The 144,179-nt window shown below is 44.2% G+C and overlaps 5 protein-coding genes and 1 pseudogene across 7 annotated transcripts; 3 read left to right on the top strand and 3 right to left on the bottom strand.

Annotated features, from left to right (window-relative positions):
- The first annotated feature begins 6,317 nt into the window (after positions 1-6,317).
- On the top strand, positions 6,318-35,675 carry LOC310771162 (uncharacterized protein). Its single transcript, XM_083663823.1, has 7 exons — positions 6,318-6,643; positions 6,837-7,094; positions 30,055-30,154; positions 30,258-30,315; positions 30,594-31,030; positions 31,303-31,626; positions 35,582-35,675. The coding sequence occupies exons 1-6, from the start codon at positions 6,457-6,459 to the stop codon at positions 31,313-31,315; spliced, it is 1,053 nt and encodes a 350-aa protein (XP_083519949.1). The 5' UTR covers positions 6,318-6,456; the 3' UTR covers positions 31,316-31,626; positions 35,582-35,675.
- Positions 35,676-40,893: 5,218 nt separating this feature from the next.
- Positions 40,894-47,854, bottom strand: LOC310771164 (G2/mitotic-specific cyclin-B2-like; the record flags this gene model as incomplete). The annotated part of the gene is made up of 9 exons (XM_083663825.1): positions 40,894-40,962; positions 41,779-41,878; positions 42,027-42,160; positions 42,296-42,532; positions 42,652-42,810; positions 42,981-43,163; positions 43,263-43,379; positions 45,159-45,227; positions 47,696-47,854. The coding sequence occupies 9 exons, from the start codon at positions 47,852-47,854 to the stop codon at positions 40,894-40,896; spliced, it is 1,227 nt and encodes a 408-aa protein (XP_083519951.1).
- A 3,380-nt stretch (positions 47,855-51,234) lies between these two features.
- LOC310771163 (anaphase-promoting complex subunit 7-like) lies at positions 51,235-60,106 on the top strand. 2 transcript variants are annotated; one of them, XM_083663824.1, is made up of 6 exons: positions 51,235-51,450; positions 55,865-56,051; positions 56,970-57,090; positions 57,549-57,660; positions 59,172-59,325; positions 59,967-60,106. In XM_083663824.1, exons 4-6 carry the CDS (start codon positions 57,555-57,557, stop codon positions 60,022-60,024), a joined length of 318 nt encoding a protein of 105 aa, XP_083519950.1. In that variant the 5' UTR covers positions 51,235-51,450; positions 55,865-56,051; positions 56,970-57,090; positions 57,549-57,554; the 3' UTR covers positions 60,025-60,106. Both variants share the same exon structure in this region; 1 of them encodes a protein (XP_083519950.1).
- Positions 60,024-85,107, top strand: LOC310771159 (CTD small phosphatase-like protein 2-A; the record flags this gene model as incomplete). The annotated part of the gene is made up of 10 exons (XM_083663821.1): positions 60,024-60,092; positions 60,131-60,284; positions 62,366-62,492; positions 62,583-62,694; positions 67,041-67,130; positions 68,239-68,301; positions 69,173-69,252; positions 82,362-82,479; positions 83,501-83,596; positions 84,760-85,107. The coding sequence occupies 10 exons, from the start codon at positions 60,024-60,026 to the stop codon at positions 84,814-84,816; spliced, it is 966 nt and encodes a 321-aa protein (XP_083519947.1). The 3' UTR covers positions 84,817-85,107.
- Positions 85,108-118,566: 33,459 nt separating this feature from the next.
- Positions 118,567-124,666, bottom strand: LOC310771160 (histone-lysine N-methyltransferase, H3 lysine-36 specific-like; the record flags this gene model as incomplete). Its single annotated transcript, XM_083663822.1, has 12 exons — positions 118,567-119,321; positions 120,011-120,218; positions 120,546-120,655; positions 120,830-120,971; positions 121,092-121,208; positions 121,353-121,622; positions 121,718-121,830; positions 123,099-123,304; positions 123,403-123,559; positions 124,063-124,294; positions 124,413-124,463; positions 124,574-124,666. The coding sequence occupies 12 exons, from the start codon at positions 124,664-124,666 to the stop codon at positions 118,567-118,569; spliced, it is 2,454 nt and encodes an 817-aa protein (XP_083519948.1).
- Positions 124,667-124,864: 198 nt separating this feature from the next.
- On the bottom strand, positions 124,865-129,726 carry LOC310771161 (N-lysine methyltransferase setd6-like; annotated as a pseudogene). Its single transcript has 9 exons — positions 129,706-129,726; positions 128,978-129,058; positions 128,485-128,629; positions 127,677-127,818; positions 127,193-127,387; positions 126,643-126,772; positions 126,205-126,400; positions 125,361-125,497; positions 124,865-125,053 (listed from the first exon to the last, which is right to left on the bottom strand). The product of its transcript is annotated as an N-lysine methyltransferase setd6-like (transcript).
- Between the last annotated feature and the right edge of the window lie 14,453 nt (positions 129,727-144,179).

Here is a 144,179-nt window from a genome sequence, read left to right on the forward strand (position 1 = left end):
TTGCATTATCATATGTGTTGATTACAGTATCCTGTATGTTGATGTACCACGTTTGCACACTGTTGAATGATCTAGACGCCTGAAGGTGAGCGCTAAGTTCAGCAAGAACTTAGCGGCCACATTTGGGCCACTCTTCCTCTCTCCCTCTCCCTCTCTCCCTCCCCCACTCTCTCGGCCTCCCAGCTGAGCCCGTTCAACCGGGAGGGCTAAGCTTGGAACGGTCTAGAGAGGGTCAGAATGTCCGCCGCCCGCAAAAATACAGTTAAGCTGAATTAGAGAGTTTGATTAGTCACTCACACAGAGTGACCCAGGCTAGGCAGGCAGAGTGATCCCTTCCTAAATTCGGCAGAACCGCCATTTTGGAAAGGAGGCGGTTCCAGACCGCCCCCCAGCCACCTCTGTCTGACCGAGTCAATCCTTCCTCAACTTTGGCAAAACCGCCATTTTGAAAAGGAGGCGGTCTACACACGATCAGCCCGCCTCTCAGCCAATCCTGTGATTACATCACAGAGACAGCCAGAACGAGCCACTCCGCCCTCTCCTCCCTCCTTCTCCCTCTCACACACACACACACACACACACACACACACACACACACACACACACACACACACACAAGTACTAATTAACACACACACACACACATTCAGGCCTGCCAGCCAGGCAGACTTAAAGCACACACACACACACACACACACAATTGATAATGTTTGTTCACCTTAGGTATTAGCTATAGATGTGGTAGAGTATTAGTCATAAAAGTAAAATGTGATGAACTGATATTTTAATCATTATGTTAATGTCAATTGATATTGTGATTTATTAAATCTTTTTATTACATAATGCTATGAATCTTGGTGGTTATTCATGAGGTATTTTATCTGTGGAAATCTGTGACAGAAGCTTACGAACTTTGACCTTCAATTAACTGTACAATGTACACTGTATCACTATGAGACTGATATGACAATTTGGTTTGGTGTCTAAACAAGTCATAACTTGACTTTTAGACAGGTCTGTAGCCTTAACTACAGTGGTGCCCCGAATCTTACAGAGAATACAATATTTTCTGTCAAATCTAATAAATTTATGAATATTAATAATTCATAATTATTAATAATCATATTTCATAACCAAACCAGCTCCTGCGAGCACAACACCTTGGATTCCGTCTTCATGGTGGAGTATCCCCGTTTGCGTGCAGCGCGCGGCTTTTTCATTTGAGTCACAACACCTTCGTCCTGTAGTCTGTAATAGGACCCCGCTAGCCGGGCGCTTCTGGCTCATACGAGCGCATTAGCTAATGCGCTCGTAGGTCCCGCACAGAATCATTTTACCTGGAAATACTCACAGTGAGATGTCAGTGCAATTCGACTTAAAAGTCTCACTTCTGGAGCGATGAGGAAATGGAGTTTTGCCGAGTTTTCTCTTTCGGTGATGAAATAATTAAATGCTTGGCAGCTTAGATAGGAGAAAGCATCGAAATGCTGCCTACTTACCCCGCTAGCCGGGCGCAGAGAGCTTTCTCCTATCTAAGCTGCCAAGCATTTAATTATTTCATCACCGAAAGAGAAAACTCGGCAAAACTCCATTTCCTCATCGCTCCAGAAGTGAGACTTTTAAGTCGAATTGCACTGACATTTCACTGTGAGTATTTCCAGGTAAAATGATTCTGTGCGGGACCTACAGCAGCGAGGGTAGAGTGGGAAATGCCCTGACGGCGGTCTGATGAGGAAGTAACGGTGTGGCACTTCCATACTTTCTAATGTTACTGGACCAAATTCTGATAGTGAAACGGGTCATTTTGCGCAAGCTGTGTTGTGTACGGTAGCGGTGTTCACTTCCATGTAAACGCAGTCAGCGATAGGGGCTCACGCGCAAATGTCAGTGCAGGATAAGCCTCATAACCGGGATACTCAAGTCCATGTAAACGCAGTCACGATAAATACCCAATTGAGAGATTAATGCATTTATTGTGTTAACATATATTTTAAAAAGACAAAACCGAAATGTGAAGATATAGGCTAGGCTACACACTAAAAATAGGTCTACAACCCCTGAGAAATTCAGTGAGTTCAAAATGACCACCTATGGTCTTCCTAGGTAAAAAAAAAATATTTTCTTTGCCTTTTGTGTAATTCATATAAAAACGATTTTAAATGACAATACAGAAACTTTTAGGAAAAGTCAGCTACCAGCAGCGTTGTATTTTTAAATTCAACAAAGTTATTGCACATAATACATTTCAAAAAGGTCCAAATGACTGCTGTGGTCTTTCTAGTGCTAAAATGAACTTTTCAAGTGCACTTAATTCACAGCAGGCTATTGTGACGCCCGTGGTGGGCTTGTAGGCGTGCACTCAATTTAAAACCGACAACGCCACCTAGGTTTGAAGAGCCTAGGACTCTTTTAAATAACACAAAAAGGGATCTAAAACCAGGTTCGTTTCATCGGGTGGAGAGCAGTTAAAACCAGTGGTGTATCAAAAAAGGTGAAGAAGGACACAGTGCAAGGAATAAGAGTTTTTAATGGCTAAAATATAAAATGCAACAACATTGCTCACCTAAGTCTAAAAATAAAAGACAGGGGGTTAAAACTGCAGCAGCTAAAATGTCTTCGTTAAAATACAGCAACTCAAATGGTCCAGCTAAAACTCTGGGCCGAGCCCATGCTGGATGACTGGGGGAATCCGGAGTCCACCATGCAGGGGGGGCCTCCTCTCCTCTTCGGTCAGACCTACAGACACAAACTGTAGGGGAGTCAACCGTCCTTTGCTTACATCCTGCTTATTACACGTCTACACCACAAGCACATGGAACACCGAGAAGGTCAAAGACTTACGCGGAAGGGAGAGTTTACACTCTCCCTCTGCTGGCCGCTAGCGAGCGGTGCTCCAAGGCTGGGTTTGGGTTGAGTTTCGGTCTGGCCCACTGCTCCTTCTGGTCTGCTGCTGCTGGGCTGCTGCTTAGGTCTGCTGCTTCAGGTCTGCTGCTTCAGGTCTGCTGCTTCAGGTCTGCTGCTTCAGGTCTGCTACTGCTTCTGGTCTGCCGCTGCTGCCACTGCGATCTGCCACTGCTTCTGCGTCCCACTGTCAGTCACTGCATGTTTTCTGCAGGGAAACGGCACATCGGCGAGCCGGGGAAGCCTCACCCCGCCTGTGGGTCTCAGCAACCTAGGTGTGGGACAACGTTTGGGCATCCCCCCCTCTCTCCCATCCCCCGTCAGTCATCTACGGTGCGCCCATAGGTACGCAGGGAGAGAGAGGGGCCCAAGCCGCAACGGCTCAGTTGCCCACACCTTACCTTGCCCACAGGCAGGGCCGTCAGCTGCTCCCCTCTCCGCCGCTTCCCCTCAGTGTGTGTTTCCGTCCACTCAGTGTGTGTTTTTTCCTTGTCTGTGTTCCCCGTGCCTTCCTGTATCGACAGTTTATATACTTCCCCCAAACAGGTTAAGTCCCTCCTCTGGTGCTGTTCAATTGGTCAACTCAGCTCCATCTATTTTCTAATAGGCCCCCCGCACTGCCTGTCTTTCTTGTGCTCCATCCAGCACAGATTGGTGCCAATAGACAACAGGTGTGCAGTGGTGATCAAGCTTGAGACAATTAACACAAAACCACGTCTAGAAAATAAAAGCATGCATCAGTTCAAAAGGAAACATAACAACTCAAAAAATAATTAAACACTGCAAAAGAAAGAATAAAGAAATACAAAAACATTGTCTCACCGCCCGGCTCACACTATCATCATTCAAATAGCCTATAAAGCCATGATTTTAGATGAAGAAATCTGTCCAGATCTTTTGATCATGTAAGCTTCTGTTTCAGGATTTCTGGGACAAGCAAGCAGCCACATCTGTGCCTTGAAGGGCTCATCAGTGGATCTGCCCTGCTCAGTTACACATCCCACTTCAAGCAAGACATGGTATACTGTAGACTGGGAGGGCCAGAAGAAGAAGATCTCTGTAGATGATCGTGTTATGTATGACAAGTCTAAAGAGAGTAACTCCACTCTAACAATCAATGATTCCAGAGACATTGATGACAATACGTACTTTTGCGGAGATGCTACTGACTTCCTCAACTCAAAATGGAATTTGTCCAGTGGAATTTCTCTCAGTGTTACAGGTACAGTGGTTCTTTGTCAGTGATTTATTACTTTGAGAATAATATCAGTACATTTAACAGTCATTTGTCATTCCAGACCTCCAGGTGAAGGTGATTCCTGTCACAGCGACAGAGGGACAGAGAGTAACACTGATGTGTAGCACCAGCTGTGATCTGACTGAAAAGCCTCCAGTCTACCTCTGGTACAAGAATGGAGTGTTTCTCTATCAGGACTGGTCTCCCTGGTACCAACACCTGGTCAGCAGTGAGGAAGCAGTCAGATACTCCTGTGCTGTCAAAGGCTACGAGCAGCTCAGGACCCCTGAAGTCTCAGTGGGTCAGTGGTGACATTAGCTCATAACTTATTTGACATTAGAGAATTATGATAAAGGAACAAGAAAGACATATTTTCTTAAAAATAATAAAAGGGCTGTATATAGCTATGATGAAAAACCAAAATTATGACTAATAAATATTGTGATAAAATAAATGTTTAACTAATTATGCTCATTAATATAATGCTGTAATACAATGTATTCCCCCCTATAGGTTTCCACTCCAGTACTGTAATGAAGTTCATTAATATAAGAATGCATGTTGTGTCTTTTCCTGCAGATTCTGTCACATCAGCCTGCTTTAGTGTGACCTATGCTGAAGGGTGGATGTGTTCTTCTGAGCAGCCCTGCTCCATCACATATCCCACAGGTTAGAGACTAGCTGTTATCCATCCTGTTCACTCAGTAACTCACACAAGTATTTTAGTGCATTAAATAATCTAGAATGTTTATCAGCCTCTGTGGGCAAACAGTAATATTTCCCTCCACATCAACAGAACTTCTTATCCACAAGTCTATGGCAAAAGTTTTAAACATTAAACATTTTACCTTTTGTTACTGGCACAATTATGTCCTGTAATTTTTCTTAATAAGCCTGCTTTGCTATTTCACATTAAACATATAATCAAGAAAATTGCCATGTAACTGATGGAAAATTCCTCATCCCAACAGAACTACATGTTGAAGTGGGTCCTGATACTGTAACCAGAGATAAAAACGATGTCAAACTGACCTGTAACACCATCTGCACTCTGACTGACCGCAAACCCACCTACACCTGGTTCAAGAATGGACAATTGGAAAGCGTCGGAGACCACATCTCTACTTCCAAATCCTCTGTTGACAGCTTCTCCTGTGGTGTGATAATCCATAAGGATTTACGCTCTCCTGCAGTCTGTGAGTATGAAACAACTCACAGTACTGCAGAACTTCTGCTATGAAACCTTTGTTTGATTAGTCTGCAATGTTTAAAAGACAGTAAGAAACATGATCTGAGGGGTGTCTGGGCAGTAGAGGTAAAAGCACTCTGCTACCACTGCAGAGACCCGGGTTCAATGCCTGGTCGCGGTACCTCCAGGTTGGACAGACGTTCCTACAGATATGACCCGTGTCTGCGGGTGTGAAGCCGGTGGGGAATGAGTCCTGGTTGCTGGACTAGTGCCGCCTCTGGTCGGTCGGGGCGCCTGTTCCAGAGTGAGGGGAACTGGGGGGAATAGCGCGATCGCCCCCCGCACTACGTCCTGCCGGTAACTCCTCGCTCCTCGCAGGTGGAGCAATAGACCAGAGAGGCTAAAAGCGCACTGAGTGAGTGTGCTATTACCCTCTCTGGTCTACCGTATTTTGGATTACCAGAGGCCTGGGCCACTGTCAAGGTAGCCACGAGAAAACATATGGTTTCCGGCCAAGACTTCAACCCAATGATTCTGTTCCGATGACATCACTGGTCGACAACTTAACTCAAGTCAACTATCAATAAATGTCAAACTAAATGAATGTCTGCAAACTGTTTAGAGATTTTGGATATGTGCGAGATCATGTGCAAAAAAAGATTTTCTTTGGTGAAGTGCCCCTTTATTTATTGTTTTGTCTTATAAAGATATTAGGAGGTTAGGGTGGAGAGCGTGTGCATCTGCATGTCATGTGTTACACTCTCCAGGAAAAACTCCTCACACAGGGGGGTCTGGGTACTGTGAGCACATCAGGAATTGACAATTTAATGGCAGAATTTGAAGAAAATGGGAGGGGGGGTAAAACAAATATTTGGGGTGTCCTTGTGGCTCTGTGGTTAAGGCACATACTATATTTAAAAGTGATATTCAATCATTCAAAGTGAGATTTCACTTTTACTCTTTCATCTATATTTCAGGTACTGAGGGTAAGAACTGCTGGAGTGTGAATTACGTCAGCAGGAGAATCTGTGCCCTGGAAGGCTCTTCAGTGGACATTTCTAGTGATTACTCATATCCTAGTGACCAGCAGTCCAAGCCTAAATTAGGTTATAGTATAAGGACACCTGGTATGGTGCTTAGTGAAAGTCTGATAGAAGATGCACGTCATGTGTATCATGACAACATGGAGAACCAACACGTCCTGAGAATCACAAACCTGACAAAAAGTGACTCAGCAGAATACACATTCAAATTCCTAATAGATGACCGGGAAAAGCAAAAATCTGGTGCTCCTGGAGTCACTTTAATTGTGACAGGTAAGTCTTCATTTTTGTTGTGTCATTTTATCTTCTAATGAGCATCATTTCCTGATGGGGGCTCATTGTGAGCCTTTCTGTGAATTCTAGACTCATCTGTGATTTCAATCATGAAATAAGAACATCCTTCCATAATTTTGTCCCGATTGAAATATATCTTTAACACTGAGTGATCAGTCTAACCATCTCTCAGCCCTGAAGGTTCAGGTGACTCCATCTGCTGTGGTGACAGAGGGCCAGAGAGTAACACTGACCTGTAGCACCAGCTGTCCTCTGGCCGACAACACCACCTACCTCTGGTACTACAACAGACGACCTCTGACCTCACCAGAGAGCCAGCACAAACACCTGGTTCTGGACCCAGTCAGCAGCCAGCATGCAGGAACCTACTCCTGTGCTGTCACAACCCTCCAACACATCAACTCCCCTGAAGATACGCTCACTGTCACAGGTGAGTACGGCTTTAAGATATTTCATGAGGTGTGTTTAGGTGTTACAGGTACAGGTTTTGCATTTGAACTTCATAACTGTTCCTTTTTGTGGTATCACATTATGCACAATTCTCTGCATTGGTAAGAATCACAAACATATTACATCACTTACACAATAAGAACATATTTCTTTCTGACTGGTGGATATTTTATTAACATCTGTATAAAGCTAATATCAAGCCAGACCCTTCAAAAAGTGAGTCCTCTGGTGAAACAGTATGTAGCAGATCAGCGACATTGACTTGCAGCAATGATGTTAAGTATATCTGTTTCAAGAAGACTGTAAATCAAGATCTTAAATCTATTATTACCTTTGCTGAAGATGAATGCATGCAGGTAGATGCTCCACCACTGGAATAATCAGAGAATTACAGTAAATGGGATAGATTAGATTTGGTATTGTATGGAAGTGATTTGTAGATCAATCAGGCATCTACAGTCTTTCTGGAGTCCAAGTGACAGAAATCTATTGTGATGGACAACTTCACTCCTTAACATCAATAAATGAACTTAAAAAACTGTTCCACCTAATTCACATTTAATTTGATCACAGACACAGAGACATGGACTATAGCAGCAGCTGCAGGAACCGCTGCTGTTCTCCTAGCTGTCATACTCCTCTCTGTCTTCCTGTGGATGAGGTGAGCTGTGCTCTGTTTCAGAACAATGACATTCAATCTCTTGTCTAAAATGTATTCATTCATTTATCATTCATTCATTCATTCATTCATTCATTCATTCATTCATTCATTCATTCATTCATTCATTCATTCATTCATTCATTCATTCATTCGTTACACTAACCAGAAGAAAGAGGACCTCCACTCAACCTCCTGGACCTGGGACAACAGACATATGAGCAGGTGAAGTACAATAATTAAACAATTCCATTGCAAAAATATAAACATTGTGCATGTTTCTGTCTTGTTTGGGAAATGTTACAGCTTTTCTCCCTTGCTCTTATTTCTTAAATTGCTCTGTCATAAATATCTTTCTAGTGAACAGAAATATATTTTCTTTATTTGTATGGGCACTGCAGCTTTGACCTTTGTATTGGTAGTTGCTTGTCATGATGGCAATGTAGGAATTAAAGCATCTTGTAATTATAGGTTAGACTGAAGTATGAGTTTACACTATCAGCCTTTTGTTAAATATGAAATGTCAGCATGTCGTCCACCACCGATATGATGGAGACCAGAACTACATTGACTTGCAAACACTGTACCAAACAATGGCTGTCTGCACCTTCAATATAAAAAATATTGCTATTGAGAATCAGCTTTCAAAAGCCCAAATCAGTCTAACCTAGTTGTGATCATTTTATGTTGTTCTGGATAAAAGGGATCAGCCAAAATACTAAAATGCAATGTAATGTAAAATAATGATAATAATGTGTTCTATGTTCTCTACCCAGTTAAGCCACCCTGGTGCTGTGTATGACACCATATCCGCTGTACGCCAGAGCCCCATCCCCATGCAGGGGCGTTTCTAGGGTCTGAAGACATTGGGGGCTTAGCCCAGCCCTCTTTAGGGAGGTTGTTGGGGTAATTGGTAATTGTACACAGGTAATTGTACACATTTCAAGCAATTTGAGATGAATACTGAAAAACTAAATCAGTTGTTCTCAAAGTGGGGTCTGAGGACCACCAGGGGTCCTTAAGAGAGTTCCAGATAGTCCCCATAGTAAATTCATGTTCAACTTCAGCATTAGCCTTGATTGACAAACTGAGAAGGAACCTATAAAGAAGCAAAATACATCACTCACATCCATGTGTTGGGCAGTAAGTAACACGTTACTAGTTACTAGTAACGTGTTATTATTATAATATTACTTTTCCCAGTAACGAGTAGTGTAATAAATTACTAATAAAATTGCAGTAATAATATTACTGTTACCCCAAGATAAAACAACTCGTTACATCCTTACTTTTGTTTATTCCATTCCGTGATTGCGATGTGCTGCAAAATGACATGTAGTCGACGTTCACGTGACCAAACAAGCTCCAAGCATCTCCAAGCAGCATGTCATATAAGGTTAGTGTACAACAATGCGTGACGTCACCGTGTTAGGTTGGAAGCAGAGCCATAGAGGAATGTCCGCCTTCAGCGGCTGGATATTTTCCCATTACTTGGGAAAGTAATGGGACAACTAAGGTGACAAGAACATCAAAGTGAAATATAACCTGTGTCCAGATACTAAGACTTTCCACTGCGAAAAACACCTCAAACCTCCTAAAACACATAACGTTAACGTTACGAGAACAGCACAATATGAAGCTCATGGACTAGACTACCACCAAAGGTGAGCACAGAAACCATAAAGCTATTAAAATACAGAGAAATGTAATGGTAAATCTGACAAGGGCACACTGTCCACTGCTGGCGGACATTTCATTTATTGGCTTTTATCGGTTGGTAACATTGCTATTATTGTCAGGTTAATGTTGCAGGTCTAATGTACAAACTTGTTATGCAAAGATGTACATTTTGTATTGAGAATGTGTTGGCAGTGCACTTACTGCGTTGTTGATAACAGAAGCTGTTTAAAAGATTGCGTCTTGTCATCAATTTGAGCCAGCTGTGCTCTTCATCAAGCATGTAACTTATGGATTCATACTAGCTAGTTTGAAGCTTTAGCTGTGCGCCGACAAAGTGATTAGACCTGTATTCACACATACGCGTCTGAATTTTGATGAGAAAGGATGCAAATACCAATTTTGTGGGGTGTAACGGAAAAGTAATATAACGAGTAGACGAATTACTGTTGGCATGGAGTAATAAGTAAAGTAATATTACTTTAAAAAAGAGTAACGAGTAACGAGTAATATATTACTTTTTTAAGGTAACGAGCCCAACACTGCTCACATCACAGTGTTTGGATTTTACAATCAAAGGTGAAACAACACAGATACTGTATGATGGTTTATAGTGGGACTTTCCGTGCCTGCCCCATTCACTTCAATACAACTGTCCCCAAAGTCTAGCCCCAATGCAACATTTGAACACTGTGATGTCTCTTCCTTCTATATAGGTTACTTGCACACAGAGAGGAAGCAAATTGTTGCATTCCTGATCAACTATAGGCTATCATATCATGTTATATTTGAGGGCTTTAAAGCATGAATGACAGATGAATAGATCTGGGGGCTATTAGAAAAAACAGTTCATAAAACATTCGGGGCTATATATAGCCCCCAATGCCCAGGCCTAAAGACACCCATGCCCATCCCTGCTGCACAGGGCAAACCAACAGAGCAGCCTAAGCTTCACTAAGCAGTGCCCACTTTTCTAAGAACCAGGAAGTTCCTCTCTACTCCACCGTCCTATCAGCTCAGCCCCAGAGACAGGAGGAGGTTCCTCTCTACTCTGCCGTCCAATCAGCTCAGCCCCAGAGACAGGAGGAGGTTCCTCTCTACTTCCCCGTCCAATCAGCTCAGCCCCAGAGACAGGAGGAGGTCTAGTATGCTGCTGTCAACTTCAACAGACCCAACAGTGATGCTGAGTGAGCACTGAGAGGAGGAGGCGCTAGTATAGCGACCAGGACATGCCCTTAATCCGGCTTCCCACCCGCAGACACGGCCAATTGTGCCTGTATGGACGCCCGACCAAGTCGGAGGTAACTCGGGGGCTCGAACCTGTGACCCTCGTGTTGGTAGGAAGGGAATCTACCGCTGCACTACCCGGACGCCCAAAAACCTTATTTTATTGAAATCTTAATTTGTGCTCGTGAAGTGAGATCATCTTGTTTTAATTGAATGTATTATTATAATAACATTCAGCTTGTTTAAAATAATTGGATCTCCCCTACTTCAGTTTATTGCCACTTTTTGGATACTCATGAAACAAGATGAATTGTGTTATAATAAAGTAACTGAAATCATCTCACCCCACTGCAGATATTATTTTAATAATATATTTAATATTCATATTATTTTCAGACTCAACAGATTATGGTTATGATGGAGATTATGATGGAGATTTTTTTGCATTGAATGTAATGTAGTAGTTTGTTGTGATGCTTAGTGCTAACAACAAGCTGTTACTCTTGTTAGCTGTTTTGAGCTTGTATTTGGTAACATGTGTCTCTAGATGTTAAGCAGCTTTAAATGTAGCATTGATAGGTGGTGACAGTGAAAACCCCAAACAGGTTTTCTTTAAAATAATGTTTCTTGCTGTTCCACGTGTAACACATCATATAATGTTTGAGTATTTCTTTATGAATCTTATGAAAGCATGCTCAAAATGAACCAGTTTCTATAGCTTTTCCACTCAGGCTATCCACAGACACTCCACTGCAGTTAAAGCTCAAAACCATTTAGCATAATCCACCGTATCCAGTAGCTGTTTCATTGTGTTAACAGTGTAAATGCTAATGTTTTCAGCTACATGTCAGTTGGAGTGTCAGTGTTATAAAGTATAAAGTGGAACAGATAGAAATCTGTGTCTGTCATGCACAGTTTGAGGCTATGTTGTTGAAACTGTTAATGTTGCAAACTGGAGAATCTTCAGTGGTCTCCTCCAAAACCACAGCTTACGTTCCCTTGAGCCAGGCACTTCACCCCAGATGTTCCAGTGTTTGTTCAGTGACCAACAGAGCAGACTACTTCTCTCTACAGTTCATGTGTGGTATTGTGTGTGTGGAGCAGAGTGTTACTGAGAGAGTGGATGGCTCAATAAAGCTTCAATCAAATAAAGTGGCAGAGTGACTTTCCTTTCCTTTTTACTGGGAACAACATCCAGTCCTTCAGTTAACAGGCGAAAGTCTCTGATTCATGTGTTGATTTCTTTTACATATTACAATCAAATCTTTCCACTCTGTGAACATAAAATTGATCCTTTTAAAAATTGAGCACGTCTGTCTTGAAAATTGGCCTCGTCTCTCTTGGAAAAATAATGAGCTTAATTAAATGTCTGTGGGGCTACCTAGATAAATATAGGTTAAAGGTTAAATTGAAAGAATACAGTGGAAGTAAAACTGCTAAAAACGTCCTCTCTTGGCTCATTTCCACCGCAGGTAGTAGCGCGATCCCGCTCCGCTCGACTCGATAAATGGTCTCATTCCACCACTAAAAACTATCCCAGCCCTGGTTGTATTGGGGTCGAGTCGTGCTACTTTTAGTACCTGCCTCGTCGTGGTTCTATTCTGTGAACCCCGGTTCATACGGTGACGTGAAAACATTGTTGACGACTGATTGGTCAGGCAGAATCGTGTTTACTCTGTCTACTGACTGTCATATGCAATGCTGGTGGCTGCATACCAGTTTAGTGGGCTTACCTTCTCTTCTGTTATGTATATTTCCATCAGTCTTTTGTGTTGCTGCCTTTGCCTCCGGTGAAATAAAATCGTGGCAATTGTCTGAGAAAAAAGTCCGCTGCTCGCTCAGGGAGCTCTGTAGCTGAGTGGAGGCTGCAGCGCTCCGCTAGGCCGCAGCGGGTGTTTGGTGAAGCCGCGGTCTTGCCTGGTGAGAGGCCGCGGGGTAGAGGCTTCACTCTGTTGCGCCTCTCCCGTCCCCGCACAGCGCAGCGCATGCCTGTGAGTTTGACTAACTACAAAGTGATATCCATTCTCCTGGTCGATTGTCACATTCGCCCATGTACACTGTAGGTCATTTAGAGGCACCAGTATTTCATAAACAGTTTAAAAGTTCTGTGGATGGATTTAATTGTAATGTTATGTTATAGCCTACTTCAGCTATAAGCGAAGGACAGATATGCGGTCGCTATGACGACCAGCAGTGGGCAGGGGTGGGTGGGGGCAGATGATCCGCGGTGGAAGCAAACCGTCCATCAAGCCGATACGATTAGAGCCGAGTGGTGACGAGCTGTGCAGGGCAGTAAAATGTGGTGGAAATGAGCCATATGTCAGGGGTGTCAAACATACGGTCCGAGGGCCAGAACCAGCCCACCAAAGGGTCCAATCCGGCCCACAGCATGAGAAGTCCTTCAATCCAATGTGATGCACTTGTGAAGGCTAAGAGGTACCAGGTTTCAGGAGCAAGTTAAATAATAAGTAGCCTATTCATGTTTTCTGTATTCATCACTAAATGCTCAATTATTTTCATTACCCTTGACTATAGAGAATTGCACAGTTCCAGTCCATTATAATGCAGTTACAGACAGTATTTGAGAATGTGTTCATGATAGCTGAAATGTGGAGGTTTTGTCATTTCTATGTTGTTATTGATTTTCTTTGTCTGGCCCACTGGGGACCAAATTAGGTTACATGTGGCTTGTGAGCTAACATGAGTTTGACACCCCTGCTCTATGTTGATAAGAAGCAAGAACAAGAAAGATCTTCAGCTGTTATGTCTTTATGGGGTTGTGGTGGATTACAGTAGAATTAAGTCATCAAATGTAATGATTTGGCTCATTACAACATAACAAGGCTAATCTCAAAGGCTATATTCTAGTGCCAGCCCTCCACCTCCATAGAGCTGAACACTCACGTGACATCTCCTGCCCCAGAAGATAGTTCCTCATTCATTTTATCCATAAACATTTCGAAAAATCAGTTATAAAGGCTGGAACCAAGCCAACCAGTGGCATACTGAATCTGCATGAGTGACCATAAAACATTTCAGTTGGAGCAAAAACAAAAAATAAAAAGCAGGGAGGGGGGGGGAAATCATAACATTTGATAAAAGTGCCTGGGAAATTATCCAAATGGTCTTGAAACATTTCAAAAGGGCAAAAAAAATCCCTTCTCAAAAAAGATAATTTCCTACCCTGCCCCCCCCCCCCCCTACACACACACACACACACAGAGGAAATGTGGTGTGTGAGCTGCACATCCCCCCTCCCCCACCCACCCAGTTTCCACCAAGTCCTGCCCTACTCTTGCTCTGATTGGCTTACCCTGATATCTCCCCTAACTTTAACCAATCGTACACTCTTCCTGCCTAAACCCAACCAACAATCATCACTCCCCATGCTTAACTAAGGGAGGGACTTGGTGAAAAAGGGGTGGGGGAAAAATCATGTGTTAGCTGCTCAGGTGGTGGGCCTATCCTGGTGCAGGAAGTGAAGATGTTGCTCACTGACTGATGTTTCACTGGTCAAGTTAACGTGTTAAAGTCATCATGTTGCTGTTTGGCTGCAGTTTCAGTTTGATAGAAAACAACAGAAAATAATAGATACTCATCTTTACCACCCATTCTACCATCTCCGGAACATCTAGGTGTCATTCACACTGTGGGCACTTTTTGAAATGGACAATTTTGTCCCCATCACTTTTTAAGAGTCTGTTAAAGAATGTTCTGAAAAATAGCTTAGAATGGCATATGAAGCGGGTTGTTATAGTCTCCTATCTGAAATAAAGGAAGCCTGTCGATTGTCTGCTGGCTGCTGCTTCCACTGCACAGCAGATGTGTGACTTTCATGTCACACTTTGCACACGTGTGGTCGTCATTTATCGAAAACCTCCTTGCCTTGCGTGCACTGGGGGTGGAGGGGCGTTCCGGTGTGTCTCGGCCCGGTCTTCGCTCTCACATCTTACGGGGGTGGGGGCCATCGGTGCTCTCCATCATTGGTTGAGGGAGGTCAGAATAGTTTAGGGTAGGCTATAGATTAGCTCCAGCCTAACTGTAGGCTGTGGATTAGCTAGACCAGAGGATTCCAAAATCTGAGACCATGGGCCTCCTCTCGGAAAAAGCTCCATGGAAAAAGCTGCCTTCACTCTTATTCAAATTACTAGAATAACTCAAACTGAAATAACTCAAATAAATCACCCCCACTCACTGAGCCTCCCCTGAAACTGTTTTGAACGCCCTGGGGAGGCCCACCTCCCACTTTGGAAACCTCTGAGCTGGACCTTTTTGGCCCATTGTCAGCGCTGGTATTAGCGTGGCTAGTTCTCCATAGACATTTCGATAAATCCAAATATAACGAGTTTTAAGGCTCGAACTAAGCCAACACATGATCCAGGAAATACAGCAAGACAGCCAATCAAGCAGCAGCACCAAGCGACCAGCAGGCAGCAGGCGTCTACACACGAAAAACGCCGCTGAACGTTGAAAAACATCTGCACGGGGCATCAGTGCTGTCTGGCGTGTTTATGAGCTCGGTGGCAGATGCCCATAAATCTGAATTATCTTTGCAAATAAACATGCAAAAATTAGACGCAAAATATATGCTGTATCTTAGTCTAATGTAGATGCAACTTTGTAACATGCATTCCAGAAATATCACCATTCATGATATCTCTGCCCTGGTTCATTCATGATGTCTCTGCCCTGGGTCTTTCCCCTCCCTGCACAGCCGAACTGAGAGAGCCTGCCCCAGCTGACAGTCGTGCTGGGGGCAGGGGACATCCCCTGGTTGCCCCCAAATAGTGATTTTCTGCTGAAATGCTGTTATAACGAGCTGTTATAACGAGCAACAGTCCTTTGCCTAATTTTTGATTGGCTATTTTAAGTGAAGTAATATTAATATTTGATCTTAAAACGCTTCATTTTGAGGGCTATATGATGTATTTTACCATGAGCCCTGACACCCTACACCTACACATGAGCACACAAAACGGAGGGGGTAGAGCCAAGTGGTATGGCCGTGGGGGGGGGGGGTTTGGATTGGGCCAAAGTGACCACAGGTCAGGCACTTGTACTCACAATCCTGTGCTTCAAAGACCTGAGCTGAAGCTCTCCACCTCCACTTTGGTGTTCAGGGGGAAACCAAATAAAGGGTTAAAGGGTTAAAGTTCCATAATTGTCCCCCTGCTGAAAGCTGGATTTGTACCTTCTAATGCAGGGTTTCTCGGCTGGTGGGTCGGGATGAAGGCATTGTGTATTACTGCACTATTTTTGGCTAAATACATTTGAATGGTATAAAAAAAACAATTGGGTCGTGAGTTAATGACTACAGGCTCTGAACAGACAACAACAAAACTGAACAGAAACGTTTCGGCTACAAAGCCATCTTCAGTCATGGCTTTGTAGCCGAAACGTTTCTGTTCAGTTTTCTTTCTTTTGTTTCACATGGTAGCACCTTTGTATTGTTTTGTATATTCATTTATGGACCATTAAACATATGGCATCTTCACATCCGTGAACCTTGATTGATTGATTGATTGATTAGTTTATTTGGTCATATTGTTCCAGAAATCAATAATCAATACAAGAATTTTCATGTGGATCAAACAGGACCAAAAGGTGTAGACTGAAGCCGGGGCTTATTATGTCTACCCTTTTAACACAGTCTCAAAAAGCCTTTGTAGTGCAAAAGAAAATATTTAGAGAATGAAAGAAACGAAATAAAGAAAAATAAAAAATTAAATAAAAAATGTTAATCAAACTGGCGTTGTCTCGGCTAAGAAGCATCGAAATTCCATAATATATAATGTAATATATATATAAACATATATCTATATACATATATATATAACCTTTGGAGTGGACATTCCATTTTTTCTATCAGTGTGTGAGCTTCTCCTGGTTCCTTTTGTTTTGTGAAAATAATTATTCACCATGATATACTACGGATATGAGAGTAACGAGAACACTTAAAATCTCAAATAATTTCAACATTTTCAACCTTCTTTGGCTCATTACCAACAATGTGTAGCAGCAACATGTGAAGGGTTCTCCCAGGCCGCCTCTTTTTAAGCGGTGCAGCCGCTTCTATAAGTGACATGTGTGTCCGTTCTGACACGGACCATCTGTATGTAGAGTATGTACAGTATTACAGTATGTATGTCTGTCCTGTGGGCCCCAGCCCCACAATTGTTGATTTGTATAGCACATTTCATACACAGAGGCAATTCAAAGTGCTTCACATAAAATGGTTGACAGGAAAATAAAAGAATAAAAGAAGAGAATAACATGGACATTTAAAAGCATCACAACAAAACTTTAAAAAAGAGTATAAAAAGGGCATTAAGCAACAGGCGCAACAGTTGCAAAAAGAGCTAAAAACGTATAGGGGACTCAATGGATTTGCATAATAGAATAAATCAGTTTATCTATATTGAGTCCCCCGACATCATGACTATAAGCATGACTACACACACATAAAACTCAGGTCTGGGTACGGTGTCCTCTTTTCCTCTATACTGCAGTTTGGACGCCAAGCATACCCCCGCTTGAACCTTGCGTCATCTGTTGTCCGTCGACAAACAGGCCATTTTTTTTCTCTAAAACTTTTTTCTCTAAATACATCAACTGCCCCCGACTGATGATGTCATGCCCCACAATCATCAAGTGATGTGACTGATGATGTCATGCCCCACAATCTTTGAGTGATGTGACTGATGATGTCATCATGTCCCACAATCTTTGAGTGGGCCAGTGGTGACTGATGATGTCCCACTTATAGGTGGATTATGACATGACAGGCCCCTGGACCTGGATGCATAAAGCCCCTCCCCCCTCCTCACAGCGCACAATTTAGGCCAGAATAACAACTAGACTCTGGGCTGGATTATTCATATATCGCATCAGGCGAGTGCTTCGGGGCACCAGCTAATCTGCCTTGTTGGTGGGGCACCACCCATTAAAATTCAGTTGTTTATAAGCTTTGTCATATTTTCTTTATATATTAGCCATACTCCACGGCCAAAATTAATATTGAATACTAAGAGAATATATGCATAATGAGAATCATGATCACATTCGAATGTGTCCAGTTCAAGCATTTTGTGTGGTGAGAGAAAATCTGTTCACTGGGGGAACTTTGAGAAGGCAGGCTGAAAACTACTTCCTCAAGTGTGTTCACCACAGTCAGGCTTTTCTTAACCCTGCCAGTTAACTGTGGGTGAGAGATCTTCCCTGCCCCTAACTGTAGACTCAGGGTGACAGATTGTTTTCACAACTTAAATGACTTTAGAACGAAGTGGTCGAGTTGATGCTTGTGGAAAAGTTTTCTCTTTGAACTGGACGTGCGGTATGTGATATAACAACCATAATAATGAATAGTCTACAGCATTGCAATATATTCAGTGGGCCACGCCATCCGATGACGGTCTGGAAAAAAAATACAGAGCAGTAAGAATTTGGTGGCTTAAAACAACTGAGTTGGTTAGTTTTACACCAACTTTGCTGGCTGGCCGTGTTCAGATCTTCAAGCCAATCACAGTGCTTAAAAACATGAGGCCCACCCAACCGGCAAGCCGGGCACAGTTTAGTCTGAGCCATGGAGCTGACAGAACAAGGATGGTTGGTGTCCAGCTGATTGAGGTGGGCTGCATCAGGACTAAAGTCCAGGTTCATCCCATTGTCTCAATGTGCTGCTGCTTTCACCTTCTGCAGGTCCCACTGTCACATCATCTCACCTGAAGTGACTGCTTGCTACAGTTATTGAGCTTTGTCTTTGGTGGAATGGAGCCTTGTCTGTGGTGCTGAAGTTGCATTAGATCTCTGTAATGTGTTGTTTGTTTGTCTGTCTGTCTGTCTGTCTGTCTGTCTGTCTGTCTGTCTGTCTGCCTGTCTGTTTGATTAAGTCATGCTCTGTAATGGTTTGGCATTGCAGTCTAAGCCTACAGTCTAATCCTACAGTCTAAGCCTGCAGTCTAATCCTACAGTCTAAGCCTGCAGTCTAAGCCTACAGTCTAAGCCTGCAGTCTAATCCTACAGTCTAAGCCTGCAGTCTAAGCCTACAGTCTAAGCCTGCAGACTAAGCCTGCAGTCTAAGCCTACAGTCTAAGCCTGCAGTCTAAGCCTACAGTCTAAGCCTGCAGTCTAAGCCTGCAGTCTAATCCTACAGTCAAAGCCTGCAGTCTAAGCCTACAGTCTAAGCCTGCAGTCTAAGCCTGCAGTCTAAGCCTGCAGTCTAAGCCTGCAGTCTAAGCCTGCAGTCTAAGCCTGCAGTCTAAGCCTACAGTCTAAGCCTGCAGTCTAAGCCTGCAGTCTAAGCCTACAGTCTAAGCCTGCAGTCTAAGCCTGCAGTCTAAGCCTACAGTCTAAGCCTACAGTCTAAGCCTACAGTCTAAGCCTGCAGTCTAAGCCTGCAGTCTAAGCCTACAGTCAAAGCCTGCAGTCTAAGCCTACAGTCTAAGCCTGCAGTCTAATCCTACAGTCTAAGCCTGCAGTTTAGTCTTCATTCAGGCCTTTGAAAAATTATGATGGAAACAATACATTTTAGCAAGGTGTCTTTGATATATTTATTTTCTTTTTTCTTCATTATTTTATTTGACAGGGACAATGGACAGTCAGAGACTGTCCCAGACTTAGCTAAGAAGCTAAATTTCATCTGCAGTCCCTGGGTCCCTAGATGATACAAGGACAATCAAAAACACAATAAAACAGTTACAATGTAAATCTGATACACATGCATGTACATGCATGTACATAATCTAATTTAAGTAAAAAAGCATAAAATACAACACCAACAAAATTAAAGATAAAATAAAAGATGCACTGTTTAGCATTGGTTCTTAATGATTACATGATTGTTGGGATTTCAGCCATGATTCTAGTTGTTATTTTAAACTAGTGAAGTTAGGGCTTTGTCTGATGCTACTGGGAGTAGAGTATGAGTTGGATTCAAATGTAATACAGTGTTTCTGTGTGTAAAGCCTAAAATGGTGTTTGTAGGCTCAAGTCAATCTATGGTGTAAACTAGTAATTTGTTGTTTGGTAGCCGGCTACTCCTCCGGGTTAATGTGTATATGTAAAAACGTACATCTATACTTACTGTTTTCTGTGGGGGGTGGGGGGAAATGTCCATGGACCACAGTAAGGTCCATGGACCACAGTTTGGGAACCAATGTCCTAGGGTTCCACACTGTTAATCCTGGCCTGACTAAGGGCTAATGTACACCGCCTCCGGAATAGATGCGGTACGACTCCGGTACGGCTGCGAACAGACCAACACTCATGTACATGTAATCTGTATGGACGTATGCGGGATCCGACAAAAATAGAACAGGTGAGTAATTCTTCCGTACAACATGTATCGCCCATCTATTAACATGGGCGAGAGTCGATCCGGCAGTTTTGCCGGATCCGCAACCCAGCTGTACGCATCTGGTGTACATTGCCTGTAAGACATACATTCACCTGCATCTCATTAGATTTACAGCACAGCACCTGAACACTCAAAGCCAAGAGCACAATAAGTAAGGGTTAATGCCCGACGAGGTGTCCATTATCACTTTTTAAGGGACGACGCAGAGGCGTGAACCGGTCCGAGGCGCAGCCAAGGACCGGTTGCCTCCGCGAAGTCCCTTAAAAAGTGATAATGGACACCTCGAAGGGCATTAACCCGCTTATACCATGGTCACTTGCCAAAGAAACAAAACAAGACCATTCATTTATATTTCCATGCATTTTGCAATCAAAATCTAGTTTTCATAACCTTGAATATGAGTTGAGAACCGGCGAGACAAAATAGTCCCCTCGAGATTAAGCTATCATTGGATAAAATGGCTGCTTAGTTTCTTCACCTGGCACAATTCTAGAATCAAGCTAACTAATAATTTCGCCAATCGTAGCCTATGTAACAACATACAAAATAAAACGGCAATGTCTAAGAATGCAACGCCATGTAACTGGGTCGTTTAAACTCGCATTCCAGGGAATTGCGTTAATGTCTGCGGGGTCTTATAAGACGTAAATGGCGCGAGGCAGGAGTAGAGTGAAAACTATCTGCTTTCAGTATGTTGGAGTCCAGGTATGTTTTGTACAAGGACGTCTCTCAGTGTGTTGCCGTTAACTGCCCATTGCGTTGTTTTATTTTTGTTGATCTCATCTATTTCCTCTTGACTTGATTTGTATCAGTGATAAGAGGCAGCGCGCGCTCTCCCAGAGCGCCTGGCTGCTGGTTGCTGCAGGGTGTAAACAGGGGGTTTGACAGTTGACAGCTGAGAGCCCGGTTTCTGTCAGCTGACCAGAACAGAGCCGGCTTCTCTCAGGAGAGGGAATCTCCGAAACGAAAATGAGTTCTTTCTCTCTCTCTCTCTCTCTCTCTCTCTCTCTCTCTCTCTCTCTCTCTCTCTCTCTCTCTCTCTCTCTCTCTCTCTCTCTCTCTCTCTCTCTCTCTCTCTCTCTCTCTCTCTCTCTCTCTCTCTCTCTCTCTCTCTCTCTCTCTCTCTCTCTCTCTCTCTCTCTCTCTCTCTCTCTCTCTCTCTCTCTCTCTCTCTCTCTCTCTCTCTCTCTCTCTGTGTCAAAGGCCGGGCTCGCCCCCGCTCATGCACGTTAAAAAATCTCCGAAACGAAAATCAAAATTGTAAATAAGAGTTATTTTTGATAAACTGAGCACACAGGGGTGATTTAAATACTTACTTTGACCGACTCAATTTTTTTCTCAAGTTCCAAAATTGTCATATTAACCCTTAACGGGGGTATAGAGCTCAAACAGCTCTCTTGATACCACTCTTGAAACTATGGCGCATTGATATGAACGGTGAACAGACCATTTAGCTAGGTGTCCATTATCACTGTACAATATCACTTTTTAATGGACACCTTGCAGCCAATCAGAATCGAGTATTCACCCAGACCATGGTATAACAAGAAATAAACATAAAGGAACATTTTCTCAAAAATAAAGGGTTGGGGCCCTAAGGGATCATTTGGTCCCAGGCAAGATGGGCAAGATACACAGTGGCCCTGCGAAGAGGCTGAGGGTTATTATTCTTTTTTAACCTTTATTTATTCAGGGGAGTCTCACTGAGAGCAATGCTCTCTTTTTCAGGAGCGCCCTGTTCACATCTGCTGGTGCACTGAGCAGCCCCACTGCAGCGGTCGGGGTTAAGGGCCTTGCTCAAGGGCACCTCAGTAGGTGGTTATCGGCTCACTGAGCTCTTGGGCCCCTGGGCCTGGTAGGCCCGTTCAGTAACACATCCCTGGTCCCACTGATGACGTAGGTTGATGACATCATCTCCCGTGCTACAAACGGACATCATCAACCACGCACGCACACACACACACACACACACACACACACACACACACACACACACACACACACACACACACACACACACACACACACACACACACACAGAAATGAGTAAAGAGTTTCCAGTACTGATGCTCTGCAGCTATAACACAACCCTTTTCTGTCAGAATATGAATTGTGATTTACAATGACAATTGATGCAATAATAAATAAATGACTGAACCTGGAGCCCTGTGTGCGTGTTTACTCTTTGAGAGTTAGGCCTACTTTGACATCTATTAGCTTCCTTTCTTGAGGTTCATTTGAGTAAGAACGGTAATAACTTCCTGTAAAGAGGAAGGAAGTGAATGTGTGATCAGAGATGCAGGCTTTGTGCAGACAGCCCTCACACTGACTCTGTCCAAAAGCACAACTTCTACATTCTCAGCCCTCACTCACTCTGTCAGCAGAGTGCTGTTGATTTGGACAAATCATTTCATGAATGATGGATTTGTGATACGGACGCTTCAAATATTGTTCTTCAGTCATCTTTGTGGAGGTTGAAGGACTGCGGCCATGTTGTTGGCAGAAGCTGGATGTGTGTTTGTGGCTTTGCTGTGCCTCTCAGGTATGAAGTGATTGTGTTTATCTCTTGTCAAATAATGATCATTTGTAAAGTGGAGTTGCAGAAGAAGTTGTTGATGTTGATACAACATGACAACATCAGTTAACCTGTACAATGTGGCCCTTAATAGTCTTGGGACTTTTGTCTGTGTTAAGGCTTGTTTTATTGATTTTTGGTATGTTGGCCAATTGAAGAGCACATTTTCAATAAGAGACTTACTTAGAAAATATAAGTCATAATCTGAAGATTTTGCTAATGAAGTAACAAGGTGAACGACCGTAAGTGGTCATTTTGACCACTAGATTCCAAACTCTATAATCTCTCATGATAAATACCAAATTGAGAGATTAATGCAATTACTGTGTTAAGATATATTTTAAAAAGACAAAACAACACCAAAATGTGAAAATATAGACTAAAAAATAGGTCTAGAACCCCTGAGAAATTCAGTGAGGTCAAAATAGCCGCCTATAGTCTTTCTAGGTAAAAATGACATTTTCTTTGCCTTTTGTGTAATTCATATACAAACTATTTTAAATGCCAATACAGACACTTTTAGGAAAAGTCAGCTAGCAGCAGCGTTGCACTTTTTTAATTCAACAAAGTTATTGCACATGTAAATTTCAAAAAGGTCAAAATGACTGCTGTGGTCTTTCTAGTGTTAAAATGAACTTTTTCAAGTGCACTTAATTCACAGCAGGCTATCATCATTCAAATAGCCTATAAAGCCATGATTTTAGATGAAGAAATCTGTCCAGATATTTTGATAATGTCAGCTTCTGTTTCAGGATTGGAACAAGCGAACAGCATCTGTGCCTTGAAGGGCTCATCAGTGGATCTGCCCTGCTCAGTTACACATCCCACTTCAAGCAAGATATGGTATACTGTAGACTGGGAGGGCCAGAAGAATGAGGTCTCTGTAGATGATCGTGTTATGTATGATAAGTCTAAAGAGAGTAACTCCACCCTAACAATCAATGATCTAAGAAAGACTGATTCAAATAAATACTGCTGCAGAGAAGCTACTGACAACTCAGAATGGAATTGGTCCAGTGATATTTCTCTCCTTGTTAGAGGTACAGTGCTTCTTTCTCAGTGATTTATTACTTTGAGAATAATATCAGTACAATTAACAGTCATTTGTTATTCCAGACCTCCAGGTGAAGGTGATTCCTGTCACAGCGACAGAGGGAAAGAGAGTAACACTGATATGTAGCACCAGATGTGATCTGACTGAAAAGCCTCCAGTCTACATGTGGTACAAGAATGGAGTGTTTCTCTATCAGGACTGGTCTCCCTGGTACCAACACCTGGTCAGCAGTGAGGAAGCAGTCAGATACTCCTGTGCTGTCAAAGGCTACGAGCAGCTCAGAGCCCCTGAAGTCTCAGTGGGTCAGTGGTGACATTAGCTCATAACTTCTTTGACATTAGAGAATTATGATAAAGGAACAAGAAAGACATATTTTCTTAAAAATAATAAAAGGGCTGTATATAGCTATGATGAAAAACCTAAATTATGACTAAGAAATATTGTGATAAAATAAATGTTAAATTATGCTCATTAATATAATGCTGTAATGCAATGTATCCCCCCTATAGGTTTCCACTCCAGTACTGTAATGAAGTTCATTAATATAAGAATGTATGTTGTTTCTTTTCCTGCAGATTCTGTCACATCAGCCTGCTTTAGTGTGACCTATGCTGAAGGGAGGATGTGTTCTTCTGAGCAGCCCTGCTCCATCACATATCCCACAGGTTAGAGACTAGCTGTTATCCATCCTGTTCACTCAGTAACTCACACAAGTATTTTAGTGCATTAAATAATCTAGAATGTTTATCAGCCTCTATGGGCAAACAGTAATAATTACATCCACATCAACAGAACTTGACTTCTCCACAAGCCTTTGGCAAAACCCAAAATTAGAACATTTACCTTTTGTTACTGGCACAATTACTTCCTGTCATGTTTTTATAAGCCTGCTTTGCTATTTCACGTTAACACATTGAGTGCCAAGGACGTCTGTGGACGTCCTAAAAAAAAGTAACGAGGAGTGCCAAGGACGTCTGTGGACGTCCTAAAATCATAATTCATATTATTCCATAATTCTGCTGTTTAAGGTCGTACCCAGCCAGTGAGCATGAATCCCTTCAAGGGATCACACGGCGCCACCTTAAACATCGTCACAGGAGCTGCTCCACCCACCTCAGATCCTTTACTTTGTACAGGAGACAGCGGAGAAAGCTGTGATCAAAGTGGAAACCGATGCATGCTTTCTGCCAGAGCCGTATATATTGCTCTGTCTACACTACAGCGGAGAGTGGGCTCGGCTGCATCCGCGCTCACAACTGAGCTCTTATGCTTCTATCTATCTCCACACGATTTCCTAGAAAGCCAGCATCCGAAGCCGAACGGCCAAGCCTTTTCGTTCAGTCGCGTTTGCCAGCGCGCATCATTTCCTTGATGGGCGCTGGGATCTGTCCGGGGCAAAAACGGAGTCGAGAAAACAAACTCTGTGCGTGTGGGAGGAGCCCGCAGCTCAGAGGTGGAGAGGGGGGGGGGGGGGGAGAGGGGTGTGTGGCACACAGGCTGCACAGAAACCACACCACACGCCACCACATCAGAAAACACCAGCCAGAGTCAGTGAATGTGCTCGAAATTAGAGTGCAAAAGGTATTCATAAAAGGGACTATATCTTGGAAAGTTAAAAAAAATGACAGAAAACCCTTGAAAGTGCACTTTTTTGAGAGGCTGTCATTTCATAATGGAACTGTCTAGAAACAAAATTTCTTCTTTGGAAGAAGCAGGAGTGTTCACTGTTTCATTAAAGTCCAGCCCCGTTAATATAGCCATAATAGAAAAAATTCTATAGCTGTTTTCAACTGAATGGAAGTGAATCTGGCACAGGCTCCAGACAATTTTACTGAAGCGCTGTGGCACTCAATGTGTTAAACATCTAATTGAAATTTAAAATTCTAAAAAGAAATTGCCATGTAACTGATGAAAATTCATCATCTCCCAACAGAACTACATGTTGAAGTGACTCGTGTTACCAGAAAGGGAAAGTTTGCCAAACTGACGTAACACCAACTGCACTCTGACTGACCCCAAACCCACCTACACCTGGTTCAAGAATGGACAATTCAAAGACGACGACGTCATCTCTACTTCCAGCTCCTCTGTTGACAGCTTCTCCTGTGCTGTAACAGACCATAAGGATTTACGCTCTCCTGCAGTCTGTGAGTATGAAACAACTCACAGTACTGCATAACTTCTGCTATGAAACCTTTGTTTGATTAGTCTGCAATGTTTAAAAGACAGTAAAAAATCTGATCTGAGGGGTGTCTGGGCAGTAGAGGTAAAAGCACTCTGCTATCACCACAGAGACCCAGGTTCAATGCCTGGTCACGATACTTCCAGGTTGGACAGACGTTCCTACAGACATGGTCGGCCGTGTCTGCGGGAGTGAAGGGGGGAATGAGTCCTGGTCAGCAGGGGCGGACTGGGATCATAATTCAGGCCGGGCATTAGATACCAAGCAGGCCAGGCCGATACGGGCCGACGTGCGTGCCGGCGTCGAAAAATTGGGGCCGTTTGAAGCCCAATTTGGGCTGTTTGAAGCCAGATTTGGGCCATTTGAAGCCCAATTTGGGCCGTTTGAAGCCCAATCTGGGCCGTTTGAAGCCAGATTTGGGCCGTTTCCAATTTGGGCCGTTTGAAGCCCAATTTGGGCCGAGTCCAATTTTACAATGAGATGCACCCACTTTAACCCTGAATAAAGTAATAAAACCACTAGTAAACCAGTAGGCGGCACCTGGCCTGCTGTTCAGTGAGTGGCCTGACTGTGGGCACCAAACATTTTTTTCTTTTTTTTTTAGGCCAGGCCAGGCCACCGGGCATTTGCCCGCAGCCCGACGTGCCCGATTATGCACTCCGTGCCTGCTGGTCAGGTTCGGTATCTTTCCCAAGGAGACTTCGAGGAGGAGCCGAAAATCAAACCACTGACATTCTGATTACAGCTGCAACAATTAATTGATTAATCGATTAGTCGATCGACAGAAAATTAATCGACAACTATTTTGATCATGGATTAATCGTTTTGAGTAACTTTTTAAGAAAAAAGTCAAAATTCTCTGATTCCAGCTTCTTTAAAGTGAATATTTTCTGGTTTCTTTACTCCTCTATGAGAGTAAAGTGAATATCTTTGGGTTGTGGACAAAACAAGACATTTTGAGGAAGTCATCTTCGGCTTTGGAAACGCCATTTTCTGACATTTTATAGACCAAACAACTAATCGATTAATCGAGAAAATAATCAACAGATTAATCGATTATGAAAATAATCATTAGTTGCAGCCCTAATTCTGATTAGTGGATGACGAGCCACAGCCGCCCATTATTATGTGTTTTTCCTTGTCACACCATACTTATGAGATTAATATCATTGCGGAGCACTTCACCAAAAAACAATGCTTTTTTACTGTATTTTGTACATGATATCTCATACATATCCGACAACTGTAGACAGTTTTGCATTCAGTTTGACAGATATTGGCTGAGTTTCCCAACAAAGAAGCTTCTTAAGAGTTAAGAAGCTTCTTAAGGAGTTAAGAAGGCTCCAAAGAAGTGTTTCCCAAACGCCTTCTTAACAGAAGAGAAAAATAAAAAAAATAGAAGGCTCTTAAGAAGCATCTTAACTGGAGCTGTCCACCATCTCGATGTGAGAGGGCCTCTGCGGCCCACTTGATGGCACTCTGAGCCCACCAGTGGGCCACGACCCAGTGGTTGAGAAACACTGTTGTAGAATAACCTAATCATGGTCATGTTAAACTTTATTAAACATTATTTATTTCAGACATGGACTGCAGTTCAAATTGCTTTATATACACAGCATACAACAAAACAGAGAAACACTACAGAATTTAAGCAACCTTGGGTTCTGTGAAAGGTGCTATATAAATCCACAACATTATAAAAGGAATCCATTCTGATTAGAGGAATATAGCCTATGGTAAAACATTTAAAACACAAGTAACCATACATAGAGGGGAGATTTTCAAGTGTTCCCCAATTTTAAACACTAAAGGGTGCATGAAAGAAAGGAAAAAGGGAAAAACACAAGAGGAACAGTGGACACAAGTATCTCCTTTTGCCTGACGCGGCTGGATCTGCCAGTGTTTTGTCATTAAGAAGGTGTTAAGAATGCCCCAGACCCTTCTTACAAAACCTTCTTAACGAAAGATCATCTTAGCGCTAAGAAGCTTTTGGGAAACGCAGCCTTCTTAACGGAAGATAATTGGAAGATAATTTTAGGCTAAGAAGCAATCGGGAAACACGTTGGCTTCGTTGGCTTCTTAGGGGAGCCTTAAGAAGGGTCAAAGAAGCTTCTTAGCGCTAAGAAGCTTTTGGGAAACGCATGCCTTCGTAAAGAAGCAATTGGGAAATGCGTTTGCTTCTTAAGGAGGCCTTAAGAAGGGTTAAATTAGCTTCTTAGCGCAAAGAAGCTTTTGGGAAACCCAGCCATTGAGAGTTGATTTGAGTTAGGTTATGGACGAGTGATGTCATGGATCTGTAAGAGTAGCCTACAGATCCAATGGTTCTGTTCCGATGAGATCACTGGTCCACAACTTACCTCAAGACAATTATCAATAACTGTCAAAGTAAATTAATGTCTGCAAACTGAGTTTGCAGATTTGTTTTTATGTGTGTTTTTGGATATGTGTGAGATCATGTACAAAATAAGATTTTTTTTGGTGAAGTGCTATAGATTTAACTATTGTTTTGTTTTATAAAGATATTAGCAGGTTAGGGTGGAGAGTGTGCGCATCTGCATGTGTTATGCTCTCCAGGAAAAACTCCTCACTCCCTCCTCCGTCCACAGGGGGTCTGGGTACTGTGAGCACATCTGGAATTGGCAATGGCAGAATTGGAAAAAACAATGGGGTGAATAAAACAAGGATTTGGGGCATCCTGGTGGCTCTGTGGTTAAGGCACATACTATATTAACTGTGACATCCTGCGTTCAAGTCCAGCCCTTTGTCACATGTCATTTCCCCTTCCTGTTCTCTTCACAGATTATCGAATGCAAGTATTATATTTAAAAGTGATATTCAATCATTCAAAGTGAGATTTCACTTTTAGTCTTTCATCTATATTTCAGGAGAATCTGTGCGCTGGAAGGCTCTTCAGTGGACATTTCTAGTGATTACTCATATCCCAGTGACCAGCAGTCCAAGCCTAAATTAGGTTATAGTATAAGGAAACCTGGCATGGTGCTTAGTGAAAGTCTGATAGAAGATGCACGTCATGTGTATCATGACAACATGGAGAACCACCACATCCTCAGAATCACAAACCTGACAAAAAGTGACTCAGCAGAATACACATTCAAATTCCTAATAGATGACCGGGAAAAGCAAAAATCTGGTGCTCCTGGAGTCACTTTAATTGTGACAGGTAAGTCTTCATTTTTGTTGTGTCATTTTATCTTCTAATGAGCATCATTTCCTGATGGGGGCTCATTGTGAGCCTTTCTGTGAATTCTAGACTCATCTGTGATTTCAATCATGAAATAAGAACATCCTTCCATAATTTTCTCCTGATTGAAATATTATATCTTTAACACTGAGTGATCAGTCTAACCATCTCTCAGCCCTGAAGGTTCAGGTGACTCCATCTGCTGTGGTGACAGAGGGCCAGACAGTAACACTGACCTGTAGCACCAGCTGTCCTCTGGCTGACAACACCACCTATATCTGGTACTACAACAGACGACCTCTGACCTCACCAGAGAGCCAGCACAAACACCTGGTTCTGGACCCAGGCAGCAGGCAGCATGCAGGAACCTACTCCTGTGGTGTCACAACCCTCCAACACATCAACTCCCCTGAAGATACGCTCACTGTCACAGGTGAGTACGGCTTTAAGATATTTGATGAGGAGTGTTTAGGTGTTACAGGTATAGGTTATTTTGCATTTGAACTTCACAATTGTTCCTTATTACGGTATCACATTAAGAATCACAAACATATTACATCACTTACACAATAACAACATATTTCTTTCTGACTGGTGGATATTTTATTAACATCTGTATAAAGCTAATATCAAGCCAGACCCTTCAAAAAGTGAGTCCTCTGGTGAAACAGTATGTAGCAGGTCAGTGACATTGACTTGCAGCAATGATGTTAAGTATATCTGTTTCAAGAAGACTGGAAATCAAGATCTTAAATCTATTATTACCTTTGCTGAAGATGAATGCATGCAGGTAGATGCTCCACCACTGGAATAATGTGAGAAATACAGTAAATGGGACAGATTAGATTTGGTATTGTATGGAAGTGATTTGTAGATCAATCAGGCATCTACAGTCTTTCTGGAGTCCAAGTGACAGAAATCTGTTCTAGTGATGGACAACTTTACGCTTTAACATCAATAAATTAACTTAAAAAGAAAATCCACCTAATTCACATTTCATTGGATCACAGACACAGGGACATGGACGTGGACATGGACAATAGCAGCAGCTGCAGGAACCGCTGCTGTTCTCCTGGCTGTCATACTCCTCTCTGTCTTCCTGTGGATGAGGTGAGCTGTGCTCTGTTTCAGAACAATGACATTCAATCTCTTGTCTAAAATGTATTCATTAATTTAGTCATGCATTCATTCATTCATTTGTTACACTAATCAGAAGAAAGAGGACCTCCACTCAACCCCCTGGACCTGGGACAACAGGCAACTCTGTGCAGGTTAAGTACAGTAATTAAACAAGTCCATTGCAAAAATATAAACATTGTTTAGGAAATGTTACACCTTTTCTCCCTTGCTCTTATTTCTTAAATTGGTCTGTCATAAATATCTTACTAGTGCCACAGAAATATATTTTCCTTTATTTGTATGGTCACTGCAGTTATATATATATATATATATATATATATATATATATATATATATATATATATATATATATATATATATATATATATATATATATATATATTCATATTCTATGTTCTCTACCCATCAGTCAAACCAGCCTGGTCATGTATATGACACCATCTCAGCTGTAGGCCAGAGCCCCATCCTTGCTGCACAGAGCAAACCAACAGAGCAGCCTGAGCTTCACTACTACAGCAGCATCCCCTTCTCTGAGAACAAGGAGGATCCTCTCTACTCCCTCATCCAATTGGCTCAGCCCCAGAGACAGGAGGAGGATCCTCTCTACTCCCTCATCCAATTGGCTCAGCCCCAGAGACAGGAGGAGGATCCTCTCTACTCCCTCATCCAATTGGCTCAGCCCCAGAGACAGGAGGAGGATCCTCTCGACTCTGCCGGCCAATCAGCTCAGCCCCAGAGACAGGAGGCGGATCCTCTCGACTCTGCCATCCAATCAGCTCAGCCCCAGAGACAGGAGGAGGTCCAGGATGCTGCTGTCAACTTCAACAGACCCAACAGTGATGCTGGGTGAGCACTGAGCAGCTCTTGTCATTACAACTGGCTCAAAATGTCAAACTTTGAAAAGCCGTGATTGCTACACTGCTGGTCTGATTTTGATTAAACTTGGCCGGTGGAGTGCCAGTGTCATTCGGATGACATGTTTACATTATGCTACTGACCACAACCACAACTCAGATTTTTTTTTTTTTTTTTTAATAGACAATAGGCTACACTAATCTGCAAAACACTTTGCAAATTGGTTAACTTACTAATGTGTTGTTGTTGTTGTTGTTTTTCAGGCTCATTGGCTAGGCAGTGGATCTCTACAGAGTCTGAAGGCGTGAACACACTCTCTGTGGTGTACTGAACTAGTGTTTCTCAACCACTGGGCTGCAGCCCACTGGTGGGCCTCAGAGCACCACCTAGTGGGATGCGGAGGACCTCTCACGTCAGAATGATAAGCTATCATGTATTTGGGAAGGTGGTCCTCGGAAATGTTTTAACAATCAGAAGTGACCTTGAATTAGAAAAGGTTGGGCTTTCCTTTAGTAACTAAACAACCTTTCAACTTCAAGCAAACTCTTCCATTATCTTTGCATTTGTATTTACATTTAACTCATTGAGTGCCAGCCACTTTTGGAGAATGGACGCTCCCAGTGCCAGAGTTTCAGAGCGTTTTCAGTGATTTCTCGAGGCCCACAGAATATTGTGTGATATTACTATGTAAACACTGAACACGCACAAAGAACGATGAGACTCTATTCTATCATCTGCAAAAAAAAGTTTATTGATCCCATTTTCCGTTCTTTAGTTATGAGCCGGAGAAGATAGCTTGATTCATCCAAAAACAGCAATTTTTTTCTAGAAGCTGAGATAATTGGCCTTTTGTGAAATTAAACATTTCAAGCACATCACTGACTCTGAAGCTAATCTTTTCTAATGTAGTCACACCTCAAAAATAATTTCCTTCAATAAAACAGTTTAGGCCAGGGAATTTTGTTTGGCAGAATAATATTTTTAGCTACAACCAGCAGCGCTGGCCCCTGCGTGCGCTGCTGGTTGCAGCTTCTTGCTGGTCTTGATTTGCTGCTGGTGGGCATCGGATATTCTGGCTTGCGTTTGTCAATCCTGTCCTGCTGCCTGGGTCTGTCTGGGTGTTGCGTGCTGCTCTGCGTGCCCCCCCCCGCCCCGCCCCGCCTCGCCTCAACTGCACACTCCTCCTCCTGTCTGTGGTGGCTCTCTGCTGAGTTTGCTGTGCGCACAGTGAAGGGTGCGCAACATCCATTTTTTTTACAGCGTTCCGCGTGTGTTTGTCACCGGCAACGATGCTTCCAGTTGAGAATAATAACAACTGCACGGTGTGGATGTGCGGCTGTGCTGTCGCAACCGACACGGAGCGGCTCAATTGTGGGAGCAGATTGGCTGCTGCAGGCACAGCTGCAGTAACGTGCTTCAGCATATCGATGCATACGGATGCGATGCGATTTCCGTTTCCATAACGACTTCTTCTTTGTTTTTTCCTTGCCTTTCTGTTATGTGGAGAGCACTGTCGCCACCTAAGGGTTCTGTAAAATAGGTTATAGACCTCCAATAGCTACAATAGTTGTACCAGAGATGTATCAGGGATTGATCCACGTCCCACCGTCAAAAAACGCAATTGACGACAATCGTCGTCTTTGGCACTCTACGTCAGTATTTGAATTGACGACAGCTGTCGTCATTGGCATTCAATGAGTTAATAGTGGGGTGTTAGCTAGAAATTTCATAAGGATTGTGCACTTTGTGAAAGAAGCACTAAACTTGGTACACATGTAGCCAAAGGCAATCAAAAAAGATTTGGATATGGAGCCATCATGAATTTTCAATCTGTCGCCCATGGCAACCATTTAATTCAAAATGGCCACCAAATAACCACAACAATTGAGCATTTTGTAATAAATGCACCAAATGTGGTACACATGTAGCTAAAGGCATTCCAAGATGATTTGGATATTGAGCCCTCATGGATTTTCAATATGTCACCCATGGCAACCTTTTTTTTTCAAAATGGCTGCCAGATAACCACAAATATGGAGCATTTTGCGATTAAAACATCAAATTTGGGACCGATGTAGCCAAGGGCATTCCAAAATTATTTGAATAGAGTGGATGTCAAAACACAGCCAGGGCACACTGGTGACACCACTGCTGTGAAACTCAGCATGGGGTTCAATGTCAGCTAAATACACTATGCTTTAATGCTATACTTTCTGTATCCACTAGTTCACAGTAGGCTAGTAGTGTAGTTTAGTTTCCTAAATGCTATCTAATTTTAGCCCCAGATCTAGTTAATATTATGTATATTTAGATGTAGTTAGATAGCCGCACCTGAATTGACAGGATGTGCCAGCGCAGGAGAGCCGAGCCAAGGGTAATGGGGCTTTGCATGACTTTCATAGTTACCCGGATGGTGTACAGATCGCACAGGAATTAAATGGCATTGGATGAACGATCGGGCTAGGTGTAGGTCAATTTTCACATCCAAACCTAGTTGAATCCCATACATAGATGTGCCTCTATAAGAGAGAAACAAAAGACTTACTGCAAGAATCCAAGAAAATGTCAAAGAACTTCAAACTTGTGGAAGTCGATGGTCAAGGACCATCAACCTCTCGTGCAGACAAGACTGACTGGAAGCTCTGTGTTATCTGCCAAGAACACAAGGAAGAGGCATTAACATGTCCTTTGCAGTCCAAACGACAAGACAAGGGTAGTGGGTACAGATCACTTGCAGAGCATTTGATCCAGTTCAAAGAACTTCGCCAGCTCCCTTCAACATTCACACTTGAGAGACTAGATGAGGGCCAAGGTATTGAAGCAACAATGGTTGCAAACCAAGCTCGCTACCATAAAACATGTAGGCTCAAGTACAATGCAACCAAGCTCCAAAGAGCACAAAAGCGAGCACTGGGAACAGACAGTGAAAGTCCTGACCCACAGACAGAATACAAGCGCACAAGGTCCCAATCATCAAGCCCTTCTGAAATGAGACAAGACACCTGCTTCTTCTGCAGAGAGCCTGAACTTCCGATACCTCGCAGCCCATGAGATTGCAGCAGGGCTGGGACCTGAAAAGGCACGTGCACTTCCGATGTTCCACGCATTGACGGGCTGCGACACTGTATCAAGCTTTGCTGGCCACGGGAAGAAGACAGGGTGGGCTGTCTGGGCTGTCTTTCCAGAGCTGACACATGCCCTGCTGACACTATCTTCTGCCCCAGATGACATACCACAGGAGGTAATGGCCACAATCGAGAGGTTTGTTATCCTTCTTTATGACCGAACCAGCACATGTCAAGAAATAGACAAAGCAAGAAAGAAGATGTTTGTGAAGAGGCACAATGTGCTCTCAATCCCTCCAACAAAAGCTGCCTTAGAGGAGCATGTAAAGAGAGCAGTGTATCAAGGAGGCCATGTGTGGGGTCAGATGCTGGTATCCACACCAAAACTACCTTCACCATGTGGATGGGGATGGTCACAGACATCCGAGGGGTACTATGAACCCTTCTGGACATGCCTACCAGATGCAGGCCATTCCAGCCCTGAACTTGTCTCTTGTAAATGCAAAAAGGGTTGTGTTAGGCAGTGCAAGTGCAAAAAAGCAGCATTAGACTGCACAGCTCTCTGTTACTGTGAAGGGGAGTGCTGAATAGACTTTCCTGTGATAACGTTAGATCCTAGGTTTGTCAAATCAATGTTATGACTTGTTTCGAGTATTGAGTTATGGTCTCTGAGCAATTCTGAATTTCCTGATTCAAGTTCTGAATCATAAAATATGATGTGAAACCAATATCATCCACATCACAATAATCTACACAATGTTTTATTGCAATTACTACTTTCATATTGTTATCTTTATCATTGCCGTTATCAAAAAAATAAAAAACGAAAAAAATGAAAAAATGAAAAACACAAAAAAATAATAAAATATAAAAAAATATATAGAAATACAAAAAATACATAAAAAAATACAAAAACAATAACATTGGGGGAGACAAAGACAGCCTCTACGTGGCCTCCCCTACAAGTAGCTTACAGGTCCAAAAGCCTAAAAAAGTGAAACTAATGTCTTTAACACAAATCACAATTGTTGTGGTCATCTAGCATTCATTTTGAAACAATAGTTGTCATTGGTGACACACTGAATATTTTTAGAATAACTTGGGCAACATGTGTACCAAATCTGGTGCTTTCGTCACAAAAAGCACAACGGTTTTGGTTACCTGGGCGGCCATTTTGAAAAAAAAAAGTGTGACATATTGAAAATCCATGGGGACCAAATGTTCAAATCATTTTGGAATGCCTTTAGCTACATGTTTACCAAATCTGGTGCTTTTATTACCAAATGCAAAATTATAGTGGTTATCTGGTGGCCATTTTGAAATAAATGGTTGCCACGGGCGACAGATTACAAATCCATGATGGCTCCATATCCAAATATTTTTTGATTGCCTTTGGCTACATGTGTACCAAGTTTAGTGCTTCTTTCACAAAGTGCACAATCATTTTGCTAATCTGCCCCACTATAAGCCTTTTTAGCAGATTATCTTTTCAAGAGTTATATACTGTATACTGTGAATGAGAAGGAAGGATCTATATATTGTGAACATGAATGACCAGATTCTTCTATCATTGTGTGCTTCTATTGCTTGTAAATGCACTGGTGTGTTTTAATATTTCAATGTAAAGTGTGTCGTGTTTTCTGCACTTGAAATAAAAATGTAAAAACAAATAAATGTGTTTATTTTTCATTTGATGTAAAGTGACAATGATGAAGGCATGGCCGTAACTAGCTATGAGAACGGGGAGGTCCGGACCTCCCCTAATATTTCAGAGGGATTTTTTTTTTTTTTTTTTTTTTTTTTTTTTTTTATAAAACAATCTGCATGGAAAAGCATGAAAAACACGGGATCGCTTTTATTTTAAAACGAATGGCAGGTCAGGCAGGAAGTCATCTGACGCCGCGTCCGCGGTAACTTGATTCCGAGAGAGCAGCAGCATGGTGGTGAGTGATGACTCTCTGTCTGCCTGGCGAGATAATTGAAGGTGAGCGAGCTGCGAGACAGTGAGCGAGTGAACGACAGACAGTGAGTGACACTGACAGATTTTTTAGCAACAACCAAGAAAGTAAGTGTCTAGTCTGTCTCTTAAGTAATGTTACCTGTGTGACACGTTGGGATGCTACTGGCTAATCATGCATGATGCCAATTGCCAAGCTCCCGAAGTCAGGTATGCAGGTGGCTATATGCATGGTTTCAGTTTCATGACCCAATAAGTAACAAAAAGAGGTGGTGTAAAGTTAAAAACAACATAATATATTTTATTTTATTTTTCAATCGTTCCTATCGGGAATAAATGTCCCTCTGTATGTTTTTTTTATTATCGATGATGACTTTGTGTGTTGTGTACGGCTTGGGTTGTGTACCTGTGTTTGTAGGTGTCATTTTGATATGAATTTGGCTAAAACAGTTTGTTAGTTACAATTATGTTGACAGGAGAGCTGAGCAGGTGGTGACATGAAAGAGAATATACTGAATAATGACATCACAACAGTATAATCCTAATGTTGATTTAAAATGATATATTACTCTAAATATGGCTAAAAAAGGGGGGAAAAAAACCTCAAATTTTTCCCCCCCCTATAGGCTAATGGTTGCAGTCCGGGGTCTAATCACATGCGTTGTTGTTTCAGCACCCAGCCCTTACAGCTGGACAGAGGTGCTACCTTGTCAGTATAGCAAATGTTTACAGCACAGAGCACATGAGACGCCAGATGAAACAGCATTACCTCAATGTGCTGCACACGTGCATTAAGTCAGGTGGGTATCTAAATGTAAAGCATTAAAGGGACAGCTCACCCTACAATCCAAAATAAATTTTCCCTCTCACCTGTAGTGCTATTTATCCATCTATATCGTTTTGTGTTATTTGCTTGAGTTTTGGAGATATCGGCCGCAGAGCTTCTGCCTTCTCTCCAATACAATGGAACTGGATGGCACTCAGTTTGTGGGGCTCAAAGTGCCAAATAAATACATTTGAAAAACTCAACAGCATTGTCTCTTTTCAGAAATCATGACCCGGTTACTCAAAATAATCCACAGACCTTGTTATGAACAGTTTCGTTGAGGAACTATTTTCTTTTGACCGAACTACACCCGCTAGCTGCTAGCTAGTTCGTACAAAAGAAAATAGTTCCTCCATGAAACTGCTCACAACAAGGTCTGTGGATTATCTTGAGTAATCGGGTCATGATTTCTGGGAAGAGACAATGATGTTGAGTTTTTCAAATGTAATTTTTGGGTGCTTCGAGCACCACAAGCCGAGTGCCATCCAGTTATATTGTATTGGAGAGAAGCCAGCAATCTCTACGGCCAATATCTCCAAAACTCAGGCAACTAACACACAATGATATAGATGGATAAATAGCACTACAGGTGAGAGGAAAAATATGTATTTTGGATTTTAGGGTGAGCTGTCCCTTTAAGTCAGGTGTGTATCTAAATGTAAACAAAGAGATATAAAATATATCTCTCACAGTGCATTTTGTATCTTGTATCGTCTAGGTCAGAGTTCCATAGCCATAAGAAGGCATGGGGACCATGTGCTTAAAGACAGGTGTAGGTTGAAGGCACATGCAGAGGAAGATGTGGGATCCAGGACGAAGAAGCCACAGGGGAGAAGCAGCAGCAGCACAGCTCACTCTCAAGTCATCCTTCCAAAAATTGTTAACAGATGACAGACATAATACGATGAGTGATTTGCTCTTTTGAAAGCCTGTGTCAACAACCTTTTAGTGAGTGTTCTTTGTTGAGCTCTGTGTAACCATAGTGTCAACATACCTATATTGTAGGGTACCATAGCACAACATCTGAATACTTTCCCAGACCAAGAAATGTGTTTATTCATATGTCAGTTGAGACATACACATTAAGGAACACTGTATGTAGTGTTACATTTTTGCTCCCAAGAGACTAGTTGTCAGTGATTAACTGTCATTTCTATTTTCTCCTGTCAAAAAATAAAGCTTTCACATTGATTCTTATGTTGGATACATACTTGTGTCTATCAGTTGTCCCTGTCGGTTAATTAGCCTAAAAGTATTTCCTTCTCTAAATGAGGAAAAGAGGTCACATTGGTCTTTATAAGCCTTTCAGGAGTCAGATACTGCACTACACTGGTTTAAACTTCATCATTAATGCATATAGTTCAGTCAATCTGTGGTTTGACCCAGAACAAATTGCAATAGTAATGATTCAAGGTTTAATGTGCTCACTAGGGACATGTAAATAACATACTATAACATATCATTATTGGATCAATGTAAATTCAGGTGTCGAAGTCTGGGGACTTCATGTCGCAGCGTCACACAAATAAGTGTGTGTATCTCTGCTTCTAAACATGTTGTGTTCATATAATTGTCTGTAATGTCTCTATACAGTGGTTTTCTAGTGTTATTTCACATACAACCATCAGATATGACCCGTTTAAATATGTGCACTTTGGAGGTACCCTTACTGTAGGAGTCATTTATGCTTATTGTTGGCATGTCATATTATTTTGTTTAGATTATCTTGCAATATTATTTTTAGACACTTGGTGGCGGTATGGGATCACAGAGTTGTGTTAGGCACAGGTGAGGGGAAGCTCACACAGTTCTCACCAGACCACAGCCAAGAGCAGCATTGGAAACAAACTGGTGTGTTCATCTCATCTCTACAATAAACAACAGACTAAACTGCAATCACTGTGTGGAATCAGTTTGTTATTGGCTCTGTGTAAGATCACTCCAACCTACCTGTGTATTATGGCAAGTGGAATGGACATTGGAAAGTTCAAAAATGGCTGTAACACTTAGCCCAAAATGAAGGTGAGACATGACAGGTGAATATGGTAAAAAGAAAAAACTGATATGAGCATGAAACTTCCCCAGTTGAGTATTTACTTTTGTATGACAAGTTTTCTGATGTTATGTTTAAATATGCAAATGAGGCATGATCTACTTAATTTGCATACATTTCCAGGACAGAACTCTGAACATTGGATGAAGCCAGGTTCAAAATTCTTATTTCATTTTGTTGATATATTAAAACAAACGTTTTTACAGAGGATATCTCCTTTTATCACTCCATAAATCAGAAAATACTGTCAAAATCATTTTTCACCATGTTTTTCGGAATTAAATAATAAAATGACCTTTAAAAAAATTCAAACAAAGTCAAATTAGGGAATTCATACAAAACACATTTATATAAAACATTGTACAAACATACAAAACATACATTTATACAAAATATTTACATTAAAAAAACTATTTACATTGGAATAATATGTCATCTTTGACAGGCCTTGAATGTTTAGCTGGTCATCAGCTGCACAGAGGAACACGTCACACCAAGGTGTCTGCTGCCGGTCAGCAGATGAGGAACATACACATTCCCACATCTATGATTATGACGCCCTTCTTACAGGTACGCAGCTCAGACTTGGACAGATGCTGTTTGTCCTTGTCATTTTTACTGTCACAGTGCCAACATGGTTTGAAGGAGGTAATTTGCCTACAGCAGAGGTTTTCAGGGGAGGTGGGCCTCCCCGAACCACAGACCCCCATTTGATAAGATTTTTGCTTTTAGATGTTTTATTACATAAAGTGCATGAAACCCAGCCATGACCAACATAGCCGTACATTCTGGGCCGGACCCCACTTTGAAAACCACTGCTGTAGCCTATAGGTTGCAGTCCGGGGTCTAATCACATGCGTTGTTGTTTCAGCACCCAGCCCTTACAGCTGGACAGAGGTGCTACCTTGTCAGTATAGCAAATGTTTACAACACAGAGCACATGAGACGCCAGATGAAACAGCATTACCTCAATGTGCTGCACACGTGCATTAAGTCAGGTGGGTATCTAAATGTAACGCGTTAAAGGGACAGCTCACCCTAAAATCCAAAATACATTTTCCCTCTCACCTATAGTGCTATTTATCCATCTATATCGTTTTGTGTTATTTGCTTGAGTTTTGGAGATATCGGCCGCAGAGCTTCTGCCTTCTCTCCAATACAATGGAAGTGGATGGCACTCAGTTTGTGGCGCTCAAAGTGCCAAAGAAAAACATTTGAAAAACTCAACAGCATTGTCTCTTTTCAGAAATCATGACCCGGTTACTCAAGATAATCCACAGACCTTGTTATGAACAGTTTCATGGAGGAACTATTGCCATTGATTGGCATTCATATTTGATCTTAACTATAGAACTCAGTTTGATCAGTAACAATCTATCAAAGGATCATATAAAAAAAATAAGGCACAGCAATAATTAATATAGCCTCATATTTAGCTGCACTGTAATAAAAAAATAAGTATGTGGTTTTTGACCATCTTATAAAAAACATTTGCATATTAAAACTATGCCTAAAAGAAACAAGTCAGAACAGAACATGGCTGAAATTAAATAGTGCAGCACAGACTTGTGAACTTGAGTCATAACAGAGAACAGTGGCTGTCTTCAGAAAGGTTCCTCATATGTGTGTGTCTGTAGTAATGAGTCATAACAGACTGTCTTCAGAAAGCTTCCTCATATGTGTGTGTCTGTAGTAATGAGTCATAACAGGCCGTCTTCAGAAAGGTTCCTCATATGTGTGTGTCTGTAGTAATGAGTCAGAGGACTTGGGCTCAGCGTAGAGAACAGTGGCTGGCCGTGGGCTGTTCACATGAGGGGAAGGGGCGCAGTAGCCATTGGACAGCGCTCTGTGTGTGTGTGTGTGTGGGGCAGTCATACTGAGCATGGGGGCATGTTGTCCTGGTACCACTGGTGGGCGTTGGCATAGGAGGGCCATGTGTCTTGTTGGGAAGAGTTAGTTGTAGAGCTCAGGAAGGAGGCTGATCTCCATCATCTCACTGCGTGCGTACTTCTTCCTGACCATCTGGAGGGAAATACAAAAAGGCATTAGGTCACTAATAACTAGGCTTGGGCAGTATTGAGCTATTACTGTACACCAGGGTATTACTCTATACCAGGGTATTTAGAAATCCCCAAGGTAGGATTTTCACTACCGGCAAAAGATGCTTCTATCTTTTCTGTTCAGCCAAAATAGTCACAAGTGTCCTTGCCTGTGCTGGACTTAGCCTTTATTAATGAATGTTTTTTGTATTCAGCGTTTGTAGGAGACTTTTCTAAACCTTATTAATAGGCAGGGGTATACATGTTACAAACAACACTATATTGTTTAAGACCACTTTAAACTCAACATGCTAGGCTTGACCATAACGCTGTCCATTCCCTTTGTTTCATTATCATTCTCCATTGAGGACATTTTGTTAACAACATTGTGCATGTAAATAGCTTTGTGAAACATGTAAATAGCTTTGTGAAACATGTAAATAGTTTTGTGAAACTTGTGAAACATGTAAATAGCTTTGTGAAACATGTAAATAGTTTTGTGAAACTTGTGAAACATGTAAATAGCTTTGTGAAACATGTAAATAGTTTTGTGAAACTTGTGAAACATGTAAATAGCTTTGTGAAACATGTAAATAGCTTTGTGAAACATGTAAATAGTTTGTGAAACATGTAAATAGCTTTGTGAAACATGTAAATAGCTTTGTGAAACATGTAAATAGCTTTCTGAAACATAGAAGGTGCCACTTTTTGAATTGATGGGACATGCATCTATACATAAGGAACTTAGCCAACAGAAGAATTATTTGGAATTTTTGAATGTTGTTGGCAACCAACTCACCATGAAGCCCAATTCCCCCTCATTGGCAGCCATCACATTTCTGCCGATGCGCCACATGATGGGCCTCGTCATAACCCGAACAGTGATGCTGAGTGGGAGCCTGCAACACAAAACAGGAGAGATCAACTCACTCATGTGTTAGTTCATTCTTGAAGTCATGTAATGTGTCTTATTATCAAACTCATGTTGACTTGCTTCAGTCAGCCTTTCAATCTATTTCTATAGACGTCAGTCAACTCACCCAGGACCGTCCATCCAGCAACAGCTGGGAGAAGCAGAGAGATGCAGCCGCGATCTCTGATGGCCGGTAGTGCACCAGGTTGTAATCGGGGAGACTCAACTCCATGAAGTATGTCGCCAGCATTTGTGTCTCTATAGGAGACTAGACAAGACAGAAAACAGACAGTCACTTTGAGAGCCCTGATGACCTAAACTATTAGCCTGGTAACCAGCCCAAATGAATCCTTCTATTCATTACGTGTATGGTGTTGGGAGGTATTTAGTAGACAAGACTCACGTTCGCAGCTTTTGAAGCCCTGCTGAGGAAGTGCAGCGGCAGAGGTCGTCCCAGATCGAAATTGAGTGTCCTCAATATCAGCCGCTCCATCCGCCGAATCTGGGCCTTTGTGACGGTGTTGTCGGTCATGTTGGCACATTCTGCAATCGGAGGACTGTAGATCTCCTCGTACTTGCAGGCGAGCAGCATGGCCGTCACTCCTACAAGCTGCAGCTTAGTAGGAGGCACTTGCTTGACCTGCAGCACATTAAGAATAGTGTTAGCTAGTTCACAGAAAGCTAGTTCACAGAAAGCTAGTTCACAGAAAGCTAGTTCACAGAAAGAGAAACGCGAACACTTCTAAAACAGTTGTGTACCTGTAGGAAACGGTCCAGGATGGCGACGGCAAGGTACAATGTCTCCTGATGCAGAGCAAAGTGGGAGTGAAGCCCGATCATCCAGTCCACCACCTTGGCTCTCATCTGTTCATTGATTTGGTACCCCTCCATGTAATTGGGTCGCACGGCCTGCTGCACCTGTGGACACACAACAAATATATATCAATATAAAATACACACTCCAATGGCAAAGAAAGAGCATAGCAGCTCAAAATAAACTAATCAGGGTGGAATTAGATTGTAGTCCCATGACATGTTGGTTCCTCCTGAATTTAAGAAATTAAACTGTGGCTGACAGCATGAATTACCTCAAGGAGGTGCATATAGGCATAAATGTCTTCAACGTCTTCAGCGCACAGCTGTGGCATGTCCCTGTCCTGCTTCACATCAGCTGTCTTCATCTCTGCTACAGGGGGAAGTGGGTACCACGCTTTGGTATGCACGCATGCACGCATGGGTTGAACCCGTTTTTGGTTGACTGGTCCGGCCTTCTGAAAGTACAATTGAATGTCACTCAAAGTCAGACATACTGTTAATAAGTTCAACACAACGCATGTTGGTTCATAACTTTGTGTCTGTCTGTTCTCTACCTGGCACTTCTTCCTTCCTTGGTGGACAACCAGGCCCCTGGCACTGGTCACCTTTGTCCATCCACAAGGACACTCACGCAGGATGAAAGAGTCCTTGTCGGACCTCCTGGCACGTCTCTGATGAGGGAAAAACAACAGCACAATGACAAACACCTCCACTGCATTTCTATTTGTTACAAGAAGGACGTCTTCCTCACAATAAACCCTGTCCACATGTTACATCCATAGTAGCCTATACACAGAAACGTATACAAAGCGACTTTAGCCTAAATCAATTAAAATCACTCAAAATAAAGTAGCTACATGAAAGTACAAACATAGCCTACACAAGAGCGGTGGAGGAGTGCAGTTGTCTGTCAGTGATTCTCAACCTTTTTCATATCAAGGACCCCTAATTTGATGACATTTTAGCTCTGACCCAAATCTGAGTCTTTATTAGATTTGCAAATAAACTATTTAGGCAGAGACAACAAAATACCCTATAGTCATTATTCTACACTGTGAGAACTGCTTGTAAATAAAATAATGCTGAAGTGGAACAATTCATCAATTTGCTGAAAACTCACTGAGGACCCCTTCTGGTCCCCCAACCACAGGTTGAGAACCACTGTTGTATATTAGCCTACATGATTTATCATGTTGTGTGCTGTGACAGTAACCGACCCTGAATCACTTACATTCTTATAGACCATGGTGACAGACTGACAGACAGCTTTGATGGGAAGTTGACTGTGAAGATCGAGGGAGCTGTAAAACAAGTGGACAAAAGGAATTTCACTAACTATGACCAAGCCACAAATAACTGATAGTTTGTTAGGGAGAATGGGGATGAAGGGATGGGGGAAGGGATGGGGGGAGGGGTTGATGGGATGAGGGATGAAGGGATGAGGGGATGAGGGATGAAGGGATGAGGGATAAGGGGGTGAGGGATGAGGGAAGGGATGGGGGGAGGGGGTGATGGGATGAGGGATGAAGGAATGAGGGATGAAGGGATGAAGGGATGAGGGATGAAGGGATGAGGGGGTGAGCGGATGAGGAATGAATGGATGACTTGGAGGAAGTATGAGTAGATGTCTCGAGGAACCAGGGAGTGAGACTCTGGATGGGGGAACTGCCTCGGCGATGGAATCTTCATGGTCTTGATGGCTCCATCTTATCCCTGGTGGTTCCTAGGCTGAGATAGAAGATTAAGGGGTTGGGTGGGAGGGATGAGTTTGGTCTTGAGACGAGAGAAAGGATCTTGGTTTGGGGCGTATATATAGGTGGAGCGAATGATTGAATCCGGGCGGAGCAAGGGATTGCCTGATTGAATGATTGACTGAGTGGTTAGTTGTGGCATGGCCTTGTTCCCAAACTTTAGTTATAATGTTATTATAACTTCATTTCACTAACTATGACCAAGCCACAAATAACTGATAGTTTGTTAGGGAGAATGGGGATGAAGGGATGGGGGAAGGGATGGGGGGAGGGGTTGATGGGATGAGGGATGAAGGGATGAGGGGATGAGGGATGAAGGGATGAGGGATAAGGGGGTGAGGGATGAGGGAAGGGATGGGGGGAGGGGGTGATGGGATGAGGGATGAAGGAATGAGGGATGAAGGGATGAAGGGATGAGGGATGAAGGGATGAGGGGGTGAGCGGATGAGGAATGAATGGATGACTTGGAGGAAGTATGAGTAGATGTCTCGAGGAACCAGGGAGTGAGACTCTGGATGGGGGAACTGCCTCGGCGATGGAATCTTCATGGTCTTGATGGCTCCATCTTATCCCCAAAAGAACTTCATTGGCTGAGATGAGCATGGGCATTACGGACGTCACTGAGGTTGCTATGGATGTAGCTGTGGTAGGCTTGGGATGACCAACGGCCTAGGACTTTGATGGTGTGATCAGGGATACCTTGCCTGGAGGCTGAAGATGCAGCTCCGATGCGGAAAGAGTGGCCAGAATATAATTCAGGCGATATTCCTGATTTTGAGAGGACTTACGGGAAGATGGGATGTGAGGTTCCGAGTCGATCGGATTTTGAGTTTGTAGATGATGTCGGAAGTATGAATTGTAAGGTCGGAAAGACTTGCATGTCGAGGTGGATTGGAGATGGACGTGGTTGAGTTGAATTCTGAACGTCTGAAGAAACGTGGATCTGAGGGTTGCGTTGGAGACGGGGATGAGTACCCTGTGCGGAGGGTGTTGATGTTAAGTGTTGAAGTTAATCGTGGCTCTGCCTTTCCGCAGGCTGATGAGGGAAAGGGAGATGGCAGGACGTAGGCGCCAGTGAGTAGTTGACAGGGGAATTGATGCTATTGAAGTAGATGTGGATCACGAAAGTTCTGATGTGAAGAGAGGAATGGGCGTAGGTGATGAAGTTCAGATGGTGAAGACGTCCGATAAAGGAAACGATAAGTTGTAACGTGTGAGGACGGACTTGAAGCAAGTCCATCCTGTGGGGTATGATGACGATGTTCTGGGAGCTAGGTTGTTGAGGATGGCTTGTCAGGATGCTGAGGTCAGCCCACATGGAAAGAATCTATATGAACATATATGCAACTATATGCAACCTATATGCAACCTATATGCAGCATATATGAGCATATAGGCCATATATATGCCGCATATAGGTTGCATATAGGCCAGATTTAGGTGCATATATGCGCATATAGGAGCATATAGGCCATATATATGCCGCATATAGGTTGCATATAGGCCAGATTTAGGTGCATATATGCGCATATAGGCCATATATATGCCGCATATAGGTTGCATATAGGCCAGATTTAGGTGCATATATGCGCATATAGGAGCATATAGGCCATATATATGCCGCATATAGGTTGCATATAGGCCAGATTTAGGTGCATATATGCGCATATAGGCCACATTTATGCCGCATATAGGTTGCATATAGGCCAGATTCAGGTGCATATAAGTGCATATACCGGGCATATAGGTCTCCTATAGCTTCTTTATATCCACATATAGGTACTATATGTGCACATACAGGGCATATATGTCTCCTATATAGCTTCTTTATATACACATAAAGGCCCTATATGTTCATAATACAGGTCATATAGGTCTCACTTCTTTATATCTACATATAGGCCATATATGTACACAATACAAGGTATATGCCTCCTAGGTCATTTACAAATCTGTTTGTATACACTGTGTCATAATCCATATATACCCAGCGAGCACAAAACGTTTTTTCAACGTTGATTTTTAGTTTAAATCTGGGTGATATTGGGTTTGAACGTCTAAGACCTAATTTCACCCTCTTTTCAACCGGCTAAAATGCGGTTACAACGTAAACGTGTAAAAAAACACAATTTGGTTCATCATATTGTTAAAACATTTGTTGTAGTTTGGAATAGAGACAATATTGATAGTGTGTGAATTGGCATTTTATTGTCTTTTATTGTGTAACTGAGAGTTGAAATCTGATCTACACGAAAACTACATTTCAACGCATTTTATGTCACATGAAATATCATAAATATGGGACTATAGGCTATGTGGTGCCAGCAAAAAGCTTCCAGGACACAACTATGGTTAATAGTTTAGCGCAATACTATAAAATAATGAATTCAGTTCCTGCAGCAACGAGCATGCGCAAGTACTTACTAGCTGTGACTGACTAGACCAAAGCAAGTCTGCACCGGTCTGCACCAAGTGCGGAACGAGGTGCTCTGGGCACACTATGTTACAACATCATTTTAGTCTGTTACGATCGTACGCATCACATAAAATAACTTCCCGATCGCTGACGTCGGTCTACGTTGTGTGCAAGAGAGTATATAATGTGCCCGGCTCTCTGGTTAGTATAAGAAAATGTATAGCTCAGCACTAGAGCGCACGGCTTGAACCTTGGGGAACGGGGTTCGAATCCCGTGTGCGCTGCTATTTTTTTTTATTTAAAATCCTACATATAGGTACATATATGTACATATAGGTTTCCCATATATGGTGCATACATAAAATTGGCCGATTTCCTATATTATATGTACATATAGGTACATATATGTACCTATACATATAGGTACATATATGTACATATAATATAGGAAAACGGCCAATTTTATGTATGCACCATATATGGGAAAACTATATGTGGCCCTATATTAAAACATATAGGGTACATATAGATTCTTTCCATGTGGGAGGTGCTGCAGCTGCGAGTTTTAGTTGAAGATGGGGGCTAAATTGGAACTGGAATTAGTCGGAGACTGAAGTAGAGTTTGAATTTCTGGAATGAGACACTGGTCGGAGAATCAGTGATGGAGTTTTGTAACTGGAAATGTGAGCGGTACGGATGATGAATTGATGCTGGGCTGAGATCGGGATAAGGTAATGTGTGATTTGCAAGATGATGATGTTGACTACTGCTGTGTTGTCTATGTAGATGACCACTTGTGCCCCCAAAGAAGTGCTGCAACCAAGATGGGATCCAACTTGTGGATAGCGGCTGAGGGGGAGAGTAGAGCGAACTCAGGTGGCCAGTCGGATGCGCTCCACCTCCCTCCGTGGTAGCCGGTGAATCCGATGTATGGTTTTGCATCGGTGAACAGCTGGATGTCCAGGTTGCGTGAGATCATCGTAGAAAACGATGTGCCGTTCCAGGAGGGGCAGTATTGCTATTGCCATGTCTCCGTTTTACAAGCGTTGTCTATGGCAAATTGGCAATGTGGTCAGATGTCGTCGTGGATGAAGATCGCATCCTGGGAGGGAGCCCGCTGGGCTCGGTGTCCCAGGATAACGGACGATCTCCATCCACCCGCGGCGAGCTTCAACGCAGCAGCAGATGGCTCGTCAGATGTCGTCGAGGTCGTCGTGGATGAAGATCGCATCCTGGGAGGGAGCCCGCTGGGCTCGGTGTCCCAGGATAACGGACGATCTCCATCCACCCCCAACAAGCTTCAACACAGCGGGAGATGGGCTGGTCAGATGTCGTCGCAGATGTAGCTGTGATATGCTGAAGCGGCTATGTACAGGAGGTGGGAGAGGGAGGATCATCCTTGGGGAATGATGGGGATGGCGTAGACGAGGTGTCTGAGCAGGGCGAGGAGTTGGCATTTGGTACATGTAGCAGCAAGGAGGTAGCTGACTGAAGGTTCTGAGATGACCTGGATGCCTGGCTGGAAATCGTGAGAGAAACTGAAAATGAGGAAGTTTGACGAATTTAGGGTCTGGGTGTTGTTAAAAGGCATTGTATAAGGTGTTGATGTTGATTGGTGTGCAGGGATGCTTGGCATTCATGCTGAATGTTTGGTAAGGTAGTAAGGGTAGGTGTCCGTTCTCTGGAGCGGGTGGGGTGAGGGTGTTTTGAGTAGGATGGGTCCAATGTTGCTTTGTAATTCTCTGGAAGCATGATGGTGGAATGTGGAGGGTTGGAGTAGTTCAGCGAGGGCCATGTAGTTACCAGTTATTATCTGCTACCTGAGGGTGGATGAGACTGGAATTGGGCGTGGTGCTGTGGGTTGAACTGGAGGTTGAGCGGTGGTAAGGGTGAATAGGCTGGCTGCAGGTGGGGCTGAAGAGAATGCTGGGAAGCTGGCTGTAGGTGGCGCTGTGGAGAATGCTGGAAAGCTGGCTGATGGTGGAATTGTTGCAAAACCGGTTGCAGGTGGTGCTGTGGTTGAGGGTGCAGAGCTAAACGGAATTAAATACATTTGGGTGATGGGGAAGGGGAGGGGGGAGGGTTTGGGGGAGGGAGGGGAAAAAGGACAGGTTAGTAGGAAATGAGTTGATCGGAGCAACTGTTATGGAGGCTGAAGGAACCGCAGTAGCCGGTGGGTTGATGTTAACACTGGCAGAAGGAAGGGAAGAAGAAAGGATGTTGGGATGAGGGGGTGCATGTGCATGGGGTGATAGTGCAGCCTGCGGACATAGGGATGAGAGAATTGAAGCAATGAGGTTAGACAAAGCAGAAACAGAGGGAGCAGGCACGGGGGGGGGGGGCATTCTCGCCCTCCTGACTGAGGCTGCCAGAATGGCTGCAGGAATGGCTGCCGTCTGCGACGCTGGACTGGCATGGGACTTGGAAAGAGTGGAAAACATGAAGATGGACTGTGTGCAACTGTGTACAACTGTGAAACGTGTATTCATGGAATGTAAATGTTACGCACGAGAAAGAAAAAGGCTGTATGCTGCTGTATAGGACGAGTCAACGTGACTTCATTTGCCACCCATAGTTAATAGTATGAGCTGTGCCAACAACATTAACATCCCGAAACTATACATCACATCGCTTATATTTTGATATTCTGAGTGAGAGCAGAACTAGCCCGAGAGTCTGATGTATAATATATACGTGTCGTGTCAAAATTGTGTGAACTGTCTCAGTTCTCCAAATGCAAACGGAGTCAAGCCAGCTAGAGCAGACACTCACACCTCGCACCACTTGGGCTCCATAGGGTTCGAACGCCGCTGCCACCCAGTGAGCGGCCCGTTCATCAAAATGCCGCTCGGCTGATCCCTCACACTAAGCCTGGGCACAAAGACTAACAATGAAGAGCCTGCTGAATCCACTGAGAATCAGTGTTGGGCAAGTTATTCTTCCTATTGTTATTGTCATCTATAATGGTTGGTTATTTGCATAAGACAACGGTTTGATTAGGAAATTATTGTATAAACTATGTGCTTTGATTTAATAAAATGCAACTCAATTTGTAACTTGAGTTACTGATGAAGTAACTGGTATATATTACTGAAATCCTATAAGTAATAAGTTACATTACTGAGTTACTGCTAAAATAATATATTACGTGTAATATGTTACTTTGTAATGAGTTAACCCCAACGCTGCTGGGAATCATGCAAGGACTGTGCTGGCAGTTCTTGAATTCACACCATAAAACACCATAAACAGTAATATTTCCGACCAGTGAGAGGCAGCAGTGTGCCGTAAGGCATCAAGTCTGCCGGAAAACTATAATAATAATAAGAAGAAGCTGCACCGCGCCAAAGAGCATGGAAGGAAAGAGACGAAACTCCGGCCATTTTTGGAAACAGAATGCGCCTCGCAGTGGTCAGCTGCGGTAGCGCGGGCCCCTATAATCAGCCTCTCTAAACAGTAACTCAACGGGAGAACACTCTAAATTTCGTGGATTCACATCTTTTCTGGGCGTACTGCAAATCTTGATTGAAGTGGTGTAGTGCAGGGATGTAAAACAACAACCATATTGTGGAAACTAAGCAAAATTTTTCGTTTTCTTTGTTTAGTTTTTTCAAGATAAATAGCTAATGCGGCTGTCGTCCACTCCGTCAGAAGTGCGTTGCCGTGGTTTTAACCTCGGGTCCTTTGCATTTACTATTTATCTTGAAAAAACTAAAAGAAAAAAACGAAAAATTTTGCTTAGTTTCCACAATATGGTTGTTGTTTTACATCCCTGCACTACACCACTTCAATCAAGATTTACAGTACGCCCAGAAAAGATGTGAATCCACGAAATTTAGAGTGTTCTCCCGTTGAGTTACTGTTTAGAGAGGCTGCTTATAGGGGCCCGCGCTACCGCAGCTGACCACTGCGAGCCTGTGCGAGGTTCTTTTGGCGCTGTCACGCTTCCAAAAATAAAAAATGGCGGAGGCTGCTGGGCGCTGATGTTGCAATGGGGCAATATGGAGCTTTCAGTTCTTTCCATAAAAGTTCTTTGACCGCGCTGCAGCGTCGGTCAGCGTGATGACGTCATCCGGGATCGCCGTGGTGTTGCCGGAAGCGCCCGGTGGCTTTGGGTGCTGGATGATGACGTTGTTGATTGATGAAGTTTGGTTAGCAACCAAACTTTTTGCAGTGATCACTGCGATGAAATGGTACCTTGTTTTTACGGATGGCAGTTGTCCCGTTGTTGACGTTTGTCGTCGGCATGATGTGTGTGTGTGGATTGAGATGAGACTGGATTACCGTGAGTTTGGCCGCGTCGGCTAAACGGCGATGATTGCCTTGTGTGGCTACTAGATGGCTAGTAGTAGCGTTGGCACTGCTGTAGGTTTGAGCCATGGTTTGGGCATACCGTTGGGAAGGCTTGTGAATCTCCGAGCGAAGACGAGGCGGCAGGTCGGAACGACGGACCGGAGGCTCGTCGGCAGCATTGCATTTGCAAGTGAGATGAAACCTGTGTGGGTCCTCGCCGACGCCAAGCAATTCGTTGCTGTCAGAGAGGTGGAACTGGAACGTGGATTCCATGACAGTCAGGTAAGAGCTGAAGTTTCGTGTTGTCTGTCTTGGAGTGAAACTCAGAATGAGTTTGGTCTTGAGACGAGAGAAAGGATCTTGGTTTGGGGCGTATATATAGGTGGAGCGAATGATTGAATCCGGGCGGAGCAAGGGATTGCCTGATTGAATGATTGACTGAGTGGTTAGTTGTGGCATGGCCTTGTTCCCGAACTTTAGTTATAATGTTATTATAACTTCATAAGTAGTGAGAGTCGTTAATAATCCAACATACTTTACTTTACTTTATTGGTATTTAGCAGACGCCTTTATCCAAAGCGACTTACATCATGATCATATACAGCACACAATAACATGAATAGATCAAATAGAAAAACAGTAGTAAAAATATGAGAAGCCAATATAAAAGGGGAGATTAAAGGTGAGAACAGTTAAAGGAGCCATCATATAAGAAACAGAAAATTCAATTACAAACACATGGAAAGCAGGCAGAGGGAAGGGAGGGAATTCAGGAAGAGTCAATATAAAGTCTGAAGAGGTGAGTTTTAAGTTTCCTGCGGAAAATGGGGAGTGATGCAGCAGTCCTGATGTCCGGGGGAAGTTCATTCCACCATTTTGGGGCCAGGTAGGAGAAAAGTCTCGACCGAGAGCGGCTTCTGAGCCCACGTAGCAGGGGAGGGGCGAGACGTCCTGCACTAGTAGAGGGGCGGAGTGGGCGGTGAGAGGTTTGAAAAGTGACCATAGACTGTAAGTATGAGGGGGCTGTTTGGTGAACGGCCTTGAAAGCTAGTGCCAGAGTTTTGAATTTGATGTGTGCTAGGATGGGAAGTCAATGAAGCTCTCGGAAAAGGGGGGTGACATGGGAAAAGGGGGGTGACATGGGAAAAGGGGGGTGACATGGGAAAAGGGGGGTGACATGGGAAAATCTAGGTAAGTTGTAGACCAGACGGGCTGCTGTGTTCTGAATGAGCTGAAGAGGAAGTATTTCAGAGGCAGGGAGGCCTGCCAAAAGGACGTTGCAGTAGTCAATGCGTGACAGTACCAGTGCCTGTACGAGAATTTGTGTAGCTTCTCTGGTGAGAAATGGGCGGATCTTGCGAATATTGAAGAGGGAGAACCGGCAGGAGCGTGCTGTTGCGGCAATGTAGGCAGAGAAGGTGAGTTGGTGGTCAAGGATCACTCCCAGGTTTTTAGCTGTTTGAGATGGAGTTACGGTGTGGTTGTCAATGGATATGGAGAGGTCAGTCAGGGGGGATTCTTTGGCAGGGAGGAAGATGATCTCGGTTTTTCCAGGGTTGAGTTTGAGGTGGTGATCCGCCATCCAGACACCAACGTCTTTCAGGCAGGCAGAGATCCGTGACCCAATTGAAGTATCAGAGGGGGGGAAGGAAAGGTAAAGCTGTGTGTCGTCGGCATAGGATGACATGAGTGGCCTTTTACAAGTCGTTACTGTTACCGTAAATTCGGTTGAAACAGTAGGACTTTATGTCAATAAAATCACAACTGTGTAAGAATAACAGGTGAACCGTTACAAAAGTTGAAAATCGGTGCTGAAGAGCGGATGGTAGCAATTCAGAAAATGTCTTAATAATCCGTATTTACTTTTGCAGGTAACCTATAGCCTCGTCGAGGCTAGAGATAAGCCCACGTTAAAATTGCTAGATTTTTTAAATGGAGCGTCAGTCTCTCTCGATACACAACAGTGTTGCAACCATCGACATAAATAGGGTTGCAACGAGCACTGCACTCCAAGCACAGCACTCCGAGAGTGCGTTAGAACCTACTTGACGGGCAATTGACTTGATCAGCGAGCATTTTGAAAAGACGTCACCAATGTGCAAGGCCGTAACATTAACCTATAGCCTCGTCGAGGGCGAGGCTACAGATAATAACCAAGCCCACATTAAAATTACTAGATTTTTAAATGGAGCGCCAGTCTCTCGATACACAACACTCGAACGGGTTAGAACCTACTTGACGGGCAATTGACTTGATCAGCGAGCATTTTGAGTTTAAAACGGTTAATATGGTCACCAATGTGCAAGGCCGGGTGAAAGGAATCTGTGTCACGTTAACGTTACCTTCAAGCTGAATTATGTTAGGCAGTTTGGAACCAGACGTGCACAGTTAAACACAGAAGTAACTTTGTCATATTTTTCTACGGTGGAAAAGAACGTGCATTCTTACCTTGAAAGGGTAGGCGGTGTCGTCTCTGGGCGGTGTATCCTTCTAGTTCTTCGTTCACTGTAGTGTTCAATTGACGGAGCGAGTCCAGTGTGTCGACTGCTTGCGTCAAAAAAAGCTAGCACCTGAAAACTTTCCGCTAAAACTTTCAAATATATGCCGCATTCAAGCGCCGGGATTGGCCAGGCGCTCATGCTTATGGCAAATGGAGACGCTGCATAAAATAGGCCACGCCCATCGTTGCTGGGATGTTGCTGGGGGAAAACGCCATATTAATACGTCACACGACTGGAGCTGTAAGCTAGCTAGCGTTAGCTGTTTACAAGCCACAAACTTTTAGTAAACCCTCAGCGCGATTCAAAATGAATGTAATAGATCATGTACGGGACATGGCTGTGCTGGACTTCATTCCAATGTCCGGATCATGAGCAGTTTGTTACTGACGATGAGCAATAACAACCTGTGAGTAACGTTAGCTTAGCAGCGTTAGCGCGCTCCGTCTATTTGCTGAATAGTCATCTCTGTTGTATTTGCTCATATTTAGCGAGTGACAGCATAGTATCGTTAGCGTTAGTTGGTTATTATATAGCACATAACGTAGTAGGCCAGCCAGTTAGCCACCCATAATAACCTCAACATGAACGCAAACTACACAGTAGCCTACACAGGGTTTCAATGATGTCAGCTGCAAGCTAATTTAGCTTGAAGTTTTCTGCTCAAACGTGTCTAAACGTTATGGGATACGTTCTCTTCACATATTTTCTTCCACAATGTAAACGGTTTAGTATACTGTTGTATCAAGCTAACGTTATAGCTAACGCTATCTATAACGCTATCTAAGTTCCAGGGAATACTGCAAAGTCAAATGGCCATGGTAAAGTAGAGCAACGTATAGTGCCTGGTGTCCTTTAGGGTCCCCAGTAAAACATGAACATAGCGTTTAATTTCATTGTTGCCTCATTCATTAGAAGTTAGATTAGCACCATGAAAGAAAGGACTTTTCTGACCAGATGTTTTACTCTCCACTTACAGTGAGTGTAGACAGACAACAAAGATCTTCATAGACTGTCTGGGACTGGCTCATAGACTGTCTGTGGTCTAAAGTGGTTCGCTTTGACTGAAAGACACTCCTATGTTCCTCTAATATGCTCTACTCGTAACTGTGGGTATTTAACTTTTGCATTTAAAAACTGGGACATTGTTGACTAATTTTCCAGTCAGGAGAACACATGGGAAATGAGACAAATAGTAAAATGTTCTGGAAAAGCTTGTGTTGTCCTGGATGATTATTTCACCATGCCCATATTTTCCTTTAGCTGAGCATGTTCTACTAGGCTATCTATCAGAGCTCATCAAAACGGATAACATTGCCATCTGAAAGGGCTAAAGTATGTTCAGGATCTAAACGTTCAAATGGTAGTTCATAAACAAGAGTATTTTGAATAGGCTTCTCTCTGTTATGTTGTGGAAACACTGTGAACGCACCACAAAGTCACGTCACATGATAGCACATGCAGGTTAAATGGCATTACAACTGACCAAAACTCAGAATGATGTAAGTTGCATTATCCTTCAAATGTAAATATTAGGGACTGCTGGCTGGTGACTGTGGTAGTTTTTATTAGGTTTACCCAAGAACACATCCCATCTTAAAAGTCTAACTTCCATCGCTATGTACCTCTGCAGGTGTGTTTATTCTATGATAACTTTGTCATCATCTCTAAGCATGTAAGAGATTATTTTATTGCTAAGTTATATAGCCATAGACTGCACAATCTATTAAATCAGACATCCACAGAGAAGAACATCTTGTATCCCTCTCTGTCATACCAGCTAGATCATCACTGAAAAGGTCCTGGAATAAGTCCTGGAAAATGATTTCTAGAAAAGAGTGGGAACCCTGACAATGCTTCCTGTCCAAGCAGGGTGTCCACACACAACAATGTGCTATATCAACTATCCTGGATTGCTTGTTGCATCCCAGTGCTCTGGACCTTTATTTTGTATTTTTTATTGGGGGAAGGGGGGGGGGGGGAGGGCTAATTAAACATTTGTTCTTCTATCATTTCTTTATTCATTTTAGTTGTCAGTTGCACATGTTTCTATAACCACATTTTGCTATCTTGTTTATATCCCATGTTTAGGCTAATTGTGTTTTCTCCCTGCTGTAGTCTATTGCTGTTTGCTGCTGCCATGACACAGATACATTTTTCTGCATTCATTTATATTGTCTGGATCTCTTTGACTACAGAGAGCTGTTCTCGCCATCCCAGAAGTACCAACTGTTGGTTTACCACGCCGATGCCATCTTCCATGATAAGGAGTACCGCAATGCTGCCTGCAAATACAGCATGGCCCTGCAGCAGAAGAAGGTCCTCAGCAAAACATCTAAAGTTCGTACTTCTAATGTTGGGGGAGCGTCCAACATACAGGCACAGGTATGTCATGTAAAACCTATCAATCTGAAACTGTAATCAACCCATGCTACCATATGTTCTCTTTATTATTATTATTATTATTATTATTATTTATTATTATTATTATTTATTATTACTATTATTATTATTATTATTATTTATTTTTATTATTATAATTTCTATCTGGGTATCTGGGTAGTGTAGAGCTAAAAGCACTCTCCTACAACCACGGAGACCCAGGTTCAATAGAGGGTATGCACACCCACTGGAACACACCCCCTCAATCGGGAATGAGTGTCAAAATGAGTTCCTCCCTGAGCAGCAGGTGTCAGTTATCTAGGCTGATTACTGCATTCAAGCTCAGTCTTGCTGTTACTCAGTGGGTGTGACCCCACAGTGACTTCTGCCACTGTGACATCACATGCATACCCTCTATTTGCGGCACTGGTACTTCCAGCTTGGTCGGACGTTCCAACAGACACAATTGGCCGTGTCTGCAGGTGGGAGGCCGGTGGGGTATCAGTCTTGGTCGCTGCACTAGTGCCTCCTCTGGTCGATCGTGGCGCCTGTTTGGGGTGGAGGAGAATTGGGGGGAATAGCGTGATCCACCCACGTGCTACGTCCTGCCGGTGAAACCCCTCCCTGTCAGCTGACAATAAGCGTCTGGCTAGTACTGCACATGTATCGGAGGAAGCATGTGCTAGTCTACAACGCTCCCCAGATCGGCAGAGGGGGTGGAGCAACGACCAAGACAGCAAGGGGAATGGGCCAAGTGCAATTGGGGAGAAAATTCAGAAAAAAATAAGAATGTTCCTGAGTGCCTAATGTGCACAACTACAAAAAATATAATATGCAGTAGTATTTATTCTCCATTGCTATTGTCTTTGTGGTCTACAGTGCCTTGCAACTTTGAAGCTCACCTGTATTGTTGTCTTTCAGAGTTTGCCCTCAGAGATTGAAGTGAAATACAAGATAGCTGGAGTGCTACACCATCCTGAAACTGGACAAAGATGCTATTGCAGTGCTTGATGGGATTCCTTCCAGACAGAGAACTCCAAAGGTACAGTAGGCTGCCTAACCTACCTTGATCTTCATTCACTGTGTGCCTTCTATCTATCTATATATCGAATGAAGTATGTGGGTTCTGTCTGGTTCAAGTTCTGTGTTCGGCCACAGCTATGCTGTTTTACGTGCGATCTGGCTGAAACCTTCAGGGTGTGTAAAGGGTGTTTAATTAGGTTAATTAGCTAATGATGTGATGTCATCAGTGATTATGTCAAAAGTGGTGTCATAAGGGCGCACACACACACGCATTGTGACAAGACTGATCAGCAGGCCCAAACAGAATCGGCAGAGTTCTGCGTGCACAGATTCCGTCTGGGCCCTAGTACTGATCAGTGAAGAATTGAGAATATAATGATCACAATATTGAGCAAAATAATTGGGCTGATCATCTTTGACATAATCCACCTTCCAGTTTTCATAGAGATTTGAGATGATTTCTCCCCCTTGCCTCAGATCAACATGATGCTAGCCAACCTGTACAGGAAGGCTGGTCAGGAACGCTCTGCGGTGACCAGCTACAAAGAGGTCCTGAGGCAGTGTCCCCTCGCCCTGGACGCCATCATCGGTATGCATGTCCACAGAGACGCCTCCCTCCTGCTTTGGCTTGCTTACTGCTTACAGCACTTCCTTGCTGAAGTCAGATATCTTAAGTTGATCTTCTCTCTCTATACCAGCCATTCACAACCAGTGGGCCACGAAGGTTTTGCAAGTGGGCTGCCAAATCATTTCCAAAACATTTTAATCTTTTGTCTTTAATTTTTCTCATACTTATTATTAGTATGAGAATGCATTTCTCCATTGTTGAATGATGCCGCAATTTAATTTGTAGTCAATTATTTAATTAATGATTTGTTAATTAGCCTATTGCAGACAGCCCCTCACTTTTAGTTTCTGCTTTCTGTGTGCTGCTGATGGACAACTATTTTTATTGTTAAAATAAAAAGTGCTGTGAGAACACATTTTGGCCTCCGTACTGTTTACGGTCAGATGGGGCCAAAAAAAAAACACATTCTCCCTCCCCCTGATTTCCCCCATTTTCTCCCAAATTATGTTTGACAAATTTTCCCCCTGCTGCCCCTGTTGCTGCGCCACCCTCTGCCGATCTGGGGAGAGCCGTAGACTAGCACCATGCTTCCTCCGAACACATGCGCAGTTGCCAGCCGCTTCTTTTCACCTGACAGCGGGGAGCTTCACCGGCAGGACGTAGCACGTGGGAGGATCACGCTATTCCCACCAGTTCCCTTCCACCCCGACCAGGCGCCCTGACCGACCAGAGGAGGCGCTAGTGCAGCGACCAGGACACACACCCCGAATCCGGCTTTCCATCCCACAGACACCAGCCAATAGTGCCTGTATGGACGCCCGACCAAGTCGGAGGTAACACGGGGGTGCGAACCTGCGACCCTCCTGTTGGTAGGCGGCCACAAACATTTCTGAGATTTTCAAGTGGGCCTTGACGCAGAAAAGGTTGGGAACCGCTGATCTATACCGTTTAGGGCCAGTGATACTCAATTTGCGGCCCGCGGGCCACATGGCGCCGGCGCCCCCTGTGTGGCCCGCGATGGAATTGTGCAATTCTTTTTTTCAATATCTTTCAATAATCTATGATTTAGCTGCTAAATTGTCAAATTGCCTGCTCGCTATACCCAGGCACTTATGTATGTACTTAACCTAACTAACTTAACCTAACTAACTATCCAGTGTGCACAAGATTGTCAGACTAAACTCCGGCTGACACCCCAAAAACCTACAATCCGCTACAGAAAAATGTATATATAGTTTGTTTATTAACTGGCCCCTGGCCTTCTATCATTTCACGAAAGTGGCCCCCGGGCAAAGCAAGTTGAGTATCCCTGCTTTAGGCTCTTGGCTAGGCTCACCCACACACACCCACACACACACACCCACCCACACACCCACACACACACACACACACACACACACACACACACACACGCTCTGGCCCTCTGTCTTGGAGTTTGTATTGTACCTGCTCTGTCTCTTGTGTTTCTATGTTTTGTCTCTTTTGTGCTTCAGCAGATAGTGGAAAGCTCTCTCTCATCTTGTTTCCTCTAGGCCTCCTCTCTCTGTCAGTGAAGGGAGCTGAGGTGGCGTCTATGACTATGGATGTGATTCAGAGTATCCCCAGCCTGGACTGGCTCTCTGTCTGGATCAAAGCGTATGCCTTCATACATTCAGGGGACAACCACAGAGCTATCAACACCATTTGGTGAGCCCAGTAGTTCTCCTTTCTGCTCTGCAGAGGGATGGCTTGTAAAAGTACCATTTAATGCACACATGGGCAAACTAAGGCCCGCGGGCCGGACTCAAAGAAAAACAAAACGACCACCAAAAACTCAATAAAAGGCAGAATTATGTTAATAAATCTTATCTGCTCCAGCCATTGGATTTGTATCCCTATTGTATCAGGAGATTAGCAAGAATAATCACAACGGGAGAGAGGGTTAAAAATAGGGAGACTCCCGTGAAAATCAGGAGTGTTGGCAGGTATGATCTCCAATGTGTGGTCCTTCACTTACTTGATGTAAGTCAGGATGGCCCTCAGGAACTAAATGTTGCCCACCTCTGATCTATCCAGTGATATTTATTATTTTATTTAACCTTTATTTATACAGGTGAATCACCTTGAGACCTAGATCTCATTTTCAAGTGCGACCTGTTCAAGCAGCATCTATGAGCTAGTTAGCAGCGTCAAGATGTCTCTGCATCAATCATATTAAACGCCAGACAAAATCTTCAAAACAGATCAAGGTGTGGAAAAAGAACAGTATGGCATTTTGTCATAGAAGATGTGTAGGAACCCTGATAACAGTACACTTACACTCTTCTCCATGCTGCCTCTCCACCCAGGTGTTGCTGGCCCAGTCCTGTGCCTCCCTCCCCTACTCCTCCCACGTCATGGAGCTGATGGTGCCTGTGGTGCTGGAGGAAGAGGCCACGTCGCAGGAGCCCATCCCCGACCCGCTGCTGCCCAACGTGGCCAAGTTCATCACAAGTTCCCCCTCTTCCTCCAGACCATCGTCCACTGTGCAAGGAAGACGGAGGATGCCCTGTGGAATCACCTGTTTGCTGCCGTGGGGAACCCCAAGGACCTGTTCAAGGAGTGTCTCATGGCTCTGGATCTTCTGGACACAGCAGCCTCGTATCTGATCATACTGCAGCCTGCAGGTACTGATTGGTTGCTGTGGTGGTCAGACAGACACAGTTCCACTCTAACACACTATGTGCTGTCCTATTCACCTTATGTTCAGACCTTACAGTGGGCCAAATTCTTCCGGGTCCTTTTAACACTTCCGGCGGTCACGGCGCAAAATAAGAGAGTTGTTTTTGGAGCGGACAGTGCAGGGGTAAAATAAAAAACGTAGCCTACTACTTTGAGCCAGTACACGGCAAGCAATCGAGTATCCACTGTTAGCCAGGTCAGATAACGTTATCGTCGACAATGACGAGCACTTTCTTGTAAAACATACCTGGACTCCAACAAAGAAAGCTTCAGATAGTTTTCTCTCCTCCGAGTTGCGCTCGAGCCACTAACGTCAATAAGACCCGCAGACATTAACGTAATTCCCTGGAATTCGAGACTTAACGAGCCAGTTACATGGCGTTGCATTCTTAGACATTGCCGCTTGCTTTTATTTGGTATGTTACATACAATTGGCTAAATTATTAGTTAATTCAGAGTTAGATGATATTGGAGAAGCCAGCCATTTTATTTTATTTTAAGCTGGAAGTTTTGATACGGCCACACAACCGGGTAAAATGGGCGTGGCTACATAAGGTGAATACTGCTTCTCTTTCTACATGGTTGAGTGTTGATATGGATGCATTTTAGATTTTATTTGCAGATATTTGATATGTAGTGATAATAAAAAAATGCAGATATGTGTGTACATGTAGGGCTGGGCAATATATCGATATTATATCGATATTGCGATATGAAACTAGGTATCGTGATATGGCATAGGTGTTGTCTTTCCCTTGTTTTGAAGGCTGCATTACTGTAAAATGATGTAGTTTTCTGAACTTCGCAGAATGTTCTATTATTTGCCTTTACCCACTTAGTCATTATCTCCACATTACTGATGATTATCAAAAATCTCATTGTGTAAATATTTTGTGAAAGCACCAAGTTAGAAGTTACCTAGCCTGGTAAACCAGCCGGTCATGTGAACTCCCATTTCATTAAATCCTACCAGACCGTCTGTCCTTAAGCATTCACGCGGTGTTTAGGGGTGTCTAAAATAATCAATTATAAGATGCATCGCGATGCGGATGTACACGATTCTGCATCGATTCACAAATGTCAAAAATCGATTATTAAAAAAAAATATATATATATATATTTTTTTTTATAATCGAATAAAATATAATGGAAGTACATGCATTTGTTTATTTTAATTATGGATCATAATACAATGCATTTCCAATTTAAAAGTAGCCACACAGTGAGAAAAAAGAAAGTGAGAAAAAATAAATCATGTATTGGGGGAAAAAAAGTGATGCATCGATTTTAAGATGCATCGAGATGCAATCGAATCGTAGCCCTCTGAATCGAATCGTGAGGCCAGTGAAGATTCACAGCCCTAGTTTGCAGTGGGCGGAAGTTGGGGTGGGGGGTGAGGGGTGTACTTGCCTTGAGAGACAACTCCTTCAGCCAATCAGCATTGGGTCCAGTCAAACCCAAATCCACTTGGGAGAACGTCAAAAAACATATTTTCCGCTGAGAAACCCCGCTGTTGCATACTCCTGTACTTGTTTAATTGTTATTATTGAGTCTGTTTCTGCCATATCTATAAAGTAAGAACTAAACCAAACCCTCGCTGTGTGGTTTTGGTGTTTTGCGGAAAAAGTGTCTCTCCTCTTGACTTTGACCAGCTAGTAGTGTGGCTCTCATGGAAAAAATAGTGAGAATCACTGTGTACGCAGTCTTTCAAATAGATGTTGTAGGGAACTGGGAAGCTCTGAATGGCTGGAATCAACTTCTACATTTTGCACTGAATCAAATCAGTAGGAAAACAACAAAGCGTAGGAACCTGATTGCAAAAACCTCAGCAGGTGATCGACTTTTCTCAGCCGCCAAGCTTGAATTTGAATTTGCTGTTTAAGAAGCTGTTGGGAAGCCGGGACAAACCTGCACATTGTCTGCAGAGTTTCCCCGGCCACTCAGCTCTGTAGGAATTGAATGAACTCGTTGGTGGTGGTGGTGGTGAGTGCTGGGTGCTGATGGAGGGTCTGGTTCCTCTCTGCAGATGTGAAGAGTCCAGGGCAGAAGGACGTGCTGATGGGTGATGAGATTGATGAGGAGCCGTGTGTGTTTGGCTTCAGCTGCTCCACGGACCTGCTGGGGCTGGATGGAGAGGATGACGTCTTCAGCCCGTAAGTCTGCCTGCCTGCATGTCTCAGTGTCTCTGGCCTGTCAGTGGATCCCTTTGTTCTTTACCTTAACAGTGTTGTTTTGTTTTACAGCTTTACCTTCATCAAGAACATCCCGTCCCTCTCCCAGCAGGCCAAACCCAGTGCCAGACATATTCCCCCCAAAACCAGGAGCGCACCCAAGGCCACGCTGGTGTTGGGCCTGGTGAGTTCAGTCCTGCTGCTTCAGATACTTTATCATCCTCAGAAAGGAGATGGGGCTCTGTCTGTCTGTTTCTTACACACACACACACACACACACACACACACACACACACACACACACACACACACACACACACACACACACACACACACACAAGAGACAGACAGGCACACACATGCACACATAAACAAGAGACAGACACACACACTGATGACATCACTGATGATCACTGGCGCCGGAACAAGGGGGACATGGGGACATTTTGTCCCCCTTAAAATTTGGTCCCCCTAAAAAAAAAAAAATTTTTTTTTTTTTTTTTTTTTTTTTTTTTTTAATCTGAGGGGGCAACTGCCCCTGACGCTTAGAGCCCACTTTACACTGTTTACACAGCCTGTGATGCTTGTTAAAGCCGTGATCATTGTGGGATTATTACACCTGAGACAGACAGACCCAGGGATCAAGTTACAGAGAGCCCACTTTACACTGTTTACACAGCCTGTGACACTTGTTAAAGCCATGATCATTGTGGGATTATTACACCTGAGAGACAGACAGACCTGGACTCTGTACTGCACTCACTGTCATTGGCTGCTGCTATAATCGTATACGGTTATTGTTATTTTATTTTTGTTTTGAGATGACAAGTTTTGCACTGTGTTTCGAAGTGATAATAATAATAATAATAATAAGTTCAGTGTTTCTGCCTGTGTTGCTGTCTGTTGTAGTGTAATTATAAAATTACCTAAAGGGAGAGCAGGTCACCAAGTGAGTGAGAAAAGGAAAAATACTGAATAATTACATTACTACAGTATAATCCTAATGTTAATTTAAAATGAGATATTCATCTAAATATGGCTAAAAATCATCCAAGCGTCCATAAAAACGTCAATTTTTCGTCGGCGCCCTAATGGGCGCCGAAAAAAAAAAAAAAAAAAAAAAAAAAAAATTGATTTTTTTTTTTTTTTTTTTTGTGTCCCCCTTATTGCAAACTCGTTCCGGCGCCACTGCTGATGATGAGAGAGGGGGAGCTCTCGACAAGTGAAAACAAAGTATTTTCTAACAAGCGTACCAGTCGATGGATTTCTGCCATTTGCAATTGCAACTAACGGCACAGTTGAGAAGTGTTCACACATTCAAGCCTCTCTTTTTCATTGTCTGTGAGCTTCTGCTAATTTTCATTATAAAAATTCTCAGTGTTGTAACAGTAATTATTAACCTTGGGTGGGTATACTGTGTACTTGCCTTGACAGACAACTCCTTCAGCCAATCAGCGGTGGATCCAGTCAAACCCAAATCCACTCGGGAGAACGACAAAAACACATTTTCCGCTGAGAAACTCCGCTGTTGCAAACTCCTGTTCTTGTTATTGAGTCTATTTATGCAATAACTGCACTTTATGGCTGCTTAAACTCGACAAACATTAACATTACTCCTCGAGACGATCAGGCAAGGAGGCGGCCATTATTGTTTTGTTAGTGCAGTGCTAGTGGCGTTCCTGATTGGCCAACTTGTGCAGTCGCTGATTGGCTCTTCCACTTTGCAGTTTCTGCTTGAGGCCAGATGGTCCCGCAGAACCAAATGAAATGTGAGTTCCTGTGACCGCGGCTGGTTTACCAGGCTACGTACATCATTACAGTACAGAAAGCCATCTTGGTTTCCTACTATAAGGTAGTCTCTCCCCAGACTCAAACATACGTTGAATCGCTGCGCTCCACATACTACATAAATGAGTCTGTGCCACTTCACAGCCACTGCTGGTTTTTAAGGCGGGTTGAAATTAAATTAGTGACGGGTCGTAGCACCGATGAGAGAGATCCTGATTGGAGAGGACTGAATCCATTACTGGCATATGACTGGCCAAGTGAACGGTTCCCTCCCATAACCACTGCCAGCCCTCTGAGGGAAAGTGTCCCAGACCCAGAGAGAGCTCTGCAGCATGCAGTAACGTAGTGTATCAGACCCAGAGAGAGCTCTGCAGCATGCAGTAACGTAGTGTATCAGACCCAGAGAGAGCTCTGCAGCATGCAGTAACGTAGTGTATCAGACCCAGAGAGAGATCTGCAGCATGCAGTAACGTAGTGTATCAGACCCAGAGAGAGCTCTGCAGCATGCAGTAACGTAGTGTATCAGACCCAGAGAGAGATCTGCAGCATGCAGTAACATAGTGTATCAGACCCAGAGAGAGCTCTGCAGCATGCAGTAATGTAGTGTATCAGACCCAGAGAGAGCTCTGCAGCATGCAGTAATGTAGTGTATCAGACCCAGACAGAGATCTGCAGCATGCAGTAACATAGTGTATCAGACCCAGAGAGAGCTCTGCAGCATGCAGTAATGTAGTGTATCAGACCCAGACAGAGATCTGCAGCATGCAGTAACGTAGTGTATCAGACCCAGAGAGAGCTCTGCAGCATGCAGTAATGTAGTGTATCAGACCCAGACAGAGATCTGCAGCATGCAGTAACATAGTGTATCAGACCCAGAGAGAGCTCTGCAGCATGCAGTAACGTAGTGTATCAGACCCAGAGAGAGCTCTGCAGCATGCAGTAACGTAGTGTATCAGACCCAGAGAGAGCTCTGCAGCATGCAGTAACGTAGTGTATCAGACCCAGAGAGAGATCTGCAGCATGCAGTAACGTAGTGTATCAGACCCAGAGAGAGCTCTGCAGCATGCAGTAACGTAGTGTATCAGACCCAGAGAGAGATCTGCAGCATGCAGTAACGTAGTGTATCAGACCCAGAGAGAGCTCTGCAGCATGCAGTAACGTAGTGTATCAGACCCAGAGAGAGATCTGCAGCATGCAGTAACGTAGTGTATCAGACCCAGAGAGAGATCTGCAGCATGCAGTAACGTAGTGTATCAGACCCAGAGAGAGCTCTGCAGCATGCAGTAACGTAGTGTATCAGACCCAGAGAGAGCTCTGCAGCATGCAGTAACGTAGTGTATCAGACCCAGAGAGAGCTCTGCAGCATGCAGTAACATAGTGTATCAGACCCAGAGAGAGCTCTGCAGCATGCAGTAACGTAGTGTATCAGACCCAGAGAGAGCTCTGCAGCATGCAGTAACGTAGTGTATCAGACCCAGAGAGAGCTCTGCAGCATGCAGTAACGTAGTGTATCAGACCCAGAGAGAGATCTGCAGCATGCAGTAACGTAGTGTATCAGACCCAGAGAGAGCTCTGCAGCATGCAGTAACGTAGTGTATCAGACCCAGAGAGAGATCTGCAGCATGCAGTAACGTAGTGTATCAGACCCAGAGAGAGATCTGCAGCATGCAGTAACGTAGTGTATCAGACCCAGAGAGAGCTCTGCAGCATGCAGTAACGTAGTGTATCAGACCCAGAGAGAGATCTGCAGCATGCAGTAACGTAGTGTATCAGACCCAGAGAGAGATCTGCAGCATGCAGTAACGTAGTGTATCAGACCCAGAGAGAGCTCTGCAGCATGCAGTAACGTAGTGTATCAGACCCAGAGAGAGCTCTGCAGCATGCAGTAACATAGTGTCCCAGACCCAGAGAGAGCTCTGCAGCATGCAGTAACGTAGTGTATCAGACCCAGAGAGAGCTCTGCAGCATGCAGTAACGTAGTGTATCAGACCCAGAGAGAGCTCTGCAGCATGCAGTAACGTAGTGTATCAGACCCAGAGAGAGATCTGCAGCATGCAGTAACGTAGTGTATCAGACCCAGAGAGAGCTCTGCAGCATGCAGTAACGTAGTGTATCAGACCCAGAGAGAGATCTGCAGCATGCAGTAACGTAGTGTATCAGACCCAGAGAGAGCTCTGCAGCATGCAGTAACGTAGTGTATCAGACCCAGAGAGAGATCTGCAGCATGCAGTAACGTAGTGTATCAGACCCAGAGAGAGATCTGCAGCATGCAGTAACGTAGTGTATCAGACCCAGAGAGAGCTCTGCAGCATGCAGTAACGTAGTGTATCAGACCCAGAGAGAGATCTGCAGCATGCAGTAACGTAGTGTATCAGACCCAGAGAGAGCTCTGCAGCATGCAGTAACGTAGTGTATCAGACCCAGAGAGAGCTCTGCAGCATGCAGTAACGTAGTGTATCAGACCCAGAGAGAGATCTGCAGCATGCAGTAACGTAGTGTATCAGACCCAGAGAGAGATCTGCAGCATGCAGTAACGTAGTGTATCAGACCCAGAGAGAGATCTGCAGCATGCAGTAACGTAGTGTATCAGACCCAGAGAGAGATCTGCAGCATGCAGTAACGTAGTGTATCAGACCCAGAGAGAGATCTGCAGCATGCAGTAACATAGTGTATCAGCATAAGAACTCTCATGGGTCTGGCATTGAGACTAACTATAAGGTGACTCTGTCTCTGTGCCTGCAGGATGAAACCCTGATGTTCAGCTCGCTGAACGTGATCGAGGAGGCGGAGCACTCCTTCCACACCACCTTCCACCACCACCACCAGTACAAGGTGAGGCTGTGGCACATCAACAGTGTGCCTCTTTGATGTTTCCTCCTATCACAAGCAGTGTTGGGGGTAACTCATTACGAAAGTAACATATTACATGTAATATATTACTTTTAGCAGTAACTCAGTAATATAACTTATTACTTATAGGATTTCAGTAATATTATACCAGTTACTTTGTCAAGTAACTCAAGTTACAAATTGAGTTACATTTTATTAAATCAAAGCACATGTTTAAATAAAGATACAATCATTTCCTAATCAAACTGAGTTTTTATGCAAATAACCACTATAGATGACAATAACAAAGGAAAAGAATAACATTTAGAATGTTGGATTGTTTACACTGACTTCAAGGTGGTTGAAATTATTTTTCGGGATGGTTCCGGGGTGGCGATGTCATTCTGCTGCTGCTGTTGTTTTGGTCAAAGTAATGCAAAAGTAGTGTAATAAGTAACAAGTTACTCTACACATACAGAAATATTGTAAAGTAACTTATTACTTTCAAATGAAAGTAACTAGTAATATGTAGTATATTACATTTTGAACGTAACTTGCTGATCACAAGCGATGTGAATCAGACAAACGCTCGCAGGAAAGTGAGGAAAAAGCTGTTGATCCTCAGCTGCCCCCTGTTTTGCCTGATTTATTGAATGTTCTTTGTTAGTACAGCTTGTTAGTTTGTTGCTGCTGCTGACTTGCATGTGTGTGTGTGTGAGAGGGACAGCGGTGCTTGTGGGAAATGTAGTCCTGGGCCCAGTTGCACAAAAAGCACCTTAGGTTAAGATTTCCCTTAGAGTCAGAGTTAAGGTGTCCATAAAATAGATTCTGCTGCACAAAACACCCTTAAATCTTCTCAATAAGGCTAAACATTTTAAGGAAAACATAAGCACAAGATTTAAGGGTGTTTTGTGCAGCAGATTCTATAATCTTAAAAGGTTGTGAATTTAACTTTGGGATTCCTGCATATACCCTGAAAATAGATTTAGTCAAATATTTGTGTGACTGAAGTGCTAGGTGAACAAGGAGGAACTAAGGAGAAAATGTAGAATATATATGCATTCATTATGGTACAGGACTTTATTTATCGACTCCCTCATCTTCTCATCAGGTATACATGGTCCTGCGGCCGCATGTGATGGAGTTCCTGCAGTCCATGGCAAAGATCTACGAGGTAAGTTTCACGCCCAAGAAAACGAGTTTTGAATATATTTAAAATGAAGCTGCCTGGTTCCTGTGACTACACTACAATAGAGTTTTCTTTGGACAAGCAAGTGCTTTCTGTCTGTATGTTTTCAGTGACAATATTCATCAGAATATGTATATATATATATATATACCGTAATTTCCGTACTATAAGCCGCACCGGAGTATAAGCCGCAGCAGCAAAATTGCCTGTTTGTTACATATATAAGCCGCACCGGACTATAAGCCGCGGGTGTTTTAATGTTTTTTTTTTTGTTTTGTTTTTTGTTTTAATGTTTAATTACCATATGTAAGGGTTCGTGCACAGAGGGGATTGTCGGGAAAGAGATGGCTGTTTGAGGAAGCTCCCATTTATTAACATTTCAACAAAACAACATAACACAACACCACCTGTGTTTTTTTTTACAGTGCACACAGTGTCCGCGGTGTGGTGAAAAGAGGGCAAGAGAGGAAATTAAAACAGAAGTGGATTTATAGTTAGAAAGAGTGCTAAAGAAGAGAGAATTCCGTTTTTTATTTTTATTTTTGCTGAAAAAATCCATAGATAAGCCGCACCGTTATATAAGCCGCAGGGGCCAAAAAACGGGGAAAAAGCCGCGGCTTATAGTCCGAAATTTACGGTATATATATAGTGACTGAATAATATTATAGGCATTTCCCCCATTTCTTTTGTCTCTCTACACAAACGGTAAATGTAAGGTGATTGAACTTTTGCTCTCACAGTATCTTTCTGTGCGGCTTATCTTATCGTCTTTATACATGCAAATAAACTGTGGTAAAGCGTGTTAGCGCTCTGCTCTGGGTGGGATGTTTTCAGCTGCTGTTTGTTTGTGTTCCAGATGTTTGTTTACACGACAGCCAAGAAGCAGTACGCAGAGAAGATCCTGGACATCCTGGACCCCGACCAGAAGCTGTTTCGGTGCGTCTTCCCCACATCCGCGTACACCATCAAAGTCATTCATCAAAGTTTTCCACAACACAGAGACTCACACTCCGTCAGGTTTATTAGTTACACCTGTGTTTCATCAAAGTTTTCCACAACACAGAGGCCCAATCCCAAACCAGCCCCTATCCCCTAACCCTATCCACTACCCCTCCGTTTGCGCGTTCACGCGTAGGTCCGCCATATTAAGGGCGTCCCAAACCAATTCCTACTGAGTGCAGGCGGCTTGTCAAACCCTTAAACAGCGAGTCTGCACTGGTGCAGGCTCGCCGACGGTTGCTGCAGAAACTACGTCCGGAGGAAACACCATTCAAGTGTAAGTTAGTTCCGTCTACTTCTTCCAAGTATTTTAGATCAAACACGTACCTTTATTTCCCTCATAGTGACTTTACATCTCGAACTAAATCATGGAATATGTCGAGTTATTAGTCCACAATTGAGAGGGTATAGGCTACTGTATTCAAGACAAAGTGGCTAAATGAGAGCTAAGCATAGACCTAATAAACACAGTCAAGAGCGATGCGAATATACAGCACGAAATTGCGATGCGAGTTTTGACCCACCTGTCAATCCACAGATGTGTTCCGACGCGTCGGAAGCGAATTTCTGAAAAATCGAAAAAATAAACACCGCAATAACGCTCAGCGAAAAGGACTTAGAAGCTTTATTTTGTAGCCCATGTGTGTCTTTTTCATATTTGTGGATGGTTATTAATTAAAAAATATATACATTTTGTGTGTAGTCTAAAACATGTCTATGCATAGACAACATTATCCTGGGCTAAATGAGAGATAAGCATAGACATAACGTTAAAATCTTGTGCTCAGATAAATTACCTTTTATGCTAACGTGGAGGACTTCTCTAGTGTATATTTTTGTATTTACTGCTAATTATTCATTTTAATAATGTATTTACTGCTTGGTCTAAAATAGGTCTATACATTAGCCGGCTATATGAGAGCTAAATCATAGACGCCCCATTGAAATCACGTCTATTGTGGAACAGCATGACACAGGCAACGCGTCTGTCCGTCTCCATGGTGACGGCTCCTTCCTGTTTCCGGTAAGGTAGCGAGGGCGTCTCACTTGTTCGGCTTCTCTTTTATGCCTCTCCCCTTAATCAGCAGTGCCCTCTACAGCTGCGAGTGGAACTCCATTTGGAGTGGCACTCGGTAGTGAAGTGGTAGTGAGTAGGGAGTGGTTTGGGATTGGGCCAGAGACTCACACTCCGTCAGGTTTATCAGTTACACCTGTGTTTCATCAAAGTTTTCCACCACACAGAGACTCACACTCCATCAGGTTTATCAGTTACAGTGAACCCTTCTGCGTCCGTGTCTTCCTGTTAGTCGAGGTGCTTCTTGCTATTTTTTCCCTGTAATTTGCCTCGTCAGCGTCTGGGATTTATCCAGTCTGAATTACAGTCACTGACTACGTTTACACACACAAAATATTCAAGTTTTTGCCCTTACTCCGAAAAAAGACTCCACCTTTCATGCGTTCAAACACCTTCTTGAAAAGGTCCGCGTTGGGATATTTGCACATATCCAGAAACCTGTTGATATCCGAGTCTTTCATAATGAAAACCTGTTGATATCCAAGTCTTTCATAATGAAAACCTGTTGATATCCAAGTCTTTCATAATGGCTGAAAGGGTTTCTCCTTCCCACCAGAAAAGTGGGCTTTTCTTTCGGGGATGCATCTCTGGCTAGTTGGTTTGTTTACAAGCACATAGCTACTGTAGCTGACTGTGAATCAGAATCAGAATCAGAATCAGAAAGACTTTAATAATCCCCGGGGGGAAATTGGGACAAATCACAGCTGCTCGTTCACAAAACACACATATCCTAAAATAAATACACAGTAGTAGTGCAATAGTAAAATAAGCAGAATAGAAGAAACAACAACACAACATAGCATGGAGTAAACAGTATAAACAGTATAAACGTTAACCAGTATTACTGCGATAGGAGCAAAGTAGTACAACCTACTAAACCTATCTAAATAGTAACCTATCTAAATTATTGCACACTGAAACATGTATTATTATTCGGCTTGCCCTATACTTTACACGTGGCTCAGCCAGACACATTTCTAGTTAGCCTATCGGCTGGCTCAATCTCAGGGAGACTGAGCGTCTCCGAGGTGCTCTTTTAAGAGAGGCATTAAATAGGCCAATGGCCACAGGCAGGAATGATTTCTTGTGCCTCTCCGTGCTGCATCTAGGTGGAATCAGTCTCTCACTGAATGTACTCCTGTGTTTGACTAGCACGCCGTGGAGTGGGTGCGAGACATTGCTCATGATGGAGCGTAGCCTGGATAACGTTCTCTTCTCTGACACCGCAGTCAGAGAGCCCAGGTCCAGCCCCACAATGTCCCTGGCCTTACGGATCAGTTTGTTAAGTCTGTTGGCATCCGCCGCCTTCAGCCTACTGCCCCAGCACACAATAGCATAGAGGAAGGCACTAGCCACTACCGACTCATAGAACATCCTCAGCATGGTCCGGCAGACGTTGAAGGACCTCAGTCTTCTCAGAAAGTAGAGACGGTTTTGCCCCTTTTTGTAGAGTGCATCAGAGTTCTTAGCCCAGTCCAGTTTGTTGTCAATGTACACTCCAAGGTACTTGTAATCATCCACTATGTCAACACTGACCCCGTGGATTGAAACAGGGGTCACCGGAGCCTTGACCCTCCTCAGGTCCACCACCAGCTCCTTTGTCTTTGACACGTTGAGCTGCAGGTGGTTCTCCTCACACCATGTGACAAAGTTGGCCACCACATCCCGGTACTCATCTTCGTCACCATTTTTGATACATCCCACTATCGCAGAGTCGTCAGAGAACTTCTGAAGGTGGCAAGACTCAGTCAGGTAGGTGAAGTCCGTGGTGTAGATGGTGAAGAAGAAGGGAGAGAAGACCGTCCCCTGTGGAGCTCCAGTATTACTGACCACTCTGTCTGACACACAGTTCTGTAAGCGCACATATTGTGGTCTGCCAGACAGGTAATCCACAATCCAGGCCACCAGGGGGGCATCCACTCGCATCGCCGTCAGCTTCTCGCCCAGTAGAGCCGGCCTGATGGTGTTGAACGCACTGGAGAAGTCAAAGAACATGACTCTCACAGTGCTGGCTGGGTTGTCCAGGTGAGCGTAGGCACGGTTGGTCAGGTAGATGACCGCGTCCTCCACTCCCAGTCGGGGCTGGTAGGCGAACTGGAGGGGGTCAAGGGATGATTTGACTATAGGCCTGAGCTGCTGCAGGACGAGTTTCTCCAGGGTCTTCATGATGTGGGACGTCAAAGCTACCGGCCTGTAGTCATTGGAGCCGCTGGGTCTTGGCTTTTTCGGTACAGGAACGATACAGGACGTTTTCCACATCACGGGGACCTTTTGGAGACTCAGGCTCTTGTTGAAGATCAGCTGCAGTACATCACACAGCTGGGGGGCACAGGCTTTGAGCACCATAGGGCTGACGCCATCCGGGCCAGCTGCTTTTCTCGTGTGTAGTCTCATCAGCTGATTCTTCACCTGGTCCGCTGTGATGGTCAGCGTGGGTGGGGGGGGGGGGGGGTGGCATCCTCAGCTCTGAAGCCCTTTGGGGGAGGGGGGGGGGATATGACCTAGTCTCTGGGTGACGGGGTATGAGGGGGGGGGGGAGGGGGGCCATCAAGTGGGCCATCAGCCGGAGCCAGAGAGAGGGCGGGGGGGGGGGAGAGCCGTGTGGCGGGGGCTGCTGTTGGAATGCAGCCGTCAGGAGAGTCAGGAGAGTCGGGGGAGGGGGCACCCGGGCCAGCTGCATCAAACCTGTTGAAAAACAGATTCAATTCATTGGCCCGATCAACCCCCCCCCTCCACCCCCCCGCCCCCTGCTTTGTTAAAGCCCGTGATGGCTCTCACACCTCTCCACACCTCTCTCATATTGTTCTGCTGAAGCTTTGCCTCCAGCTTTGCCCTATAGCACTCTTTAGCTACTCTAATGCTCGCTTTCAGTTCTCCCTGGATGGCTCTGATCCTGTCTCTGTCCCCCGACCTAAATGCACTTTTCTTGGCGTTCAGGATGGCCTTAATGTCTTTAGTTACCCAAGCTTTGTTGTTTGGAAAACATTTTATTACCTTTGTGGGTATGTTGCAGTCCACACAAAAGTTTATGTAGTCCGTAATGCACTCTGTGATTCCATCTATATCCTCTCCATGTGGGTCACAGAGTGCCTGCCAGTCCGTTACCTCAAAGCAGGCTCTAAGCGCCTCAGTTCCCTCCTCTGACCATACTGTAACGTGTCGGGTAATCCAGGTATTACCTGTAATGTGATGTACAAGAGAAGTGTCTAGATTGTAGCTAGGAACTAATGTGTGTGGGTGCGTTCCTAGGGGAAACGGGGTATATAGGACCAGCGGCCGCTGTGCCGGGGGAGTCAAGCTATGGAGTGAGCGAGACCGGGTGTTGTGTGTAGAGCTAGCTCTGTGAAGCTAGCTGCTAGGAGCTAAAGAAGCCTGTGAATAAAGAACCTGTACCAACTACAACTCTCCGTTCTTTGGCGTATCACCGATACGTTACATTGGTGTCAGGCAGTAAAGCGGTAGCGCCTCTGATTCGGTCAAGAGGGGAGAGAGTGAGGAGGAACGGCGGAGAAAAGTTGGAGATCAAAGGCTCGAGCGAACTAGCGGTAGCGAGCTAGCTGTGTGAGCTAGCTGCTACGAGCGCCACGTGTGATGGTGCGATTAGAAGAATGCCTGTCGGCGAACGGGAGAAAAGAAGAGCTGACGACAGAGATCAGCTCGGCGCTGGCGGCCATGGAAGCCCGTGTGTTGAAAGAAGTCAGACGGCTGTTGGAGACGATACCAGCCTGGGCAGAGGGGCTTATGGAGCTGCTACGAGAGCTCGCGCAGCACGGAGAGAAGCGGACGGAGGAGCCACAAAATAGACTGTGCTGGAGCTGTGGAGAACCGGGCCACGTGGCGAGGTGGTGCCGAAGCGAGCCCGGGAGACGGACCGGGTATGCGGGACAACGACATGGACAGCAGGGAGCCTGCTGGGCATGCGGCGCGATCGGACATTTAGCCAGAGAATGTCAAGAAGCTGTCGAGGACTGGAGAACAGCGGGAGAGGAGAGACGTGCGGGCGGTGGACAGGTGAGACTTTGTTGGACGTGCAGGTCGCCTGAACATTTAGCTAGAGACTGCACTAAGAGTGTGAACGCTGGAAGAGACACACAGCCGGGGGAGCAGCCCGAGCAACAAGCAGTGGAGCAGCCTGAGCAACAAGCGGCGGAGCAGCGGGGCAGTACAGAGCCGATTGTGCTGGGCAGGAGAGTGACTGTTGATCCGGCCCAGGCTAGCTGCTCTGGAGCGGGGATCGTTTTGAACAGCCAGAGGGAAGTGAGCGACATCACCTGCAGTGCTGTTACAGTCGGGGGAGTGGCGCTCGTGTCCCCGGGGGAGCGAGAGAGGTCAACGCTGGAGGAACCGGCCCAACCAAGCCGCTACACAACCCCCACGGCTGCACTGCAGAAAGTCGAGGTGGAGATCGACGCCGATGGTGTCCGCCCTGCTGTCCTCAACACGCCGCCCCCTGGGGGAGCGGGACGGGAGGACGAGCGAGTGCAAGACCGGGAGGATGAGAATGTGACTATGGAGGATGTCGATCTGGAGGAGTGGATACGCAGACAGGCGGAGGACGCTAGCGTTGGACCGGTGTACAGGTGGGTGGCGGCCGGATACCGGCCTCGCCTGGAGGAGATGTGCATGTGTTCAAGTACCACGAAGGAACTGTGGGAGTTGTTTCCGGACCTGAGGGTGAGGGAGTCGGGGATTCTGGGGTTAGATGGGCGCGGAAAGAGTGGCAGCGTCGTGGTGGTGCCCAGCTGCCTGCGGGGACTGGCGCTACGGGGGGCGCACAGGGGCCGCAGGGGTCAGGGGCATCGAGGGGCTGAAGAAACACTCAGCCGCCTTTGTCGGGTTTTCTACTGGGTACAGATGAAGGGAGACGTAGAGGACTACTGCCTTAGTTGTGTCGACTGTAATGTACTTCAGGGGGGACAGAAGCTGTAAAAGGGGGGATGGAAATAGTGGTTGAAGTGAAGTGGGATAATGTGAATAAGAAAAAAAGGTTTAAATGAAGGTAATGAAAAAAGAATGATGTAAATGTTGGGGGTTATTGTCGAACTGAAATTATAGGTGGGTTGAATTGAAGATGAGTGTAAAGAAAAGAGGAAAACGAAATAAGGTAAATGTGGGGGTTATTGGTAAATTGAAATGTGTGTAAAAAAAGAGAATTGAAATGTGGGTTGAATTTAAGGAATGGGAAAAGAGGGAAGAAATGAGAAGAAATGCAAATGGTGGTGGTGGAACGAAAATTAAGAAGTAGTGAAATAATAAGAGACAAATTGGGGGAATACAAAATGTTGTGGGGTGGTGTGTTTTGGTACAGGGGGATATGTGTGGGTTGTGGGTGTCAATGTGGGCATTGAGCTAATGTTGGGTGAGGAGTATGTAACGTGTCGGGTAATCCAGGTATTACCTGTAATGTGATGTACAAGAGAAGTGTCTAGATTGTAGCTAGGAACTAATGTGTGTGGGTGCGTTCCTAGGGGAAACGGGGTATATAGGACCAGCGGCCGCTGTGCCGGGGGAGTCAAGCTATGGAGTGAGCGAGACCGGGTGTTGTGTCTAGAGCTAGCTCTGTGAAGCTAGCTGCTAGGAGCTAAAGAAGCCTGTGAATAAAGAACCTGTACCAACTACAACGCTCCGTTCTTTGGCGTATCACCGATACGTTACAATACCCTCACTGTCCTGGAGGATACAGGCAGCTTTTTTACCATCGGGGTATATCTAGATCTGAGGTAGACTAGGTTGTGGTCGGCGCGGCCAAGCGGGGGGAGGGGTGACGAAGAGTAGGCAGCATCCTTCACGTTCGCGTATACATCAAGTCAATAGTTTTATCGCCCCTAGTGCTACAGCTCACGTACTGTTTAAAGTTGGGCAGTGTCTTTGACATAGTCACGTGATTAAAATCTCCTGATATCAGTATCAATGCACTCGGGTGCTTAGATTGGAGTCCCGCAATGGCGTTGTGGATAATGTCACACGCTGATATCGGATTAGCGGAAGGTGGGATGTAGATCGCCACAACAATCACATGAGAGAATTCCCTAGGTACGTAGTATGGCCGTAATCCCACGGCTAAAAGCTCCGTGTCAGGTGAGCACGAGCGTTCTTTAATGCTGATATGGGCCGGATTACACCATTTATTGTTAACAAGAATGGCAAGGCCACCTCCCTTACTTTTACCGCTCGAAGTGCTATCACGGTCTGCCCGTATAGTCTGGAAGCCATCAATAGATGCGTTGCAGTCCGGAATGTCCTTATTTAGCCAGGTTTCCGTGAAGCACATTAGGCTGCACTCGCGAAATTCCCTCTGAGTCCTCGCCAGACCTGTTAATTCCTCCATTTTATTCGATATCGATCTGACGTTGCCCATCATCAGCGAGGGGAGATTAGGCTTGAATCTCCGACGTTCTCTTCTGGCTTCGTTTTTTCTCTGCCTCGCTCTCCTGCCTCTCCCCCTCCTACCACGCCGTGCATTCTCTATCAGTTCCTCCGGAATAAGCGGCGCTGGGACCGACTCGCCGTCCGGCGAACGGAGCTCCAGCAGCTGTGCTCTGCTGTAAACAATGGCCACATGTCCTGGCGCCAGCTGTTGTCCCCAGGCGATACATTGTAGAAGCAGTAAACCGGTCAAAAATACGTTAAAAATTCCTCTGAACCGCATGGTTACAGGCGGATACACTATTTACACAATATATACACACGATAAGTGTTAGAAAAGAGCGATAATAATAATAATAATACAAAGAGCACGGAAACGAACGAGCAGCTGCAACAAGCGACCTTCCTGGTCGACGCCTGCGCACACGCCTCAGGCAAGAGGCCAGGTCTGTCGCAAACTGTCATCAAAACCCCCTGATTGAGACGCATGTTCTGAATGTGCTTGTTGTCCAAAGAATGCTCCTAAAACCAGAATAATATCAACATATCCCACGTCTTAAAAAATGCTACATTAAAGCCTAATTCAGAATATCCAAACGGAATATGCTCACCTGTATACAATTCAGAATATTGTCATTTTGGTTTGGTTTGGTTTATTTGAAAGTTAAGGTGATAATACGGAAGATTTACATTTTCTTGTCTCTGACAACACCTATGGCCATGAGCAGTAATTGCAGATGAGATCCACACAGTGGTGCATATGTGACGTGAAGGTTTTTTTCCTTCTTCTTCTTAATACATTTAAGTTGGCCAGTAGGGGGCAGTAATGCAACACTTGGACGCCAACCACGCAGCTGTCAATCAAATCTTCATAATCCACGCACACATCTCAAATGAAGAAGTTGGTCAGCGGTGCTCATGGATCCTGTAAAGGCTCGCTCCTGGCCAATCCTGACGCTTGACTGCTGCGTAGGCGGGCGCAGGTTGTGTTCTGCCCAAATCTCCAGTGGGATCATAATAACGCAGAAACGGCAACTTGCTTCGACTCCGCCTACCCTCTCTGGCGGGTGCTGGGTGATGACAAAGACGTCAAGAACTGTGCGCCGCTTGTGATATCTTTGTTTTTTAGTTTGGGGGGCGGGGAAAGTGTCGCCACAGACACAAGTTCATAAATGTTGCAATACAGAGAGATGCAAGGGCTTCCATCAATGGGCGATGGGCTTAATCACCATTGTGTTAACTCACTTGAGGATATATAGTGACTTTACAGACATTTATTTACATGAAAATCGTAATCCCTTTTAAAAAGAAAAAACACACAAATAGTCCGCCCATCCCACAGACAGGAAAGAACCACAGTATGCCATTCCATAACTAACGGGAATAATAGTGGACAATATTGGTGTGCATGCGTGTAAACATTCTTAACACATTCACTGCCAGCCGTTTTTTTTTTACTGTATGTAGCTTCTGCCAGAGGGTTTTTTTGAGGATTCTGGCTCATCTTTCAAGACCCAAGGATTCTTTTCTGCTAAGATTTTGTGAACACAAAATATCTCAAAAGAACTAATAGAATGTGTGCTTTCTCTGTCTAAAAGAGTTAGTTTGTAGAGTTAGTAGTTATGTAGGCATTAGCACTTGAATACAGCATGGTTTCAGCGTCTGAAAATTTAAGCTGAGATAATTAGCTTTTTGTGAAATTCGATAGAACAGTCACTTTAACCATTCATTTTTGGCATCAGTAAGACGTCAGACATCTAAACAATAGTTTTGAACAGTAATTTCCTCCATAACAGCAGGAAACACCCCTCTCCTTCAAACTCCTCCCTCCGTGTGTGTTCTTCTTGGCTGCAGCGGGCGTGTCACAAGCTCGTTTCTGCTGCTGCTGTAACCTCCCGTCACCAGGCTCACTGCTTTGCTGCTGCTCCTGTCTGCTGGCGGCCGCTAGGCAAGTCTGGATGGGCTCGCTCGTTTCTTGGGTTTTCGGTTGAGAGCTTTGATGAAGCTTTTGCGACTCTGGTCTTATTTATGCTGCGTGTTTCAAAGTGTCTTGCACCCATAATCTATTATGCAAATTTGCAATCCCCCCCCGCCAGCTCCCAAACGCGAAAGCGAAAGCGTTTTCGCCAATCCATTTTCATGAGAATGGCTTCCTCACACTGCTTTTTGCTTGCCTTCCTCTAGTCGGGAGAGCACTGTCGCCACTTAGTGGGTCGGTGGAATGGGTTGTACACGTTCGGTGGCTCCAATATTTTTATAGGAGACGTGGGGGGCATTGATCCACGTCCCACCGTTTTTTTTTGACGACTCAACTCGTCATTGGCAGTCAACCGTTGGATTTTTTTTGAGTCAACTCGCCATTGCCAGTGAATGTGTTAAAGTCGAGCTGAACCCAAAAATGACTTTTCTTTTCTTTTAGTTCAAATACCTGGGTATGCAGTGCACCTATTTAATAATGTATGCCAAAAAAATCACAAAAATATAATTTCTTTAGTTTTTCACACTTTTTCACATCAAAAGTTCATTTTTCAAGATGTCATTGATAACAGTAATCTACAGTTTGCTGATGTCACCTAGTACTATCAAATTTTTACCCCATTTCAACCAATCATATCATGACATGCAGCTATCAATCAAATCTTCATTTCAGGATAATTTTCTCTTCCAAATGAAGTAGAAAATGGCGCCTAGTGCCTGTCATCTGGCAGAATTCCTATCCCATAAACTAACTACTAACTTGGCCAATTGTATGAAACATGAACAAAAAACAAAAACTATAATCTCTAAGAATGCAAAGAAATGTAACTGGCTCGTTAAAACGCGCATTCCAGGAATATCGTATTTACAGAAATAGCGTAAATGGCGCGCGCTTGAGAGCGTGGTGGTCAGGGGTCGCCCCTCGGAGATTCCAGGCGGGCGGGCAGCACCCATGCATCGGATTGTCCGCTCGCTCCGCATGAAGCAGGTGGCTGCCTGGTACTCTGCGGATCCCACTCGCGTAGCACGACAACACGCTGAATCCCACTCGATTTGGGGTAGGGATGGGGGAGAGTACTCGGGTACTCGAGTACTCGTTTGTAACGAGAGTACTCGAGTACCATTTCCGCTGTCCGGGTACTCGCCCACCCCCCTCCCCTATAAAAATGGCCGATCTAACGTTAACAGCGTCTGGCGAATCGCCAGCAACACAGACGTCCATGTATATTAACGCAATCTATATTCAGCAGATGTAAAATAAACAAGATTTGATTGCAGTTGTTTTCCGTTCATGGCCAATTTATATATAGATGTGCAAGCAAAGATGTTAACGTTAGATGTTTTTTACTCGGACGGACCACTTTGACTAACGGACCCCTGACAGTAACTTTGTTTACCATAGCCAAACGTTCCGTGTTTCACCACGGGCGGGGACCATCACTCGGATGTTGTTGGTGGTTTTTGCGGTTAACGTTAGCGAACATTATTACTGTTTGCAGTTATCATGTTTGCAGTTATCACTTTTTGGCAGAACACCAGAGTTTTTAATAAGTGGATTTACTTAACAGTGATCAAGAAGCAGTATGGAATGATTACCGACATGTATTGGGAATTACTTTTACTGAGGTAGGCTAACGGCTAACACCGGATCACCTTATCACAGTCAATCTGTAAAAACTAAAAAGTGCACCAGGCAGCGCTTTTTCCATGCAAAATTGGTAATGTGTGTGAAGTTGCTGTGAACAGCCCCATACAAAGCAGATCACCCCTGCTCTCATCACAGGCATTTGGCGAATGCTAATGGTAACTGCTTAACATAGCCAAACTTAGGATCTTTCATGTGTGTGTGTCGTTCCCCCGGGGGGGGGAGTACTCGAGTACTCTTTCATAACAGAAGGAGAGTACTCGAGTATTTAAATCCCTTACAATGCCCATCCCTAATTTGGGGGTTGAACACGCCATGATTGACCAATGCAAAAGCCAGTCGACAATTGTCAAATCAAATCATCAACACCATATATGGTCCGCCTCTCAATTTGTTTTCAGTCTAAAACGGACTCAGACGCACGTGACGAACGGGTTCAGCTCGACTTTAATGAGTTGAGCAGTAAAATGAGCTTGAAGCGTCCAGCATGTTGTGTGACTTGTTGTTTATGTCTTTATCTAGGTACCGTCTGTACCAGAGGCCTGTACTACGAATGTTGTATTAGAAGATCCAGGATCTGTCCCTTGATCTGGTTTGTCTAAACCAGATCAGCTCGATTGTAGTTAACTTGTACTACGAACGTCGATTGGCACTCGTTAACTCGAACCAGGTTTTTCTAATCAAGCTGACAGCGCGTGCACATGAAAATGCCCGTGCACTGGAGCTCGTGCCCGCAAAAGAGGCGTGGTTTTTAACAACTGCCAATCAGAGTGCAATATGGACTGCTCCAACTCCGACAGCGCCAGACACGCCTATTTCCTCATTGAATGAAACCGCAAATACAAATCTGCGTTGGATATTATTACTGTTCCGAATGACTGTCTAAAGTGACCACTTTTATCCACACCAGTAATTTATTTGAAGAGCGGTTTCGTAGGCTATCTACAGCTCTCTATCTACAGTCTTTTGTGGAAGCAATGTGTAATCTATCTCAGTCCAAAATCCGTATGTAGCTATAGACCATTTAGGCTCAATGAATAATAATGATCCGTGTCTGTACTTTGTTCAGTATATTGTATTTCAATTTGTAACCGTCAAATAAAATAAAATAAAATAAAATAAAATCAATGTGTTTAGTCGCACTGATTGAATAATTCCTATAGGCTAATCAATAAAAAAAAGAATGATAATAAAATAAAATAAATGCTTCTGAACTGAATCGACACGGTATGTGCGGGCATAGATTTCATTTTTAAAAAATAGTCTATTTTGTGGTCACATGGCTATTGTAATGTCAGCAGAGTCGCATATCTCCATATTTCATATAATGATGCTGGAAATATGAAGTTCAATCACATCATACAGGCCAAAAGCAACAGAGTTGCAGCTGCAAAATGCAGGAGTAGCCTAGATATGAATCATCTTAATATGGGATCGCCTGTGTGCAGGTGATCCCATATTAAATTGCTTAGATGTAGTAGGCTGTATGACCATTTCAATTCCAACCCAACGTCAGTCTCAGCTCCGTTGCGCACACGGCACCGTGCGCTTTGGAGACGTTTATGTAACCTTTTTATGCCGGTTTAGTGATATGTCTCCACTCACTATTCAGCTGCAATCGATCAGCGGGGTCAAACAACGTATCTAGGCTACTTGAGAGCACAAAAATGAATATATAAAAACATATTCCAAAGTGGTAAGTAGGGCTTAATTAAAATGTAGCCTGCAACAAGTGCAAGGCTTTAGTCCTTGGTTAATTCAACATTACAATTTGTGCTCCTTCCTCGTCCAGAAAGGGGTTGGCCATTTTTCCAAACTGCTGATTTGATTGGTTCGTGGGCGGTGTATTTAAGGTCTAATCTGAAGCATAAGTTGCTATGGAAATATATGTCGGTAAGAAGTTAACTTGCTTTGTAGTACGGCCAAACCAGGTTTAAACCTGAAGTTACCTCGCTAAACCACTAATCTTGCTTTGTAGTACAGGCCCCAGGAGGACTGCATCTGTGTCTTGGGACATTATGTGAAGGACCTGGGCGTTCTGGGCAGAGACCTGGCCAAGATGGTGGTCCTGGACAATGCCCCCCACACCTACCCATACCATGTAAGCACCCACACCCACCTACTCAACCCACCTACAAGAAGCTAACACAATTAAAGAATGTATCAGAACGACTGGTTTGATCATAGCTTCACTGTTATCTCTCTACCTACAATACACATGATGGAATTCTGGACAAAATCATATCTGACAATACAAATATTCTCATATTTGGGTCCGAGAGACAACATTTCATCAAATGGAGGTCCGTGGCCCTAATGTGGACTCAATTAGTATCAACCAAGAATTTAAAGTCCCTGGAAACCAGAAATATTTTTTTATTATTAATTATTTTTATTTATTGTGTGTGTGTGTGTGTGTGTGTGTGTGTGTGTGTGTGTGTGTGTGTGTGTGTGTGTGTGTGTGTGTGTGTGCATGTGCGTGTGCGTGCGTGCGTGCGCGCGTGTGTGCGTGTGTTGCTCGGCGCATAGCCTACTGACAGAGAGGAAGAGATCTCTGCCGCTGCGAGTGCACAGCGCTTGTGTGTGTGTGTGTGCGCGCGTGCGTGCATGCGTGTGATTCGATTAAATCTTATGACGTGATAAGATCATGCATTTTAGCACCGCGCGCACCGCTCTCTTCAATGAGGAAATGGAAATCCAGACCTTGTAGAAAAGTGTTGATTTTTGGGGTTAGGGTTGAAAGTAATGTCAACCATTTTCTGAGGCACACAATTACTAACATAAGACCCTAAATTTAATAGTTAGAAGGTTTTTGTGGATTTTGGTTTCCAGGGATTTTAAATTTCATTTATCCGTCTCAGTCACAATTGTAGCACAGTTTGCAGCTCGAAAAATGTCATGTTAAGAAGATGAATTCCAAACATGAAGACTTACAATTGTGTTTTTTAAAGAGACCTTTTGGGGTGGTGTCCTAATGTAACTCCCTCTTATCTCACCTCAGTACAGAGGGAAGAGCGTTTGTATTTGAGGTGGTGTACTAATGTAACTCCCTCTTATCTCACCTCAGTACAGAGGGAAGAGCGTTTGTATGAATTGAGGGTGATTTTTATTTTGTTTTGTAGCTGAGGAACACGATGCCCATCACGAGCTGGTCTGGAGCGCAGGAGGACACAGAGCTGCAGAGGCTCATCCCCTACCTGGATCAACTGGCTACCACTGTGAGTCACTGCTATCACATGACATCACCTTTATTACCCGCTTGTTTCATTTGTGGATGATTTTTGTTTTATTGTTATTATTAATTTATTTTATTTTTATTTTTATTTCTTTATTTTTCTTGATAGAGGCCCATTCCTACCATGAATAAAATATGTTTTTTGAATTCTGAGAAATAGTCAAGGGCGATATTGGTCCTTGATCAGCGAGCTGCGCAATCACTGGACAGGCGACCTGTCAATCACGCCCAAGCCTTTATTTTTTATCATCTATTTTACTCTAAACGGGTGAATTAGATAGAACTTCGCCCCCCATACAGTTGGCTTAGAACTTAACTATAGAGACCAAAACTGTTTTTTGTACCAGCCAGGGCTGTAAACATGTTTATTTCTGCTGTAAAGTCAGGCGTTTTAACATGAGGTGAATGGGGAATGACTCCCTTTTGCAGCCAGCCTCAAGTGGCCATTTTTGGAAGTTGGCACCTTGCATGACTGCAGATTGCGACGGTGTGTGATGTGAGCATGGATGGGTGAATGTAGACATTACTGTAAAGCACTTTGAGCGGTCGTCAGACTGCCAAAAAGCACTACAGTATATAAATCCAGTTAATTTACCATTTTACATGTGAGGGTGTCACCTTAGGCTTTGGGGAAAAGAGTGATCGCCATTTTTCACCATTTTATAGATCAAATGACTAATTGATTCGTCGAGAAAATAATCAACAGATAAATCCATAATGAAAATAATCGGTAGTTGCAACCCTAGTCCTGTTCTCCAAACATCTGGTCAGCTGCTGAAACTATGATTATTTACCTTGATTATACCTTCATAGTTACTCCACATGATATCAGTCTATGGAATAAAACTCCTTGTGATTATTGTGGTATTGATGTCTAGTGTGTGTGTGTGTGTGTGTGTGTGTGTGTGTGTGTGTGTGTGTGTGTGTGTGTGTGTGTGTGTGTGTGTGTGTGTTCTCTGTGTGTGTGTGTGTGTGTGTGTGTGTGTGTGTGTGTGTGTGTGTGTGTGTGTGTGTGTGTGTGTGTGTTCTCGTGTGTGTGTCTGTGTGTGTTCTCGTATGTGTGTGTGTGTGTGTGTGTGTGTTCTCGTGTGTGTGTGTGTGTGTGTGTGTGTGTGTGTGTGTGTGTTCTCGTATGTGTGTGTTTAGGAGGATTTCCGGGAGACGCTGGAGGAGGAAGGATCATTTCCACCGGCTGCTGTCTGAAGACTGACACCGCTCCCCGCTTCGATTGCTTGTTTCTCTCATGAGATCTGGCAACCCTGCTCCTCTCCCTCGGACTGTCGGTTCCAGACTGAATCCTAGATGCAGCTTGACTTGTACCGTCTTGAAGCCAGCAGCACACCCTCTGTCTCCCCTAATGACTTGAAAGGCTGTGTGGCACTTTTATACTGTTATACTGTTTATACTCGTAACTTTAAATTCTATTAATTTCGCTGTTCTTTTTTTGCAAATAGAATTGATGTACTGTAAATATTATGTTGTGAATAAATCATTATTTTTCAGGCAGACTGATTATTTGCTTTTGGCAGATATACATATTACTTACTGTATATAATGCATTTCAATACTATCTAATAATATTAATATTAGTCTTTATTCTTTATATATATTTTACATCCAGTCTGCTCCACAGTGAGAGCAGTGAGAATGATCTGAACAGTCTCCTCTGTCTTTCTCTCACTGTGCTTTGTTCAAATGAAAGTAAAATTATTCCCATCCAGCAACCCAGTTTGTCTCTCATTAATGTGCTAATCCATAAGATTCTAGATGGGTGTTTTTATTTTATTTAGTCTTTGTTGCTGACAGCTGAACGATGCTTTGTCGGAAGGTGTTGAAAGTATTGTCACGACACAGGTGAGGCTATTTTACAACCTGTGATCTCTGGATTACACGTATCTAGAGAGGTGATAATAGTGTATTTTTACTTCAGAAATGTGATATTCTATATACAGTCCATGTATTCTACGTATCAGTGGATTGCAGAAGCGCAACCTGCCAACATTTTATTCTGGGTTAGGCTGCCTTGTATCAAGTGAAATTTAGAGGCTGCTGTTAAACCTTTTCACACTGCCAGTAGATGGAGAAACACCTGTAACACCTGCTGTCAATCATAGAGGAGACCTTAGCTGTTCTTATCATGATGCACTCAGCAAGAGGTTTATGTAAAACCACATGCATCTCATCAACACCTGAAGGTCATTTCTTTTCTTAGTCTTTGCACACACAGTCAGTTTTTTTCATCCAAAATTGACGCATGAAAAAAAAAAAAAAATACGACCTCATTTGTGTGGCCCAATCTCAATGTCCGCACTCACAGACTCACGGACTTTGAGGCGCGTGCCCGCGAGGTGTGCGATCATCATTGACACACCGAGTCCGACAATTACGTCCGTCCGTCATTTAAGTTTTCGGACGAGGTTCGATTTTCTGTGTTTTTCGCATCAGTCAATAGCTTTTTGCGAGCTGGGACCCGTCTGTGTTTTCAGATGACGGATTAAGAAAACGCATATGAAGAACAAGCGAACTGTGTGTGCAAAGACCTTTAATCTTAAAGTAGGTACTGAAATGCTAGTTAACATGCCTGACCGGAAGTTGGACACAAAGCTCTCCAGTATTAATTTGAATACGTTTTAAGGCCTAAACATGGTCGTCCGTCAGAGCCTCGCCCCGCCCTCCGAAATGTGGCGAAAACACAGCTCATAGTTCAGGGTTCAGTGGCTCGAAAGCGGACATGTTTGGAGAGAAGCTCGCGCTGTTAGAAAAAAAATCAGGCACAACGCGAGCGGCCGTTGGAGCTAGCGAATAACCACGCCCAACAAATTTACGTAATTTGACGCGCCCGCCCCTCGCTCCACCCCCGCGCCCTTCACGGCAGGGTGAGCATAATTCAGCCGCACGGGGAGGGGGCGCCGTCGGCTGACGGGGGCTGCTCGAAAATGTGACTTCACGGCGACGATACGTGCGTGACGTCAGCTGCAGGAGAGTTGTGATTGGCCGTTGCCTTGGCTCTTCGTCGTAAAGTCGCCTTTCAAGGCAGGATGTTAGATTATAACGAACTAGTTGTGTGGCTTAGCCTTCCCAAATGTTGAGGGTCGTTTTTTAGAATTTAATACATAGAATTGGGAATGTTACATTCAATTTCATTCAGACTGCCTGGCACACAATCTCCGCCATTTTCACACGGAGCTTCCACAGGAGGAGGGAGGGTGTAGTGGCGTCCGAGCATGTAGGGCTCGCTGGCGCCGCCAGACGGCGAGACGGCTCCAATTCGAGGCGGACGGACGACCATGTTTAGGCCAGGCCTATAAAACAGAGCAATTCGTGATTTTGTTACTGTAGTTTCTGCAGAGTAACGTCCATGTACCTTTATGTATTGCAAAGGGATCTGACGGATAGTGCAGTAACAGTCAGCAGCTATGATAGCGCAGCCAGGGGGGGAGGAAGTCCATATGGTCCATCCGGTCATGGGGCACAGGACATTACGTCATCACAGGATTAACGCGATTGGCTGCCTCAGATCTGTTCAAATCTGAGCCAGCCAATCACGTTGTCCTGCGTTGTTTGGGACGTGTATAAAAGGCGACCGCAGATGGGGGTGGGTGGGGGGAACCCCCAGAGAGAGAGGGGGGAGAGGAGGAGAGAGAGGGGGAGAGGAGAGAGGGGGAACCAGAGGAGAGGAGGGGAGAGGAGAGAGGGGGAACCAGAGGAGAGGAGGGGAGAGAGGAGAGCAGAGGGGGAGAGGAGAGGGGGAACCAGAGGAGAGAGAGGGGGGAGAGGGGGAACCAGAGGGGGGAGAGGAGGAGAGAGAGGGGGAACCAGAGGAGAGGGGAGAGAGGAGGAGAGAGAGGGGGGAACCAGAGAGGAGAGCAGAGGGGGAACCAGAGGAGAGGAGGGGAGAGAGGGGGAGAGGAGGAGAGAGGGGGAGAGGAGAGAGGGGGAACCAGAGGAGAGGAGGGGAGAGAGGAGAGCAGAGGGGGAGAGGAGAGGGGGAACCAGAGGAGAGAGAGGGGGGAGAGGGGGAACCAGAGGGGGGAGAGGAGGAGAGAGAGGGGGAACCAGAGGAGAGGGGAGAGAGGAGGAGAGAGAGGGGGGAACCAGAGAGGAGAGCAGAGGGGGAACCAGAGGAGAGGAGGGGAGAGAGGGGGAGAGGAGGAGAGAGGGGGAACCAGAGGAGAGGAGGGGAGAGAGGGGGAGAGGAGAGCAGAGGGGGAACCAGAGGAGAGAGAGGGGGGAGAGGAGGAGAGAGAGGGGGAGAGGAGAGAGGGGGAACCAGGGGAGAGAGGGGAGAGGAGAGAGGGGGAACCAGAGGAGAGGAGGGGAGAGAGGAGAGCAGAGGGGGAGAGGAGAGGGGGAACCAGAGGAGAGAGAGGGGGGAGAGGGGGAACCAGAGGAGAGAGAGGGGGAGAGGAGGAGAGAGAGGGGGAACCAGAGGAGAGGGGAGAGAGGAGGAGAGAGGGGGGGAACCAGAGAGGAGAGCAGAGGGGGAACCAGAGGAGAGGAGGGGAGAGAGGGGGAGAGGAGGAGAGAGAGGGGCAGAGGAGAGAGGGGGAACCAGAGGAGAGGAGGGGAGAGAGGGGGAGAGGAGAGCAGAGGGGGAACCAGAGGAGAGAGAGGGGCGAGAGGAGGAGAGAGAGGGGGAGAGGAGAGAGGGGGAACCAGGGGAGAGAAGGGGAGAGGAGGAGAGAAGAGAGGGGGAACCAGAGGAGAGGAGGGGAGAGAGGAGAGGAGAGCAGACGGGGAGAGGAGAGGGGGAACCAGAGGAGGGGAGAGGAGAGGGGGAACCAGAGGAGAGGAGGGGAGAGGAGGAGAGCAGAGGGGGAGAGGAGAGGGAGAGAGGGGGAGAGGAGAGGGGGAACCCCTCCCTCCCACCCCCACAGTGCCCAGGGGCACTGTAGGAGTGGGCAATTCTTTCCACCATACTGATTTACATAAAGTAAGTGAAGGGCCATACATTTGACATCATACCTGCCAACACTTGCAGGAGTCTCCCTATTTTTAACCCTCTCTCCTGCTGTGATTGGTCATTTCTCATGTTAATGCCCCTATACACACACACATACATATATATATATAGCCTACCGGTGTGTGTCATATATATATATATATATATATATATATATATATATATATATATATATATATATATACAGTATATATATAAAGAAAGTCAAATAACATTAAAATAGGATGGCATGTAGGATTTTGTCTTTCAATATCCTCATTGCAGCCTCGCTTGGTGTTGTTGCTTCTCACAGGAATGTGTCCCTCTAACAGAGAGCCCAACATGAGCATGAGCGCCTGGCAAATGAGGAAACTGGAGCAACTCCTTAAACATCCGTTTTGTTAGCATTCCATTTGCAGAAAAGTTGAGCTGGGAAGTTCACTGTTCACTTCTCAGATTCACTCGCTAGCCATTGTTAGCAATAACAGTTGATAACAACCCAGATAGCAAAAGACGTTAATTCAACGTTGAATTTTGGTCAAATTGGTTATTTGTGGTTGAGGTTGAAAAATCTATGTTGACTCAATGTTAAATTACAGATACCATTTCAACGTTTGAAAAAATGTTGTTGAATCAACATTGTATAGATGCTGGTTTTTCAATGTTGAAATGTCAACATTAAAATGACATAGTTTCAATGTGTGGTGGGCTGATTGCTGTGGGCCCCCTCCCCCTTGCGAGGGTAGGCGGGGGCAGCTCGCGAGACCAGCTAGATCTCCCGGGACTTGAGTTAAAACTGTTTGGCGGGCAATGGGCAATGTCTGGCTCTCTGGCTCCCTGGAGGAAAGTGGAAATTCAGGAGACAAACTGGTAAGTCCTTATGAGATTATAATGTATTATCCCCTTGTGATACCATCATCTGGCTGTCATCGTTTGACTAAATGTTAACTTTGTGAATTATTGCCGTGGCAACTGAGGTTGTAGCTGCTGTCGACTAACGTTAGCAGCTAGCATGCTATGTGCCTCATAAAGGCTGATGCTAGCTAACGCTAACATTAGCCAGACAAACGGGTACATCCTTATGATATTATAATTTATTATCCCCTTGAGATACCATCATCTGGCTGTAATCGTTTGACTAAATGTTAACTTTGTGAATTATTGCCGTGGCAACTGAGGTTGTAGCTGCTGTCGACTAACGTTAGCAGCTAGCATGCTATGTGCCCCATAAAGGCTGATGCTAGCTAACGCTAACATTAGCCAGACAAACGGGTAAATCGTTATGATATTATAATTTATTATCCCCTTGAGATACCATCATCTGGCTGTCATCGTTTGACTAAATGTTAACTTCGTGAATTATTGCCGTGGCAACTTAGTCCGGAGGTTGTAGCTTGTTAACATTATTAGCTGGTATGCTGACTCTTGAGGCACACACGTAGCTTGTGGGCCTGTAGGGGGGTGCGTGCTGCGGTGCTGCGAGCCCGACTCCGCTGCACCTCGGGGTGGGTGCAGCGGAGTCGAGCCCCGGGCCGCCGGCCGTCTGGAGCTCATGTGGCGATTAGTCCGGACCAATTCCGCAGTGGAGAACGGACCGTTTATTTCAGTACTGCAGCGAACATAATGTACAGCTTCACTGTCACGCATGAAACTCTTCCTCTGATAACTGAAGTAACTTTCAGTTCTCTCTAGTCTTAGCGTTTCGCTAGGCTAAACACACACACACACCACTGACTGCGTGTCACGTCATCACGTCGCCCCTCTCTCTCTCACACACACACACACACACACACACACACACACCTCACTGACTACGTGTCCACGTCATCACGTCGCTCCTGTAGGCTTATGTCTGACCCAAAACATTGACAGCATATCGCCCAGCCCTAATCCAACCATGAGCAATTAGGCTCTATCAATGCAATATGCTCTTGCACAACAATCCACAATAATATATACCAAATAATATAGACCAAATAAAGAAAAAACATTGCGTGGATGCATAACTGGGACGTATCCTCAGTAGACGCAGGCAGGATTTTGTCAATGTAGTCATATTTGCATTGCACCTGAAGGCTGATATATTTTTAATGTTAGTTTATGCATTATTTTTGATTCTGATTTGTTTTTCTCCATTTTCAGGGTTGTGATACAAGGAGTTGAGAGGATTCGCTGCAATACACAAGGCCAAGTAATAATTCCAATTATAGTAGCACCACCTCTCTTTACTTAAGATTACATTACATTACGTCATTTGGCAGACGCTTTTATCCAAAGCGACTTACAATAACACACTTTTTGTCAGCAATAGAACAACCAACTATAGAGCACAGTCTATGACAACTACAGATTCTTAAGGAACGAGTTTAGTTTAGGATTTTTTTTTTTTTTTTTTTAATAGAAAGAGAAAGAAGTTAGATCTTCTATAAGAAGATGACTTCTTATTGGGCTAAGAGACGTAGAGTCAGCAGAATTGTAAGGGGCATCGAGAAAGATATCATTGAGGAATATGAGGAAACTCTTTATAATCAAAGGGAAAATTTACACCACTGTGTGAATAGGGAACCACCCTTCAGAATATCACACGTTTCCCAACCAGCTTCCCATGTACAAATGGAAAGTGATGATACGGATGGTAGTGTAGCTGGAAATGATGAAGTTGAATCAGATCATGTACAAATGGAAAATGATCATACAGATCGTAGTGTAGCTGGGAATGATGAAGTTAAATCAGATTCTGACTCTGACCCCGATGATGAACATCGGCCTGTTGTTAGCAATAACAGTTGATAACAAGGCATTTCGTGGCATTTTGCGCATACAAACACTGCAGCAACATGTCCACACAGATAGAAGTAGGCCGTGCTGTGTGTACAGCTGATTTAATGAGACACAAACAAGACAGAAGTGCTAAATAGCATTTATACGATTATAACTACTGTTGTTGCGCAGATGAGCCATCTTGGATTTTTGAGGTCGGGGCTGCGAGGCTCCTACGAGTTTGGAATGGGAAATACCAGCTGGTTTAATGAGACAGTAACAGAGCCAACGTTTCAGGGTTGATCTAACAGCACACTGGTTTGACTGGAGTTAGAAGTTCTACACACACAGGCAAACCGTGTGACCTGACCAATCAATGAGTTACATTGGATCGGGTTGAATCGAATGGAAAATCACACTAAAGATGTCAACATATTTAAAATGTTCTATATTGTCACACATTAATCAACCTGCCACACATTAGAAAATACACATTGGAGAGAACATCATAGCCAGAAATACAATATAATACATTGAAGAAGTTGAAAAATAGTATAAAAGTAGCAAAGAATAGTATCTGCACGTCCCGATCACCTTTTTTTGCCTCCGAGTCATATGATTTTGAGTATCTGCCGATACCGAGTCCCGATCCGATATTTCTGCAATGCATTGCAGAAATAGTTGGGACAACAAGTTGGGACAACTTGGATGCTTTTTCCCCCCTTTCTTCTAAGTGTTTAAGTGTTTTTATTTTAACCAACCAATATGACATCTTTGTACGGCTCTTTTATCACAACCACAACTCAGTTAGTGCAGCATTGGTTTTAAACCAAGTAAACAAAATAAAATATCTTTACAGCTTATGGTAAAGGGGGTACTTTGATTCAGAAATCAGGGAAAGGGGGTACTGAAGCCAGAAATGTTTGGGACCCACTGACTTCTCTGGCTATCTCTGGGCTGGTATTAATTTGCATGCGGCGTTTCACTGGCTGTCTGCTATTGTTTCGAGTTTCGGCCAATGAGCCACATCAATAGAATTAAGCATGCTTGCTAGATGGGGGCGGGGTGCAGCTCTGTTTACAAGTGAGACAACATGGAGAGTCACTGAGGACAGTCTGCGTGGATTAAAATGATTGAAACTTTATCTGTGAGACGAGTGCAGTCCGGCCACTTCATCTGACAACATGGAGGAACGACAGATTTTATTCACAAGACAGACGGAATGCAGACAACAAAAAGACATGTTCATTATGGCAACTTTACTGATGCAGGCAGGCAGTGCAGAACACTTCTGGCTTTTCTTCCTAGTCCGACTCCTAGGTGAGTTTAATCATGATCCCTAACTAACGTTACGTCTTGTTTCTGTTTTAGCCACTGTGCGACCATCTAGTTATTATGGTTGGACATGTGTTTTTGTATGTTTTATCGCGTTCTGATGTGTCGCTAGTCGAACACTAAACAAAGAGTATGGAAGGAAAGAAGCGACAATTGACAATAGAACCGTGGCCATTTTGGCGCCGCAGACAACAGGACAATAGCACAGAGGTTTGTTGCGCCCCAAAATGGCCGATCTCTTGTGCGCTGTTGCAATAGATTAGTTGTCGCTTCTTATCAATGCTCACTACTAAAGTTAAAACTGCGTGTGTTGCTGCGCAAGAGGGCTCGTGTTTACGATGAATATGACAAATTGCAATGATAAAATAAATGACAGATTGTTTATTTGGATGACTGAAATGTGAGAATTGCCATATTTGTTTTGTGACGTTGTTATCATTGTTTTTATACATAAAAATCCGATCTCTTCCCCCCGAATCCGGATCAGTTGAAAATCACGTGATCGGCCCCGATTTCCGATCACGTGATCGGATCGGGACAACCCTAATCTGCAGTAAACACCAATATGTTGATTTTGCAGGTTTAAGCTATTTAAAATGACACCCCCCCCCCCCCCCCTGATATATGGGGTTATTTTTGCTACTTTGCTACTATTTTTCAACTGTAAATGTATTATATTGTATTTCTGGTTATGATGTTCTCCAATGTGTATTTTCTAATGTGGGGTTCATACCATGACCTGTAGGTGTGACAATATGGAATGATATTTTAAATGTTGATCTTATTGTGATTTTCCATTCAACCCAATCCGATGTGACTCCCTGAATGGTCAGGTCACACTAGGCACGTTTACATGGAGCCTATCAGATTGTAATAGGTTTAAAAGCCCAAACGGATTAAAAATGCTCCATAAACACCTCAATCAGATTAAACAGGGTAGTTTAAACCTTTTCATGAACTGATCATAAGATTGGATTATCATTATGTGTTTGGACCATCGACCTACCGTAAATTCCGGACTATAAGACGCACCGGTCTATAAGCCGCGGGACCAAAATTGACTATTTTTTTCTTCTATAAGCCGCACCGGTCTATAAGCCGCGGGTGTTTTGATGTTTAATTACCATATGAAAGGGTTCGTGCACAGAGAGGAATGTCGGAAAAGAGATGGCTGATTGGGGAAGCTCCCATTTATTAACATTTCAACAAAACAAAACAAAAGTCAGGTCACTAATCCCCAGACAAAATCACACAACAATAGGCTATATGTGCAGCAAACCTGTAACCAGAGAAGTCAAGTCACTAATCCTCGTCTTCCTCTTCTTCCTGCGTACTGAAACCACCAAAGTCCTCATCTTCAGTGTCGGAAACGAACAGGTTCAGGGTGGCTTCGTCAACCACTCTCCTCTCTCCTTCATTGTCACTCAAAACCAACGAACTCCTCTTCGTCACTGTCGGCATCGAACAGCCTCTGAAGCCTCTGACGGCCCTCAGCGCCAGCTGTGGCGGCATCATCCTCTTCATCCCGCAGCAGTCCAGCGTTTTGGAACCCGTTGGTGATTGTGGATGTTTTCACACTCCTATAATATTCCGTGCTGAGACAGTTCCTCCTGCTGCACCGTCCAACGCCTCACCATTGACTCATCGATGCCCAGGTTACGCGCGGCTGCTCTTTCCCTCTTTTAATGCGAGATTGACTGCTTTCAACTTGAAAGCTGTCGTGTGAATTTCTGCGTACCTTCCCCATGGTAAGTGAGAGTGTTGCTTCTACTGCTCGTTCTCATGCTGTCGAGAACGAGCAAAGCTTTTTTTTTGGTGAAAGAATCCTCCAGGGCGCTTCTTGTTAACAGTCCGAGTGAGTGGCAGGTCGAACGTCAAAGGCACTTCATCCATATTTATGATCTGCTCCGGTTCGATGGAATATTCCTTGATCTTCCTTTGTGTGAATTCGCCGAAGTTTGTGATTTTCTCCTGGTAGTCGGGGGAGGGAGTTGATGGCCGAGTGGCCGTTTGCTTACCGTAATTACCATATGTAAGTGGTCACGCACAGAGGGGATTGTCGGGAAAGAGATGGCTGTTTGAAGAAGCTCCCATTTACCGTATTACCGTAACATTTCAACAAAACAACATAACACAACACCACCGTTGTTTATTTTTACAGTGCACACAGTGTCCGCGGTGTGGTGAAAAGAGGGCAAGAGAGGAAATTAAAACAGAAGTGGATTTATAGTTAGAAAGAGTGCTAAAAAAGAGATTTTATTTGTATTTTTTTTTTTTTTTCTGAAAAAATCCATAGATAAGACGCACCGTTATATAAGCCGCAGGGGCCAAAAAACGGGAAAAAAGCCGCGGCTTATAGTCCGGAATTTACGGTATATAAGATGGACGCCATTTCACCTCCCGTTTAGTGAAGCCGCTGCATGTTAGATCGCCGCCCTGACGGCTGAATCCAGTATTAGGTCACAAGGCCCGCCTCCCCACGTTAGTGGATGGGAAAATCACAACCGAAATAATCACAGTATGCATCAGATAATTTTTTTCCAAAGGTGGTTTGTATCATTTTAGATAGTCATTATCATGCTAATGCCTGTGCAAGTGGTCATTTTTCTGATCAGTTTGTTTTTAAGTAGTTATTTGACATATAAAAAGGGATAAAAATGGATGATTGACAGCTGTGGCAGCCAGTCTCAAGCCGTCATTGGCTGGACAGGCTCTGCACATCATAGAACACACACGGCTTCATGTTATCTAACGCTCCCGGGAAGTCAGGTGGCTCATGTTGGCTGTGCTGGCTACCAGACATCAATGGACCCCAATAAAAAGAACATTGTTTTGAGGAATGAAAACAAATGATTTGTGCGCGAGGAATTAACGTTGGTTGGGGACTGAAGTAAGTTCAGAAAATATGTGTTTTATGAGTTACTCCAGCTACGTTATAAGTAGGCTACACAATGGTTTTAACTCATTCACCGCCAATTAGGGATGCAACGATTATTTTTTTTGATCCACGATTATAGTCTGAGAAAAAACCACGATTATCACGGTTTCACGATTATTGTTATGGACGTATAAAAATCACATGAGCATTCTCTAAATATAGGTTTTATTGTATTTCCCCCACAATCTTAACAGTTGCTGCCTTCCGGAATACTAATGCATGATATGGATTTTTACAGCCGATAGTATAGGCCTACGCTAACCGATAAATATTCTCCTGGCCAATAACCGATACGATAAACATACTATGTTACTTTTTTCACATTTTTGTATTTAAAAAAATAAGTTCTTAACCTGTATTTTATGCACACCTGGGATTAAAAAAAGAAGAAAGGGCAGATGTAGTGAGCAAAGATGGATGATTTAATATTCCATGGCTCTGACCTAATCAAATCTAACTGACATCACTATTGTGAACATAAAACAAACAACATTTCTGATATAGAATATGATTGTATTACTCAATAGTCAATACAAAAAATATTTTATTATTACTTTATAGAAGCGAAAGCCTATAGCTGCTTAGTCTGCAGAAAAAACACAAAAGGCATAGTAACTTAGACTCTTATTGGCATGTTACTGGCAACTAAATGTGCCGTCTGAAATGAATTTTGCATTGGGGTCAGTTCTATTGAAGTGATGATGGGGCAGGCATGGAAAGCCTCACTATAAGCCATCATGTGTCGTTTCACTTTTTACTGGAAAATGCTCCCTCTGGATTAAAGAAAGGACACTCTGTGGTGTTGACTGGTGTTTGTTATGTAAATGTGCGCATTTGTTTTCCTTGTCTCAGTCAGATCATGACTGCCAAGCAGCTAGCTACGTTAGCTTCACGTTATTAGGCCTACATGTAACGTTAGCGGGTTGCTTTTGGAGTTAACACAAACCCTTGATGTTTCTTTTCATGTAAAGCATGAGGTTCTCTATGGTTTAGGCCAGCGCTGGGAGCATGAAGTGCTTTAAATGCGGGGATGTTTGGTCACAACGAGCTTGAGGAACTATGTACGCTAGGCCATGGCCAGCTAGCTAACATTAGCCACAACAGCTAACGTTAACGTCAATGACTGTATGTTAACGCTAAACAAATCCGCTGCCTCTTCCCCACGTTTGGTTTAACGTAACACCAGCTCAGACTTTCCCCTAATCTCAGAAACCTTGCGGGACATGTATTGCAACATTTATGTTGGGCTGGCATCCATGGCTAGGTTACAGACTAGCTACTACTGGGAGACATGGCAGCTGCCTGTGTTTGGTGCCTCCGCTAAATAGTCCGTGCGGAAACGAAGCGAGAGACAGGTTCCTCTCCTTCCAGCGCCGTCTGCGCCGCATGGGAGTTTAAACTGACGGACTGTTGTGAAACAAAACACTCAGTGTAGCGGAGCCTCTGCGGTTATATAACCGTGACGTTTTAAATCGTGGTTAATAGTCAAACCGGTTAACCCCTGCATCCCTACCGCCAATGACGTCTTTGACGTGTTATCAGAAATAGCCCTCCCCGCCAATGACGTGTTTGACGTGTTTTTGTTTTTATTACTGCAGGGCGTAGTTTAAACACTTCCCCAGCCTGTCACATGGTATCAGGTCCCTAGCATCTAAGACAACACGTGAACAAACACATACCGCAGCTGTTGTTTTGAAATTGAGCAAGAGGAAAAGCAGAAAACGGGTAACGCTTCCTTGTGCAGACAGGAGAAACGCCATTGAAACGCGCCTCGGCGCGCTGCACGAGCTGGAGTCGCCTTCCTCTGTGCCAGCCGGGAGAAAGTAATCAAGAGATGTGTTTGATCATCGGAGGAATGAGGAAATGATCGATCAGTTTGCGAGGGCGGTGAGGACGTGTTGAATAGCCGAGGGGAAAACGGGAACGATCAGATAGCAGGGAGGATATGACAGGGAGACATGGACGAGGATGGGTGCAAAATAAACACAACAGCAAGGCACAAGGCATAAGCGGCAGTCACAGCAGCCCGCTGTCCTTTCTCAAGAGCTATTCAGTTCATGAAATCGCTGGGCTGCGTGCCCTCCAGTGTTGCTCCTGGCCAATCCCAGCGCCACAGGGCGTGGTTATTGCTTATCCTATGTGGGGTTAGAAATCTAAAAGGGGGATCGGGGATCGTGTGTGTGTGTGTGTGTGTGTCTGTCTGTCTGTCTGTCGGTGTGTCTGTCTGTCTGTCTGCACACTCACACAGAGTAAACTGTATTGTTGAATGTAAAAAAAAAGCACTTCATGTGTATATATATATATATATATTTTTTTTTTTTTGTCATTTGTGTCCTAACGAATCATATTTACATGTCTGATGTCAATACAGTTCAAAATAAAAGAATTGAGAGTGAGTTCTGCCTGAGATTGTGCCCTTTTACAAAAATTGCCTTTTCTCCTGTTTATTTTCTCAGGGAGAACTTTTGGGGGAAAACAGGGTGTATATAAATGGCTATAAGTAGAGTACAGAACATGCTAAAAGCTCACTTTTTTTTCCCTGGTGAACCCAGAGACGTACATCTTCATTTTGAGGTATTGCAAATCACTCTGGTGCTAATAGATAATTTACTGTGGGTCTTGAAAGATGACCAACAATTATGAAAATCTTTGGCCTGTGCTAAATATTGGCAGTCCTAAACTGGCGGTGAATGAGTTAACATGCAGGCTAGCATTAGCTGCTTGCGCTAGTCGGCTGTTTTTCATATTACTATAACTTAACAACCGATAACGATAGCTGGAATAACACAATAATAGACACATATTTTCAGAACTGACCAGGTTGTCCAACTGACAGGAAATGTGTTTTATAACGTTAACTCCCGTCCCGGGTATAAGATGAGATGAGGCCTAGTAGTACACAACCACCATTAGCTCATCGCTAATGGGTTAGCATGACATACAAACAGACGTTTTATTTTTTGTAGGCTATTAAAGCAACAAACATTTTTATATGCATATCTGGGGGAAATGCTTGGTCTGTGGGGATGTTCGTTCTTCACAAGCTCCTCTCTTAGTAACGATATACCAGGCAATAGACCAGGCAGCCTGGCTCACGCACTCACTGGGCTAACTAGCCTTGTACCAAGACGCTGATTACATTACACTGCATTACATTGCAGTGTAATGTAATCAGCGTCTTGGTACAAGGCTATGGGCTAACGTTAGGTTGGGCTGCCCACACACTGTACCGGGGCGGTACAACAACGTAGCCTCACGGTTAGATATGTTAAACCAACATTTGCGCCAAAAGAAATGTAATCATAAAATTAATCAAAATGCCACGGAAACATTAGGCTAGCTTAGTCAACACAGCAATCCCCCCAGTGAGGCTGAAGGTGAGTGAGTGGCCTGCCTCCACTTCCGGCCCGGGCTGAGAGCGCTGAGAGCACTCAGCAGCCTGGAGGTCTAAAATCTCCGACAACCAAAATCAGATTTTCGTACAGGCGTCATTTTGATAAACTGATCTCATAGTGGGACTCTTCCTGGTTACTTTTGGCGAGACAAAAAATATTACAACTTAAAGCCCCAATCAGTAAGTTTTCCACTGCGCCCTCTGCATGCATTAGTATCGATAACGATATCGCCGTTCAAAGTCAACAAAACACAGCGCCAGAAGCTCTATGTACATGTTGTGACATCGGGTACTCACCACGTGATGAAATAATAATCCATAGTTCCGTGAAACATCATTTTCGTAGCAAATCCGAATCGAGTTACTTCCTCGTTTTCATGAACACAGCGCTTCCGCTGTACAGCGCATGCGCGCATGGTTTTCTTTTTTCTTTTTTCTTGCTACGGGACGTGACAGACAAACTGCTTAGTCCCAGTGCTGGCCAATGGAGGGCGGTGTGGGATAAATAAAGACGAGGGTCTCCCTATTAAAAGTCAATCTACCATGTCCTGTCACTAAAAAGCAGTTATATTACAGTAAAAAATGTCAAAAATCTTACTGATTGGGGCTTTAAAGTGTAATATTTACAGAGCTAAACTGTATATAAATACACAACGCACTGTGCGCATTCTAGAAACAGCAGCTCTACATAAGAAAGTTCAGAGGGGCGTGGAGCTCTCACAGGTTCTCAATCAAGGGCGCTACTGCGCAGACTCTGGTTCAGTGATCTGGCTGGATTTTGGCTTCAAAAGAACATACAGGGAGGAGATAGGGACACTCCCTCCATTCATATTATATCTCAATGGTTTGGACATAGATAATCTCCCGGAGCTAGCTCATGAAGTTTATAGTGCATGTAAGGCTAGAATTGACTGGGCTAAGCTATCCAGGGCTGATGTGTTATCTTACTATGGGAAAACTGATGACCTTCTGAGTAATGTATATTTACCCTTAGGTGCTGTTATGTGTGCTGATGTCAATTGTAAAAATGAGTCACACCGTAAAGACCTCTGTGCCATGTATGACTGTATTGTGGGAGCTGTGTATGAGGCCAGTAGGCCTTACAATACCAAGCCTAAGGCACACAACATCAAGCCTGGCTGGAATAAGCATGTTGCTGCACTTCATACAGAGGCTAAGGAGGCCTATTCACCTTATTCACCACGCCCACTTTTTCTCTCTTCCGCGTTCAACACAAACGTATTTGTTCTTCCGGTTCAGCGCTAGTTGCCTACTGTGGCTAATATCAGCTGCTACTTAGTTATGTTATATGGCAGTAAAATGCCACTGAATGACCAAATTGATATAACTTTTAACCATTTCGAGTAACACTGTTTCCATACGGATCACCAGCGTTAGGTTGTTGTTTTATAACGTGGCTATTCATAACGTTTTCTATCTCGGATGCGTTATTTCGAATCGCACATAGGTTACGCCTCGTGCAAACTATGTGCGTTTCAGGACGCAACAGCCTCGACTCCACTAACGTCATCTTTAGAGCACAATATTCCTGGAATGCAAGTTTAACTAAACGGTTACATATCCTCTGCATTCTACATAAAATTAAGATATTACGGGTTGTTTTATTTTGTATGTTACATACGTATTGGCCAAGATATGTTACTTTATGGGGGAGTAATTCTGCCAGTTTAGATGCGGAGTGTGCGCAGCCATCTTGCCTGCAGAGTTTTTGGCAAGTCAAAACGGAAATACTATTACAAAATGACGTAATGCGGAAGCGTCCATGTGTGGGCAAAGAATAAGGTGAATAGGGCCTGGGTCTTGGAGGGTAGGCCTAGGCAGGGTCCTGTCTTGGATCACAAAAAAAGCACAAATGCTAAGTTCAAATATGCAGTCCGCTATGTAGGTAAGAATGAACAAGCAATGAGAGCTGACTCTATGGCTGAGAAGTTGCTTGGTAACAATGTCACTGGCTTTTGGAAGGAGGTGAGAGCCCTGAACAGGAGCAATACATTGTTGCCATGCACCATAGAGGGGGTCTCTGGTACAGACAACATAGCTGAGTTGTGGAGGCAACACTACTCTGACCTTTTTAATTGTGTGACAAGCGATCCCTTTAAAACACTAGAAGGGCCGTCAAAGGGGTCACGTGACCCCTGTGAGTTAAAATAAAATATATCTTTGCACTCGATCGAGTTCCAAATCCCTACTTTCTTGACTTTTCCTAAATATGTCTGTTGTACGACCCTGTGTTCATACATTTTCAAAATCAGACCGATATCATGCGCTATCTACGCTTTGATGACAAGAGCACAAGGGCTGCCGGCCTTGTGGAGGACAAATTTTAGCCTAGGTAAACCCAGCCCCCACGTGACCTGCTCTCTCAGTTCCCAGTCACTAGCGTCTAGACTCCGGGCCATTCAAATCGATTTCTGGGGCGATTGAAAGACCCACGCAGACCCGCAGCCAATGAGTGACGGCATGACTGCCAACATCAGTCCTGCCGTGATTGGCCAATCAGAGAGTGCGTCTTTGTCAATGACGTGTAACAGCTGCAGCGGCTTAGCACTACCTAGCCGTTAGCATTTGGCCTCTCTAAAGCATAGCTCCCGAGCTAGCTACTAGCTATATGGCTAGCTATATGGCTATGCAACTACGTTGAGGAAATTCAAGTGAAAAACAGCTGTTAATAAAAATGTTTTTTGTTTGATACTCTATTCTGTTGTATTGTCATGTGAGAATGAAAACAGCTATAGTAATAGTACTTCAAAACAGTGGTTCTCAAAATGTTTCCACATAAGGATCCTTAAACTGAATAATGTGATGCTAGGTCTTTTGATAAAAATAACACCTATATCGAAATCGGATTTTAGCGGATCATACAAGCCGGGGCTTCAGAGCTGATCACTTGGACACATTTTACGGCGAAATTATCTGATAAACTTGTCTGTGCAGCTCTGTGGTGATCAGGTAATGTCTTCATAGCATTGTGATTATGATTTAATGCATTATGGAAGATAAACGCTGATTTAACATAATTAAAATAATTCCCTACCAAACATGTAAACTGACGCTTCTGGGCAGTAGACCATTTGGGCATGGTCTCATGTGTATGGTTTATTTAGCCTACTCAATCTCTCCTGAGATTATAACGTTAACCTGTTAGGACGCTGTGAGCTTGTGTATATAAGTCCAGAGAACTTGATGCAAACAAAGTGACAAAATATCCTGGCATCGGGTACACGAAAATTAACGTTATTAAATGCTGTAACGTTAACTGTAATTCTCATGTGTATTTTAGCCTACTCAATCTCTCAGCCCATTTTGATGCTGAACCAAATGACCAGTCCGGCTGCAATGATTGATTTGTGAGGCAGCATATGCCAATGGAAGGCTGGGTAGCATTAGCTAACGTCATCCAGGCTACAGTAACATTAGGCTATTATAGTTATGAAACGCTGATTCAAACGTTACAATAATAAGACACAATAGGAGCCAGTTACCCTACTGTAGCTAGAGAGTAATTTCAGACCACCAGATATCACCATATTTATGTTATTAAATGCTGTAACGTTAACGGTAATTCTCATGTGTATGGTTTATTTATAAGCATTCATTGATTGAAGCAGAGTGCTGGTCGGTTAAGTTTCTCTATAGTCATGTCCTCTGCTCCAATCTTCGGTTGGTAGTTTCTTCTGTCTCTCGTCCAGCAGCTGCAGATGTCATCATTATCCACGTTATTGATGATTATTTATAAAAAAATCTCATTGTGTAAATATTTTGTGAACGCACCAATAGTTAGAGAAGGAAACCTCTCTGCATTTTATTTTGTTTTTTAATAAAAGTAGGCTACTTGTGATATCTCACGTGGCTTTGATTCATCATTGCAAATTCAGCCCAATTTGTAGAAAATGCAGATGTGAACAGCTAGGTTTAATGACAAATATGGAATATCACCCAAGGAAATACCACGGTTTAATGCCAACAGATAAACCATACAGATTTGTTGTAATTGTCAACACAAATAAGGGAGCAGACATGGTTTTCAAGTATAACACAATGTACAACTTTTATTCAAAGACAGGATTGAAAAATATAGGTCACTTGTATTCACTTCAGACAAGACACTACGTTAAAGTCTGAAATTTACCTAGATTTGCTATAAGAATTGACATTTCAGCTTGTCACCTGATGTCATTATTAATGGACAGTACAGTAGTAAAGATTTTGAATTTTTTGATTAATCAATCCAAGTCAGAAACAACATGTGCTGTGAGCCTTTTAGAATTCAAAAACCTTAACAATTAACTAGCCTGCACTAACTACTGCACAGTAACGTGTACAAATATTTAATGCAACAGTCTCGTTCTGGAGCGAACCCCTCAGCTGAATTCACGTTGGAATATGATATTAAGGCTTGATAGATTTGATTGTACTCATACAGCAGTGTGGAGCTTAACATCTAGCTAGGTTGCATCTGGAATATGATCTGGATTATGTATAATATACATTATAACACTACGCTCACTATGTCATGACATTCACGTTAACGCTATAGCCTCCAAAAATCTACTGTAGCTAGCTAGCGTTAAATAGGTTTATCTGTAACCACGCTGAAATGTGAGGGCATTAACGTTAATATTTCAATTAGGTCAAACACACCTTACCGTTATGACTGCGGCCGTTTTTGATTAACATTAGCGTTAAGTCCATGAACAAATCTAGCATTTCGGTATATTCAGTGTGTGTGTGTGTGAAAAGGATGTTAGCATGCTAGCATTATTAGCACAGAATGTATACAGTCCATGGTACAACGTTAGGCCTTCAAGTCCTGAGGCGAACAGCGCCGGAGGATCCAGCATAACAAGCACGCCTGTTTCCTCATCAGGTTGGCAGCAGCTGACCAGTTGCCCTTCTCCACAATACCTGCGGCTGATGTGGGGCATGGCACTCTGGTCTGTTTGGATTGGAAGGGTATTGAATTAATACCTGAAAGAATAAACAGAGGACGTCAGTACAGTAGACACATGTAACAGTATAGATCCCCGTTAACATTTTACGGCGAAATTATCTGATAAACTGGCTGCGCATAACATTACTTATTTGCGGGAGTGCACGGGGGAAGTGTAGATTAACACTTTGAGTGCCACGGCCCTTGGGCAAAAGGTGCTGTACTGTGCCACATAGGCCGCAATGCATTTTAAAACAGTCATATAATTTCTTTAATAATTACTATGTAAACACTGAACACGCACAAATAACGATGAGACTCTCTTCTATCACCTGCAAAAAAAAGTTTATTGATCCCATTTTCCGTTCTTTAGTTATGAGCCGGAGAAGATAGCTTGATTAGACCAAAAACAGCCATTTTTTTCTAGAAACCTGAGATATTCAGCCTTTTGTGAAAGGAAGCATTTCAAGCACATCATTGACTCATTGCTAATATTTTCTGATGTAATGACACCTCAAAAATAATTTCCTTCAATAAAAGAGTGAAAACAAAGGAATTTTGTTTGGCCAAATAATACTTTTTAGCTGCAACCAGCAGCGCTGGCCCCTGCGTGCGCAGACCCTACACCTTCATGCTGGTCTTGATTTACTGCTGGTGGGCATCAGATAGCCTATTCTAGCTTGTTTGCTCTCTGTGCATCGAGCCTGCTGCAGTGCCTGGGTCTGTTGTATGCTGTAGTGTCCTGCGTGCCCCACCTCCCCCCCTCCTCCTCCCCCCCCCCTCCTCCTCCCCCCCCCCCCCCCCCCCCCCCCCCCCCCGTTGTGGGAGGAGTGTCTCTCTGCTCTGCTGTGAGTGCGTTTGCTCTGCGTGTGCTCAGCACTGAAAAGTCCGCTACATCCAGCTTTTTTACAGCCGCGTTCCAGTTGAGAATAATAACAACTCCACGGCTGATAATGCGAATGGGCTGTTGCAGCGGACACGGAGGTGCTCAATTGTGACAGCAGATTGGCTGCTGCAGGGGCACAGCTAACGTTATGCTTCAATGAAGCAGCTGCATACGGACGGATGCGATGCGATTTCCTTTTCCCCAACGACTTCTTCTGTGTGTTTAACTCCACTTTCTCTCATCTGGAGTGCGCTGTCGCCACCTAAGGGTTCTGTAAAATAGGTTAGACACATTCAATATCTCTCATATTGTAAGAGGCGATGTAAGAGGCATAGATCGACACCACCCCCCCGTCAAAAAAACAATTTCGAGTTATTGACGCCATTTGGCGTCGCTGGCAGCCTACGGTAAATTTCTAATGACGCCATATGGCGTCGCTGGCACTCGATGTGTTAATCGTGCAGCACTAGTACATTAGGTTACAAGTACATACCTCAGTCAGACTCTGGCAAATCCAAATGACTAATAATATAAAACATATTAGTTACTGTATGTTACACGTGGCTAACGTTAGCTAGCTTCTGACATGTTTTTCTAGAATTCATTAGATCGTTAAATGCTCCCATAATCTAGCTAACGTTACCTCGCTAACCCACTACAGCCGATCAGGAAAAGTCGGGTCTGAGCGGACGGGCAGCGACCATACAAAGGACAGCTTGTACAAGCTGGGGCTTCTCCTCACCTGGACACATTTTACGGCGAAATTATCTGATAAACTGGCTGCGCATAACATTACTTATTCGCGGGAGTGCACGGGGGAAGTGTAGATTAATCGTGCAGCACTAGTACATTAGGTTACAAGTACATACCTCAGTCAGACTCTGGCAAATCCGACATGATTTGCTATCCTGTTGGTGTAGTTTCACACCAACCCTCTCCAGGCGTAGAAATACCCCCTTCTCGAGTGGTTTGCAGCTGCCCAACTTGCCTTTAGAACGAAGGTTTCTCTTACACAACCTGCAAAAATCGTTCACATTGCTAGTAGCCATCGCGCTCCGGTTGTGGTTGCTAGCAGTAGCCTAGTGAGTTAGCTCGGTGAGTTAGCTAGGTGGAGTTAGCTCGAGCGCTAACAGCAAAGGTCGCAGAGTGATGACGCCATCTGTTGCACTGCGCATGTGCTCTGTGCACCAAGCTGATTGGATGACGGTTGACTGGTGGAGTGGTCTATCGAGGGGGGCCCAACACTCCCTAGAAATCGGTTTGAATGGCTCGATCTCCAGACTATAGTGACTGAGAACAGGTCTGAGAGCAGGTCACGTGGGGGATGGGTTTACCCAGGCTAGACAAATTTGCCATGATAGCAGAGACACCTCCCCTCTCCCCGGCCAGTACATTTAGCATTTGAATAGAATTCATTTCGCATTTGAATAGAATTGACAGGGAGACTCCACACAAGAGGTGCAAATGCACAGCCTCTCATTCAAATGACTAGGGGTCAGTCGACCCCTCTTCTGGCCCTTGTGGTAGGTAAAAATGTCCCGGCTTTGCTAGTGTTAAGGTGGGAAACATTGCCCATGACGAGGCAGTGTCTATTAAAACTGTTGAGGTCTATCAAGCTATTGCACAGTTGGCTGACAATAAAGCAAGTGGCTTAGATGACATCACTGCAGAGCACCTTAACTCATTCTCTGCCAAAGACGTACTCGGACGTACTTTTTACAATGGCGTTCTGTGCCAAAGACGTACTCGGACGTACTTTCATGTTTTGCTTGTTTACATTAGATCAGACCCTTTCCCAGCCTGTGACATTGTTTCAAGTCAAACTGATAAAAGGAACCCGCTAAATCACGTTTAGTATTTATAGTATAGTCACCCATTTAGCTCATTGAGTGCCAATGACAGCCTGAAAAAGCCCCGTGATCAAAGAGAAAACCGCTCATGCTGCAGCCCAGAGCCATGTAGATTGTTCTGGCTGCAACTGCCGGTGCCTGCGAACACAGTCAATCCGCGCACACAACTGAGCCCTTCTGCCTCTGTCTGTCTGTCAGCATAGTTTCTCCACACGATTAGCCACTAGAAAAGCAGCAGCCGACACTGAAAAGCCAAACCTTTCCCTGCAGTCCGCGTGTGGCTTTTCCATGTTGCGCTGCCTGGGAGGCGGCGCACAAACAGCACTCCGAAAATAGATGCTGGGTGCGTGAGGCTGTGTGTTACTAGTGTGGGGAGGAGTTTTCAGCTGAGGGGGGGAGAGGGGGGTGGGGCACGCAGGGCAGGACACAACTACACCACGTCACTACATCAGAAAATATTAGCTAGAGTCAGTGAATGTGCTTGAAATGCTTCATTTCACAAAAGGCTGAATATCTCAGCTTATAATTTGAAATGCCTGAAAACGCTGAAAACAACCTATCTTCTCCGGCTCATAACTAAAGAACGGAAAATGGTATCAATAAACTTTTTTTTGCTGATGATACAATAGAGTCTCCTTGTTCTTTGTGCGTGTTCGGTGTTTACATAGTAATATCACACAATATTCTGTGGGCCTCGAGAAATCACTGAAAACGCTCTGAAACTCTGGCACTGGGAGCGTCGTTCTCCAAAAGTGGCTGGCACTCAATGAGTTAAGCTAGCAAGCCCTAGGGTCGCAGCTCTGCTTGCCATTTGCTTTACTGGTTTCATGAGCCATGGTGTGTTGCCTCAGTCTATGTTGTCTGTTACTCTTGTGCCGGTCATAAAAGACAAAGCAGGTAAGGTAGGAAGCATAGATAATTACAGGCCGATTGCTCTGGCTAGTGTGTTATCCAAAGTACTGGAAAGGATTTTATTAGATCATTTAAGCCTTTTTATTTCCACAACAGACAATCAGTTTGGTTTTATAGCAAAGCATAGTACTGATTTGTGTATATATGCTTTGAAAGAAATTGTTGAGACCTATAGAAGGCAGAATTCTTCTGTACTAATTGGTTTTATTGATGCCTCTAAGGCGTTTGACCGGGTCAATCACCATAAACTGTTTTTAAAACTGAGTCAAAGAGGTGTGCCTGGCAGCATAACCCGTCTTCTGGCATACTGGTATGCCAACCAGAATATGCAGGTCAGATGGGGCAATAGAGTATCCACCCCCTTTGGTGTTGGTAATGGGGTGAGGCAGGGGGCAATCTATACATGGTCTGGATGATTTATCTGACCAGCTAAATCACTGTAGGACTGGTTGTATGATTGGTAATACCTTAGTCAACCACCTTATGTATGCGGACGATTTGGCCATCGTCTCCCTAGCAGTGCTGGGTTTCAACTATTGAATATCTGCTCCATCTATGGTGTCAAATTCGATGTAAAGTACAATGCCAAAAAAAGTGTGGTTATGATCTGTAGAACTAAAGGGGACAGGGATCTCACTTTTCCTGCTTTTTATTTGTCTGATAATGTTTTATCTGTCTGTGTTAAAACTAAATATCTGGGTCATTTTATGACAGACCAAATGTCTGATGATGACGACATGTACAGACAGCGCCGTATGTTATATGCCCAGGCTAACATGTTGGTTAGGAAATTCCACTTTTGTTGAGGTAAAGATAAGTCTCTTTAGGGCCTACTGTACCCCTTTGTACACTGCTCCCCTGTGGGTTAAGTATAAAAAAGCTAGCCTCCACAAACTTCAGGTTGCATACAATGACTGTATGAGGATTTTGCTGAGAAAACCCAGGTGGACTAGTGCAAGTGAACTGTTCTGCCATGCAGGTGTCAGCACTTTTCAGGCACTTTTAAGAACCTTGATGTACAAATTTATTGGGCGTCTAAATGTCTCTCAGAACTCGAATATCATGCTACTAACCAACCCTGGTATTAGTTCTGTCAGATACCAATCACATATGTGGAAGTTTTGGTATAAGTGCCTTTTATAGATATACTGTGTATTTGTGTGTTCTCTGAATTGTTGTCTGTTGTTATATCTGGACACTGTGTCTGCAAATAAAGTTGATGATGATGATGATTGGAGATTTTCAACACTCGTCTCCGACGATGCAAGGAGTAGGCAATATAGTATACAATATAATGTAGTAGGCTCAGGATTCCCTGTCTCATTTCCGTGTGACAGTCCATATGTCTGGCATAATTCACGCATGCTATACTGGTGTTAATTACAGTATGCATTTATGTTTCACTGTGAGAAAATGTATCCTACTTGTGGCGTGAAGAGAGTGAAGTGTCAATAAATAGCTTGTTTGCTTGTCTCATGGTCAAAGCGAGAGTTGGCAGACCTGTCAAGTTGTAGCTATTCATCACTTTTCCGCATGTCACACAGCCTGTTCAATTAAATGTGTCGCCGCATGTAAACACCGGATGATATTAAATCACATCATCCCATTTAAATCTTCAATCCAATTGATTTCAATCAGATTGAGGAAAAAGTGTGTATGTAAACGCAGCTGGTGTGCCAGTGCCTGCACCTGTGTGTACCTAGTAGCCTACTTTTAACTCCAGTCAAACTTGTGTGTATCTAGTACTTTTAACTCCAGTCAAACCTGTGTGTACCTAGTACTTTTAACTCCAGTCAAACCTGTGTGTACCTAGTACTTTTAACTCCAGTCAAACCTGTGTGTACCTAGTACTTTTAACACATTCACTGCCAGCCATTTTATTTTTACTGTAGGTAGCTTCTGCCAAGCCGTTTTTTGAGGATTCTGGCTCATTTTACAAGAGCCGAGGATAATTTTCTGCTTGGACTTTGTGAACACGAAGTTCACAAAAGTACTAATAGAATGTGTGCTTTCTCTGTCTAAAAGAGTTAGTTTGTAGAGTTAGTAGTTATGTAGATATTAGCCGTTGAGTACAGCATGGTTTCAGCGTCTGAGACAGGAAGCTGAGATAATCGCAGTTTTGTGAAATTCAATCAAACAGGCAGAACAGTCACTTTAACCATTTATTTTTGGCATCAGTGAGAGATCAGACATCTGAACAATATAGTTCTGAACACCCTCTCTTTCAAACTCCTCCCTCCGTGGGCGTGTCTGGTGGCGTTTGTCACAAGCCAGTTTCTCCTGCCTGTCTGAGCAGTGAGCAGCCTCCCTCTCTGGCGGCCCCTCGTCGGCGAGTGTGGCGAGTGTGGACTGTGGATGGGACTCAATCGTTTCTTGGATTTTCGGTTGAGAGCTTTGATGAAGCTTTGTGCGATTCTAGGCTTTATGCTGCCCACCCAGTCTATTTTTGGAACCCCCCACCGTTGTCCGCCCGTGTGCAGCAGCGTGAAAGCGTTTTCGCCTACAGTATGAGAATGAGGCTCGTTCGTTTCTGGGTTTTCGGAATGCGTGCGATTCTGGCCTTTCTGCGGGTGTTTCAAAGTGTGTTTCACCCATAATCTATTATGCAAATTTGCAATCCCCCACGCCAGCACCGCTCTCCGCTCTCGGTATGCTGCTGCTGGCGCGGCCGCTCTCGGGCGAGTCTGGTGACTGATGACTGTAAAATCGCCAAGCCATTTCCTTGAGAATGGCTTTCTCCCGCGGCTGTATTTGGTTGGCTTTCTCTCTGTCGGGAGAGCACTGTCGCCACTTAGTTGGTCGGTAAAATAGATTATACACATTCAATACTTCCAATATTTTTATAGGAGACGTGGGGGGCATTGATCCACGTAGCAATTTTTTTTTTTCACGAGTCAACTCGTCATTGGCAGTGAACGTGTTAACTCCAATCAAACCTGTGTGTACCTAGTACTTTTAACTCCAGTCAAACCTGTGTGTACCTAGTACTTTTAACTCCAGTCAAACCTGTGTGTACCTAGTACTTTTAACTCCAGTCAAACCTGTGTGTACCTAGTACTTTTAACTCCAGTCAAACCTGTGTGTATCTAGTACTTTTAACTCCAGTCAAACCTGTGTGTATCTAGTACTTTTAACTCCAGTCAAACCTGAGTGTATCTAGTACTTTTAACTCCAGTCAAACCTGTGTGTACCTAGTACTTTTAACTCCAGTCAAACCTGTGTGTACCTAGTACTTTTAACTCCAGTCAAACCTGTGTGTACCTAGTACTTTTAACTCCAGTCAAACCTGTGTGTACCTAGTACTTTTAACTCCAGTCAAACCTGTGTGTATCTAGTACTTTTAACTCCAGTCAAACCTGTGTGTATCTAGTACTTTTAACTCCAGTCAAACCTGTGTGTGCTGGCAGATCAGATCTGTTAGTGTCCCGTTAAACTTTTGCATCGGAGGCGGAGCTATGTGGCTACTTTTATTATTTTGATAAACAGAGCAGTGATACATAATCTAGCTGTATCCAGATTTCCAATTTCCCAGTTTTCTTTTGCACTGATACTTGTCAAATGATGTAATGTAACTGCATAACTCAAAATAACTTTTGATCATATATTCCAATGATCTACCGTAACTTTGATATTTTTGAATATTCAAGAATTGTGTGTTACAGTATTGTTATTTCACACTTTCACTTTTGGTGTCCGTGTCTAGATATGTCTGCTGCCACCAGTCTCCTCTCTGAAGAGCAGCTTCAATGCTCCATCTGTCTGGATGTATTCACTGATCCAGTCGCAATACCATGTGGACACAACTTCTGCAAAAACTGTATCACACACCACTGGGCTACTAGTACCCAGTGCCTGTGTCCCATATGTAACCACCAATTTAATGGAAGACCTGAGCTTCATGTGAACACTTTCATATCTGGGTTGGCTGTTCAGGTCAGAAAGTCAGCTCAGATGAATGCCAGCAGCTGTGCCAAACCAGGAGAAGTTCCCTGTGACGTCTGCATTGGGACCAAACGGAAGGCACAGAAGTCCTGTGTGAAGTGTCTGACCTCCTACTGTGAGACTCACCTGGAGCCTCACCAGAGAATCAAAGGCTTCAAAAGACACAAGCTGATGCATCCTGTGGAGAACCTGGAAGGCAGGAGATGTGAAGAGCATGATAAATCACTGAAGCGGTTCTGCAAGACTGACCAGATATGTGTATGTCAGGTCTGCACTGAGTCAGACCACAAGTCGCATCAATGTGTCCCTCTGAAGGAAGGATATGAAGGAAAGAAGGCTGAGCTGGGGAAGACGGAGGCTGAAATTCAGCAGATGATCCGGGAGAGACGGCTGAATATTCCGAACATCAAACACTCAGTAAAGCTCAGCAAGGAAGCTGCTGACAGCATGATAGCACACAGTGTGCAGGTCTTCACTGGTCTGATACAGTCTGCGCAGAGAGGCCAGGCTGAGCTCATTAAGACGATTGAGGAGAAGCAGAAAACAACAGAGAAGCAGGCTGAACGCTTAATTAAAGAGCTGGAACAGGAAATATCTGAGCTGATGAAGAGAAGCGCTGAGGTGAAGAAGCTCTTACTCATTGAAGACCACCTCCACCTCCTCCAAAGCTTCCCATCCCTGAAGACGCCTCCCCACACCAAGGACTGGACAGAGGTCAGTGTCCACTCATCATGTGATGAGACTGTGAGGAGAGCTGTGGCTCAGCTGGAGGAGACTGTGAGGAGAGCTGTGGCTCAGCTGGAGGAGACTCTCAGGAAAGAGATGCAGAAGCTGCTTGAGGCTGAGCTGAAAAGGGTCCAGCAGTATGCCGTGGATGTGACTCTAGATCCTGATACAGCAAATCCCTTTCTCATCCTGTCTGATGATGGGAAACAAGTAAATTGTGCTGATGTAAAGGAGAATCTCCCAGACAACCCAGAGAGATTTTCTTATCCCAGCGTCTTAGGAAAGCAGAGCTTCTCTTCAGGAAGGTTTTACTATGAGGTTCAGGTTAAAGTGAAGACTAGGTGGACTTTAGGAGTGGCCAAAGAGTCGATCAACAGGAAGGGAAAAGTCATACTGGAGCCAGAGAATGGCTTCTGGACTATAGAGTTGAGGGATGGAAATGAGTACATAGCTGCTGATGTCTTAATCTCTCTGAAGACACAGCCTCAGAAGGTGGGGGTGTTTGTGGATTATGAGGAGGGTCTGGTCTCCTTCTATGACGTAGATGCTGCAGCTCTGATCTATTCCTTTACTGGCTGCACCTTCACTGAGAAACTCTACCCATACTGCAGTCCCGGTCGTAATGCTGGTGGTGAAAACCCCGCTCCTCTACTCATCTCTCCTGTCAATCACACAGATTAGACCAGTCAGTCATTCATTCAGGATTTACTGTCATTTAACCCATTGATACCTGATGCAGCATCTGTGTGTGTATCCCTTTAAGACCGTGGACGCGGTTCGCGGTCTTAAAGGGATACACACACAAATGAGGGATATACACGCAAATGCTGCATCAGGTATCAATGGGTTAAGACAGGGGTGGCCAAACTACGGCCCGCGGGCCAACTGCGGCCCGCTGCCCGTTTTTAAGTGGCCCGCCATGAATTTACAAAAAAAAAAAAAAAAATTTTGCTAAAAACGTTTTTCCGTTTTTCTGTTTCAAAGTTTAAAACGGAAAACGAAAACGGGGGAAAAAACATTTTGTTTTTTCAATTTAAAACCATTGAAAATGGGTTATACTTGGGCACCCTGACATGGTCTATTTATAAAAAAAAAAAAAAAAAATGAATTAATGTTTAACACGTTGACTGCCACTGACGTATGTATACGTCAAAAAAAATCCAGCGCTTCACTGCCATGGACGTATTAATACGTAAAAAAAATGATTTTTTTTTTTTTGACCGTGGGATGTGCATCTAACCCTTTTACATCTCTTATATAATTATTGGAGCCACCGGACGTTTACAACCCATTCCACCGACCCACTAAGTGGCAACAGTGCTCTCCTGACTAGAGGAAGGCAAGCATTTTTTTAACTTGTCACGCCATTCTCACCCCAGCCATTCTCATGAAAATGGATGGGGGAAAACGCTTTCGTTTTCGCGCTGATTGCTGGCGATGCGGGATTGCAAATTTGCATAATAGATTACAGGTGGAACACACTTTGAAACACGCAGCATAAATATGACCAGAATCGCAAAAGCTTCTCTCAACCAAAACTCCAAGAAGCGAGCGAGTACATCCAGACTTCCTCAAACAGCGGCCGTGCAGACAGGCACAGGACAGCAGCAAAGCAGACAAGCTTGTGACGGCCGCTGCAGCCAAGAAGAACGCCCACGGAGGGAGGAGTTGAAGCAACTCTCCCTCTCGCTCTCTCCCTCTCTCTCTCTCTCTCTCTCCCTCTCTCTCTCTCCCTCCCTCCCTCTCTCTCTCTCTCTCTCTCTCTCTCTCCCTCTCCCCCTCTCACTAGGATTAAACCTAGTGCGTCTCCCTCCCGAGAGGGAGGGAGAGAGAGAGAGAGGGAGGGAGAGAGAGAGAGAGGGAGGGAGAGCGAGAGGGAGGGAGAGAGAGCGAGAGGGGGAGGGAGAGAGAGAGAGAGAGCCAAAAATGAATGGTTAAAGTGACTGTTCTATCGAATTTCACAAAAAGCCGTTTATCTCTGAATATTTTTTCTGATGCTGAAACCATGCTGTATTCAACTGCTAATGCTTACATAACTACTAACTCTACAAACTAACTCTTTTAGACAGAGAAAGCACACATTCTATTAGTTCTTTTGAGATATTGTGTGTTCACAAAATCTTAGCAGAAAAGAATCCTCGGGTCTTGAAAGATGAGCCAGAATCCTCAAAAAAACCCTCTGGCAGAAGCTAACTACAGTAAAAAAAAAAACGTCTGGCAGTGAATGTGTTAATACTAATGTTAACCTTTCGCTTGTTTGCCAACATAATAAAATAATTGTTGCAATAATTGTTATTGTATTTTATTATATTAAACTAATTTTCCAGTTTTGTTGTAACTGTATTCTCACATTAAAGGAAATTACTGAAATAAATAAATGCTAGCAAAAAGAGCTTGTATTACATGACTGTTATTTTCTGCACAGGCTACTTCAATTATTTAATGTTTGACTGATCTCAAAGCTTTAAAAATGTCTTTACTTAGAGGAGCAAAACTCAAAACACATTTATTTTTGGTTTCCAGGGACTTCAGAGTTCACAAATTCAATCAACACCTTTTTTGTAACTACATTACATTTATTGGGAAAACATGAGGGGAATGTGTTTTATCCTGAGCCATCGCGATGATGAAATATGCTGCCCAGAGCAACAGCATGCATGTCTCTGTGATGTGTTTTAATAGTTTCATGGATGAGATGAGACTAGTGTTAAAGTTGTGTGAACTGTCAGTTATAAACTGTGAATTTAGTAAAAAGTAGAAGTGAGTTCCCTGCTCGATAGGGTCCCATTATAAAGGTCTAAAAAGTATAAAGTGTGATTTCTCAAACAGATTAGATTAAAGTGATAGAGTCCTAAAAATTGTGACTCATTTAAAGTTTAAAAGAGTGTCTAGCTTAAGGTATGAAACAGTAGAGTTCAAAGAGGGCATGGTTTCAACATGAACTGCTGTTTAAAACAAATGACATTTGCACCTGGAAATATTGCCAATCCGTTTGTTTACAAACATGCTGATTCCTGCTATTAACAGACACCAATGTGTGTCTATGTATGAAACCACAAGCCCAGCCACACCACTCCATGCTCATGGCATTACCGCCACCAAGTGGATTTTATCATGCTTTACACCTGCACATACTGACCCTCTCTAGGTAATATGTATCCATTATAAACAAAATGTCTTCTACTTTTCTACTTTCATATCTGTCATTAAATTCTCCTAACTTCCGGGGTCCTAGAGTATTAAAAGTGGGACTGGAAATATAAAGTTATAATATATATAATATAAAGAACTAATAAAGAAATTGGCAGACGTGCATTTAAATTCAAAGCTCCTTCTGATTGGAACAACCTGCCCAATACCCTCAGAACAATCAACTCATTTCACCTCTTCAAAAACTCACTAGTACCATTCCTCAAAACACCATGCTGCTGCTTTTAATGGTATTGTCTTCTTGCCCCTTATTACTGCTTGTTTGGTCACTCTGTTGTCTGAATCGTTAGTGCATTGTGCAATGTTTGTATAATATCTATGGTATGTATGTGTGTATAGTATATATGTACATATATACATGCATGTGTAAATATGTACATATATGTGTATGTGCGTGGATATATACGGATATATATAATATAATATGATATGGTATATATAGAAATATATAATATAATATATATAGTACTACAGTATGTGTGTATTGTATATATATGTGTATAATATGCATAATACTATCTCGCTCTATCAACTTCTTACTTTTTCTGTAGGTTGTTGTGGGTTAGGGGAATGTGTCGGTGGGTCGGTGAATGGAGCCTCCGTGTGCTGCTGTGTTGTATGTTTGTTCATGGTGAATGGAGCCTCCGTGTGCTGCTGTGTTGTATGTTTGTTCATGTTGCATTGTTCTGTTTTTGTGTTGGACCCCCTTGAAAACGAGATGGTGCATCTCAAGGGGCTAGCCATTAAATACAATTTCTAACAAGTTCAGCCACAACAAAAATGAAGTGGATCCCCAAATGACTGCTGGCTGCCTGTTGGGTTGATGTAGCTTAGTGGGTTGATGCAAAATGTTGCTGAATTGCTCTCATAAAAGATTTATGTTGTGAGAAATAAAATATGATGGGAAAGTGGGTTACCAGGCAGGCAGACTGAGCTGTTTGTATATATACAGAGTAAATGTGGATATGTTTTTATTAAGTAGTGGAGTTTGTTCCTGGATGCGGGGATTAATTTGATCGCTGAAATGTTCTTGATTGCCCCATTAAATAAACATTAATTAACAATTTAAATAACATAGCTTGAAAAGCAGTAAGGGTTGATACCATTGGGTTTGAAGGGATTTATTTGATTGGAGACGAGATTAAGGGATTTTTTTTTATGTCCTTTAATTTTCTTACATGTGATTACATTAGAAAGTAAGCAGCCATATTAAGGGGCTGTTTAAAGGGGCTTCAATGTGTTTCCTCAATTAATAACTTCATTTTAAGGGGGATTTCCATGAATTAAGGGGTGAATGAATGTAAACGTTATTTTAAGCCTGTGGAGATCAGAGACAGTGCAGAGGGAGAGGTTGTGCGCTCTCCTCATAAACAGACAGAGAGCCAGGAGGATTCTATCTGCCTCAAACAGAGCTGAGTCTGAGACACACCAAATGTATCCAGGGAAGTTGTATGGGGGATGTATTTAATATTTTGAAACTTAATTTGATCCAGCCAGCGTGTCATCTTTTATTTGACTAATTATGTATTTTTCCAATGTGATCTGTTCTCTCTCTTTATTTATGTGTGTGTGTGTGTGGTGGGGGGGGGGGGCCTGAAGTCTTTATTGCAGTGTTCAGCTAATTCTTGTTTTGTTTTAATGTCACACACATCACATTAAGTAGAAAATAAATACATAAATATACTGCCATCTTAGCTAGCCTGGATGGAAAAACCTCGCTCCGAGTTTTCCGGCTATGGGCGGAAGTAATAATAGCCCCGTGCTGTGCTACGAAAACACTGCAGCACAGGCCACCGGAAGACAGGGGCGGGTCTTCTGCTGTCTTCCTGTCTCCGTAGCGTGATTTCTAACCCCACATAGGATAAGCAATAACCACGCCCTGTGGCGCCGGGATTGGCCAGGAGCATTGAAGCTTGGGACTAAAGCACCTGGGGTTTTTCATCTTTTTAAATAAAGATGTTTAAAAAACTATTGCTTGTTATATTTTCAGTGCTGTAGGCTACCTTTTCTCTGGGTAAGAATCGAGCTTGAAATTAACGATATGATACATTATATTATATGAGCTATGAACGTGAACACAACACCGTTTATATTATTGCATGTTTTTGTAGATTGTGTACATTGTGTAGATTACAATTATTATGCTTATTATTATTATTACTATGCTAAGGTGACCATAATTCATTTCAATGTCCGCTCTCAATGTCCGCTCTCGAAATCGCTGTCCTTTCTCAAGAGCTATTCAGTTGGTTCATGAAATCGCTGTGCTGCGTGCCCTCCAGTGTTGCTCCTGGCCAATCCCGGCGCCACAGGGCGTGGTTATTGCTTATCCTATGTGGGGTTAGAAATCACTGATTTCAGTGGCTCGAAAGCGGACATGTTTGGAGAGAAGCTCGCGCTGTTAGAAAAAAAATCAGGCACAACGCGAGCGGCCGTTGGAGCTAGCGAATAACCACGCCCAACAAATTTACGTAATTTGACGCGCCCGCCCCTCGCTCCACCCCCGCGCCCTTCACGGCAGGGTGAGCATAATTCAGCCGCACGGGGAGGGGGCGCTGTCGGCTGACAGGGGCTGCTCGAAAATGTGACTTCACGGCGACGATACGTATCTGAGCCAGCCAATCACGTTGTCCTGCGTTGTTTGGGACGTGTATAAAAGGCGACCGCAGATGGGGGTGGGTGGGGGGAACCCCCAGAGAGAGAGGGAGGAGAGGAGGAGAGAGGGGGAGAGGAGAGAGGGGGAACCAGAGGAGAGGAGGGGAGAGGAGAGAGGGGGAACCAGAGGAGGGGAGAGAGGAGAGCAGAGGGGGAACCAGAGGAGAGAGAGGGGGGAGAGGGGGAACCAGAGGAGAGAGGGGGGAGAGGAGGAGAGAGAGGGGGAACCAGAGGAGAGGGGAGAGAGGAGGAGAGAGAGGGGGGGAACCAGAGAGGAGAGCAGAGGGGGAGAGGGGGAACCAGAGGAGAGGAGGGGAGAGTACCAAACTCAACTAGGTACCAAACCAACAAACTCTACTGTATAGTCTTTTCCTACGTTTAGTTTTTCTGTCGAGAGCAGAGTGGCTTCGAGGGAGCGGATTGGCCGAGTCCGAAGAGGGAGGCGAGCCGGCTCACTTGTCATCGTCCTCCACTCTCCACCACTCGTCCACCTCTCCCTCCTCGGTGTCGTCCCCCACGTAGTCCCCCCAAGTGTCATACACATCCCCCTCCTCATCCTCCTCCTCTTCCTCCCCCACCAGTTCACCTCCGTACTGCTGCTCATCCTCCTCATCTACCACGACTTCCATCTCCTCGATGTCGTCGCCGTCCTCGTCCTCGTCGTCCTCGTCGTCGTCCTCATCATCCTCATCTTCCTCCTCCTCCACTTCTAACTCGTCCAAATCCCCGTCCTCTACCTCGCCGTCCTCCTTCTCGCCCTTGGAGAAGGAGGAAGGAGAGGAGAACCCTTCAGTTCTGTCCGCAAGGTAGGACCTGCTGCTGGAGGGTAAGAAACGCGAGGTAGCGGTCTTTGTGTTGATGTAGAGGCGAGGGGGAGGGTCCCGCTCCTCCCCGTCGGGGGGGGAGGAGGGCAGGCCGGTGGCGGCAGAGTCGGCTCTGGATTCGGGGACCAGGGAGGGAGGCGGGGGCAGGGCCTCAGCGGCCCCGGGGCTCCCGTCGTCGGGCACGTATTCGCGGATCTCGCCCGGCTCCAGGGGGTCGGCGCCGCACGGGTAGTGCTCGCTGCACGACAGCTTGCCGTCCAGCCGGGAGATGAAGAGCATGCCTTCACGGTGTTCCTTACAGTACGAGCTGGGGCACATCTCACAGAACGAGGCCGCCTCTTTAGCACACACGTCACACTGGTGCCACGGACACTCCCATCGCCCTGGAGACACAAGTTCACGCTTATTGATCATGATAAGCCAACATGATTTGGTCATTTTGAGGTTAAAGGTGCAATAAATACAATGTTTATTGTCCCATAGCATAAAAATGACATTAATAAACTGCAGAGGGTTGCCAGGGTTGTTAATGATTACCAATGGTTTAGCCAGGTGCTGAGATTTCTGGCTTCTAGGGATGGGACAATATATTGAAATTCAATATATCATAATACAAAAATGTGTCCATGTGTCGTGGGGGCAGAAAAATGAACCGCAATTTTTGTTACATTTTATTCTGCTGTAGAAACGCCAAAATGATGACCTTTTTTCAACTGTTCATTGATGGAGGTCCGTGCTAGTATGAGTGAGACATCAGCATTGCAAAACTTTTTGTTCTAAAGCCAAAAAAAGCAAATGGCAAAGCAGTATTATTATTCCAATATTTTGCATGATGATGTATGACCTATTCTCAGTTGGATCCCCACTCTAATCAGCTAGTGTCTCTATTGTGAAAATGTGATTTCATTATTCATGTCAGTTACAGACCACTGTCAGCTGTGCCAGAGACCTGCCAGTGTTGTTCTTGGTCATAAAAACACAAAAAAAATCACAGATTTTTAGTAGTATAATATAATAGTAGGTACGAAGCCTTCTTGGCAGAACTGCATGTGATACAATGAAGCATCTCCACCCCACTTGCCTGCAGGTCTCTTGGCCAGGTTGAGACAGTCGGCATGGTAGACCTTGGGGCAGCCGGGTTTCTTGCAGGACACGATCTGTCCCCCGTCGCCGCAGCTGAAGCACTCGTCCTCCCTCTCCTTGGTCACCTCCTGCTTGGTCTTCTTCTTGCCAGGGACCTTCTTCTTGCCTTCCTTCAGCTTCTCTGCAGACGGCTGGTTCTGCACATGGACAAAGACGCTCAGAAGATGGTCTAACACAGGGGTTTTCAAAGTGGGAGGCGGGCCTCCCCGGGGGGAGGGGGGGGTTGCCTCCAAGCAGTTTCAGGGGAGGCTCAGTGAATGGAAGTGAAACAATATTACATTAGTTATCAAAAGGAGACCACATAGAATAGCCTAAATGTGTGTGATCTGGTTAATGAGATAGTTCAGAGATACAGTAGTTTGGGGGAATTTTACTATTTTCCCAAATGTTTTATGTATTTGGTGTAGTCTGACAGCAATATCACAATCAGGCCGAGCTAAAAGTGTTGAAATGTGAGTCTTCACCTTTGTCGGTCGGACACCCAGGAAACCGCTGCAGTTGGGCGCTCCACATTTACACACAGTCTTCCCATTGCCAAGACACTCCAGGTTGTAGTTGAATGTCAGGTCCACACCTGTTGTATGTACTGCATTAGCTCCACACTGTACTCAGATTATAACAAAAATCATCTGCATTCTGATATTACTCACTGATAATATAAATGATCAATAATATAATATATAATATAATATAATATAATATAATATGATATAATAATATGATCAATAAAAAGACAACGAGTTGGGACCTTTTGCGATGTCCTGCAGAGCGAACAGTCCCACCCTGGTGTCCCCGTTCACAGTCCACTTCTGAGTCTCACAGTTGGGCTGGCAACAGTGGTTCATGAAGCGAGCCTGGTTGCCCTTGGGCCCGGCATCGATGATCTGGTCCTGACATAACAACGTACAAGTGTAGGCTTAGGACACGCACCGAGCATTTCATTTGAATGACAAATGGTGTGTGCTGCTCCCCCGGCGTGCACCACGTTGTTTTGTTTGACTCAGACTCACCTTGTCCAGTGTAAGCATGTAGAAGTTACAGATGTCGTTCTCCTGAGCATGTCGGATCCTGGTTCGACATTCTTCCTCATCGATCACCTCTCCCACATATTCGTTCACAAAGGCCCCCTGAGAGAGAGAGAGAGAGAGAGAGAGAGAGAGAAGCGAGCGAGCAAAGAAGAGATGGTCAAACAGAAGGGAACGAGGAAAATGTGGATAGTTCATATCACATTTATCAAAAATATTCTCTCGGCTTTCTCCCGGGCTGCCTACCTTCTTGATGTCGCAGATGCTGCGTAAGCCCCAGCCACGGGACAACGTCCTGAAGATCTCCACGCTGGTGTACTGGCGCTTTGTGAAGGCCTGGTTCTGACAGCGCTCCCCCGCCACGCACACCTGAGGGTGGCACTCGTACATCAGCATGCGGTTGATGCACTCCGAGTCGCCGCCGCACGCGTTCTCGTCGGACGCCTTGCAGTTGCAGCGCGGGATCTCCGACAGGTCGGCCGTGATGATCTGCACCTTGCCGATTGGTCGGTTCACCTGAGACAATGGCACAGTTTTTTTTCTTAAGCGTCACATGTTATCGTTATTATTGGTCAGTCTAACAAAGTGTGTTTTTGTTGATACGCTGTTACCCTAATGTGTCTGTATGGAGGAGGTTTCTTGTCATTCTTTCTCTCCTCCTGAAGCTGCTTCATCTCCTTCTCCGCCTGCAGCTCTTTGAAGCGCTCTGCTGCTTCAGTCAGGGCTACAAGAACAGATACAGTGTTTACTTAAACTATTTAAAATAATAACTTGAGCCAACTGAACTAAAAATGTGTAATAACATTTTCAATCGAGCACTTGCAAAAAAAGACAGTTAACTCATTGAGTGCCAAGGACGGACATGTTCGTCATTTCAAATAGTAACGTAGAGTGCCAAGGACGGACATGTTCGTCAATTGCGTTTTTTGACGGTGGGGCGTCGATCAAAGCCTTCTGCCTCTGATGTACAAATATTATAGCTATTGGATGTGTCTAACCTATTTTACAGAACCCTTAGGTGGCGACAGTGCTCTCCACATAACAGAAAGGCAAGGAAAAAACAAAGAAGAAGTCGTTATGGAAACGGAAATCGCATCGCATCCGTATGCATCGATATGCTGAAGCACGTTACTGCAGCTGTGCCTGCAGCAGCCAATCTGCTCCCACAATTGAGCCGCTCCGTGTCGGTTGCGACAGCAAATCCGCACATCCACACCGTGGAGTTGTTATTATGCTCAACTGGAAGCATCGTTGCCGGTGACAAACACGCGGAACGCTGTAAAAAAGCCTGGCTGTCCGCACCCTTCACTGTGCGCACAGCAAACTCAGCAGAGAGCCACCACAGACAGGAGGAGGAGTGTGCAGTTGAGGCGAGGCGGGGCGGGGCGGGGCGGGGCGGGGGGGGGGGGGGGGGGCACGCAGAGCAGCACGCAACACCCAGACAGACCCAGGCAGCAGGACAGGATTGACAAACGCAAGCCAGAATATCCGATGCCCACCAGCAGCAAATCAAAACCAGCAAGAAGCTGCAACCAGCAGCGCACGCAGGGGCCAGCGCTGCTGGTTGTAGCTAAAAATATTATTCTGCCAAACAAAATTCCCTGGCCTAAACTGTTTTATTGAAGGAAATTATTTTTGAGGTGTGACTACATTAGAAAAGATTAGCTTCAGAGTCAGTGATGTGCTTGAAATGATTAATTTCACAAAAGGCCAATTATCTCAGCTTCTAGAAAAAAATTGCTATTTTTGGATGAATCAAGCTATCTTCTCCGGCTCATAACTAAAGAACGGAAAATGGGATCAATAAACTTTTTTTTGCGGATGATAGAATAGAGTCTCATCGTTCTTTGTGCGTGTTCAGTGTTTACATAGTAATATCACACAATATTCTGTGGGCCTCGAGAAATCACTGAAAACGCTCTGAAACTCTGGCACTGGGAGCGTCCGTTCTCCAAAAGTGGCTGGCACTCAATGAGTTAATAGGCTACATGCCTGTCTTGTAGATTGCATCAGCACCCTTGCCCATCTTCTCTATGTTCTGCGTGTCTCCTTCCATGTAGGGGAAGACTCTGGCCTGGTACGTCCACACAAAGTCTTTGGAGCCAAAGAACTGCACCGGGAACTCTCCCACCTCATGCTTCATCCTCAAGATGTTATTTGGGACGTCTTTGGTGAGACAGACTTCTGCGGGCCACCACCTTGAGCAATGAGAGACCCCAGGGTCAAATGTTCATCAGCCTTTGGTGAGAAGAGAACCACTATCAATAACAGGGGGAGACTATTTCTCTCTCCTTACCTGTAACGTCCCCACTTGACCCACAGGAGGTCCTTGATGCGAGGCTTCTTCCCAGCTTTGCAGTCGTTGCAGAACCAGCTGCCCTCGGGCATCTCCATGCTCAGACACTCCCGGTGGAAAGCAGCAGGACAGGCCTCACAGCACAGCAGGCTGCCCCCTGCAGGCCGCAGCAAGACACAACACATCACTGAGACGGCAACAAAGTGGAAAGCGTCTTTACCGTCTTTACCGTCTTTACACTATTCAACAAAACCAGTGCACAACTGTATTTTGTGGCTCATTTTTGCGCTGCTAATATGAAAAAGCAGGAATTTGTTTTGTAACATCAGACATTCTTGTTCAGCCGGTGATGACACGCAGCATCTTCTTTACATTGTAAAACGAGAGATGCGAGAGTTTGAGACTTTTGATCGATGCTAGAATAGAGTTACAGTCATCTAAGGATGAATGACTTTATCCAGATTACATCCTGATAAAAACCCTGTGGAAATACAGTAGCTCTCAACTGGAGGAAGCAAGGTCATTGAGACCAGGAGCGAGCACCTAGAGAGATGAGGAATGCAGAGTGAAGAAAGGCCTCCAACGAAAGATTCTGTTTCCCTTTAGATAAGACGAGTTATGACCATAAGCACCGAGCGTTATGAATTGAACTGACTGAACAATGCGACGTGCAGACCTCAGATTTGGGAGTTAGTGTTCCATTGGGTACGTTTTGTCTGTCCCCGATGCTGCAGTCCTCCGTGTCTGCCTCCTGCTTGGGGGTCTTACAGCCTGGGGGGCTGGGAGACGCGGCCACGAGGAGGACATCGCTGCTCTCTGGAGGCTGCGGGACCGCAGTGACCGGGGCAGACGATGTGCTGGGCACAGGCTTTTGTTTCTTCACAGATGCAACCTGTCCATGGCAAGGTGTCATCGTGTTATGAGTGTATAATTGTGGCATCACACTGTTTGGGTACTAACTAACATGTTTTTTTATTGGGTTAATTTTCAACTTGTGTACTCTTGTGTACCTGAGTGTCCGTGACGACCCTCTTGACCTCTGAGGTAATTCTCTTTGACTCCTAGAAAGCAAAGACAGAACAGGTTGTGAAAATACAGCAACAGTTTCAAAACTACTCCAAACTGTCTATTGGAACTCTTCTTCTTCGTCTCTTTCTCAGCGGCAACACACCTTCTTCTTTGGAGGAGTAGCAGACACTTCTTCTATGGTGCATTCCAGAACCTTGTGGGACAGCTTCCTCGGCCTCTTTCGGTCTTGGTTCATTGAAGGTCATGTGACTAATGTGTGCATTACCTATTCAAACTCAATAAAGAATATCACAAAGGTCATGTGACTACTGTATGCATTACCTATTCAAACTCAATAAAGAATATCACAAAGGTCATGTGACTAATGTGTGCATTACCTATTCAAACTCAATAAAGAATATCACAAAGGTCATGTGACTACTGTGTGCATTACTTATTCAAACTCAATAAAGAGTTGTGGCCTGCAGCGGCCACCTATTCTACATGGTACTGCAGGATAGTTGATACTGGATAAGATGACGATGACAATACGCAGCACAGTTAAGATGACGATGACAATACGCAGCACACTGAAGTATCTATTTACCAGATTTGAGAGGTAGATGGGTTTTTTCTGGGGTCTCTGCAGCAGAGCGAGAGCGTTGTATCAATATCAATAGAGTATTGTATCAATATATCTATATATATATGTATATATATATATATGTATATATATATATATATATATATATACATATGTATATATGTATCAATTGTATCAATAGAGCGTTGCGAGGCGATCTGCAAGGCTCTCAATTGAGATGCTTTTTTCATGAAATATAAATGAATGCCAGAGCAATTTAAGGAGATTTGTCCAGTATTCAGTACCGGTACTTGAGTACAAATGCAGGCAATACATGTAAACAGCACTGTTGTGTGTATTCGCTCACCTTAAGCGTGGTGTGGAGCTCCGTGTCTGTGAGGCAGCCCTGGTTGCCGAAGATAAAGGCTCTGTCCTCTCCCACCGTCTCGCACAGCATCCGCCACTTCTCCTCCACCAGCTGCCCGTCCAGATCAGACTGAACACCTGGGAGGAGAGCAGGAGGGAGAGGACACGTTTTAGAGGAAGGCTGACTTGTGGTGACTTAAAAATCATATTTAAAGCTGGAAATAAGGTCCAGGTTGTAAAAAAAACAGAATTCTCCTTTAAGGGCCTGTGTCCACCTAGCGTCTTTTCCTCAGGTCCAGCATCTTTTTTCAGTTGTTTCTAATGGGGGGAGAGCGTATGCGAGCGCACACGGACGTCTATAGAAAGTGCGCTGCACCCAGCGTCTATTTCAAAGCGCTCCGGGTTTTTGTGCGCCGGCTCCCAGCGCTCCCAGCTGAGAATAATTTAACTTTTCAGAAAGACGCTGGTGTCGGGTGCTGCTTTTCTGGCAACTAATCATATGGAGAAACTATCGCAACAGAGACAGAAAGGCTCAATTGTGGGAGCAGATTGGCTAGACACTTAATATTTCTGGTGAGTGTTGTGCTTACTGCTTTTAATAGCGTAGCCTACCTACCTGTGTTGTTAGCTTGCTAGCTGTCAGCTATCAAGCTCCTACCGCACTGAACTAACGTTGCTTCCTTGTATATTGTGAGCTGGGATCAGCGCTCCCCAGCGCACTCCCAGCGTTTAACGTCGGAAAAAGATGCTAGGTGGACACACACAGGCCCTAAGACTGCAGCCTGCTGATATGGTGTGAAAAGGACAGAGAGCATTGGTATTTGTATTGACTGTCACTGACCTGCTGTAGGACAGTCCCGGAGGGGACCAGACTCTATAGAGGTTGGTGATGGGGATGTCGGCGGTGTCGTTGCTGTTGCTGGCGTACGACTCGCTGAAGCCGTACATGTGCAGCAGCTGCCAGTTGGCCATCTGGCCGTAGGTGTTAAATACCTCGTCCCCCTTTCGAATGGGGCGCACGCAAACCATCTTCAGACTGTCCTGAGAAAGACACAGGATGTAAGAGAACGAACGAGAGAAGAGAGGATATGGGTCAGAAAAAGAAGGGACTCAGACTACGAGACAGAGAGAAAGACATAGTTGGACACTCATTAAAAGAAAGCAGGGCCCGAAATGAACATCCGTCAAGCGCCATTGGCGACTAGATTTGACGTTTGGCGAGTGACACTCAGAGGTTGTGCGTGCGTGCAGCTAATTATAACGAAGTGGGCGTGTCCCCTCACCGGTGTGTACTCCAGATTGGCGTTGTGACTCGACACGTGGTTAAGCATGTCGGCCATAGGAACCATCATCGGTGGGTTGGGGGCCGCCTCCTCCTCCTCGTCCTCCTCCTCCTCGTGGGGCTCTTGGAAACTACAGCGATAAGAAAGGAGAAGGTGAAGATGAAGATTCCCTTATTGTGATTGTAACTGTGACTTGTCATTTCATTCAGAACCGGGAGTTGAAGACCGCCGTTTTCTGTTGTTGGCCAATTGACATAAAGGTGAAAACATGAGATGGTAAGAGATGTTCTTACAGGCATATAGCCTATGAAATTAGTAGCCAAACTTTGGTTCTGGTTGTGTGTTTCAGTCAACCGACAAAATTAACTGTTTGGCGTAGGCAAACTTTAGTTCCGCCTGTGTGTTTCCAGTAGGATAATTAATTATACTGTATGTTTTGCAAGTACTTGAGTAATATGATATATCAAAATTTGATGAGAGTAGTTGAATATTGAATTGACTTAAAATGCCCAGCCCTAACCCAAACGCGGTTGGTCTCTTGCCTGCTAACCTGTAGGCCATGACAAAGGCCACCAGCTGTGTGTAGAGCTCCAGGGTGTGTGTGCTGGGGTTCCAGAGATCCGGGTGTCTGCTGATGAAGGGCAGGATCACGTCTGTGTATTCCCTCTGGATGTTGGCCAGGTCTCTGTCCACCGCCTAGGGAACACATGTTCCCTTCAACAGGCTGGATCTCTCCTCTCTGGACCTGTGACAAGAAGCAATCAAGTGAAGGATGCTAGAATTCAAATACTGAGCGCAGAACAGCAGCATTCTTCTAAACACGTTAGACAGGCCTGGAATTCATTAATTAATTGATTGCTTGATTGAGACACTGTTTGATTGACAGCTGACCTCTGGGAAGTGCAGTGCAGAAACACCATAATATAGCTTACATCTACATCAGTAAATTTGCTTTGTTACTTTCAAACCAATCAATTCAGGAGGTAGACATTCTTGCTGGGAAACGTATACACTGATTGAAGACTGTTCCTCACCAGAACATGGGCTGGTCCAGCGCCCTGAAGTTAGTCCAGAGGGAGAGGTAGGGACTCCATTGGGACCGCGGGTTCGTGTACTCATACAGCAGAGCCAGCAGCAGGGGAACCCAGCCCGACGAGCTCTCCAGAGAGGCCCTGTCTGGGAAGGGGAGAGAGAGAAGGCGTAGAGACAGTGAGATCAGCCTCAATCGCACATGTAGCTGGGGGAAGAAATACTACATACATGGTATTTATCATGATACATCCAATGCAGGGACAGCTCACCCTAAAATCCAAAATACATATTTTTTCTCTCCCCCGTAGTGTTATTTATCCATAGATTGTTTTGTGTTAGTTGCCCGAGTTTTGTAGATATCGGCCCTAAAGATTTTTCCATAGAGAGTTTCATGTAGGAACTATTTTCTATTCTGGACCAAACTACACCCACTAGCTAGCTGCTGCTAGCTGCAGTTTCATGTCAGAACTAGCTAGCTAGCAGCTAGTGGGTGTAGTTTGGTCAAAAGAAAATAGTTCCTACATGAAACTGCTCACATTCACAACAAGGTCCGTGGATTATCTTGAGTAACCGGGTCATAATTTCTGGAAAGTTTCTGGAAAGAGACATTGCTGTTGAGCTTTTCAAATGTTTTATTTTTGCAAATTGAGCACCACAGGCCGAGCGCCACTAACACAAAATGATCTCTAGATGGATAAATAACAACTCAGGGGAGAGGGAAAATATGTATTTTGGATTTTAGGGTGAGCAATTTCGTTAAATATCAGTATATAGGTCCGTTCATGCTTTTCTTCCCCTGCTTGTTGTCACCTTGTTCCAGCAGGGCAGAGACCTTAGTTGTTGCCTGGTGGAGAAGAGCAGATCTGGGGATGGTGAACAGAACCTCCCCCTCCTCTATGTCCTCCTTAGCCAGCATGCCATACTCTGCCACTGTCCCCTCTTTGCTCACATACACCTGGGAGGGAGAGAGAGACACGTCCAGCTCAAGGAATGATGTTCGCTCACCTATATCAGGCTCTACCTACTGTATATCAGGCTCTACCTCTTTTGAATGACAGATTCAGGCAGACATATATACATGTTGATTTGACAGATTAAAAAATTGATACCTGATGCAGCATTTGTGTGTGTATCCCTTTAAGACCGCGAACCGCGTGAATGCGGTTCGCAGTCTTAAAGGGATACACACACAAATGAGGGATGTATACACGCAAATGCTGCATCAGGTATCAATGGGTTAAGTAATAGCCTACATACATAAAAGGATATCTGAGATTATTGTGTAAATTGTGAGAACAATGACCTTATTGCTGAGCACTAGGCCGACTCGGTCACACCATTGTAGAAAGTTCTGCAGAGGCTTGAGCTCTGAGCCTTCGTCTACCTGTCAGCAATGGAGTCACATGGATATTATAAACATCATTATATCTTTGCATCTGCAATCGGACGTCAGAGACGGGTAGGAGAGCGTTTTGAACAGCCGAGTCCCCCAACTGACTTATGGAAGTTTGTGTGACGCTAGTTCCAGAGTGTATACGGAGAACATAGCGTAACATTATGGGGCTAGGATCCATTTCACAGCAAACAATTTGATGCAGGAAGTAAAACAGGTATCACACACACACACACACACACACACACACACACACACACACACAATGGTTCAATTCCATTTAGGAGTTCCAGTGCCAGGGCCCTCATTACTGTTATAGGTTATACCTGCTTGCTTTACATCCTGCTGCCACGTCAAAACGGTTGCTGTGAAACGGGCCTAGATAAGATGAGCTAGTTCACACAAATTGGCAGGTAGACAAGCTGTCGAACTTTCTAGGCTACATCAAAGTTCAAAGTATGTGGCCTCCTCTCCGCTCGCCATGTTTTCTCTCTCCTACTTTATTGTTGTTTTGGAGATCATGGGGACCAGCGTCAAGCCAGCCACAATACAAAACGGGGGTTTTCCCCTGGTTATTGCTTTCAAAATAAAGGCATAATAATAATGAAACGATGTTAAAAAATATATATACCTTATACTTTGAAGGGAATATTGCTCATTTCCGGCTGTGTTGGAGTATATATATGTGTGTGTGTATATATATATATATATATATATATATATATATATATATATATATATATATATATATACTACAATGGGCGGGGCGTCGGTGAGTTCATACGTGTGACGTCACCTGCGCTATATAAAGAGCTGTCTACAGTTGGTCAGCCTCTGGTGGAGCTAAACCCGAAATTGCTATTCGTGTTTTCCAGGCATAGCCTACATTAGACCGCTGTTTGAATATGCAATGCCGGCGTGGTGCAATATAGGAAAAGTAGAACTGAAAAAACTCCAGACTGTCCAAAATATTGCAATACCAATGTCATACAGGCTCCCCAGATATACTAACACAAACTATTGCCACCAGATATCTGGCCTGATGACATTAGAGGAAAGACTTATCATTTTAGGAAAAAAGTACTTTAACAAAGCTGAGCTGAACCCCTCGCTCCAACCAGCAATACTCGAAGAACGAACAGGCCCCCCGAGATATATCTGCAGCACCCCCTTGTCCTTCTTAACCCAACAAATGTAGCCTAATCACTTTATGATTTTATGGTTTTATTCTATTATCATTTCAATCCTCATGGTGAGTTTTATAGCCGGTTAATCCTGGATTGTATTATAACGTTTATAAGGTTAATTTTATGATTTTGTTCTATTATGTTAACCCTTATTAAGAGTTTTATAGTCGGGCAATCCTGAAATGTAGCTATTATAACATGTTTATAAGGTCACAGGCTATATTGTTTGTTTTAGTGTTCTAACTCTTAATTTCTCCCCTATAGAAAAAAAAAAGAAAAGAAAAGGAAAAAAAATGCATACACACACACACACGCACGCACGCACGCACACACACACACACACACACACACACACACACGCGCTGGTGAGTAGGGTTATGATGCTGAGTGTAACAGCCTGCCTCCCTGATCCCCTCCGCCCTTCTATCCACTCCGAGGAACAGAGGGACTGAAGAGGACTGTCCGTCCTGAGCTGTCCCTACAAGGTACCAAGATTACTACTACTACTACTGGTCAGCCTCTGACTGAACCACCTTAAAGTGCTGTGCAGGAAACATGGTGGAGCTAAACCCGAAATTGCTATTCATATTTTCCAGGCATAGCCTACATTAGGCCGCTGTTTGAATATGCAATGCCGGCGTGGTGCAATATAGGAAAAGTAGAACTGAAAAAACTCCAGACTGTCCAAAATATTGCAATACGAATGTCATACAGGCTCCCCAGATATACTAACACAAACTATTGCCACCAGATATCTGGCCTGATGACATTAGAGGAAAGACTCATTATTTTAGGAAAAAAGTACTTTAACAAAGCTGAGCTGAACCCCTCGCTCCAACCAGCAATACTCCAAGAAAGAACAGGCCCCCCGAGATATATCTGCAGCCTTGTCCTTCTTAATCCAACAAATTTAATCATTTTATGATTTTATTCTATTATGTTAACCCTTATTAAGAGTTTTATAGTCGGGCAATCCTGAAATGTAGCTATTATAACATGTTTATAAGGTTACAGGCTATATTGTTTGTTCTGGTGTTCTAACTATTAATTTCTCCCCTATAGAGGGAAAAAAAATGCATACACACACACACACACACACACACACACACGCTGGTGAGTATTGATGACGCTGAGTGTAACGGCTTCGTTAAAAAACGCATTTACGTTTCAAAAGTCCTAAAAGTGATTCAAGTTGGTGAAGATTATCCTGCTGACCCCAAATTATCGCTTCCAGAAACTTTTGTTAACCACAGACCTTATTTGATGCATTTAAGTGAAATCCCCATTCTAAAAGCTCATTGACTTTCCCCCGTAAGATCCAGGAAGTCCGGGACTTCCGCCTGCAAAAATATGTCATCCCTGTGGTACTCTGTTGAATATAGCTGAAGCTGACTATGGTAAATATAATAATGGTCGATCAGAAATGTTGTAATTATCTTGTAATATCAATCAATCAACTTTGATTCGCAACACATTAGTCCATAAAAAAACAAACAACAATTAAATGAAAATACTTTTTAAAAGCACAGTGAAACTATAAAAGGCACTTATAGCAAAATGTCCACATTATGTGAGTCACATCATTAAAAGCAGGATTATACTCAGCAGCATGATAATAGCATTCTGTGAAACATTCAGTTCACAAATAAACTTGTACATCAACAGATTTCTCATGAGCAGCTGAAAAGTGTTGACTCTGCAACAGTCCGATGCAGTCAGTCATTATAAGCAACTTGAAGTTTGTGGATGCTCGCTTTGTTATACTTCACCCACAAGGGGGCAGTATCAGAACATGAGTGGAATTTCCTTACCATGTTTGCTTGTACTGTACACAACACATGGCACATGAACACAACATATTCAGTAGCTGTTGAAACCCAGCACTGCTAATGGAGAAAATTTGCCGGGTGTTACCAATCATACAACCGGTCCTACAGCCTCTTGTCCATCTTGACTCTCTCACTTTATCTCTCTCTCTCTCTCTCTCTCTCTCTCCCTCTCTCTCTCTCTCTCTCTCTCTCTCTCTCTATCTATCTATCTATCTCTCTCTCTCTCTATCTCATCTAATTCAGTTTGGTGGGTCCCATGTTGCAGCAGCAAAACCAAAGCTGAATGTCCATAGAACAGCTTCCCAGGTTTGTATCAAAGTCTATGACACCCGTTTGTAGCCTACCTTGATGAGGTGACGGGGTGATGGGTGACTCGCCCGGCTGCTTTGTCATGGACCCTTGCGTGGGATCCCAGGCACAATATCTCTCATAAGCACATTATGCGGCTGGTAATCATGTTGTAATATTGAATGTCAATAATATGTCCCCCCCCCCCCCCTGTGTCTGAGCATGTTTGTTTGTCTTGTCCAGGGGTGCCCAAATTCTTTCCCATGAAGGGCCAAAACTCAATCTGGGTGGAGGGCCGAGGGCCAAAAATAAACATTGTGGAATTACATTAAAATGTATTGTGGTATAAAAAAAAAAAAAAAAAAAAGTCCCAAATCCGTGGCGGGCCAAAACAAACAGAGCGCGGGCCCCAAATTGGTCAGCACTGGTCTTGTCTATGCACTGTTCTGACAAATTAAAATACAATATTGGGGGGAAAAGGCTTTGACTTGATGTTCACAAAAACCTGTTATTTTGTATTGCTAATAAAGTGTCTACACAGACCCAAAACAAGCCCCTCCCCCTCTCCATCTCTCTCTCTCCCCTCCCTCTCTTCCCCCTCTCCCTCTCTCTCCCTCCCTCTCTTTCTCTCTCTCTCTCTCTCTTTATCTCTCTCTCTCTCTCTCTCTCCCTCTCTCTCTCTCTCTCTCTCTCTCTCCCTCTCTCTCTCTCGCTCTCTCTCTCTCTCTCTCTCTCTCTCTCTCTCTCTCTCTCTCTCATCTAATTCAGTTTGGTGGGTCCCATGTTGCAGCAGCAAAACCAAAGCTGAATGTTCATAGAACAGCTTCCCAGGTTTGTATCAAAGTCTATGACAGCCGTTTCTAGCCTACCTTGATGAGGTGACGGGGTGATGGGGTGACTCGCCCGGCTGCTTTGTCATGGACCCTTGCGTGGGATCCCAGGCACAATATCTCTCATAAGCACATTATGCGGCTGGTAATCATGTTGTAATATTGAATGTCAATAATATGTCCCCCCCCCGCCCTGTGTCTGAGCATGTTTGTTTGTCTTGTCCAGGGGTGCCCAAATTCTTTCCCATGAAGGGCCAAAACTCAATCTGGGTGGAGGGCCGAGGGCCAAAAATAAACGTTGTGGAATTACATTAAAATGTATTGTGGTATAAAAAAAAAAAAAAAAAAAAGTCCCGAATCCGTGGCGGGCCAAAACAAACAGAGCGCGGGCCCCAAATTGGTCAGCACTGGTCTTGTCTATGCACTGTTCTGACAAATTAAAATACAATATTGGGGGGAAAAGGCTTTGACTTGAGGTTCACAAAAACGTTAGGGTTGTGCTACAACCCAGGTTTTACGAGTGAGAACGAGAGCTCTCACTAGTGCCTTAAACGCTGCAACGCAGCCCTATGGAAGACTGTTATTTTGCTCCAAAATTACTTTTCATTAAAACCTGACCACCCACCCGTAGGTGGCGTGGTACCCCCTGGGACTGACACGGATCCACGTGACTACGTCACGTCCTGCCAGTCCAGGGAATAATCACTCTAATTTCTTCCAGCCCGCTGAGATCCGACGCACCCCGTGACGCATCGACACAGCAAGGCTGGGTAGTGAGAGCTCTCGTTCTCACTCGTAAAACCTGGGTTGTAGCACAACCCTAACGTTTTACTTCGTTTCGAACTCAAGCTCTCACTAGTGCCTCCATTCAACCGACCTTGCTGCCGGGAGCACCCCACAGGGCGACCCGAAAGGCACCGGTGAACCACGGCCATATGGCAACGTTTATGCCTAACCGTCTGACATATTAGAGTGGCAACGATACTACTTTCTTGCCACCGACAGCACCGCGTGCGCGAACTGCGCACCGGACACGTCGAGACTGTAGTACCTGACAAAAGTGTGATGAGAGGACCATGAGGCCGCGGCACACATGTCCTCCACCGACACACCGCGCAACAACGCAGAGGATGTCGCAACACCTCGCGTAGAAAGCACCTTGATACCCTCCTGGGGAACCTTGCCCACGGCAGAGTATGCCAACGCGATCAACGGGGTTAACGTGCAAGCTAAGCCTGCACCGGTAAGAGCTGGAGTACTACACATCGCTAGATACTGGCTGCACGGGAGCAAGCTAGCTAACTAGCTATTTCACTGAAGAGCATTACTACTCTCGCTTAAGGCGCGCCCTACACAGAGGTAGCTGGCGCGAAGTACTTAGCACACAGACACTAACTGCACGTGTGCACGTTAGCTATCTGTGCTACAAGGTAGTCCAAGCTAGCTGCACTGAGCAAACTAGCTAACTATCTAACGCGCGCGCTAAAAAGCCGGCGTTCCTAAAGTACCTAGCAACAGAAGCAACCGCACGGATGCATCTAGCTATCTGTGACAACTGTGCTATTTAGCCTGTTGTTCTAGTGCTAACGGTACAAGCTATTCTGCATGTATGCAAACCTAGCTAGAGTTATGAGTGCAGACCTGAGTCATGCGCTCAAGCCTAACAACGTTACCCCGTTTCCGGGGAAACGTTTCACATCAACTGCACGGCGGCAGTTAGCAACAGTTAACTAAGGAAGATACTCTTAGCTTTTTAGATGACTTGTTCCGACGCCGCAGGGTGAAGGGTACAGGGTCGGTCTCCGAAGCCTGCTTTATCCCGTCCACGCGACCCTCTTGAGGTGGGCAAGTCAGCCGGAACGAGCCTAGTATCTAAAGCTATATAATATAACTCCTCGTTAACCGCGGAGCTTTCACAAAACACGTCTTCACAGCGGGTGGAAGAAAGCGGAAGAGTGATTATTCCCTGGACTGGCAGGACGTGACGTAGTCACGTGGATCCGTGTCAGTCCCAGGGGGTACCACGCCACCTACGGGTGGGTGGTCAGGTTTTAATGAAAAGTAATTTTGGAGCAAAATAACAGTCTTCCATAGGGCTGCGTTGCAGCATTTAAGGCACTAGTGAGAGCTTGAGTTCGAAACGAAGTAAAACCTGTTATTTTGTATTGCTAATAAAGTGTCTACACAGACCCAAAACAAGCCCCTCCCCCTCTCAATCTCTCTTTCTCCCCTCCCTCTCTTCCCCCTCTCCCTCTCTCTCCCTCCCTCTCTCTCTCTCTCTCCCTCTCTCTCCCCCTCTCGCTCTCCCCTCCTCCTCTTTCTCCCCCTCTTCCTCTCTCCCTCTCTCCCCCCCCCCCCTCTCTCTCTCTCTCTCCTCTCTCTCTCCCCTCCCCCTCTTTCTCCCTCTCTCCCCCTCTCCCTCTCTCTCCCCTCCCCCTCTCTCTCCCTCTCTCTCTCGCCTACCTCCCCCCCCCTCTCTCTCTCTCTCTCTCTCAGGCATCCTCTGTGGCTCCACAGGCTCCTCCTCCTGACACAGCACCTGCAAAGAGGCTCAAGTACACAAGTAAGTAAGTAAGTAAGTACACTTTTCCTCGCGAGACTTTCCTGCTGGCTGGGCTGTGTACTGACTTGATGAGAGTTGGCTGGGCTGTGTACTGACTTGACGAGAGTTGGCTGGGCTGTGTACTGACTTGACGAGAGTTGGCTGGGCTGTGTACTGACTTGACGAGAGTTGGTGAAACTCACCCCGAATGAGGAAATGAGATCCCTGGAAAGAGTAGTGGAAATAGCCTGGGGGTGATTAGCAGTCTGATGTTTCTTTAGGGGTCATATACTGACGATATGGGTAGAACACGGGAAGAAAACTGTCTATTTACATGGAGTAACAGCACGCTGCCATGTGGCCCCGACGGAGCGCATTCAAGGACTGGCTTGGAGTACTATTTAGATCACAACAATGCCTAGGACGCTTCAAATCACTGCGGAGAACACTAGGTGAGTCGTCAGATAATAATTAATGTGAGCAGAGGGCTCCAGGTAAAAAAAAAAATTAAATTCTCCTTTAATATACTTGGCCAATAACATACAAAATAGACTGTCCGTACATTGATGAGGCTCCTCCCCCCCAACACCTCCTCCCCCTCTGCCACAGGTGGGTCGCTAACTCATTCACTCACCCAGCCACCCTCTCATTTAATAATGCACAACACTGAAGGACACCTTACACCACATGGTTCAAAACAAGCAGCAAATATCAAGGCAATCAAACAGTCATTCAAAAGATAACTTAAAGTCGAAATGGACCGGAACGGAATGCAATAGCGCGAGATGACAGGGTTGAGAGGCGGACCATAATAGGGTGTCGATGATTTGATTTGACAATTCTGGGGACTGGCTTTGGCATTGGCCAATCATAGCGTGCTCCACCCCAAATGCAGGGGGATTCAACGTGTTGTTGTGCTATACGCGAGTGGGATCCGCAGACTACCAGGCAGCCAGGCTGCTTCTGTGCGGAACGAGTGGACAATCCGATGCATGGGTGCTGCCCGCCCGCCTGGAATCTCCGAGGGGCGACCCCTGACAACCACGCTCTCAGGCGTGCGCCATTATCGCTATTGTGGTAAATACGATATTCCTGGAATGCGAGTTTTAACGAGCCAGTTCCATTTCTTTGCATTCTTAGAAAGTACCATTTTCTTTATTGTGTAGATCTAGATCAACATACAATTGACCAAGTTAGTAGTTAGTTTATGGGGATAGGAATTCTGCCAGATGACAGGCACTAGGCGCCATTTTCTCCTTCATTTGGAGGAGAAAATTATCCTGAAATGAAGATTTGATTGACAGCTGCCATGTCGTCATATGATTGGTTGAAATGGGCTAGACATTTGATAGTACTAGGTGACGTCACAAACTGTAGATTACTGTTATGAATGAAATCTTGAAAAATGAACTTTTGATGTGAAAAAGTGTGAAAAACTACAGAAATTAGATTTTGTGATTTTTTTGGCATACATTATTAAATAGGTGCACTGCATACCCAGGTATTTGAACTAAAAGAAAAGAAAAGTCATTTTTGGGTTCAGCTCGACTTTAAAAACAACAATTAGGTAAAAGAATTACCACACAGAATAGGCCAGTTTAAAAAGGTGCGTTTTCAGACAAGATTTGAAGTGGGAGAGAGAGTCAATGTTACCGATGTCTTGTGGGAGGGAGTTCCAGAGACGGGGGTGGTCAGGCGGGCAGAGGGTACAGTGAATTGGAAGGCAGAGGAGGATCGGAGAGCGCGAGAGGGAGTGTAGGTTTAGTTTAGTTTAGTTTATTAGGATCCCCATTAGCCATTACACAAGGCAACAGCTACTCTTCCTGGGGTCCACAGTCAAAACAAACAATACAGATACATTACAAATATGCAAAGTAAAAGACAAAACACATTTTAAAATCATAAATTTAAGACAAACAAGAGAAAACAAACAAAAACTCACTCAACCTGGTTCTAAATACAGCATATGTCCATCCAAATAACCATGTAACCTCCATCACAATCTTCCTAAAATACTATACAGTTTATACAGGCATATAATACTATAATATAATACATCTACCTATAGCCTAACTAATACATTACTATCCGTTTATCAATCATTAACTATCATCTGTCCACCCATAGTACATCCTTATGTTATATAACGTCTAACTATATTACTACATTAATTACTATCAACTCTATACGATATCTAGGTGTATAATCACTATTTCTAATACCAGTTCCATTCATTGCGTATAATTAACTACCGTAAATTTCAGACTATAAGCCGCGGCTTTTTCCCCGTTTTTTGGCCCTGCGGCTTATATAACGGTGCGGCTTATCTATGGATTTTTTCCCCCCAAAAAAAAAAAAAAATCTCTCTTTTTTAGCACTCTTTCTAACTATAAATCCACTTCTGTTTTAATTTCCTCTCTTGCCCTCTTTTCACCACACCGCGGACACTGTGTGCACTGTAAAAAAAAACACAGGTGGTGTTGTGTTATGTTGTTTTGTTGAAATGTTAATAAATGGGAGCTTCCTCAAACAGCCATCTCTTTCCCGACAATCCCCTCTGTGCATGAATCCTTACATATGGTAATTAAACATTAAAACACAATAAAAAAAAATAAAAAATAAAAAAAAAAACATTAAAACACCTGCGGCTTATAGTCCGGTGCGGCTTATATATGTAACAAACAGGCAATTTTGCTGCTGCGGCTTATACTCCAGTGCGGCTTATAGTGCGGAATTTACGGTAGTTATGAAATTATAAAATGTACTTTTAGCTTCTTTTTAAGTCTATATCTACTTTCTATATTTATAATTGTAGGAGGTAGAGCATTCCATTTAGACATGGCTCGGTACATGACAGATTTTTTCATTGCATTTGTTCTAGGCCTAGGTAAAGTGAAATGCTCCCTCGCCACCTGTCTGGTAGTGCGGGTATGTCTATCACATGTATATTGAATATGATTATATAAACATTCTGGTTCCTTGCTACCACAGATCTTTTTGAAAAACAACCAGGCAACAACAACAGGTGTGAAGGAGTTCAGACAGATATGGAGGTGCAAGATTGTGAAGGGCCTTGAAGGTGAGAAGCAGGATTTTGAAGTCGATACGGTATTTAATGAAGAACGGGAGTGATATGGTGAATGGAGGGAGTCCTGGTACTGATAATAATGCATCATCACCACCACACTAGCTGTGTGTGCACTTCAGCACAATATGACACCGGACCGAGGTGCACAATGCATGACAGCAGTCTACACTCCTACACAAAACCAACAACACTGCATGTAAGCCAAGCCTAACGTTATAGATCTTCACAGTGCACACACACACACACACACACACACACACACACACACACACACACACACACACACACACACACACACACACACACACACACACACACACACACAATTATCACCAGCAGACAGCCTGATGTGCCAGATGTGTCTGGTCCCCCTCACATTCAGAAACATTTCCACTCGACGTGATAGTCAGTCAAAACAGTGGCAGACACAGACAGACTAAACAGAGTCAAATCAGTTGGCATAGCGGCCTAACTATACATTTTTAAATAACTTAACCTTTGATGGTGAAGGGCTGATAAACCTAACCTGACGCTGCCAGATGGACGGTTTAGCTCCACATTACGTTTCACTAAACCAGTCGATCTGGGAATGCAGTAACCCGACCCGCTGACGGAGGCGGGCACTTTTTCCAAGCTACTTGGCAGGTGATTGGATGACCCATCTGTCTATCACCGCTGGTGCGTGTTAACTTCAACCAATCAGATCGCCGAAGGTGCCTGTGCCTGATCTCCGTGGTATTCATTGATTGAGTCCTCATCGTCGTAAAGTCGCTTTCGAAGCATGAAGTTAGATTATAACGAACTAGTTGTGTGGCTCAGCCTTCCCAAATGTTGAGGGTCGTTTTTTAGAATTTAATACATAGAATTGGGAACGTTACATTCAATTTCATTCAGACTGCCTGTCACTTCCGCGGCGGCAGCCATGTTGACGAGTGAAAAGAACTACAAAGACCATGTACCCACTACTTGCCCAGATGAGCCTGAGCCCGCCTAAGGCTGCCGCTGATTCGTCGAGCCGGCACGGTTCGGCCAATCATCTTAACTGCCTGTGCATGACAAGATGGATTACGTCGAGAGAATCTCTTTTGATCTCGCGAGGTTATTCATCTTGCAAGCAAGGTTATGATAAACCACCCCTACTGTGTAAATCCATCTTTGGCCCAGACCCACTCTCCACACCAAACAATGCCAGCCAGCAGTAAGTCAAGTTTGTGCTCCAAAAGCTTTGGTTTTCTGCATGGTCTTGCCCTTCCGATTGACTCCCAACTTTTATGCCTCTGCCGCCGGCGATAGCCAGGCCGGAGGCATTATGGATCCGGGTTGTCCGTCCGTCCGTCCGTACGTATGTCCGTACGTACGTCTGTACGTACGGACATACGATGTTCGTTAACGCGATATCTGAGGAACGCCTTGACGGAATTTCATCAAATTTGCCTTAAACATCCACTTAGGCTGAAGGATGATCTGATTAGATTTTGGTGGTCAAAGGTCAAGGTCACTGTGACCTCTCGAACGCCATTTTCCAGCTTGTTAACGCGATATCTGAGGAATGCCTTGATGGAATTTCATCAAATTTGCCTTAAACATCCACTTGGACTCAAGGATGAACTGATTCGATTTTGGTGGTCAAATGTCAAAGGTCAAGGTCACTGTGACCTCTCGAACGCCATTTTCCAGCTTATTAACGCAATATCTGAGGAATGCCTTGATGGAATTTCATCAAATTTGCCTTAAACATCCACTTGGACTCAAGGATGAACTGATTCGATTTTGGTGGTCAAAGGTCAAGGTCACTGTGACCACTCGAACGCCATTTTCAAGCTTGTTAACGCGATATCTCAGAATGCCTTGACGGAGTTTCATCAAATTTGCCTCAAACATCGACTTGGACTCAAGGATGAACTGATTAGATTTTCGTGGTCAAAGGTCAAGGTCACTGTTATATATGACAGCCTGAAGCACAGGTCAGCACCACAACCAGGACATGTTATATATGACAGCCTGAAGCACACGTCAGCACCACAACACTCTTATTAAATCTTGTATGTTGTGTTGACAATCGAGACACAACAGACACATTTCAGCAGACTGACCTGTAATCTGCTCCTCCAGGCAGAGATTACGTTCGACTTACTGTCATTTGTATTATTCCCTGTGTTAAAATGACAGACAGCCTTCCGATTTTTCTGTCATTGTTTAAAAAAAAGAAGTTGAAAGACAGAGAATACTGGGGCGGCTGTAGCTCAGGAGGTAGAGCGGGTCATCCACTGATCGCTTTGGATAAAAGAGGTCTAAATCGCTTTGGATAAAAGAGGTCGGTGGTTCGATCCCCACCTCCTCCAGTCTGCATGTCGAAGTGTCCTTGGGCAAGACACTGAACCCTCAATCTGGGTAATCATGGTTATTGTTTACAGTCCAGTTGATGCGAGAATGGAGGTGGAGCTGATGGATTGTATGTCCAGATAGCATTTTGGTTAATAATAATATTAATAAATAGAATGGAGGTGGAGCTGATGGATTGTATGTCCAGATAACATAATGGAGGTGGAGCTGATGGATTGTATGTCCAGATAACAGAATGGAGGTGGAGCTGATGGATTGTATGTCCAGATAACATTTTGGTTAATAATAATAGTAATAAATAGCTGCATATGAGACGTTGTCGGACTGTCAACATCGACAGAAGGGGCGGGATGTCCGCTCTACAGATTGCTACCCTGCGTGGTAGCTTGCTGCCATTGGTGTGTGAATGTCTGTGTGAATGGGTGAATGTACCTACTGATTTTTAAAGCGCTTTGGATAAAAGCGCTATATAAATACAGGCCATTTACCATTGACCATATTATTGGGTTAACACGACCACTGCCTCCAGGTGTGCCGGCTGACCCAGCTGGCAGAGTCTTCCCCGTCCTGTCCACCCCAGCTGCCGGTCCACCTCGCCTCCCTGAGGAGCACCCTGGCCACCAAGCTGCCCCCCAGGGTCCTACTGCCCACCTTGTCCGGGTGCTACAGCAGCATGGTCACCGACAAGCGGGTAGGTCCCTCTGTCCACTTTTGCTTAGTCTAAATGTAGATTACCAAACAAGGTCTGAGTCAAGTCCATGTCATTAACATCAAGTCTCAAGTCTAAATGTACTGTAGAGAACAGCAAGTCACGTGTGCACTTCCAGCAAATTTACATTGATGTATAATGCTGATATGTTGATTAATGTGCACTGGCCCCATACACACACACACACACACACACACACACACACTATATATGTATGGTTGTATGTACACACACACACACACACATATAAGGGGTTTCACGGTACATGTATTCGTCCCGTGCCATCACGGTATGTGCCTCACAGTTGGGTGCATGTATGAAGAATATGTCAATGCACACTCCATTAATAATAATCATCAATATCCATATCTTGCACTGTTTATGAACATTGCACATCAGAAAACATGACAATGCCCTTTGCATGTGGAACAAATCTCATCACTTTCAATCCAAGTTATTTACACAAACACGTCTTTCGTATTTTCTGCCATAGGCATTCATTTTGTAAAAAAAAAAAAAAAAAAATTGAAAATTTTCTAAGTATTAATAGATCGATAATCGATAATTGATCGTTAATTTTCACCGATTATCGATTTTGGAAAATTTTCAAAATGAACATCCCTAGTCAGGATCGCACCGCACTTCACACGAGACATACTGGTTTTGATCTGCCTGTAAGAACAATGAATGGACATGTAAGAGTGGTTTCTTTTAAGCACACCATGTCAAATTACTATATCTCGCCTCGCCTCGCCTCCCCCCGTGTGTCACACTCTCGCAGCACCACTGAGAAGCAACAGAGAGAAACGATTCGCTTATTTGATTGGCCGAGTAGCATCACGTGTGATGATTTACAGCGCATGCATTGGTCTGTGAGCTTCCTGGCAGATAAACCAGTATTACCGTTAAGACTATAAAGCATGTGCCGGTTAAAATAGAAACGGTCCGTGAAAATGTAAGTTATCGATGATTTGTAGGTTATAGGGCTCGGTCCGGATAGGACGGCGTCTCGGTCCAGATGCGGACCGGAGTCCGGACTTTGAGGATCGCCGCACTAGACTATTATTTTTTATCATATTTATTTTGAGCAGGGAAGAGACATACTGTACATCATAATTACAATTATATTTTTCTTTTTGACATTACTTTTTTTTTCTTAACATTTGAATGAATTCATGTTTCGACTCATTTTTAAGAAGAAAAATACTAAAATTATCCCGTTCCAGCTTCTTAAAAGTGAATATTTTCTGTTTCTTTAGTCTTCTATGACAATAAAGTGATTATCTTTGTGTTGTGGACTGTTGGTCAGCACAAAAGACGACATTTGTGGAGGTCATCTTGGCCTTTGGGGGAAAACTGATTGCCATTTTTTACCATTTTGTGACATTTTATAAACCAAATGAATATCTAATTAACCGATTAGTGGAGAAAATAATTGACAGATGAAAATAACGTAGCTGCAGCCCTAGTTCCAGTCAGAAGTTGTTGTTTTATTTAGGTCCCAGGCTGAATATGTTTGACAATCCTTACAAAGCTCGCTGTAAACCCCACTGTATAGATATAGTGTGTTAGAGTGGAACTGTGTTTGTCTGACCACCACAGCAACCAATCAGTACCTGCAGGCTGCAGCATGATCAGATACGAGGCTGCTGTGTCCAGAAGATCCAGAGCCATGAGACACTCCTTGAACAGGTCCTTGGGGTTCCCCACGGCAGCAAACAGGTCATTCCACAGGGCATCCTCCGTCTTCCTTGCACAGTGGACGATGGTCTGGAGGAAGAGGGGGAACTCGTGATGAACTTGGCCACGTTGGGCAGCAGCGGGTCGGGGATGGGCTCCTGCGACGTGGCCTCTTCTCCAGCACCACAGGCACCATCAGCTCCATGACGTGGGGGGAGTAGGGGAGGGAGGCACAGGACTGGGCCAGCAACAACGCCTGGGTGGAGAGGCAGCATGGAGAAAAGTGTAAGAGTACTGTTATCAGGGTTCCTACACATCTTCTATGACAAAATGCCATACTGTTCTTTTTCCACACTTTGATCTGTTTTGAAGATTTTGTCTGGCGTTTAATATGATTGATGCAGAGAGACAGCTTGCCGCTGCTAACTAGCTCATATCACTGGATAGATCTGAGGTGGGCAACATTTAGTTCCTGAAGGCCATACTGACTTACATCAAGTAAGTGAAGGACAAAGGTCTCCCTATTTTTAACCCTCTCTCCCGTTGTGATTATTCTTGTTAATCTCCTGATATAATAGGGATACAAATCCAATGGCTGTAGCAGATAAGATTTATT

The sequence above is a fragment of the Poromitra crassiceps genome, assembly GCF_964638095.1.
Source record: "Poromitra crassiceps genome assembly, contig: HAP1_SCAFFOLD_382, whole genome shotgun sequence".
Lineage (NCBI taxonomy): Eukaryota > Metazoa > Chordata > Actinopteri > Beryciformes > Melamphaidae > Poromitra > Poromitra crassiceps.

What these genes read in the sequence shown, in the direction of transcription:
- LOC310771162 (XM_083663823.1), top strand. Translation starts at nt 6,457, where the DNA reads ATGGTGCTTAGTGAAAGTCTGATAGAAGATGCACGTCATGTGTATCAT. An exon ending in AGTCACTTTAATTGTGACAG is followed by an intron (nt 6,644 to 6,836) that starts GTAAGTCTTCAT and finishes ACCATCTCTCAG; the next exon opens with CCCTGAAGGTTCAGGTGACT. An exon ending in AGATACGCTCACTGTCACAG is followed by an intron (nt 7,095 to 30,054) that starts GTGAGTACGGCT and finishes ATTGGATCACAG; the next exon opens with ACACAGGGACATGGACGTGG.
- LOC310771163 (XM_083663824.1), top strand. Translation starts at nt 57,555, where the DNA reads ATGATGCTAGCCAACCTGTACAGGAAGGCTGGTCAGGAACGCTCTGCG. An exon ending in CGCCCTGGACGCCATCATCG is followed by an intron (nt 57,661 to 59,171) that starts GTATGCATGTCC and finishes TGTTTCCTCTAG; the next exon opens with GCCTCCTCTCTCTGTCAGTG. An exon ending in AGAGCTATCAACACCATTTG is followed by an intron (nt 59,326 to 59,966) that starts GTGAGCCCAGTA and finishes CTCTCCACCCAG; the next exon opens with GTGTTGCTGGCCCAGTCCTG.